At 37.6% G+C, this 134,678-nt stretch overlaps 2 protein-coding genes across 2 annotated transcripts; both read right to left on the reverse strand.

Annotated features, from left to right (window-relative positions):
• Window positions 1-35,458: 35,458 nt before the first annotated feature.
• Window positions 35,459-119,815, reverse strand: tusc3 (tumor suppressor candidate 3). Its single transcript, XM_012874181.3, has 10 exons — window positions 119,684-119,815; window positions 85,103-85,272; window positions 79,099-79,216; window positions 76,680-76,820; window positions 74,468-74,608; window positions 73,222-73,311; window positions 57,274-57,337; window positions 53,635-53,709; window positions 38,785-38,875; window positions 35,459-35,893 (listed from the first exon to the last, which is right to left on the reverse strand). Exons 1-10 carry the CDS (start codon window positions 119,786-119,788, stop codon window positions 35,878-35,880), a joined length of 1,011 nt encoding a protein of 336 aa, XP_012729635.3. The 5' UTR covers window positions 119,789-119,815; the 3' UTR covers window positions 35,459-35,877.
• Window positions 91,537-93,518, reverse strand: LOC118561850. Its single transcript, XM_036134106.1, has 3 exons — window positions 93,041-93,518; window positions 92,664-92,776; window positions 91,537-91,679 (listed from the first exon to the last, which is right to left on the reverse strand). The coding sequence occupies exons 1-3, from the start codon at window positions 93,515-93,517 to the stop codon at window positions 91,667-91,669; spliced, it is 603 nt and encodes a 200-aa protein (XP_035989999.1). The 5' UTR covers window position 93,518; the 3' UTR covers window positions 91,537-91,666.
• Window positions 119,816-134,678: the final 14,863 nt, after the last annotated feature.

Raw genomic sequence — 134,678 nt, forward strand, 5'->3', positions numbered from 1 at the left:
CTAGGTCAAGCATCTGTTCGGTCCAGCACAGGCATTAGGCGTGTAGAGGTGCCTTCTTCAGGGCAAGTGAAACCTCTTTGTAATTAGAGACAGTGCATCTTTTCTAGGAGAAACTTTGGCTGAAATTCTTACTGGGACCTCAATTAGCCAGTTTCAGGTTGCTCTTTCAGGGCCCAGATGTGCACTTGAGCTCTTATTAACTAGTCTACTGAGTGAGATGAAGAACAGGCACAAGGAATGAAGGACATGCTCGGCGCTTATTTGATGTCCAAATAATCTATGAGGTCATATGAGTTGTCCACACTGCCTTCATGGAGTGCCTAGTATTCAACAGTTTAAGGGAGGAGTGGGACACGTTTCAATTGAAGTCACCAGGATCTTTTTTCAAATAATTGTTTTGGGTATAGGGTTTGCATTATGAAATGAGTGCATATAAATTACTAATATGGTATATTAGTAGTTGTATATTACCATATGATTATTACAAATGCATGGTTGTCACAAAATCCCACGGCACACCTGGACTTGCCTCACAGCACACCATTTGGGAACCAATGTTATAGTGTATTTATATTCCACATTGTTGAACTCCAACTATCCTTTGATGCTAAACTATCCGTTTGACGATGCCTCTCAAATCCACAATAAAAGATTAACTTGTTTACTACAGGAAAATAATAGCCATTGGTTCTAATTTTGGGCACAAAAAATGTCAATTTCAGGAGGAATACTGTCACATAAATACTGCATGTTTCTAAAATAAAGCATGCCTCACTTTAAGTCGTTTCCTATTCATCATGCTTGCACATATAAATTTGGAAAGTAATATTTAAAGAAATTATTTCATTGTTTTCGAGAAGATCTTCACATTTCAGTTGTGTCTGACCCATAAACAAAAGCATTAGTCTGATGTCGTTCCTTGATGTCTCACTCTGATTGCTGTCTGGATCACACACCCTACTTTATTATCTGTGTCAGCCACTGAACTCCCAACAATTTGTTGCCACATTCTTCTTACAGTCTGATAGAGATGACAAGCCTAATTAAAGAAGTGGGTGGTGAAACTGCCGCATTTCATTTGTCTTTGTGCTAAAACAATTTGCAGTACAAATACCTCATGAAAAGATGTGGGTAGAAACCGTCACAATGAGATGTGTCAAAAAAATGATTTTTACAAATCTTGTCAGGTTTCTTTTGTTACATGGCCCATTAGGAACATACAGTAATTGTAGCAAGAGGGTAATCCATAGAAAACTGTTGATTTAAAAATATGAAAAAATATATGGTTCATATTTCTTTCAATAGCCTTATCGGGTGAGGGTTTTGCAACCAGTCCATCTTTTTTTACATGACAATGTAACTCATACATGAAAATACAACTACTCTCGAGTTGTATTTTCTCTAAGGTAACCTTTGACAAGCAGTTTGGGCAAAACTCTATTATGTGAACTCAAACTAAATTTCACGTTAAAGAGATAAAACGACAAAGTACTTGACAGTAAAACAACAAGGGACGAAAACAACCATAAAAAAGAGATACAGAATAAAGTTTTTTTATACAATATTTAAAACCTTTTGTATCAAACAAAATTCCTCAGCTACCTTTTAAAATAATTAATGTGGCTGTCAGGGTTCAGTTTTTGCCTGTCTCACCATGGACATTTCCAGCACTTTCTGCCTCCCATGCTACCCGGTTCCACTCCCCTTTGCTCACCTCCACCTGCCGTCAGTAATCAAACGGAACTGATTCCACCTGCCACTCTGCCTACATAAACCCTACTCGGACTGCTCGTCCTCGTCAGAACGTCTTTCTCTTCTCCTACTCATCGGTACCCCGTCCTTACCTGCACTCCCAATGTCTGCCTGCCTGTGCTCCCTACATTAGCCTGCTCCAGCTCCAGCCAACTTCAGCTGCAGCCATCTGCATCATCCCTCCGCTGCTGTCTGGTACAGTCCTCTGGTTCCTACCTCCGCTACTCATCCCTCTCAATAAAGACTCTTAAAACTTGACTCCGTGTGTGGCTGAATTCGGGTTCAACTGCATAAATCCTGACAGTGGCCAATAAATGGTAAAAGCAATGGTGTGAGTATTAATTTATCCTTATGTGGTATTTGATATTCAACATGTACCTGCTAGGAATGAGCGATCCTCATGGGGCCTAAGCAGACCTAAAGGCCTGAGTTGTTTTGTAAGACTATAGAACATCCGAGATGCAATTAGGAGCTTGATCACGCAAAGGCTTAAGGGGAAAAGTGTAACTAATTTGGCTTTTTATTAGCAAAAATTAATAATTGCTTTTATAAATACATATTTGGGCAAAGTCTAATAACATTGCATCAAAAGTTAAAGCATGCTCATAGATTAGAATTAGTTGTTTATAGAAACATAGGTGGCCATGTATCCACTGGGACATGACATGTTGCATCACCATCTCTGATTTCAGTAGCCGGAAGGGGACAAACTTGTCAGCCATACACATTTTACCTATCTGTCTTCTATATGAAGATGTGCTGTCAGTGAAGAAGAAGTAGAAAACAAGCAAAGACGACCGTAGATCGTTCTGCTTGCCGTTTCTGTTGAAATGGAGGACCGTCCATAGGTTTCATCCGAATACTCTTAATATTAGCTTCTAGCTCCTGTTCCTTGAACATCCACGGGGTCAACAGTAAGAACTTTTTCGTGGGGAGGAAAGGAGCTTCGGACTGCTGTGCCAATTCCTTGCCTTGCCTTTAACTGTGATGTCATTATGTGATGGAACTATTACCAGGGGATGTGGAAACAATTCATTAGCAAGCAGGGATTCAAAACGGATGTGGGGGTTGCAGGTTTTCTGCTGGATAGGTAAGTTAAATCAATATAACAGTGAAGTTTGTTATGCCGTTATGTTAGAAACATGGCAGTGAAGTCCAGCAACTATTCTGTCCTCCTGGCAGAGAGGGCTAATTTATTTGTCTTCCTCTCACAGAGTTTTTGTGTACGCAGAGGGTTGGAGTGATATTTGAGCCGGTCCACGCTGTCTATAGAGCAGCAAAATAGGAGGGTCTCTTTATAACCTGTGTTTATAGTTGCTCATTTTAGAGCCCGAATAAGCGACTGCACATTCAGAAACGACCCCCCCCCCCCAAAAAAAAACAAAAAACAAAACAGCAACTCACGAAATTTACGAACGACTTTTAAAAAAACCAAGCCTTAATAAGCTGACTTGGCAACAGTATTTAGAATGTAATAATGGTATAGTGGATGATTTTTATGGAAATGTCCATAAGAAACGCCCATGTCCCTTTTTGAATATATGTGCATCTGCACGACCGTCTTATCTGCTCTTCTGCTCCTCAGGGAAATTGCATGAAAAAATCTCCCAAATCCTTTTTTTTTTTTCTTTCTTTCTACTGAGGCCTTCCTCTTCTTCTCATACACTTGTACACAATTTGTTTCTTGCAACTCTCAGCCATTTTCAAAGTACACAGAGAGAGCAGCGGAGATACAATGAACAGCTAACACCGAAGCTAACCGGATATGCGCAGCTAGGGAACAACAACTAACAAGGAACGAGTACACACATTGACATTACGTGAGTGCATCACAATAATTCCATGTGGGACAACCAATAGATAAGGTGATACCCCTGTAACTTGAGCTACAGAGTGGGCAGGATGAGAAATGAAGATATCTGATTGGTTCTTTCCATTCGGACTGAATGCAGGGTTTCCGTTACGTCTTTAATTGTGGTGCACCGGCACACCAAAATAAAAGGTGCCACATCCTCAGAGTTTAAAAATATGTTAAAAATATGTTAAAAGATAAAGCATAATATATGGCATAGCTCCTGTATATTTGTGCACTTCTTCTAATCATAATTAGAGTTTTCAAAGACTTATGATATCATGAAGTGTTAAAATTACCTTTACCTCTGTCCCTGCATTCGGGGACTTTTCAGACACCTCTAGCAACTTTTATTCAAAAAAGCTATTAGAAACATATCTAGTGACTTTTCCCTGTTTTTGGTGATTTACCAGCATCACTTGAAAGCAGCAATCTACCATTGTGTGTCAAGACAACTGCTACAGCTGTGTGAGGTTTCCCTACTTCCCTCAGTGATGTCTCACAGGCACAGGGAGCTGCCTCTTCCTGAAATCCCTGCATGCAGTCAGAGCAAAGAGAGCAGCGAGGAGACCTGCTCTGTTTTCACATTGCAAATGTATACCGCAAAGCTGCTGCTGATGATTCCGCTCTGGATTACAGAGCTGGATATAAATAAAATATAGTTTTTAGTCTTGTCTCTCGTTTTGTCTCTGTAACTGTTGCACTAATTACCTGATTAACACACACCTTAAATCACGTATTCTCCTCGTTCGATATGTGTGCCTCTGATTACTATGTTTTTGATAAACTTAGATGTACATAGTGTGGATTCAGGCAATGCATACACATTCATACATTGTTGCATAAGGTAATGTTAAACATTTGGTTTGGCTGTGAATGACTATTTGTCATTTGCTTTGGTTTTGCTGAACCCGAAATCAGCCGCACAAAGAGCCACGTTTTAGAGTCTTTATTGTAAAGGGCGAGTTGTGGAGATTGAGACCAGAGACAGTACCAGACTGAAGCAGACGAGAGAGGATGGAGGTGGTTGGAGCTGGAGATGCCGTGGAACTGGATCAGGCAGCCGTGAGAGAAGACAGGAAACCAAGGTAGGGAATGCAGGCATGCAGACGTGATGCATGGACGAGGTAGTGACAATGACGATCCGGCGGAGAAGATCTGACTGAGGTGAGTTTGAGTAGATAGGTTGGCAGGCGGAATCAGGTGGCTAATTAGTAGCAGCAGGTGGCAGGAATCAGTGGAGGAGAGAGGGACTGGGCTGTATGGGAGGAGGAAAGTGCCAGAAAATGTCCTTGGTGCAGCAGGCAAAGCTGCACCATGACACTATTAGTTTATGGGCAGTTAATAAAGTTTCCAACTTTGATTAAAGTTACCATGTCAGAGCTCCTGCCTGATTTCAGGAATTAATAGCTAAACAGCTCTCAGTCTTTTAGTTATTGTTTCATGAATACCCACCTGGTAAGGTTTGGCATTAAAGAGCGACAGATGGAGTGCATTTACACACTGGTATTCTGAAACAGCAAGCATTATATACATATACATAATAAAGGACAAACAACTTATATTTAAAGTATACAGTTAAAATACTTTAATCAAGAAACTCTTTAACTATGCTATTAAACCTGGACCAAACTGTTAAGTAAGACATGTGAAAAATAAGAAAAAGAAAAACAACAAACAAATAACAATCAATCTGAAAGCAATAACAAACAAAACAATGCAGCGAAATCCCAGTTTACTGCAGTCCACAGTGAATATGCATGTTTAACAAAGCAAGGTTTGTTTTGAGGAATTTGTAAAGAGGCCAAATTAGCTTTAAAAGCTTACAGAGAACAACAGTTACCATGTGTGCAAACAACCAGTCACAATGCAAAAGCGAAGGGAAAATAAAACACCATTCTAATAGAATACAGTTTAAAAAAATCTTTTGTTGGCTTACAAATCAATAAATAAAATAGACATTGGATTTTTAATGTTGTGGTAACGTGCCATCACAGTGACTGATTGAATGGAGCGATAAGCCATCAAGATGGTGAAAAAATACTAATGGAGTCACAAGATGGTCAATGAACAGACATGACGTGATTGTCACACCTGAAATTAGCCACTCAGTCAATGGCAAAGAAAATAGCGGCTGCTGCACTATTTAGCAACCCTTTTAACTTGCTCCAGCCTGACACAGTTTAAGCAAAACGCAATAAACAATATTTAAATAGTTTTATACTAAATACTATTTTCTCTGCCCAATTACAGCCTCTTGATGAGTACCGTTCTAATGAACAGGAGATCCGATCAGCAGGTCCGATGAACAGAGAAGATGCTCTCCAGTAGATCCCAGTCCAGCGGGATGCTGGGCTACAGTTTCCAAAACCATCTTCTTCAGGTCAGTGGAGGGAAAAGAATTCAAAATAACAATAAAAGAAAAAACACCCCGACTCTTCTGGCTCAGATTCTTTCTGCAGGAGCTCAGGCAGCTAGTTTCGACTGCTGGGGTCACTGGACATACAACCATCAGGCCACACTTTACTTTGGATCCAGGGTTTCTTCAAAGATGCATGTGTCCTCTCCAATGCAGCCTGGAGAGCTCGGGTAAAAAAGAAAGAACTCTGCTGCTCACCAATTTCTTACTTAGTTGTACCTTTCTCAGTTCTCTGCCTTGATTCTTCCCCCTGGTGTTAAATGTTTTGTTGATTATTCTCACTTGGTTTTGCTTTAGTTAATTACTTAATTGCATTATTTAAGTTCCTGGTTTTGGTTTTTCCGTTGCTGGATTCTTTTGTTGTTCTGCAATACTTGTCTATGATTCCATACATTGCTTACTTTCTGGTTCCTGCGTTTCCCCATATTTTGTAAGTTCCCAGTTTTCATCATTAAATCACATAACCTCACAGTGGCTCTGCATCTTCTCAACCCATGACATTTTCACTGTCCACCATTGATCTGGTAGTTACTCAAATTAACATAGATGTGTAAAAGTACAATTATGTTTTGCAAGGGGAAAAAAAAAGAAATGCCTGGCAAAAAAAGATTGACTGAGAGGTTGACAGATAATGGGACCAGTAAACGTCACACAGTCAGCCGAATGGTCAAATAAGTCATCCCGTCGGAGGAAATTGTGACAGTCACAACACACATTGGTGATCAACTATTCAGATAGATGGGTAAACAATTCCAGTTAGGGCACACACAAAAGCAAGGCATAATCCAGCAGTGTAATTAGTTGTAATCATGCTTGAATAATGCGACTGTAATAAAACCAATGCTGCTTTGCCTGCAATAAATTCACACACACAGTGGAGGAGACATAAAAAACATGACATTCTCACTTATAGAACTGACAGCAATGGCTTTGTAGTTAAGCTGCAATTGCAGTTAATGTAAGATCCAAAGCGCTCTTTCTGTGGACGTGACTGGCTGCTTGTATGTGTGAACAATTAATGCCTCCCTGTATGAGAAACCGATGGCAGAAAAGTTGCAAACAGAGAGAAACACAAGATGTATAAAGTTATTCTGCTCCACTTGGCCATCTCCTCCCCCTCATTCCTCCCCTCCTCTCTCATTTTATCTTTTGTGTTTAGCCGTAAAATTGCTATTTCCATCTCCTCCCCCACCATCTTCTCTCTTCAGAAAATAAATGAGAGAAAACAAGCACATTTAGTGGTTATTGTCTTCCTCGCTCCCCAGGTCGAGCAATTCAAAGGTCTGGTGGCATGATGTGCACACATACAGCCCGAGATAACTCTGTCACACTTCAGCACGTGCATTTCCACTTCTACGCATCCACTTATGCACATCCACATGCGTGGGCTCACACACAATCTTCAACTTGGATGGTGCAATAAACACATTGATAAAACCATTTCTTTAATAAGCAGTGTTTGTCAAAATGTCATCCCTTTGCCCCATAGCTATTATCATGGCTTCAACATTTATAGTGGCTCCTTAAATAAACAGCCCGGGCGTTCGTGGCCTATAGTGATACCCATCACAACACACACACACACACGCACACGCACACGCACACACACACACACACACACACACACACACACACACACACACACACACACACACACACAGAGGCCATAGCATGTCCCTTCCTACTACATGCATGACCCCAACAATGTGGAATGAATGGTAACATCCCTCTACTATGACTGAGGACTGGAGTTTTCTGGTCTGTCTTTGCCATTTGTTTTAATACTAAGAGCTAAAGTTGGCTGTCATGGATTTCTAATAAGCACCTTTAATATAAAGGCAAAAAAACCCCGAAAAAAAAACAACTAAGAGAAGCTAGTTTAAATGGTAATAGAAGGTGAAGGCATAACTTCTTTCTCTTTTTTAATTCACTTATTTCCCTCAAGCTTCTAAAGCTGATGATGGTGTTCTGCTGCCGAATGGTGCAAATAAGCTGTAAAGGGGCTGCCACAGGGCCCAGAATGTTTACAAGCAACCCAGAAAGAAGGAATGTAACAGTAAAGCCTTTCCTTTTTTTATTTACTTTTTTGTATTCAGATGCTTTTGAAACCAGAATCACCAGGGAGTATCTGTGTACATATTTAACTCTCAGTACATCTCTCCAGCTATGACAAGTTTGTGAAATAAAATGTAAATTGTTGTGAGATGGTTATGGCTGTGTAAATGACCCTATAGCACTAAAGCAACTATTAGGTACTGACTAAAAGATAAATAAAAAGTATTTCTATTCAACATGTTTAGAGAATGATGAGCTGAGGGACTGCAATGGTGTAGATCAGCGAGGGAACCTTTGAACCAAACTGTTAAAAAGGTTGAAATACATCAATAATAATAATAAATAAACAGGTAAGATTAATATGAACACTGAAATAAATCTAAAGGTAATCTGATAGTAAATGTGCATAAATCAAGGAATTTGTGATCAAATGTAATATATATATATATATATATATATATATATATATATATATATATATATATATATATATATATATATATAAATTTAGGAATCCTATCCATAGGCTAAACAGAATAAAATTATGACATATGCATATACATTATAATAATTGCTAAAATGCTTTACAAAAATAAAATTGAAATGATGAACCTTAAATAGACAATAAATATCCCAAATTCTAAACTATAATGGGCAATTGTAATTATTGGGCTTTCACAGGAATTTCATTGGCTTTTCATAGTTGCTCATAAGTCCATTATGTTGAACAATGTAATAGACAAAGTGCAATTTATTATTCTGGATGTTTTTATCTAAAGGTGGCATAACCTAAACTTTTGTCTGACAGCTAGATAATTTCAGATTCTGGTAACATTGATAACAGTGAAAGAACGTTGCCTTGAAACGTGAAAGTTTTAGCAGGACTATCTAGTTTCTATTCCCAGGCGGTGACTCTGGTGAAAACGTTACCGTCAGGGTAGCCAGCTATTCTACTGTAGAAGAAAATAAAATCTCCTGTTCTTACCTCTTCCCTGAATAACATCTTTTGTGTTTTAGACCGTAGTTGTTGTTCTACTTGCTGTTACTGTGTTTTACATGATGTGAGTGTTAGAATCTGAAGTAAAATAATTAGTTTGTACCCTTGTTTGTTTGATTCTGATTCTAGAACATGAAGGGGCAGGATTTGAAACAAATGGGCTATAAAACATCCAGGAATCTGAAGAAAGCGATACACGTGACCAGAATAAGACTACAACATGGGAGACACAAGGTTGGGTGTCAGCAAGCAGAGGTTATGTGCACAAAGTTTTTTATGTTTTTGCAATTTCAATGAACCCCTCTGGCCATTCTTCGGTGCTCTGAAATGTGGTGGTTAAGAAGTTTTAAAGCCTTGAGGCCATTTTCATTGACCTCGGTTCCAGCTGTTGTAGAAACAAAATTCTAAACTAATGATTTACAATCACAAGCTTTTGGTAAAATATGAAAGACTGAGATTGGTTTTTGAATTCATTTTCTGTTTAATTTGAAATAACTGCTCACGCCAACCTGTTTTCTCTGCTACAGCCATCTGTGTATTAATGTGTTTGGTCGGTATTGTTTGAACTTAAAGGTGTTATGGAGAAATTCTGCAGGTGTATTACTGTGCATGTGTATACAAAATTATGCATGTAAGTGTAGATATGACAGAGTATACAGGGCATTATCACTGGCCAACACATCTACAGCAAAGATGCTATAAGATGACTGACTGAACAAAGCTTATTTGTTACTATTACTTTAACACTACTGTAGAAATAACAAATTACATGTCTTCTTCATGTTTGAGAACATTTATAGTAATATAAATAATATCGGAATATCGCCAAAATTAGAAACATTCTGTCCAGGAGTGATGCTGAAAAAGTAGTCCATGCATTTGTTACTTCAAGGCTGGACTATTGTAATTCTTTACTATCAGGAAGTCCACAAAATGCAGTTCAAAGCCTTCAGCTGATCCAAAATGCTGCAGCAAGAGTTCTGATGAAAATCAACAAGCGGGATCATATTTCTCCAATTTTAGCTTCCCTTCATTGGCTTTCTGTTAAATCAAGAATAGAATTTAAAATTCTTCTTCCAACCTTTAAAGCCCTTAATAATCAAGCTCCATCATATATCAGAGTTTTGAGTACCCTGTATGTTCCTAACAGAGCACTTCGCTCTCAGACTGCAGGTCTGCTGGTGGTTCCTAGAGTCTCTAAAAGTAGAATGGGAGGCAGATTCTTTAGCTATCAGGCTCCTCTTCTGTGGAACCAACTCCCGGTTTTGGTCCGTGAGGCAGACACCCTGTCTACTTTTAAGACTAATCTTAAAACTTTCCTTTTTGACAAAGCTTATAACTAGAGTGGCTCATGTTAGTCTGAGCTGCCTTTATAGTTTTACTGCTATAGGCTTAGGCTAATGGAGGACACCAGGATCTAATTTTCTCACGCTATAGAGTTCTACTGTTCTTCAATTATGCATTACGTGTTGTCATTTCTGCTTTAACTTTCTGTTCTCTCTCTTTTATCTTCATAGTAGGTACACCTGGTCTGGCGTTCTGTTAACTGTGACATCATCCAGAGAAGACGGCTCACCCGCTACTACCATCTAATGTAGAACAGATTACTGGATCAATGTGTGTTTCTGTGCTTCTTTGTCTGTCTTGTTGTGTCTCTGCTCTGTCTTCTGTAACCCCCAGTCGGTCGAGGCAGATGACCGTTCATACTGAGCCCGGTTTTAAGTATACGTAATCACACATCAGTTCCTTAGGCCATCCTCCCAGTGTTTAAAAGATAAAGGTGCAGCTTTAATTATATTACTCCATTTACAGAGTAAAGGTCAAGACTGGAGACTTAGAGACTGTTTGCTTACATTGAAGTAAGGTAGTCTAGACGTGCATGAAAATCATGAAAAGCCTAATAGGTTACAGGGATGCGGTGGGTACATGATGAGAACGACGAAAAATTGCTCTTTCATAAGCTTTTTTGATGGGAAGATGAATCTTGTTTGGAATAACATATATATATATATATATATATATATATATATATATATATATATATATATATATATATATATATATATAGGCTTTATTGTCCAATACAGTTTATCAAGTGTCAGCAACCTTACTCCACAATTGTAATAAAGAGCTAACTTTATTGGCTTTGATCTTGTAGAGATCTGGCATATCCATCACATTTGTTCATCTTCTCTTTCTTTCTGGCTCAAGAAGGTGTGACATATAGACGTGTCTGTTTTTATGTGTTATATCTTACTTGTATTTTATGGGGCGCATAACTGAGCTGCTGGTTTTTTTTTTTCTAGCCATACTTTACAACTTTATGAAGGTATTATTGGTAGCTTCCAGTCAAAATGAAATCTTTTTAGAGGCTTGCCCTGAGGTCGCACCTGATGTGATTCTCAGAATACTAACAGGGAAACCTGCAATGAGAGGGCATGGGGCTTTGCTACAGGTTCGCAAGACCATGGCAGGAAAAAAATAGAGAAAGGCAAAACGAAGGGGAAGAATTGAAGAAAAACCCTGACGCTTAAAAAATAGCATCTCCATTATTACTATCAGCCCTGAGGGGATAAAAAATGAAAAACAAAGAGGCTTGAAATTTTATCTCAGAAACAATAAAAATCTTGCAGTAAAACAAAACCCAATTAGAATATTAAATCAGAAGAATAATATTTAAAACCTCAGTGTTTAATATATTTAGTTTAAAAGTTAGCAAAACTTAAATTTGTTTTGATTTGCATCAAAACTAGAGGGGGGCATTATAAGCTTATTGCTTCTCCCAATACACCCTTTTTCAGACTTTATGTGACATGGACATATACTGTCATTTATTATATACTTGTGTGTCTGAAATAAATACCTATAATTTTTTTTTTCAAAACTCGGGAGCTTTTCCCTGAGTTTAATATGTTCTAACACAACAAATCTTTGCGGCCATGAATTTCAGCAATTTGTGTTTCAGTAACTGTCAAAGATACTGTTAACTAGTTAACATCAAACAATATTTAATTATTCTAGCAGTCAACTGTATGAATATAAATATGTTTCTAAATGAATGCACTTCTGAGCATCTGTAGCAAAACAAAGGAAGAGCTTCAACAGCGACAAATCAGATTTTGTAAGGCTAAATATTTACTTGTGTTAAAAAAAATAATCACACATACACTTTGTTATTAAAAATATTTGCCAACCCATCCAAAATATTGAATTCACAATTTACCAGTCCAGTCCCTAGCTACAGGTGTATACAATCCATCTAGACATGCAGACTGCTTCGAGCCCAGGTGATCAGTCAATTCCAGGGTGGTTACTCTGTGTTAGAATGCCGCCTGTGACATACGTTCAATTTTGAAGAAAATTGTCACTGCTAAATATTTTACAATTAACTGTTGGTTGTATTATTAGAAAGTATTAATAAGTGATTGAGAAATGACACTCACTCAACCATTTAGTGGTACGCCACCTAAAATCACATAGCTAGGTCAGCAGATCACCAACTTTCTGCAGTCAGTACGCAAAGACCTCCAAATTTCATGCGGCCTTAGATTAGGCCAAGAACAGTGTGTAGACGGCTTTATGGAATGAGCTTCCTTTGCTGAGGAGCTGCATCCACAATTTGCATTACCAAGTACAATGAAAAGCATTGGATGCAGTGTCGTAAACCACACAATGGACTCAATAGCAGTGGAGACATGTTCCATAGAGAGATGGATCATCCCTCTTTTTCTGACAATAGATGAGTTGGTGTTTGGCAGTTACAAGCGGAAAAGCAATTGTCTGACCATTCTGTGTGAAATGTAAAGTTTAGGGATGAGAGGATTGTGGCATAGGGCAGTTTTTCAGAAGTTCGGCGCTGCTCCCTAGTTTCAGTAAAATAAAGTCATAAAGCTTCAACATACCAAGACATTTTGAAGGATTTCAGAATCCCAGTTTTGTGGGAACCGTTTGGGAACGGCTCTTTTCTAATACAGCAATGCACAAAGCAATGACATAAATGAGCATGTTTAGTGAAGAACAACTTGTCCTGCAGAGAGTCCTGACTTAAAACTAATAGAACACATTTGGCATAAGTTAGTGGTGCGTATATACCTATGTGAACAAACCACAATTTGTGGTGTGTGCGTTGGAATCTCTCACGCTCGCTCAATACCTGTCTGGCTCAGGTTCAACTCTGACAAACTCCTGCTCACTCCATGCTCAGGATGGTGGAACAAATATGAAGCCATAGTAGAATGGTTATAAAATTCCCATAAGCCCACTCCCAAACCTTGTCAAAAGTCTTCACAGAAAAGCTGAAGCAGTAATAGATGCAAACAAAAAGCTAACAACATATGCTACCCTTCGGATTAAAAAAGGGATGCCATTAAAGTCCATTTGTGTGTTAAAGCAAAAGGGCAAATGCTTTTATCATTATATTGTATGTGAAAACTATATAAACTTTTTTGTACAATTTACATCAGCAGAGCATTTCAGATCAACTGCCTCTGATTGTAAATTTAAAGAAAGGAAATAGCAATTGCATAAAATCACATCAGATATTTATACTTTTGTTAAATTTGTGTTAATGTTTCACTATGAGTCAGTGAATGTCGATTCTCTTTGCTCCACCTGCTACGCTGTTCTGCACATCACTTATGATACTGTTGTGTTTATGAAAATTCAGCTGGAAAGGTGAAAGAATCCGTATCGGTATGACTTTATTGTGTCCACTACCTGACCAAGTGAGTTATCTTCTCCCTATAACAGGCTGACAATAACTGTATCATCTGCAAATTTCGGGATCTGTCTATTTATGTATTTGCTCCTGCAATCATTAGTGTACAAGATATACAGCAGGAAAGAAATAATGCAGCTCTGAAAAGAACCTGTAGAAGAAAAAGCATCAAACGACAGAACCATTTACCTTGACACGTTGTGATCTGTAAACAAGAAACTCTAAGACCCATTCAACAATAGTAGGACACAAGTTAAAAACAGTCAATAATTTACGAGCTAAAATATGAGGCTGAATTGTTTTAAAAGCTGAGAAGTCTACAAACAGTAAATGAGCGTAATTGCCAAGGCCATCGGTGTGCTTACATTTTTTTTTATTAAGAAGCGTTAAAATGGCATCGTCAACCCCTCTATCACATTTATAAGCAAGTTGTAAAGGATCTAATTTGTCCTCGATGGATTCAATCAACTTCCTGTTAATTAGTTTTTCAAAAGCTTTCATGGCTAAGGATGTGAGAGCCACAGGTCTAAAATCCCTTAGAGATTTTTTCCACAATGCTGGGACCCTTTGCTGCCCTAATGACTGTTTAACAATATAATGAAAAACACTAGAAAGTTGGTCTGCACCATGCCTAACATCCTGAACATTGGTCTCTAAAATCCTCCCCATTAAACCTAAGATAGTGAGTATTCAATTTATTGGCTAGATCGTTGTCCGAATGAAGTCAATTTATTTTGATGTGTGAATTATGTACTTTCTCAGTCTTAGTCATCACTGACTTGCCATTCCACAGTTTTTAAATTATTCCCAAAGTGTTTTTCCTTATCAATATGTGTAGCTGAATTAATTTATGTCCCAACCAATTTCTTGACTTTTTTCCCCTTTTCAGTATCACCCCCTTTATCAATTAAAAAATCATCCAAACAGAACACACGGAGACACATACTTCCGTGCTGATCGCTATAAGAGCAACTCCCTCAGGGAACGTAAAAGCAAGAATGATTATGCTTCTGTCAGGATCCCCAGGGGTTTGATTACTTCTTGTGGCTCCCTAGGGATCCTGCAGTCTGTTTGTGTTTGCACCCTTAGTATTGTTTATCCATATATTCTTGTTTCTGTCACTAGTCAGCTTTCTGTTCTTGAAGATTTAAGTTTCTGTTTTCTTTCTATGTTCTGCCCGCCTGTCTTTAAATTAGTTAGGTTATTCTCTCATGTCTGGTCATTCAGCATGTTTCTCTGTCAGATTCTGTTCTCCTTATGCTCCTGTCAGGTCACTGCCCTCCCTCTCCTTCAGCCTAATTGCCTTTACTCCTCTCACCTGTGTTGCTCCACGTGCTGTTCTTCCGTTTTCTCCCCTTTATCGTCAGCCAGTTTGTTCACACTTATTATTAGGTCCTCTGCTATGTTCCCTGGTTTTGGTCTCCACCATGTTGTGTTCCTGGTTCCTGTCTGTTCCGCTGCCTGCCTGTAAGCTTTACATTTATTTTGATAAATCACCGTTTGCTGCCACACGTCATCCCAGAGTTCTATTTTATTTTTGTATTTATTAATTTTCAAAAGCCCATTCTTTACAGCATTCAAGTTTTATACAATACAAAACCCCCACATGAAACAGAAAAAAACATACACACACAAAAACAAACAAACATACACAAAAACATATAATGATAAAGGAAAATACAACAATCTATTCACTTTACAGATAACTACAACAATATAGCAGTAATTTGGTTGTGATGAGGTACTCATCCTGAATGTTTCCATGCAGTGTAAAATTGTAAAAAAAATGGCTGCCATGCCTTAACAGTTTTAGCAGGTGAACCTGCTCATGTGCATCTCATCTTTTGAAGTCAATGTTCATGTTTTGAAAATTACTGCTTTCGGCTTTTTGCACTTTTTTGATCTCAGTAAGATCTTAGTGGCTTCTGATCAGTGATCAGTGTTATGTCCCGTGAAAATTCTGCTTCTGACTTGTGCATTCTTTGCAAAAATTAACAAAAAGATCAGAAAATATGACACAGGGAGGAAATTATAAATGTTATATGTAAATAAACTCAGTCTGAAAAATTTGCACATTCCATTGTTGATATATATATATATATATATATATATATATATATATATATATATATATATATATATATATATATATATATATATATATATATATGTGTGTGTGTGTGTGTGTGTGTGTGATAATAAACATTACGAGATAAATACACCTCTAGAAGTAAAAGAATGAGCCATATCGGATTTTTTTATTCAGATGTATAATTTGTGCTCAGATATTTACTATGTTTCTCTCCTCTTTAGAATGAGCAAGGTTTTGTGAAAAGCGGTGAAAAGATGGCAAAAAGTTACACTACCCAACTCTCGCTTTCAACTTTTGCCTAGCTTCACTTTTATCTCAGGAGAGCTGCAATAATCCTCCAAAGGAAAAAAGGCGTTAAAGCTGATTGTCAAGTGAAACATCCAATCTGCTGTTCAAGGCCGATTAACTGAAGGTGTCATAACAACAGATAGGGAAAACTTTTAATCTTTCTTTCAAATTAACAGAGTCACCAAAGGCACAGCTGTGAGACACATGCCTCATGAACCCTATTCTACCAAAAAATACTATTTCTCATTTGAATTTGTGGCATTGAGGCCTGTATATGTTAGAAAAGAAAATTTACAAAGATATTCACCATAGTTTTGAAATTCTTTCTGATGCTAAAACTGCTCTTACCCAACTTCCATTGGCGCAATACAAAATACACTTCCCAGACTTCACACATGTCACTTTATAATACTCATGTTAAACGAAGAATCTTTATAGTCTGCAATGGTTTCAGTAAATATAAGTTTCTACTCTCTACTTCATATGAAAAAGCTCCTCACACAGTACAGATTTTTTTCTTTTTAAATCTATTTTTAGACATGTTCCTATTTTTTCTGCCTTGCATGTAAATAATATGAAGTCTGTGGACAACCTGTTTTTTTTTTTTTTTTTTTTTTTAATGGTACCTGTCTTTGGGGACTGCAAGAGCAACCACACTCATTGTTTACACCAGCAATCAGCTGTTAGCTCTTGGTAGCTCCACTGCGCTGCCTCCTACTGAGCAATCTGATGTTCCCTGCAAGCTGAGAAGGACAAGACGCAGCACCAGCGCTGGCATCGGGTGTTGCAGCACTCACACGTTCCCATACATCATCATGGAAAGCATGAAATCCTTTCCCAACAAAGTGGATGAACTGGCAATGTTTACCCGACATTATTGTGATAGAGACGTGACCAACCTTCCAAAGTCTGGTGGCGTGGGGGTTAGATTTAGTTGAAGTGAAAGCTAGATCCCTCTCTATCTTGGTTGGAACCACACAGCAATGGGGCATTCCTCAAATGACATTTGTCTGCAGACAGCCCGGTTACAATAACCAGTAATGAATTTTCTGTCAGAAAAAAAGACCAAAAACGCCATTTCACATTCAAAAACAAACCCAAGAAACTTCCGATTCACGAAAGTGGCAAATGACTTTAGAGAACAACAAGCCCAAAGTTGCTTATAATAAGCAGACTTATGTGACACTGATGCTCACATAAACACTCCTCAACCTAATGCAGTTGGCTTACATAACGTACGGCCTGCAGCATATCCTCAATACTGGAACATTTAAGCACAGCTGGTCTGCATATCGGTGCCTGTCTGACTCGTTGGCAGCCTGGATCCTGGAAAGATGAAGCAAAAGCGGGGGAAGCGGACTGGCATCCATGCTAAGTTACAAAAGTTCACCATAAAAATAAAAGCTCTGTCCGGCCTGTTTATGGTGAGAGCCAGTTCTATTGCCAACAAGAATGCCATGCTCAGACCAAGGATTCACACGGACAGAATTAACAGCTGAACTTTTATCTGCCCAGAGAGTTCACAGTAGTGTTCCTCGCTGCTCTTTATATTCCTCCACAGGCTAATACCAAGTTAACACTTGACAGTTTACCAGATGGTATCCAGGAACTGAGAAATGGCTGCCTAGATGAGGTGTTTTTGCTCGCAAGGGGATTTAACCATGCCAGTTTCAAGACTGTGCTGGCCAGATTCCACCAGTTTGTTGACTTTACAACCAAAGGGTACAATATCTTGGATCATCTTTACTGCAATATATCAAAAGGGATAGAAAATGGCCCCTGTACCCCCCGCCTTGAATGGTTTGACCACATCAGCCTACTTCTTATTGCAGCATACAGACCACTCCTTGTGAGAGTGAGGCCTACAGTCAGAGCCATTAGAGCTGTGCCGGAGGGAGCTATGGACTGGCTATAAGACTTTGAGGAGACTAATTGGGATATTTTCAAAAAGACTGCCACACACAACAACCACACTGACGTCACGTCAACTCCTACACCTCATGAGTACTGGACTATATATACTTCTGCATGGACAGTTTCTGCACACAGAGAACAGTAAGATAACTTCCCACCCACAAATCATAGATGAACCTTCCTGTGATTAGTCTGCTGAGGTCTTGGGATGCAGCTTTGTTCTCAGGTGATGGAGGTGCCAATAGAAAAGCAAGGTCCACGCTGAGGAAAGGCATCAGAGAAGCAAAGCACTGCTACAGAAGGTTTACTGAGGAGCAGTTCAACAGATCTGACTCCCAGTGCGTGTGGCAGGGCATCAGAGCCGTTACCAAGATCAGAAGTAACAAAGCTAGCTCCACTCACACTCAAAGATCATCCCTCCCAGACGGCCTTAACCGCTTCCTCACCAGATTTGATTGTGCTGAGAACCATCGCAACACATGGGAACAGTGGTGGCCTCCACCACTGATGCTGACCCCACCATGGGGGAAGACGGTCTCTGTGTGCTCCACCACCCACCTCTTTTTCTCCCACACAGTGCACTATTTAATCTTTAGGACACTTTAAACAACTGCAGGTGTTGGCATCTCGGTGCACATTTGTTATATATTTGTATTAGTATGGTTTTATTATATTTAAATCTCTTTTTTATGCTGGCACCTTGAGGACTGCTGCATTAGAACTTTGTTGTACTGCACAATGACTATAAAGAATTTTATCTTATATGTTTCTGGGCCACAGCTTAGTGTTGTCCAAATTCAAACTGTCCATCAGTTCAGCTTTTGGTACGGGGTGATCCACTGGAGGAAATTTATGCAACACATAGCTGAGAAAACTAATGAATATATTAAAGAAGAGCTTTTTTGTTTCAAATAAGCCTTTAAAACGTATTCTAGTAGTATTTAATAAATTAATAACTATGTGTGCAGGTACCAGTGATATGCACACAGCTGTTCTGAATAAGAATATTTTGTGCTCCATATCTCTGTGCTGCATATGCACAGACACTGTCCCTTTCCTACCGTACAACCTCAGCTGTCTCACACGGTGAGGTGTCTGGGGGTTTGTTAAGAATTCGTCTCAAGGGAAACCCAAGGAGAGAGCTGGTATAGAAAAAGAAACTGAGAGGTGTTTCCAAGAGCTGGGAGGATTTTTTTTAAAGTGAAGTAGACAAGTAGGAGCGGAGGTAAAAATACAAGTGAGGGAGAAAGGAGACTGGGGGATTGTTAATATATAGCCACTGGAGAATGAAGTCATTCCCTCTAAATCTGGAGCATCATTCAGTTACTATATAATATCTTGATAGTTTATTTGTGATACTTTTAACTTAAACTTACACTTTTCTGTTGCATATACAGTGCCCTGAAAAGGTATTCACACCCCCTAAATCTTTCACATATTGCAACATGGTACAACTACTAACTACAATGTATTTTATGGAGATTTTACACAAACAGCATCATACAGGTCAGACAGGTCAGAGTTAGCATTGTAGATAGGTTTAAAACAGGTTTGAACCTCTCCTGGAGTGCTGTTCAACCCGTTATTGACTAAAGTCAAATAGGAAGGCACAACCACAAATCTTGCAAGGCATGGTTGTCCATCTATACTGACAGACCAAGCAATACGAGAAATAATCAGAGAAGGAGCCAAGATGAGTAACCTGGTAACGCAAGAGTAGCTGTAGAGATCCACAACTCTGGTTTGAGATTTTATCAACAACATGACTATTGGTTGAGCATTCAACTAATCTGGTCTTCATAAAAGAGTGGAAAGAAAAAAAGCCATTTTTGAAGAAAATCCAAATACGTCTTGTTAGCAGTTTGTCACAAGTCATGTAAGGAACAGTAGTCCATGACAGAAAATGTGCTTGTTGTTCCTTCACAGGCTGGCCCCTGACTTATTTAATTCCTTAGTTCAAAAAGTTTGACTTTTCCCTGGGCATTTTGAAGAGAAACCAGCCCACGGCATCACAGATCTTCAACTATTCTAAATGTAATTGGTTGGGGCGATAAGGGGAGAAAATAAATAATTATTTCTTAATGCTATTACATAAATAAGAGAGATTTACTGAGACTAAACCCCCCCAACTTAGGAGAAAAAGTGACACTCACTATACATCCATACATTTTCAAAAAAGTGAATAATCCTCAGCACTTAATGAGTGACTTGATACCAACCAACAACCTCGCCAGCCAGATTGATAATCACTGTTGCCAACTCACTATTGGCTGTCCGAAAAGCCACTAGATAACGTCATTGTGTAATTTGCATATTTTTTCATGTACTTGTGATCCAGGCTGTAGGATGGAGAAGATATTGGAGGGACAAAAATGTGATTTAAAAACATCCTAAATATGTTTAAAACTACAAATGAACTTAATTAATGAATTCATACATTTTTATAAATTGTCTGAATCCTCACTATATACATTAAATCTTACCAAAAAGACAGTTATTAGAGGCATTTAGTGAACAAGGTAAATGAGTAATTTAAGCTGTGCATGAATCAAATTCAGGTAATTATTTTAGTTCCAGAGAAAAAAAGACTAGATTAAAAACTATATTTACATCATATTTATATCCCAGAAAAAAAAATTGCTAGATTTGTCACTAGTCATTTTTGTGAAAAAAAAAAAAAAAAAGTTGCTAGTGGTGTCTGAAAAGTCACTAAATATAGTCTCTAAGTTGGCATGCTAATGTGTAGCACTCTATTTGATGATGATGAAGGAATTTATTTCAGACAATTTATTTATTTCTGCACATTATCATACTGGGACTGCTCCATTTGAATCTGTTTGGGGAAAAGGAGGGAATTTCAGCAGAACTTTCTGAGCTGATTGGGCGAAGCAACACCTAGTGCCCACCTACCATAGGTTGGTTTTAACCAATTGCGGTATCAAATTAAAACATGAACAGCAGGCATCACGAGAAACCACAGGAAGGTGAGCTAGTTAAGGCACTTCTTGCTGTTCTACTACGAAAGAATTGTTTAGAAAGCTCTTGCTTTCGTCGCACCGGTATGTCCCGTCTTAAACTTCGTTTCTGCACAGTGATTGGCTCAAACTGTTTTTGGTTTGGACAGAAATGGTTAAAGCCAGAGTGGTACAAGATGGATTCTAGTGTGTTTGTGAACTCACAAATACCGCAAGAATTCATCATGCAGGCAAGGTTAACCATCCAACCGACCCTGTTTTGAAAAAGACCAAACAGACTTTGTGAATATGTGTGATTTCATCGTTTTTGTTTATGGTTCTTCTTTTTAGTTTTCGGCTATTCGTGTAGGAGAAAGTTGTGGTGACAAGAGAGAAGCTGTAAAAACTAGTTTTGAGGATAATTTATTTCATACTTGATTCATTCCAAATCTAGCTTAATTTTCCATCAGGGAAAACTCGAATATAATTTGGAGAGAGACAAAAAAGAAGAAGAAAAAAGAGATGGAGAGAAATGAGAACAGAGAGTGAGATTTTTCATGCAATAATTAAATCTCCCTTTGAAGACTACACTTTAAAGGCCTCTGTTTTCAATTCCCAGCAACTGCACGACTTAAAAAGGCACTTCTGTTATTGTTGGTGATGATCTTCCACCCCTCTGGTTGCAGTATGAAACGTGTGTTTTGACAGTTTGTCTGTGAAAGAAAATTAGCTTGTTGCTCCTTCACAGGATGGCCACTGACTTATTTAATTCCTGTTCCTTTGAAGTAATAGAGGGAGGCGTTTGTTTGTGTTCAGGTTGGAAGAGGCATAGCTGCAGTCAGCCCCTCGGGACAGAAGGGTGGGGGATGTATGGTTCCTGCCTTTGTATTTTCATTCATTAATTAATCTTCCACAATTATTCTGTTAATTAAGAGCTGATGAGAATTTTATGAGAGGTGATTCTTGTCCTATTTCACCTTTAAATGAAAGATCGAGGGGGGGGGGCGGGGGACCCAAGAGAGTTAGATGAGCAAGAAAGAGGTTTACATAACAGACTAACAATTATTGCCTATTACATAACACTGCACTATAAAAAATGTTTGTAAGTTATTGCAAAGGTAAGTTTGTGTGTGGACCGTGTAGACATTTACAGTTTGTGTATAATTTAACCAATTATGTATAGTAAGTTTGTTGCCATTTAGACCGGTCATTACTCTCTTCAGGAACACCTGTCCACAGCTGTGCATTTACTGTGCTATACATATAATTTTTCCATATAATTCATATTTTGATGATTATTATTGCTTGTATTTTCCTGCATAACTATGTAAGTTAATTGTACTGGTGCTGCTTATCTTGGCCATGGCTCCCTTAAAAATAAAAAAATGATTTTTTTTGCCTTAATGAAATCTTCCTGGTAAAATAAATGTATTATAATTCTAATTATAATAGAATAATGAAAAATTTTAAAAAGACAAGTTCAAAATTTTGGAAATGAGGTTCTGTTAAAAGGTTATAAGCAGTTTGTGTCTTATCAACAGTAAATTACTCTCTTTGCATCATCATATAGTATTCATCCAAGTCAGTTGGTACTACAAGCTGAAGCTAACAGCCAGTACAGAAGGGGCCAAGAAAAAAAATATTTATTGGGTGAATAAACTCCAGTGTCTACAGTTCCTACAAAATATCTAAGTGACAGTCAGAGGGGTCACAGATTGCTTATATGTAAACATTTCTAACACATGAATATTTTTCATTTAAACACTGACATTATGACTGCCGTTGTATGGTTATTCTCCAGGAAAGGTGAACCCCTACCCAGTTTCAAGCCCTTTGTAGGTTTTAACCAGTTTCCTTCCAAAATTAACACATGTGTTAGATCCATCTTCTCATCAACTCTGAACACCTTCCCTTTCATGCAATATAACAGCACAATGCTCCCTCAGTTTATGTGCACAGCCATGTAATGGTAAGTTTGCAGTTGTGCAATGCCGTTTCGATTTGTGGATGGTGGCTTAAACAGTATTCTGTGAGATATTCAAAGCTTGAGATATTATTTTCAAACCAAAACCTGGTTCCTCCTCAACATCATCCCTGACCTATCTCGGGTTTTTTTTCTTGATTGTTATGATGCTTTAATTCACCAAGGTTTTTTTAAACAACCCTCTCAGTATTAAGACTGGCATTTAATCACACATAGATGGGCTCTGCTTATTAAGAGACAATTGAAAGCAGTTGGTGGGATTGAATTTATTTCTGAATAAAATAGTAAAAAGGAATAAATACAAACATACACCACACTTTTCACATTATTAATTCACAATGTCATATTATTTGTGGGGGAAAAAGAAATTGAAAACCCCCAATAAACCTTAATGAAGCTTGTAGTTATGTGACAAAATGCAACTAATTAATTAATTAATTTAAAAATGGCTTAAGGGGTTTTCATATTTCAAAAGACCATCAATAAATCCTGAACTTACCTTTAAATCAGGACGCACCTTGAGCAAGTCTTTGAAAGTCTGTATTTTTTCTGGATCTGCCTTGTTATATTCCTTCTTCGTCTAATATGTTGAAAGCTTCATGTCATTTTGTGACTGTGAAAATTCTTGCATAAAATTGCACATTGTTGAAACAAGAATACCAGTGTATTAGCTAATCATATATTTTCAAGTAATGTCTTGATAATCCTTATTGTGGCCATATTGCTGAAGCTACAACCTTATACAAACCTTTGCAAATGACTTAAAAGAAAACTACTAACTTCAACATGCAAATAGGAGAAATGCCAAAGTTATTTTTGTTAGGTTGTTTGCCCATTTGCCCTTTTTAAACTTGAATTTACTTCAAACATACATATTTAAATAGTATACTGGCACACATGCTCACAGTTGCTTATTAGGTGATCGTCATAGTTAGATGTAGGAAATGGTTTCCATGGTGATGTGCGGTGCTCTTGGCTAGATAGGAGTGACGACTGCTCTTCAGATCTCAGTGAGAGAAAAGTTGACTTGTTGAGGAAATTGGCTGCTGTCTATAGCTGGCGTCTCAGGTTGTTGTGTAGTGAAGACGTGAGGAGGAAAGCCGGGTTCTGACATAACCAGGAGGACCATAAATGCACATTCTGCATGTCGTGTACATAGAAGTAATGGATGGGGGGAAGTTGGAACAGAAATCCATTTATAGAATACATTTTCTGCCTCACTGTAAAACCTCCCATACAAAAACATTTGACGGCAAACAGACCAACAGACGTAAAAGTTGTTTTTGCAGCTTTATTCGACGATCAAGCCACTTTAAAACTTCTGGCTTGATCTGGCATCAAGAATTCTGATGCCAGCTTTAAGCATATTTATTTTTTCTATGTTCAGCTATACAGTATGTTTTAACTTATCTTTCGCCGGGTTTTTTGTAGAAATTGATTTAATGGAGAAAAAAAAGGTTAACACGGGTAGTTAACTAATGAAAGCATACCTTTTTTCTTAAATACTCTAGACTTCAAATATATTTAGGAATGAAGCTGCTGGTGGGTCCAGTGTGAAGCAATTGTCTGACTATTGTTGGGTGTAAGAGGAGAATGGACAGACTGGTTCCGAACAATAGAAAGGTGGTTCAATTAACCACCTATTAAAACCACAGTATGAAGATGTACCATCTATGAAAAGCGCACAATGTCAAACCTTAATGCAGACGGGCCTCGGCAGCAGAGGACCAGACGGCTGCCACCACCGTCAGCTAAGAACAAGAAACTGAGGTTCACTAAAATTAGACAACATATTGGAAAACTCTTGCCTGTTATGATGACTATCAATGTTATCTGCATGTTTCCGATGGTATGGTCATTACTTGGTGTAAACATCGTTAAAGCCTGGCTCCATCACCCTGCCTGGCTCCCACCATCAATGGTTCAGGCTAGTTATGTAACGGTATGAGAGACATTTTCTTCCCACACGTTGGCCTCCTTAGCTCCAGATTCACATCACTTAAAGGAAGAGTGATTTTTTCCAGAGGTTTCCCCAAGTCCCTTTTTGAATAACTGGGAATGCGCAATTCTGTCTTACCTGCTCTTCTGCTCCTCAGGGGGATCGCATTAAAAGTCTCCCAAATCCACTCTGGTCAGACTTCTTTCTACTGAGGCCTTCCTATTCTTCTCTTAAACTTTTACATATAAAATATAGACTATGTCTATCCATTTATTACCACAGTGTATCAATCTGTGATAATACTGTGATTGCTACTTCCAGTAGGATAATGGACTATGTCAGAAAGCTTAAATACTTTTAAATAGTTTTAATTAGGCTCCTGTTGCATCTCAATCCAACAGAGCACCTTTGGGGTGTGGTGGAGTGGGAAATTATCATCATGGATGTACAGAGACTAATCTTCAGCAGCTGTGTGATTATGTCTTGTCAATATGGACCAAAATCTCAGAGGATTTTGCCAACACCTTGATCAATCTATTCCAATAAGAATATAAGTTCTGAGAAAAAAAAAAAAAAACCTAGGTCAGACTTGGCACTAGCATCATATACCTACAAATGATCCGGTGAGAACATGAAACTATGCGCAGTCTTACTAGTTACTCGATACCTCTGACAGACCACTGTGTAAAGGATTTCCAAGTACAATCATAAAATGTCCTGTCAGCAATGGCAATATATGTACTTTTCTTTTGATTTTATGTACCATTTCAGTTCCCAGACATCAGTGAGGGGGTAATGTGTCCTAAACAAACAAGTTGAAACTCAAATTAAATCCCACATGCAGAGGAATATCGTTCAATTATGGCATTATAAAGGGTCAGTGAAATCTTGATGATCCTATTTTCCACGATTGCCCGATAAAAAAGGCTATATGACTTGATTTTGAACTTGAAGCAGCAAAAGTTTACTTTTCAGCTTTGAGTACATGATGTGTGAATGTATTTTCTTTGATGAATTTACAATTTTGCTCTTTGAATGTCCAAGGCCATGGTTCTCGACCGGAAAAAAGATGGACTGCCCCCTCTGCACTGGGGGTAGTCTGTGCTTCAAGCAGAGGAGTTTAAGTATCGCTGTCTTGATCAGGAGTGTTGGTAGGCCGGAATGAGAGATGGGCAGACAGATTGCATTACTGCAGATGCAGCCCCAGACACTGTTCCAGTGTTTTGAGATGAACAAAGGGCTGAGCCAAAAAGCAAAGTTCCTGAATTACTGATCCATCTACGTTCCTACCCTTACCTATGGTTGTGAGGCATAAGAGAAAGAATGAGATTCCGGGGTACAACCGGCCAAAATCAGCTTCCTCCCTAGAGTGGCTGAACTCAGCTTTAGAGAGAAGGTGAGGTGCTCTGCCATCCAGGTGGTGCTCAAAGTAGAACTGCTGCTTATCGATGCAGAAGTTAGTGAATTGAAGTGGTTTGTGAATCTGATCAGGATACCCCTTGGTCATCCATCTTCAGGGGTTTTTCAGGCAAACGCCACTGGGGGTGGGGGGGACTTAAACCTGCTGGAGGGAGAATCTAGCCCGTCTGACCTAGGGACGCCGTTCAATTCCCCAGAATCAGTTGGAGGATGTCGGTGTGAATGGAAAAATTACAGCTTTGGGTTCTAAGATCACTTCTGACCTATCTCCTCCAAAACATGCGAGCAGCTAGTAGGAGACGAAAAGGCCTGCTGTACTATCAGCTTCACTCTCCCCTGGTTCGTCAAGGTCAGTGCTTGTGTATTTTCTGTGTGGGATTGTAAAGGTTTGGATTATGAGGTGTTTGTATGATGTCTTATGCAGCTGGCTTAGCAATGTTCAAGGGAGTGAGGGGCAGGCTGCAGCCTAGCCTTGGGTTTGATTACTTTATTTCTGCTCTGGTTCTCAATCAAGTGCTGAAACTTGATGAAATCACTGTTTCCTTTTATTTGATAAGTAACTGCATGATCAGTTATCATAATTTCCCACAACACTGGGCAAAGGGATGTTTGGGTTTCTCCACTGGGCCTGACAATGGATGGATCCAAACTTTGTTCTCACATTAGAAGTAGTTTGTTTTTGTTCTAATACCACCCTCCCTCTGAGCAATATTTTCTTCTTTTCTTGGGCTCAATATACAGATGGAGGAAATATTGGCCTGCATCACATTTACCAGAGTACATTTATAGTGAGAGGAATGCAATGTCATAATCATTATTAGGCTTTCCAGTATTTTCTATTTTCTATGATCATTCTAGACAACATTGTCTTCCATTAATGTTAATAAGAATTTGATTTACAATTTGGGAATTTATTGAGGATTAAAATTATTTAAGAAAAAACAATGGCCTCCAATGCAGTATATAGATACACCCTAATATTTAATTAAATGTCCCTACACATTAACTGTACGTATCAACAAACTTTCCATATAATTTTTTGCTGGATTGACAAGTCCTTTTATGAGAAATGGATGGTAGTTTTCCTAAATTGGTTTGGCTGGTTATCAGCCATTGAACTGTCCTTCTAAAACACTGTGGTGAATGGAATTAACTTATGTCATGCATTTCTCATCACTCAAATAACTTTTACATTGAGGGGATTGGTGTTGGTGGGGTGGGGAGGCACAACTTTCCAATAGGGGGATGAATACTCTTCAACTTTGTATCGTTGGTGGTGACAATGTCATGCTGTGCGGTGGTTTTGCTGCATGATGGTGCCGGTGCATTGCACAAAGTGGTTGGAATATCAAAGATTCACCAACTTAAACTCAAATGAAAAGCTAGATGTTTGGAACATCAATAAATGTGGAGACAATTTTTTTAAATCAGACAATATCCTCATTACGTTCAAACCCAATTATTGTTTTACAGATTCAAATAAATTCTTTGTATACTTATTCAAACCACAAATAAAGAATGTGTCAAATAATATGACAAATGGAAGGCTGTATGTAAACGTAGAGGCAGCCTCTTTCTGAACTCTTGTCTCTCAGGTTGCAAACCCACCTGACTGCACTAGAGGATGGGACACCGAACACAGCAGACTGGCAGACTGTCTCCTTGGTCTTGCCTACATCAAAGAATAGTAATTTCAGTCATTTGAGGGAGTAAAGGGAACAAGATGAAAGATGGGAAAACGGTCTCCTGTGGTGTACCTGGGCCACTAAACTGCTGTTCAGGCAAACACCCCTGGAACCAGTCATTCTGTCCAGCAATCAGCAATCCTGGATGTTTTAGAACTGACTGTATGCATCATATTTAAGCTAATTTCTAACTTTGGTATTTTAAAGCAATTGTTTATGAGTGCTTAGAGTAAGTAAATAAATAAATGTATTAAAGAGAAATGCATGTGCATATTCTTGAATGTGAATAAGTTGGAAAATGCTGCTACTAATTAAATCACTAATTTCATGTGTTGGTGTTTGTGTATTAATAAATATACAACTATAGAACAATACAATTGTGTTAAAAATGATAGCAGTCTGTTTACAAAAAAACAAGTAATGCTCAGAATCAATAGCCTTTATTTCCATTGACACAAATCACAGAGAACACTGGAGATTTGTAATTAAAATCAAAACAGGATATAATGAAATGGTTAAATTTGTTATCGCCCAATGAAAAGAAAGGAGTAATAGTACTGTTAAAAAATAGCAGCGGCTCTATTCGTCTTTACAAACGTTTACTGATCTCTCTCAATAAGACAAGACAACCTCTTTAAGCATTTTATTATATTCAATCTGATCCATCAACCCGTCTATGTGATATATGGGCTCAACACAATAATTGGAGCATCAGTAGTATGCAGGCCATGATATCTATTGCTGTTTTTATTATCTTAGAACTACAATTCCTCGATCTGGTTAGTGATGATGGACTAGGATTATTATGAAAACAACTGTATTTCTGTTTTTGTGTTGATCTCATACACTGGCAAATTTTAAGATTTTTTTTCTGTCTTTTTTAAATCAAAATAGACTAAATTTAGCCCTAAAATTATGTTGACGTAAACAGAAGAGGTACTGAGATTAGCAAAATGGTTCTTTATGAATGCCGGGTTTTCCAGGTTGTCATGCCAGAGCATTACCAAATAATATCAGTAAATGTTATTGGTGCTTCTTTTTTTTTTTCATTCCCATAACAGACTCTGTGACTCTCTACCCCTCAGATAATGCTGCTGTGACGGCTATGAATCTCTGTGATTATGTTTCTGGACACATCCAGGATTATCTATGGGCTGGGGTTGGTTGGAAGGGTTGTGGATGAGAAACAAGGTAATATTTTGCTGAATTATGATTGCTCCTGCAATGAGTATCCTGAAGTGTCTTTTCTCATCACCTTTGTGATTACTGCAGCAGGATTGAAGAGGATGTTCAGAGGACCTCGAAGACGTAGCACAGATATAAATTAGTTTTCACACATCAAGGACTGAAGCCTCATATGAATGATGATGGTTTCCTGAGTCAATGAAGCCTCATGTTAAAGTTGAATTAAAACATCACTGTACATTTGGCTGATGAGGATTTCCCAGAGAAATAAATTTTATACCAACAATGAATAAAATAATATGCTGGTGAAGACGCTCAGTCATTCAGGTCATGATCAATCCAAAAAAAAAAAAAAGGTTAAAAAAAAAAACTGGATTTATATTCTGAAGAGGAAGACGTTTCACTTCCAATCCGCTTTCACAATTGAAAATCGTTTGCCTGGTTCACAGGAGGGATGTTGTGGTCACATGCATGGAGGTGTGACTTGAGGTGAAATTTGGTAGGTATCAAACTTATCGATGTTTTGTTTTTGAAAGTTGAAACCTGAGCCCTCCCCTCTGTTTAAATGGCTTCCTTCACCCCTCGCTCAAACCATCTGTCTTCTCTGTCAAAAATGTGAATGTTTTGGTCCTCAACAGAGTCTCCTTTATCCTTCAGGTGCAGGCCATTTATGTAAAGCAAGAAAACAACTTTAAACAGAGTAGAATTCAACTTTCAAAAACTTACAAGACAGCAACAGGTTTGATTCCTGCTAAGTATCACCCCAATTAACCCCCCATGCAGGTGACCACAACATTCCTCCTGTGAGCCAGGCAAACGATGAGCCAAACAGCTCTCCATTGTGGGGGGCGATCAGTTCCAGGTGATTTACATGTGAATCCAAGCTCTAACGAGGCCTTGCCAGCAGGTCCATAAAACTTTGAGGTCCACGCTATTCAAGAAATTTGAATTGAGAAAGCTTCCTGGGAAGCAACACGACTTCATTTTCAGAATAGAAGTCCTGTGGTTTTATTTTTTTAACCTTTTTTCGGAATAACAGAATAAAAACAGACACATTTTCGTTCAATAGAAATCAAATAAATTTTGAACTGATGGAATATAGTAATGCAATTTCTTAAAATGTTGTGTTTTTAGAGCAAGCCAGAAGTTTGCAAACATTCATTGTATCCATGAATATAATTTTGCACTGAATACATTGCATTTGAACCAATTTAATTTCAGGGGGAAATTATTTGTTATATGGCTTCAATACATTTTAAAGGTTTTAGTTTAGTGTAACTTTTTTCTGTCATACACAGGTTCAAAATGATATTTATACACATAATATTTGTCAAGTATAAGTGTCTTTCAGCAAGTTGCAGAAAAACCATGCTAGCCACGAACAAGGTCCTTATTTACTTGTCAGAAACTGTAGAGTTCACTTAAATTGGTTGGTGTCCTGGCTTAGACCCTGCTTGTAAATACAATCCATAAATTTCCAACAGGGTTGAGGTCAGAGCTTTGAGTAGGGCATCTAAGGACCATAATGCAAGTTAGCAATATAAGAACCTATTTTAATGTGTTTGGAAAGGTTGTCCTGAAATTTTGCAACTTTCTTCCAATGCCTTAAAGAGTAATATTTTATAGTCAGGCAAGATTAAGTGTGATCTAATTGACCAGAATAACAGGAAACAGGATTGGGGGAGTCATGTTGAGGCTTTCAGACCTAAGAACCATGTACCGACAGTCAACCAGGGTGGAGGTAGCTGAGAGTCTATTTTGTTACCAGCGGTACTGTTGCATTGCACGAAGTCTGTTGGAAAATCCTTCAACTTGCCCTGAAATAAATAACTACAAGATAATATTTGCCAATATCACATTTTAAGCACAATGTTCTGTTTACAATTGCCCTAAAAATGACTCTGTGTATGTGTCTGAGGCTGTTTTGCTGAATTACCAAAGATCCAAACACAGACAAATACTCACATGTACAAACGATAAATAAATAAAACAGTGATGCAACAAAGCAGCAACACCTGAAGCAGCGCTCTGATGGCAAATGTGGCATCTGGGGTCTGGCTGCCCGTAGAGAAAGTGTTTGTGGACTATTCAAGGAAAGGTTGGTGGCATCATGCCCTGAACTGTGAGGCTACAGACAAGTTTCTTCAAAGTTGACGACTGCACCGTTGTAAGGTGAGCCAGGAAAATCAAACCCTGGAGTCAGATCAGCAATCATGGCGCCATAAAAGCACAGCCACTGGGAAAGGTTAAAACACACACACACACACACACACACAACTAACAGAAAATAACCCCACACCTGCAGAGTCGTTCAAAGACAGCTCCATGAAAATAATATTTAAAAGCTTAAATAAACTGATTTAGGATCACTATCTGTCAAAGGTTCAGTGACCATAGAAATACCAGTGTTTATGCCGCAAATGCAGAGCTTTAGATGCAGAAATAAAAAAAAAAGCTGTCACAACAGGAACACCTGTTAAAACAAGAAAGAAATGGAATGTGGTGGACGCATGTAAAGGTAACCGAAACACAAGAGAGAGAGAAGAAAATAAATATTCCAATAAACCGAAATGGATGAAGGGCTTTGTAATAAATCTGTAGCAATCCTAATAGTGTTAGTTCTTAATGTGTTTTTGGTTGGTGTGCCTAAAACAACCCAACATTAAACATGGAAAAAAACATGCCTGTAAAAAGCAGAAAGAAAGCAATAAAGACATGTAGAATTTGTGGGATAATTTGTGTGTATGCATGATGGGGTGGGAATATAGAACACAAACATCCAAGGCTGATCTGAGCAGCCATGGTAACTGGGGGATTATTTAAAGTGTTGCTTATTTTGCTCTAAAACGTTTCTCTCTCAAATACACCATCTACATTGACTGATTACGTTGACCCCCCCGCGCACAAATAGCTTATTTGCACGATTTGACTCTCCAAGCAGTAGAACGTCTGAACATCTTTCTCAGCCAGAAGTGTAGCATCAGCCCCTCATCCTGCAGCTGGACCAAGTGACCTCCTTCTTAAAGAAGGTCAACATCAACAAGGCTGCAGGTCCAGACATGGTGTCAGATCGGACGCTAAAATTGTGACACCTTTAACCTCTCCCTACAGCTCTTCTTGGTCGCTGAAATCCTCCATCATTGTGCCTGTGCACAAAAATAGATAATGATTATCGTCCAGCTACGTTGACCCCTGTCATCATGAAGTGCTTCAGGAGGATCCTCCTCAAGTACATCAAGGATGCTTTCACTGCTGGCCTGGACAGCCTGCAGTTTGCCTACAGGGAGAATGGCGACACAGAGGATGCTATCACGTTGACACACACAGCTCTGACTCATTTGCAGCATCCTAACACCTATATTAGGTTGCCATTTGTGCAAGACCAACACCAGCAAGACCAATGATGGAAATGGGTACAAGGAAACATTTGTGTTTCCATGTCCCAGCAGTCTTTGCGGTTGCCTTCCTGTACTGTGCCTACACCCCAAGCAGTCTTAGCTCCGCCTGTGCAGCGTAGGAGTGAGAAGCGAACTTCAAACCATGCTGTTTTCCCTCAGTGGCATACTTGTACATTGCATTCTCAGATCACGTTAACTGGGTTTTGAGAAACTTGCTAGCAAGTTCTCCCTCCATCAGCTTCATGCTTACGAAGAAGAAAGCTTTGTGCAGCTTTCAAATTCAGCTATCTAGAACCAGCTGATTTTTCAACTCGTACCGATCAATGACCAGATCCTAAGCGGACCCTGGCACTAGTAAATCTAAAGCCTGGTTCACATGGCAAGTTAAGCATACGGCATCCTGTTTTATGACCTTTTGTTCTGGGAAGCTAGCAAGCAACTAGATGCTAAACCATACTTGCATTCCTATGAATGCAGCCTGGTTTTCACTCTCCCCCCCCCCATCTTGGCTGCCCTAACAGTGATCAAACGCATGCATTACTCCATGAATATGGCTTTTCTGCTTGCACACTCCAAGTTGACCAAATATTTGTTTATTTCAAATAATTTACTGGTGCTGACTGACAATTATCACATGATGGAACCAGAGTGAAGCCTTATGACTACATGCTTGTCTAGAAAGTGCTGGTCCAAATTTATAATTTTTCAGTTGCTCACTTATTCTCACTTGATTTGCATTTTACCCTTGATTATTAGTTAGTAGATGTGCCTTTCTAGCTAATCAAGAAGTTTTTTACTCAAATAGTTTTGATTGTATCAGGGCAATTTGGTTTAATAAACCCTCATAATGAAGATATACTTGTATTTATTTTTTATATAAGATATTTGCTGCCCGAAGGTTAGAGCTGGCATTATCTCGTACAAGTTAACAGCTGATAAGAAATTGTATGGTGATTCGGTTGATATTTACTGCAAATTGTGGGTATACCTTGCAATTATAACTAGGCCCAAACAACTTCAAAATTTCACACGTTAGAACATCCAAATGCCTCAGGTAATTTTGGGTATTGATAACTATTAATTACAATTATTGATTACTAAGTGTTAGTAACCTAATCATCACAAACCCTTAGTGTAGTTTATATATATATATTGTGGAAGATCTTTGGTTGGGGTTCCAAATTATGATTTTTTTTTGTTAAATATCCATAATTAAAACCATAAATGCACAATACAGCAAGGAGGTAATTTTTTCCACAGGAAAATTAAACTGACTTGACTTTCTACATAGCTTTTATAGAGCTACCATAGAAAGCATTCTAAATCTCAGTGTGACACTGTGGAATGGGGGCAGTACGGTACAGAGAGCAAAGACTTAGCACGGGTGGTGAGAACATCACAGGGGATTGTGGGACATGGCTCTATGAGATCTGGACATGGTTTATGCTACATAAGTCCAGAAAAGGGCAGACGCATAGTCACAAATCCCACCCACCCGGGCAATGCACTGTCTGTCCCACTTCCATCATGTAAATGATTCAGAAACATTAAAAACAAAACTAATAGACATAAAAACAACCTTTTTCCCAAAGCTGTAAGGGGCTATGACCCCCTGCTGAAAATCAATACATCACCTGCCCATTTAATAATGTTACATGTTATGTGTACATTGTGTGCCTGTCTCATCAAACATGTCATTATGGTAACATTAAATGATAGATTCTTAATTTTAATTCTCAAGTTTCAGTCAAGTAAAAACATTTTAAATGTACGCCGCCTTATTCATAACAACAATGTTCCAATACTAAGCCAGAAGCTTATTGATGCTACACAATGTATGCGGTTTTCTCTGTAACTCGCAAGGGGACATTTATCCAGACACTGGTGGATGAGTATGAATGGGTGAAATAACTAATACCCCAAAATTAATATGGCTTTCATGCCAGTTATGACTGAATACACACTTCTGACAAGAACTGTACCTGATTGTGACCAAAACAAAGTGACCAGTAATATAAATATATAGCATGGAGAGAATTATTTCTGGAATTGCACCATCACTTATGCAAAAAATGATTTATTGAACCAGTCATCTACAATTAGTGTTGTCCTTTTTGGAAATCATCTCAGACCAGCACGCACATACACACACGCAGACAATTGTTTGCTCTTCCAATGATTTAGAGCAAAAATAGAAAAGAATACAAGGGAATATTTTCATTCCATTTGTCAAACTACTTGTTCCTTCGTCTGCCCACTCAGTGCAGCTTACATAAACGGCTGAAGCGCTCAACCCACTCAGTCTTTCAGGGGGCAGTTCACAAGTAAAAGAATTAGAAATGCACATATTCTGTAACTGACCTAAGCCTCTAAAAGAAATGTGAACACTTGGGTGTAGTCTTCGGTAAACTCAGCAGAGCTTTTTTTGTATGTCTGATTCAGCATTGACGTAGCAGGGAGTGAACTACAAAGACCAGGATTTTTGAGATGCAAAAATTAGAAAAAAATTTGAATCCTTCTTTTGAGCTAAATTACAAAAATGTTTTTTTTTTCCTGGTTCAAGCAAATACATTTCAAAGAAATTGTTCAGCTTGTTTCAGACTAAATCTGATATATTTCACCAAGTTTTCTTTTATTGCTCTTTAATCATTACATGCTTCATTGTTTGAGTGACAAGCAAATTAGAGGCAGTATCAACAGATTTTAATTTGACCAAGCTCAAACACTGATGCCAGAAGTCATAATTTAGTTTTTTTCTCCCAATGTTTCTCAAAAATGCACAAATAATAAACAACAAAACAAAATTAGTCGAGTATTTATACAATTTTTATTTAAAGACATTTTCCCACCAGTTTATAAACTTCTCTGCTTTAAAACCTCAAAGTATTTGCTGTGAGATTTAAATGTGGACCAGTTGTTAGAAATATGCTTTAATGAATTCATTGGAAATGTAAAATTACCTTAGCTTCCATCTACACTGACTGAACTCAGAAAGTTTATCCACAGACAAAACATGAAGAAAAATGCAGACGTGCCAAATACCTTTATTTCCACATTAAAAAGAAAGTACATATCTTTCCACACTTAAAACAACAGTAGGTAAGAAGCAATACACCAAAGAGAAATCCCACAAAGCCCACCCTACAGTGACGTTTCCTGGTTTCTTCGCCCTTCTCCATCCCAAACAGATTCTTCATCTTCCTCTGACCTCCTCTTCAGTCTGCATTTTACTTAATAAGGAAGCTGCAAAGAATAGAATAATTAGAGGACAGATATAAATAAGGAAAATTAATATAAAAACACAAATATAAATAAAAAAATCTATTTCTTCCAAACTGTTTTTGAAAGCAAACAATCGGGAACATTTGCTCAAATGTCTGAAAATGCTCTTGGACTTATTGAGGGAAATGAGAAGTGGCAGACTTGCCACTGAATGTTTCAAGGCTATGTACCATTCAAAATTCAAAGCATGGCCTTCAATCATACAAAGGAAGCTGCAGCAATCAAACATAAATAACCATTCAAAATGGCCCAACTTAATATAAGCAGCAGGAAAGTGCAGCACCTAATCTGAGGGGTGAAAAACAGCAAAAAAGGCTCACATACTTCATATACTCTTGATCTCTTCTAATCTCACAAATAAATGAAGGAAGTTTTGAGTTGTGTGTGTGTGTGTGTGTGTGTGTGCGTGTGTGCTGGACTAGTTTGAAAGCTGAGAAATTGTGGTTATTTTTTCTATGCTTTCAGCATATTTTTAGGAAAACAGTCAATGGATAATGTAGCATCAATGACTGAGCCTTGTAAAAGTATTCATATCCTTAGGATGTTTCCATTATTTGATCAAATTAAAAAAGCAGTTCTATTTTCATGGTGAAATGTGGCGACGGCAGTGGTATGCTGTTCAGGAGCTTTTCTTCAGAAAAGCAGGGAAGAAGATCAAACTATATGAGAAGATGGATGGAGTTAAAGTCTGGGTCATACAACAGGAAAACCTGTTAGAGGCTGCAAAAGACTGCAGACTGAGCCAGAAAAGAGCATTTATTGCAAAAGCAGCCAAGAAAGCCCATGATAACCGTGGAGGAGCTGGAGAGATAGAGAGCTCAGGTGGGCAAATCTGTTGACAGAGCAACTATTACTCGTTCATTCCACAAACCGGGTCTTAAGAGTTAGCAAGAACAGAGCCAGAAGAAATGTTGGGTGCAAAGCAAACATGAAATGTGCTATGATCAGATAGGAGTAAAACTGAACTGTTGGGTCAACATGTTAAACAAAATAGGAGGTATGGGAAAAAATCCTTGCGCATCACCCTGTCACATCATCCTCATGATGAGAGTTGGTGATGGCAGCATCGTGCTGTGGGGATGCTTCTTTTAGTAGAAAAAGGAAAGTTGGTCAAAGTTATTGGGAAGATGGATGGAGCTAAATAGAGGACAGTCCTGACAGAATACACTGGTGGATAGACTCAGACCTTAATCTTCAAAGGCATCTCAAGCAAGTACAAAGTCAGCTTTCTATCTTCTGAAGAACATTTCCAGGATTAAAGGAGTAATGTCTTAGCAGGATCTTGCAAAACTAATTTGCATTTATATTTAGTAAAATCAATTACTGCAACTGTGTTTTCACAGGTCTGCCAAAAAAAAAAAAAAAGTGGATCAGACAGCTGCAGCTGATCCACAATGCTGCTGCCCGGGTTCTCACTAAGACTAAGAAAGTAGAGCACATCACCCCACTTCTAGAGTCCTTACACTGGCTCCCTGTAGCTCAGATAATCAACTTTAAAATACTCCTATTAGCCTATAAAGCACCTAAATACATCACAGACTTGTTATCAGTGACTGAAGAGTGTAAAAGTTCTGAAACCCTGAACTATTTTAAATCAAGGTTAAAAACCTATGTTTAAAGTTGTCTTTGAATGTTAAGGTTGAAATTTGTAGTTCAGCTTGTTGCATCTCAACTTGCTGCTGTAATGTTTTCTGTTCTTTGTTCTGTTCATGTACAGCACTTATATACAAATAAACTTGCCTTGCCTTGAGGGTGGAACAGCGGTTCCCTGCCCGATAAAACAACTAAATCTAACAGAACATCTGTTGAGCCTCAGAAACTGATGTTCAGAGATGGCGTTTACCCAGTCTGACCTATATATATATATATATATATATATATATATATATATATATATATATATATATATATTTTATTTTTTTTTCCACAAAAGAATAAAAGTTTTAACTTTCCACTTTACAGTTATGTGTTAGTGTGCTTCTCCATACCATAAAATCTTCAACATTTAAAGTTTGTTAAAATGTTTCAAATTCATAATACCTTTGTATTACTTTAGCGTTCCTTAATTAAAATACCTCCATATATATATATATATAAATACTAAACTTCCATTATCAACACTACAGTCTGAAAAGGGGACATTTGTGTTGCTCCCAGTCAGGGATTTCTTTTGAGGAAAGCATGAAGATTTTCTTTTGATATGAGTAAATGTATGACATGAATGCTGAAATTCACAAGAAAATATACCAAGACAAATAATGTTAGTTGCTTTCTCCAGTACACTTTTGGGAGAGAATGACCTTAAAAAAAAAAATAAAAAGCTGAAAACAATGTTTGAGCCCCCTGCAAAAATAATTGTTGAGCCCTGTTGGAGGGCACTTGGCCTTCTGAAACCCCCTCACCTCTACAAGTTAGTTTCAGCAGTGGGAGCTGTGGGATTCAGCACTGTAATATCCTGCTCAAGTGGCAATGAATTGAAGACAGACTCTGCAGACTTGTGTCACACATTAAATCTTTTTTATGTGTCTGTGACCTTTAGTTAAAAGTGAGACCAAATTGCTGCTGTTCTGGCTCACTAAGCCACAAAAGATGACTGCCCACATATTTCAGACATTCTCCACCTTTGGAAAACACCCAATGGCCGATGACTTCTAATGAGCCAGCTGAAGAGGCACATTGGGTGAAAACGTACATAAGGTTCACAAAAACACAATGCAGAACATTTTGAATTCAAAGCTGTGGAACTTTGTTGAAACACTGCAATGATTCTATGGTTCCAATTATTCAGCTTTGTATTTTAATTTGAATTATGCAATTGGACAGAGTAATAAGGCATTTGTTCCTATAGTTACCTGTAGGGGTACCCGTGGTACTTGGACCGGAAGATGGACAGCAGGAAGCTGAAGAAAAACACCACCAGCCCAAGGCCAACTAGGCAGATGACTGTAAGCAAGGAATAATAGTTAAGTGATTAAAAAGTACATTTTTAAAGTTAAAATCGCTACAGTTGGTAAAAATTTAGATTTAAATAAACTAAAGTTGCTTCTATGGTTTATACAGTTAAAGAGATAAAACACCAGTAACATCTCATGTTGGTTGGCTCATGTGAAGCGGCTAGACCTATTGTAAAATAAAAAAGTTTTTAATGAGATGCTTGATAAATACTAAAAAGAAAAAACAAAACAGAATATTAAAAACATTTTGGTCATTCATTGATATCATGAAGGCAAGGATAATAAGGGTTTTAAAGTCACAATTGTGGAATGCGTCAGGCAATATATATATATATATTATATATATATATATTATATATATTATATATATATATATATATTATATATATTATATATATATATATATATATATATATATATATATATATATATATATATATATATATATATATATATATATATATATATATATATGAAACTAGTTTGATGTAATTATGTTCCAAAACTTAACCAAAATAAAAAGTATAGAACTGACATTTGAGTGTTTTTTTTGTCAGTTAATAAAGTACAGACTTATTGAGTAAATCAGAATATTATTGAGGAGCTCGTTTCTTTCATTAACTCAATTCACTAAGTGAAACACGTGATACAGATTAGTTACACAGATGGATGTTTTCAAGCTTTTACTCTAGTTAATATTTCAAAAGGTACTTTTAATTTGACAAACGAGCATCATTGGAAAGCAATATGTAATTTATTGAATATAACTGTAGTAAAAGCAGGCATACTCAACGTCTGGATAGATTATAGAACAATAGGAGTGAGCGTTATTGGACAAGATTGGGGGTATAAATAGTGATTTTGACTTCTGTTCCATCACTTGCACTGCAAATCAAGTTTAAAACAATAGGCCACAGTGTGTAAAGCCATCAGCTAATAGTTAGTGTTTATTTGTTTAAACCATGTTTTTATAAAAATAAAAAAAAGATCCCTACAGGTTTTACAGAACAGCTATATTCCCACTTTCACATATTTCTGTATGCAACAGGGGAACATATCTTCTACGTCTATTTGCTTGGACTTTAGATTCAATTTACTGTAATACTGTGATTCTATTACTGTAACAATATAGCAGAAAGTGTATTGTGATGCTACTAACATTATCTTTGTTGAACACTTTTGATATATTAAATATATGTCACCTTACAATTGACCATGTTTTGTTTAAATTTTATACCATACACTTGGCATTTATTCTAAACACAGAAGTATATTACAAACCTCAGGATTTTTCAAGTGATGTAAGTCGACCAAATTTTTAGCATTTCAATTTACACAGCGTCATGCAGAATTTACAGACATTTTAAAGTCAAGCATGGTAATTATAAAACAATAAACTGTGATGTTGGGATACCACAGGCTAATATTCTGGATGCTTGATTTCAAGCTGAAGGCATCAATTTTAATCATTTCATTCACATCAGTGACACAGCCACTGATGCAACCACCTTTGATCTCTGTTCAAAGAGAGCCTGCTAGCAGGGTTCCGAAGTGGAACACACTGACGGCGTCCTCCTCTCTTCACATAAACAAACATCTAAATTTAGCCAACTACACAGTCCGACAGACACATGTGAACCTGATAAGTAACACACACACTTAAAGTTGAACTAATTAGGACTGACAATCTTATTAAAAAAAAAAAGTCTGGAAACGGTTGGTGTTTTTATTCATGTACAGACCAGGAACACAGGTAGAAATTCAAATCCAATCCACTCCTTCACTTAAACTCAGTTTTTTTTTACATGTGGAGAAGTTTATAAATTTTGATTTTAGTTGCTGTAAAATCTCAGTCTGGAAAATTTAGTGTTCAATTTGCGTACATTTATGCACAAGTGAAAAAACTCCCAGGTTACAAACAATTTTTAACAAAATCATTAGTGGCACAACTATTGTCACGTAAACTTATATTGTCGTCACTTAAAAGTCTTTTATAATAAATGTAACTCAAGATATTTCTTAAATTCATGTAAATGTATACCAAAATTTCTTCCGATTAGTAAATCATAACTTTCAAATTTTCTGAGGTATACATGAAATTATCCCTTTTGTTTAGCCACTGGTAACTAGGCTAGATGATCTTGCCACCACAGTCAACAGATAAGAGGTGTAAAACAAAAGTCAAAAAGCAAGAGGTTACTGTTTGGCAAGTGCAGCAGGGAGTGGCGTCATGCAGTTACTGAGCCTCCATAACACCATTAGGAGCTATCTACCCGCCAACCAGTTGTTTGGGAGTAATGTCAGGAAAAAAACAACAACACTAAACGCCACTGATTTTGTTATTTATAGAACTGTGTGTTGTGTCAGATGAGACTAAGATGGAGCTTCTTGCCAAGAAACACTCCGGGTGAATTTGGCTTAAAAGAAACTGTTTGGCATTATACTATTTAAGATACATTTATTTTAACAACTGTAAAGGCTCTTTAATCTGTGTTTACAAAAATTTAAGAAAAGACCAAAAAACTTTTCTTCCTTAAGAATGCTACCACTGACATCAATACTTACAATTTTGTGATGCTGTAAAAAATCTGGGCGTTGTTTTGGACAATTCAATTTTGTTTATAGCAGCAATCCACAACACATGTCATCTCAAGGACAAGGATTTTAAATTTAGCAAACAAGTTGACTCAGTGTCGAATCAAGCTTTTACCACCTTTGTCATTTAGCTAATGTTAAACGGTAACTCAACCCCAAATAAATTTTTTTTTTGCCAATAAACTTAACATGGTTGTCATAGTACTGTCTACACATCCTAGGGTCTTATTTATAAAGTTTGTGTACGAACAAAATGGATCTTGAAACGTGTTCCGGCATTTCCACGCAAAACTTGGGAACCATAAAAAAAAAACAAAACAAAAAAAAAAAAAACTAGAAGGAAAAATGTGCGGTCCTTACAGCTGCACTTAGCCGTGGCTCATTTTGGAGACGGGGGAAATTGGCAGTGCAGATGATAATGTTGTGAGTTGCAGCCAAACTGAATCATGATACCTCTCAGATATTCAATTTCACTCCATATTAGACTTTAATCATAGATCAACTTTATCATAAGCGTTCAAAACTGATGTCATTCATGCTTGTACTGGTGACAACTACACAAAAGGACATTTAAATACATTAAAAGTCCGCACAACATTTTATCAGGGTTTTCTACCATCACATTCCTCTTATCGTGGGGAAAACCTCTAATTCCTCCTCTCCCTCCCTCCTCTGAATGTTGATCTGAGCGCAAAGCCTCAGAGGAATTTCAACAGGAGCACGGCTTTCATCTGACGTTGAAAACAGTAATCATGTTTAATTTTTAACGAGTTTGATGGAATTTCGAACATTTGTCTGAGGGTGGGATAATGCTTTTACATGGGGGTGAGTTGCACTTTAAGCCTTTTTATTAAACCGGGTTGATCTTGAGAAGGGTATATACCAGTGTTGTAGTACTCGAGTCCGAGACTCGAACTCGAGTCCGAGTCATTAGCTAAATTTAAAGACTCGTGACTTGACTTGGACTTGAGCACTGATGACTCGAACTTGGACTCGGACTCCTACATTCAGATCATTCTGACTCGGAGATTGAGAAAAAGACTCGACTTTTTTTAATATCATTAGGCTATAATTTTAATATGTCATTAGAATATTATTTGGTGTATGATTTTAATATCTAAATGTCGTACCGCGCACGTGACGTCACCATCTCATGAGCAACGCCCCTTGCCGCTAAGGTTGGGCAAACAGTGTGAGAGCGCATGTAGCAACCAGCCGTTACACATGCAACAGACACAACGATATGACCGACTTTACAGCTGTTAAACTTTCACAAAAGAATGTCCAGGCGCCCATTTTACTGGTAGAACTGTGGAACAACATACCAACGTTCAGCTCAAACGATGGATTGAGTGTCGAGGTCTTAGAAAGACGGGCCGAGTTGATAGGAAGGTAAGTCGATGTTTTTCTTCTGCTCGGCGTTCATAGCGTCAGCGGCTGTTTTTTTTTTTTCTGTTTGTAGTCACCGTCCAGGAATCGGTATAAATTTTCCAGCCCGCCGAACAATTTAGTCCGGCCCGGTGGCCATGCATTATCATTATCCAACGGCTGTATCTCCTCGCTGCATCGACCGATCTGCTCCAGATTTGTTGTAAGTAATGGGGGAACGCTGCCGAACGCGTTTGTGGGAATCGCCCGGTGGACGGGCGAGGAAAATGCGTGACAGCATCTGCGGTGGCGGGCGGCCGGCAGTGCGCGAACACCGCCCGCCTGCCGGAGCCGCGGCGGTGCGCGAACACCGCCCGCCGGCCGGCACCGCGGCGGAGTGCGCTTGGCTGCGAGGGCCGATCGACGCCGCTTGCGGCTTTAACATCCTTCATATGCGGCCTATCAGCGTACCTCGAGTCGCTGTTGCACGTTCCATAACAACAATATTTAAAAACCATTATAGGAGACGTCTTAGACTTGGAAAAAGCAGTAGTTTTACCGAGTAAAACCAAGGGTAACTACAGCGAAAGAGTTATTAGTGCAATGGGATGTTACTACTTCATGTCATACATCACACGTCAATAGTGACTCGACTCGGACTCGACTCGGATGAGTAGTGGACTCGACTCGGACTCGACTTGGATTTTTTTTTTAATGACTTGGACTTGAACACGGGTGACTCGAACCTGGACTCGGACTCGAGGCATAGTGACTTGACTACAACACTGGTATATACACTTATCACTTTAAGCATTGATTACTGTAAGGCTCTTTATGTTGGTATCTCTCAGTCATCTCTAAACAGGGTATAATTAATTCAAAAGGCAAATGCATGTCTTTTCATGGACATCTCCAGGCATGAGCAACCCCCAGTTATATAATTGGGGGTTGCTCATGCCTGATAATTCAACAACAATATATATTGATCAATAGATGTGTGGTGCAAGAGGAAATAAAGGATCAATAAAAAGTAAAATAGAACAGTTTTCTCTCCTTTTGTATTCTAGCCTATCGTAGGTTAATACTACAGTCATTACATCCTCTCAAACACATACCCACAAACACTCCATCACCAGCTCTGCTCCCATCAGAGTTTGGAGAGTACATGTTATTTTTTCAAAAACATATTTTTTTGGTAAAAAACAAAACCTTTGAATTAACAGTCAACCCTTTATTCAACAGTTTTCCTTAGCCAGGATAGGTAACTAAACAACAGCATAACCTGGCCAGGGCTGCGCTTAAAATATATTTTTTAAAATTTTTAATAATTACCCATATCGATTACTAGGATTTCTGTTTTATCAATGTGCTTTTTTTATATCGTCTAGCTCTACTGTGGTCCCACCCCACATTTCTGATTTATTGAGTTTCTGTATGCATGGTAGACCCCTGAAGCCACCATCTCAGCTCTTCTTAAGTATTCTGAGAACTAAATATGAACATTGGGGTGACCAGGCCTTCTCAGCTGCAGCAACCAAACTCTGGAACTAGGTCTCTCTAGAGCTTCACTTAATTATTGAACTGGGCTTTTTTTTTTAAATACAAACAAAAGACCCTTTTATTCAGGAAGGTTTTTAATAATAAACAGTAGCATGGTGGGATTTGATTCGAGACTACTAACTTTTATTTATTCTTTTGTCTGTTTTTGAATGATTTTTCTGATTTTATTGTAAAGCACTCTGGTTGTCTCATTGGCTGACATAAGGGGCTATCTAAATAATTATTTAGATAAATAAAAAAACATTTCAAGTCTGTAAGCAACCCCAATTCACAAAAAAGTCCTCTTTCCTCCCAACTACTGTTAGATTTTCTAATCAATGCCGCTCCTAATAAACTCTTAATAAGTTTTTACAAACAAGCTACTGGTTGCACTTGTTCATGTCTCTTAGACGCTTAAGTCATTTTGTGCATGTTTTAGCTTCTCAGGGAGTGTTTGTACATTCATAGAAACTGCATGGTTTACATTGTTCTATAATCAATTGCCGTTTGTGGGACAATAAAAGTATTTCCATTCTAAGGTACTTTAGAAAACAAACATGCCTAATTTACAAAAGGTTCATTACAAAACATCACAATCTGAGTCAGATTGAAAGATTTTAGTTCTCCCCTTTTAAAATCCCCTACTGTAATCCAATATAAATCCTCGAAAAACTTCACAACCCATATTCTTGTCAGACTATATATATATATATATATATATATATATATATATATATATATATATATATATATATATATATATATATATATATATATATATATATATATATATATATATATATATATTCTGTAAAATATATTCTCAAAATAAAATGTATTTTTTACAGTGAAATGGGGAAAGAAAAATGTAAAACAAACGCTATGTGAAAGTTGATATTTCCTGTTATCCATGGCTGTTTTAAAGTTAAATATATATATAAGCTTGTGAGTGTATACGAACACCATCATGTCATGGTTAATCCTAGAGAGGCACTGTGTTAAATTAAACTGTCACCACCAACAGATATTGCTAATCAGGGATTAGGATGAGTACCTCTCTTGAAGACTAAACAGTGAGATATCCTCCTTGCGGAGTGTGAGGATGTCAGTATGTCTTTTAGTGTCAGAACAAAAGATTTGTCTGGAAAACTAAAATGGATTTTTAGTGTCAATCTCTGAATATGCAAAACACTTGAGGTTTGCATGGCTCAAGTCTGAACAATAATGTGGTGGAAAATGACACCGTGGACGAGAAAACATTTTCTACTGATATTTTGAGCCTTAAACGTAACTCTAAAACTGATCCAAGAACTTTACATTTTTCAAATTGTTTCTTCATGAAGAATCAGTATTTCATGAGCTGCAACATTTAGGGTTTACCCCATGTGTGTACGTGCTACAATGTTTTCTTGACATGCAAAGTGGCATATTGCTCTTTGCATGTCAAAGGTGATAAAACTAAGCATGCAGATGTGGATAATGCCCTAAAATGCACACAAGCTAAGCATTTAAAAATGTCAAGTGATTTAAGACCATAGCAAATTGACGAGCTGTTTAGGCTGAATAATTTCCCTCACTAAAAATGACGATGATCCTCTTTTGACTGTATGCCTTGGCTCAATTTAAATGATAATATTCAGGGCCATAAAAAAAGGGAATTTAATATTACTCTCATTAGCAGACAAATGGGAACAATCTGGAATGCAAAATAAACTTAAAATAACTTGCTTGTAGTATGCATTGTTTTAATATGCACAAATGTGAATGATTTTGTTCTCATAACATTGAAGCTGCGATATGTCAACATTTTAAATCTTTTTTTTTAAAGGAGGATTTAATTGTTAATGTCTGGCTTTTGTAACTTAGAGTGTGTTGGTTGTCAGACTGACACGTCAATCACACCTCATCTGCCATCTTCGAAGTTCCTAAATGAGCTGCTGATGTCCCGAAATCTGGGAGTAGTGATGGACTCAGACCTGAACCTCCAAAAGCATCTAAAGACAGTTACAAGGTCGGCTTTCTATCACCTGAAGAACATTTCTAGGATTAAAGGACTGATGTCTCAGCAGGATCTAGAAAAACTAATCCATGCGTTTATTTTTAGTCGAATTGATTACTGCAACGGTGTCTTCACAGGTCTGCCTAAAAAGTGGATCAGACAGCTGCAGCTGATCCAGAACGCTGCTGCCCGCGTCCTCACTAATACTAAGAAAGTAGAGCACATAACACCAGTTCTAAAGTCCTTACACTGGCTCCCTGTATCTCAGAGAATAGACTTTAAAATACTTCTGTTAGTCTATAAATCCTTAAATGGCTTAGCACCTAAATACATCACAGACTTGTTATCAGCGTATAAACCATCCAGACCACTCAGGTCTTCTGACTCCAGCCTGCTCTGCATACCTAGAACCAGAACCAAACATGGAGAAGCAGCATTTAGTTCCTATGCTCCAATTATCTGGAACAAACTTCCAGAAAACTGTAAAAGTGCGGAAAGCCTGAGTTCTTTTAAATCAAGATTAAAAACACATTTGTTTAAAATTGCCTTCAACTGTCCTAGTTAACTGAATCACCACTTTTTTGTTCTATTTTCTATCTATATTTTATTCCTACTTGCTTTTATTCTGTTTTATTTTGCTATATTTTAATCATGTAAAGCACTTTGCATTGTCTTTGTACTGAATTGTGCTATATAAATAAATTTGCCTTGCCTTTGCCTTCAAACAATGGTGTTAGAGGGTATTTGCAAGCCCAAATTTTCTATTCGCAACAAGGCTAAAAATACTTTATTTTCCATAAGCAAAAATGTTTTTAAATACATTTTAAAATAAATTATTTAAGTTCAAAACTATTGGGAAAAACAGTTTTCCAGATATTTCAAGGATGCAAGGTGAAAATTTTGGGGTGGGGAAAACAAAACTAATTATTTTAGCAGTGGTAGTAGCAGAGATCGATGAGTGAAACAGCTGTATAAGATCAAACCCTAACCCAAAACCAGGCCACTCAAGTAAGTTACACATGCTAACTCTGAACCCCTTTCCTCTCTCATACTTTGTTGTTAGTATTAGTACAACTCAGTACAACTCAGTTCTGTGTCTTGATTTCTTGGTATAATTTTACTAAGTTGCAATGACTCCGTTCGGTAATGATAAATAACATAAGTATAGAAACATAATCTTCAATCTATGTGATTAGTAGAAAGCTAAAGCTAAAAATAAAAAAAAACAAAAAAACTTTTTGACCTTAAACTGTTTATGGTTCCTTCACCATCGCCTGGTGCAAACGATTACCTTCTGGTGTAAAGAATCATCATTACCATACAAAATGTGCCCTGCACAAATATAAAGCAAAAAGGTTACCTTAACCAGAATCCCAAAAATGAAACTTTGAATTAGCCAGACTTCATTGCCAAATGCTAGGCTAATAAATAGCAAAGCTAGAAACCAAATACTAGCTGAGATACTGTGGCAATGTCTTTGCAAATTAACTATCCACAACTGGCTATTAAATGTTATATTTTCTTTTGTCACAGTACAATAATAAAATACAATTACTTGTGCTAATTTTGGATAGGCGTTATAGGATTAGGGATGTCATGATAGTCAAATCAATCGCAGGATATATTTTAATCACATGATTAATCAAAATAAGATGGATGATTTGTGTATGCATGCTTGCTTTCCCCCCTTGTGTTTCCCTTTCCTCTCTCTGGGTGTGGACAACTAAAGGCTTCAGTACGGTGCATCATGTTTACTCGCCCCTCCCTTCTCGTTTCCTCACTGTAGGAGGACTAAAATCTTGGTTCAGGTAGGCACATGCTCACAGTTTAGCATGAGAGCCTTGTGAGAGAGAGCCAGAGAAACGTTAGTTTAAAAAGAAAATGGCTGAAGACGACTGCTGCAATATCAGAGTTTTTTTGGATTCAAGCCAAATGACGACGGTCGACCGCTTGATCTATCTGAGCTGTTATGTCGAGATGATATGTGTGCGTTATTATGCCATTGTCATGTTAGTTGAAAAAAAGTCTCCAAATCACAATACTGTCATTTAACGCAATCATTTTCAGGAAGATTTATCGTCCACCAAAATTTGACATTGTGACAGGCCTATAGAGGATCAGATATTTCATAAATTTTTCATAAAAAGCTATTTATGTGTGTCAATAGCAATAATATTTTAATCTTTCTTTTTTCTTTTCTTTTTTTTTTACAACAGATTAAACAATCTTTAAGGTATGAATAAGACATACAAAAAATACAGATATCTTAAGATGGTCTATCAGCACATTTTGCTTATTCTATCTACTTTGGACTGGGATTTTTGGAGATGCATAAAAGATGTATAAAAGATAACTCCATGAATAACTACATGTGCGCAGGCTTGCATTTCCAGTGCGGCTAACAGAAATAACTATTTATTCACAATAGCTTGAAGTTTACTTTTAAATGTCGCAATGCTCCATGTCATTTCAGAGACCTCCGAGAATGTTCAGTGTCAAACATAATTGATTCAGTGCATCAAAAGAAACTTAAAATATAAAGAGGAAGTGGGAATGTTCCTGTCTTGTTCTATTTTGTGAATTTCTAGAGTCAAACACCTGCAGAGAATAATCTTTCACCTGGTACAGGCGAGGTGTCACTCGCATCTTCAGAGACACAGTAGACCTTCTGCTTGCCATCTTTTCTGAGAAGTGTTAATGCTGCAGCAGGATAATGAGGCCAAATGCACCTCAAAGCTGTGCAAAAACAACTTGAAGATCAAAGAAGACTAGGGGAAGGCTTTAGGATTTTCATTAGCTGGAGTGCAGCAATCATGAAAGCAGGGAACACTAAAGAGATGAGATATGCATCTTCATTTGTTTGTGATTATTTCTTTTTTTTTTTACTATAACTCAAACCGTTCATATTTGCTGTTGAAGAGGGCTGTTAAATGGTAGCGACATTAAGGTACAGCATCTGCACTGCTCAGAATTTTGTAGTCAATGCAAATTATTATTATTTTTTTAAATCAAAGCCTGTCTATGTACCAGGTGTAAAATAATTTCTATATAAACAAATGATGAGAGTGTTGTGACTGTCAGCCACAACAGCCACCTAATATAATTTAACATTTTTTTTATTGATCTCACAATGGAGAAATTCACTTCTGTATCTTAACACACCCCCTAGGGGAGCAGTGGGCTGCCACTATGCGGCGCCTGGGGAGCATTCTGGGGTTAAGGGTCTTGCTCAGGGACCCAGAGTGCCGGCACTGGGGATCGAACCGGGTACTTGCTTCCTTCTCTGAGTGCAAGCGCGCTGCTCTAACCACTCGTCCACGACCCCCCCCCCCAATATGTAAATACCACAGAATCTTTACATTTCATAATAGAAACTAGAGCAGCACAATATATCAAATCACAGTCAGTGTAATATCAGAGGGTGTAATTTTGAAAACTGTAACCCAATTGCAAATAGTGGTTGAGACACTAAAGGTCTAAGGGAGTGTTGAAAACATTGTGTAATAGTAAAGAAATAGGCATTGCAATTTTCAGCAATAAATTCACAATAACATTTTGTTACTTTAACATGCACCTAATACAACTGTAATAGAGATTTCCAAGTCATCTAAAGAAAATTCTAAAAAAAAAAAAAAACACAAATTAAATTACTTTAAACACCTGGTATTTCCTTAGCTTTTAATCTTTTTTTTAATTAAAAAGGTCTATTAAGAAATTAAAACTTTCTCCAAAAAATTTTTTTCCAGTAAAATGGGGGTGAAAGTGGTGCAGGAGCAAGGAGTTTGTCCTGTAACCAGTGCCGGTCTAAATCTCTATTCCGTCTGTCTCAGTCATTACGTCCTTTGGCAAGAGACTTCACCCACATTGCCTGCTTCCAGTGGTCAGAGGGCACCAGTGGTGCTGATTGAATGGCAGCCTCACTTCTGTCAGTCTGCCACAGGGCAGCGGTGGCAACAATGTAGCTTACCACCGTCAGCATGTGAATGTCTGTAAGAATGGACGAATGACTGAATGTACTGTTAAGCGCTTCGGAGTCTTCGAACTTAATCAAACGCTATACAGGCGCATGCCATTTACTATTTTTTTTTTTTATATACATCCTATATCAAAGATATGATTACCCTGTATGTTCCTAGCAGAGCACTTCGCTCTCTGCCTGCAGGTCTACTGGTGTTTCCTAGAGTGTCTAACTCCGGGGTCACATTGAATGTGGTGCACTTACGGTTGCGGTGCCGCAACTTACCCTGATAATTAAAAAGCTATGTGTCAACTCACATCAGTCGCATGCGATTGTGTGTGCAGTTACTGAGGCCGTGCGGCGTTGCGAAAAATTCCACAACAACAGGAAATGTAGGGCTAAACAGGAAATGTAGGGTGCTAGACAGGATAAAGTTCTGGTAAATTTCAGAATAAAGTCACAGCACCAACTTTTGTAGTTTGACTAGTGTAAACAGAACGGCGACACAAACATGAGGAAAATTAAAACCATGGCTGTTTTTGAATCATTTATATCGATAGTCATTTATGAGGGATAGCAACAGAAAGGTCCACATGAACTATACTCGCCAGTGCCATTTGCACAACTGGAGCCGCCCTGGAGCAGTGTGAGTGAGGGTTTGTGGAAAACGGGAACTGGATCAGGACCACAACCCACACTGCATTCAATGTGAGCCCGGTGTGGAAGCAGAATGGGAGGCAAATCCTTTTGTTATCCTTGGAAAGGAAACTTTTTGACCAATCTGTCTGGAGGATTTGATTGAATTTGACTTGAGATGAGACACACTGTGAATTGGTGCTATATAAATTAAATTTTATAAAATTTTATTCAGTAGTTCAAATCAGAAGGTCAAGAACCTGTTACATATCTTTATTACTCACAGGATTGTATAGTTCGAGCATATTTTTCAGTTAGTTTTAATAATGGCTTATAGGTAATCCAACCCCCATTTTCGTCTCTAAGAACAAAGAGAAGACTTAACATTTTCCTACACTCCAAAAAGGACAAATAGCTGGTTTAAAGACCACAGAATAATTGTGCTTGATTAACCAGTACAGTCTCACCTCACTTAATCACCTTCTTCTTGACCTAAGATCAAAAGTAAGATAAGAGACACGAGACAACGATACAGACAAGCTGAAGGCGGCAATTAAAGCAACCTGGGTTTCCTTAACAGATCAGCAGAGCTAAAGGCTGATCACTTCCATGCCACTGTGCACTGATAAGCATTTCATGTAAAAGGAGCCTCTAAGTATTGGGTGCATACACTGAACATATGTTTCAGTAAGCTGACACTTTTACGAGTTGAAAATCCCTTTCCCCAATTGGTTTGATTTAATATAATTTTCAGTTAAAATTATACTTTGGGCATTTTATTAGCCGTATGTCATAATTATAAAGAAAAATAAATGGTTGAAATATATCTCTGTGTGTAATGAACCTCTAAGAGTTGCACTTTTTGGGTTAAATAAAAATAAAATAAAAATAATTGTTGATATTCCAATTTATATAGATGCACCTGCCTCTACTATATCACTGAATAAAGCAGTGGTAGAAAGTGGTGCCTTTATCAATACCACAAAATTTATTTGACCTAATCTGTCAAGAACCGACATTTCATTCAGGAGGAGATATATAAAAAATATTTCTATTTAGTCTGACAAGCTCAACTTCATAGCCAAAGCTTTATTTAATTATTAACCTGAGATCCTGCTGTATCTGATGGTTTCTTGTCTATGTTGGATTTTCTTTTACTCACATTGTCATAATTTTTTACATTAATCTCTTTTTTTTCATTTAGTGTCCACCAGTGTTCCACATATCCCTTTAATAACAGTCTGCATCTACCAATTTAGCAACTCCGTTTATGCATGCTGCATCTCCCATGTGAACTATTAGAGCAAGTAGCAGTGGATAATGCTGTATAGCAGCACTCAGCGGTATGTAAACAGTATGCCAGGGATTTAAACGTCACCTCTACTGATTACACCAACTTTAAATCCCTAAACGTCACCCTTATGGACTGCCTGTGTTCAAAATAAACATAAGATTTCAGGACAGGCATATTTTTGTGGGACTACTGTGTGTTTTGTAATAAATTTCAATCCACATCAACATAGCTGTATAGCAGTATACACTCTTTTTAAATTAGCCAAGGTAATTAGAAGCGTGTTAAATAAAGGCTGATGACCAATACCACCAAGAATCATTTGTCCACTACACATTATATAGGAAGGTTGTACACCCAGCATGCATCTATAGTCTGTGCAAGTTTAGCCTGATAGTGCAGAAAAAACATGCTTGGGGCACTTAATTTTAATTTCCTAGTTTTAATGTCTCAACAAGAACTCTTGGGTAATCTTACCTTTAGGGCACGTCTCCACAAAGCAGTTTTGTAAGTGGCCGAAAAGCGCTGACAGGGCTCTTAAAAGTGCTTCAACACACCGATTCATCAAAGAAAGTGTTTTCACTCAAATTAGAGATGTCTAAAAATACAACTAGATCCCAACTCATATAGCACAAAATTGACCAGTAACACCCAAGTAGTTTTTTCCTCTTTTGCTGACATATGAACATGACAGTAAAACGGAGTAAAAAGGTGGACAAGTGAATATATATCAATATTAGGAATGTTTTTAATATATGATCCTATTCAACACTCTGCGGTATAATAGCATCCATGCCTCTAAAAAAAGAAAATGCCAACAGCTGAAGTTCTTTGAGTAATCATCTATAACAGCCAGGTCAATGGATTGCGTGTGTAATGTTTCAAAAGTCTTTTTTTTTTTTTTTTTAATTCCTGTCTGGATTTCTATAGGTAGGATTTTGCCGACACTGAAAAAGCCAGAGTGCTAAAAAGTTTAAGGTTTGAAACCTTGGTAATGACTATAGAAAGCTGACAACTTAATGTGCCAAAAATGTGCGAGGACCGACTGTACCCTGCACTTAAATCTTAAGTGTCTTGGGTTGCACTTTCCATTATTAAAACCTTTAAACTGCGCATATGTTTTATACCATGATCCTGTTTTGACAACTTAAACATCAGGACCGTTTTAAACGAAGTAGAGACAGTACATCATGCCTTGGAAAATGAACCACTTACCTTTAAAATGCTTATTGATTTTAACAACCAGGTAACCAAACACACATCTACTGGTTATACTTCTAACAAAACTTACAAGGTTAGGCAAAAAAAAAAAAAAAAAAAGACCAAAGACCAATATGGAGAAAAAAAAAAAAAAACACTTACTCCTTCTCTTGCCAACATCTCCCTTAGACGTGGCAGCTTCGTTGAGCAGAACCATTCCCATGGTGATCGCAGCATCTGGGAAAATGTTGTCAAGGAAACAACACATATATGAGGCAGGAAGGAGCTGGAAAAACAAAATGACCCAGAAGGAACTTTTGAACATATGGATGCATTTAGAGCTTAGCATATAGATGCATATAAATAAAAACCTTTAAACAAACTAGAAAGAGTCCATGGAGATGCATAACTTTAATAGCATACCATGCAGCAATTTCAAATAACTACTTTTGTTGAGACTAGGTCAGGGTAACTTACTTAGTTTTATACATAATTCCTTTACGTATAAAACTTTACTGTAAAATTTTAATCAGTAATTAGTTTTTATAGTGACTTTAGATAAGAAAATGGATGTTATGAAGTACAAAAATTCTGTAATTCTTTGTTTTATTTATCAAATGAAGAAGAGATCACATAGCTGCAGACCATAAGATAAACCCATGTCAGGGCTAATGTTTACTAATCACATAAATATGCTGCAGTACACAGCAAAGCAGCCTGAGGAAGGAAAATATTGCAATGGACTCCACATTTCATCATCTTAAAAAAAAAAAAAAAAAAGCTCACAGTTTAGTTTAGTCAACACTGCAGTGATAAACTAAGAAAAGCACAGTGCACTCATTAGCCCTGACACACTATGTTTATAAGCCTAAATTTGTAACATATTCATATTTTAACAAACTTACAGTCCAATCTTTTATTCAGACATGTTTTCTAGGTTTAAAAAGGCAACATTAGATTTAAATGTCATGTGGTTATCACACATTGTTAACTTCCAAATAGACTCCATAGAAAAAGAGCTGAACATGATAATTCAGATGTTTTTAAATGTCAATGGAGTTGCTATCATCATCAGCAATCATAGGTCTTCCCCATTATGTTGAGCAGAACTGGGGCCACTTCCATGGTGGATTTGTCTAGCAGTTCATATATATAAATTGTTCTGGAACCCTGTAACACTCCAATATATTTTGCATTAAATAAATATTTTGAAATAGCTGTTTGTTATATTGCACAAAAAGACTGTCAGTCACTGTTGTGCTCTTTTTGATCCATGTTGCACAGTGGAATGTGTAACAAGATGAAGTGCATATCTGAAAAAAATGTAACAGAATAATTAATAATATTCATATTAATCATTATACATTTATAAAACAATGATGGAAGTTTCGAAGATGTCTATACACCTAAAAAAAATCCAAAGTATAAAAAAAAAGAAAAAAATAAAATTCACCAGTTGCACAATGTTATTTTCTAAACTTTCCTTAAAATAATGCTCGCTCTTTGTCCAAGTTGAAAATAACGGCAACTTGGCTGAAAAAAGGCTACAGTTATTCATTCTAATTGCAGATTTAGGTCTACACTCATCTTTTAATTTTATCAATGTGTTTCATCTGCCTAATATTAATGATTTGGAGAGGCCCAGCTGAGGTCCACCTTTAAATCTGATGCGAGAATATGTGGAGGGAGCTAAAAATTAGGATGTTGGCAAGAAGGCTTTCCAAACTCAGACTTCATTAAAATCAAATACTAGTGGAAAGATGTGAAACGATGGTCAACAAACCAAAGAGGGGTTTGACTACTGTAATGTCTATAAAGATCTTAACATCGATTATTGAGACGGTTATAAATTATTTGACATGCATTTATCTTCTGAAACAAAAATATATCAGATACACATTTTTTTTCTGAAAATGAAACTCTTTTTACAGGTTTCTGAAAAGACTAATTTTATTTTTCATTCTCTCTCCCTAAAGGACTTCATGTAAGTAGATTTCGTGGAAATTTGTATAAACCAATCACTAAAGAAATTTTTTAAAAACGTTTTTTTTCTTTTTTGAACCATTTATGTTTCTGTCCAAAATCAAGAAATGGCCCATTCTCCTTATATCAAGGGAATTATTATTGAATACTAATAATGCACGCAACTATATTTAATTATTTGTTGAAAACATCAACAACAAACTGAATGAGAAGAGACAGCTTTCAGAAAACACACAATCCAGAAACGACTATTAAGTTAAGGGTAAACAGTTTTAATCACAAGATACTTTTCACAATTTTCTAAACCCATTTTCCTTAATTTAACATTTGAAATCAGCTGTTCTATAATACCTGCAAACACAGCCTGACTAGTCTTGGATCTTATTATAGAATGTTTCCTTCAGCGTGCTATGAATACAAAACCACGATTAAGTGCAAGCTAATGGGGCGCTAAAGCTTTCTGCATGGCGAGAAACTGAGTTGAAGCCAAAGCATCATCTGGATCTGCCCTAACCCTAAAGAGAAGCTATGAAGACATGCTAAAATACAAATCAGTACATGGTTTTGTAATAAGGTTGTTAATGTTAATCTGCTTAAGATTTCAGAAAATACATTTCTATCATATGAATGATATAACAGTAATAACAGCTATTTTTTGTGGGGAAAAAAAATATGTTCACGAATTTCAACTACTTTTCAGCTACTGTCATATCATATGTCAGAGGCAGGTGTGATCTTTTTTCTCAAACGCACAATCCCAGTGCAGCTAAAATCATTAGTTTGACTTGGCTCATGCTTTGTGACAGATTCCTGTGAGAAGCATTTTCCTTCTCCAAAAATAAGCCTTCTCACTAAATCCAGACAGTTGCACTTTGGTCTTGTCTGTTCAGTAAAATATTTGTCCAAGTAACATTTTGCAAACAATTTGCAAACAGGCAGGCATGCCAGGTGGTAACCATTTTGTAAAGAAGATTAAATCGGCATGCAGAAGCTAGGCCTAGAGGTACTAAAAAAAGTTTTTATGGATTATTTTTCCATCTCACAGATTGTTACAGCTGTTGCTTTTTATACCTGAAAGAATCAGAGAATAAATGGATGTTTTTTCTGAGCATGGTTCTTAAAAATATTTATATTTTTCTCAATAGATGATGCTCTAAAAAGGTCTTTTCAATACCCGCACAAAAAAACAAGAGTTGATGTGTCAACATTTGGACAGGCATGCCTGTTCCATGAAGATATGATGAGAGGGCTAAATGCTGCAGGAATGAACAAACGAATATTCCTCTGCAGCAGGTGCAAACCTGGACCAGTTATTTCCATTGGGATTAATGTAACAGTTATGAGTGAATGGTAGCTGTATTTACAAACAGAAAAGCAAGAGAGGAAGCACACAGTATGCAAGCAGAAGGTAGAAAAATGCAGACAGACAAAAAAAAACTATATATATATATCTTCTGCTAAACAAGTCCACAAACACCCACAGAGCTTTTCATGAATTGATGACATTGGAACAAAAAATCACCTAAAATGAAATATTAAAGATGGGCAATTTGACAATTTATTAAGTCAAATTGGCATCCTTTTTTAAATAATGCACACAGATGGCATTGCTTCTATATTGTGCAAAAAAAGAACAACAAAATTTTAGTTGCAAATACAGATAAGAAAGAGCTTCAGTTGTGTATTGTATATCCTTTTGGTGAATAAAAGGAGAAATATTGCCAAGATGACCCCCAGACATTTCAGAGACCTTAAAATTGCTCTCTGTGATTTGCATTTTGGAGACTATAGAAAATAAACAAGCAAACAAAAGGATACTCAGAAGAAGGATGATGTGAGATTCAGCCACAAACTGAGCCTGGCTGCTGCCATGGATGTAACTCTGTGGGAAAGAGAAAGAGAGACAGACGTTAGGTTTGGCAGTGTTATTTTCAACTGGCAACTTGTTCAGCTACAAGGAGAAATTTGTAAAATGAATGTGCTGTAGGAAACTACAAGCATCAAATGGAGCATAGGTAATGGTAGACCTTCCCATCACAAATTACATTTTTTATTTATTTAAAATCCCCCCCAAACATTAAAATACCTCTCTTCAGACAGTTTAATCTTAGAGAGAATAAATATAGGAAAAAATATAAATGAAATAATTATCTGATCAAGTACCATCCAAATAAAGAAACGTTTGCAGCCTACAAAGCTAAATTATATCCCTTTATTCTTTGAATACAATAACAGTCCTTCACATAAGATAACCTATACTCAGCTGCAGCCAAATGGCATTCAAGCTCTGACTTAATCATATCTTTTACTTTATTATTCTGAAAACAGGAAACTGGCATGTAATGTCAAGAATTGTCTCTTTGCCAGGAGACAATTTTCTGTAGACCTAGACGGGTTGAAACATTTAAGTCGAGCCTGTGCGTAGGTCACTCCATGAATAAATCTGTGCATGTGTGTTATGGGAAGACAAATCATCCTCTGAGAGCAGCAAGGTCAACTTGAACCAACAGTGAATCTTACACTGGCATAGAAGGCTGTATCAAATCATTTACCAACCAATTTGTAGTAGAGACTTGCTGTGGAAGATTTGCAATTTATACATTTGTAAACGGTGCAATTCAAACCTTGCAAAACATGAACTTCATATAAATTGTTGAAAATTCACTCCCCTAACTCACTTCTTATCAGTGGTAGTCAATTTTCAAGGCTTTATGACAGATGCCAGAGAGCTGATAAAAAAAAGAAAAAAAAAAGAAATGAGAATAAAGAGCTGCAGCTGAGGTAACTTTTTTCACACCTGCACTGGGCAATGAGAGTCATTACTGAATGACTGGGACGTCTCTATTAAAAGCAAGAATCATCAAATATATAAATCAACACCAGCTGGTACAACCGAGGTCCGGAAGGTTCCCAGACCACAAGACTGCAAACTCTGCAAGAACTAATTGTGTCATTACATTAAAATTCATGCATGACCAAAAAAGTTACTATTTTTGACTCAACTCAAGCGAGTCTTTGACAGGGATTTTGATTCAGCGTGATCTTTGAAGCTGCACAACCGAGCATTTCTGGTGAAAGTCTTAGGCCCAATTCGACAGACGTCTGTCAGAATGCAATTGGGAAATTCACGGTGAAATACCATGGGAGACAAAACCGAGGTCTTAAAGAAATGAAGCAAACATAAAATTATTAGCATCTGAGTTTACGGTACACAGACTCTGGTTTTCCACTTGACTGCCACAGTGTTTAAGGATGGAGAGTAGAATAGAAGATGACAAAGGAGGTAGGCATGCTGTCCTGCTTCAGTGGAGACACATAAAGAACGTTTGCATTTGAAAGCAGACAAAGACAAAAAAAAACACCAAAAATAATTCTATCCAACACAAACTTGGTGCTCTGCTCTAACAATTCAGATGGTTGTAATATGGTTGTCTTTATAGATCTAATAGGAAAGGTTCTTTTTCAAGCAATATGGAAAACATTTTTCTGATTAGGATTCAATTAGAGTTAAAACCTTATATTCCTTGTCACTACAAAAAAAAGGGTGAAAATTAAAGTTATTATTTCATCATATCTTAAATAAAATGCATGACATTAACTCTGACAGCATACCTGTTATTTTAACTTTGTTCCCTTTAAAGTTGGCCCTAGTAGTGAGATTTCTGGACAAACATGCAGAGAATGTGGAAAATAAATGAAAGCTTGTTCATTCAGATTACTAAGGTTTTCCAGTATCACACAAAATTAGACTGACAATATCACTATACCCTGAGAAATAGATACACTATACACTATATTTCAGAATACAGCCCTTTAGCCACAAAAAAAGAAAGAAAATGCACAGAGGTTGGAAGCGGACACGCCGCTTTTGGGATGAAAAATTCCTCAATCCATGGGCGGGCACTTCCAATTAATCTGATGGATTAGAATGCAGGAGTTTTATTCATTAGAGTGCAGAGCACAGAGTGCATGTCTCACTGATCTACATAAGCACCTGAAAGCTCTGATAAAGTTTGTTGTTTGCAACCAATTTGTTCATTTGAGGGACGCATGACTGTGTGTGAAGTTAGAAAGTCAAACATTCAGGTGGCACGGAAGTAAAAACAACCACCATTTCCTCAAGTAACACCAACATTTATGTAAAACCTAAACTAACACAATTATCTTCTAAAAATGGATTTCACCCCAAATAGTTATACAAATGAATGAACTTAAACGTCAGTTTAACTTGTACATTTAAGCTCTAAATCATTCAGACCCCGGAAAATTTTGGTTTAAACTAATATTTGTATCAATCGACACATTTATTCTGTAAAATTATTATTGTTTTAGAACGATTTATGTCATAAACAAAGAAAGCTTCGAAATACCAACAGAAACACAAAAAAGCCTGTCAGAAATGATAGAGTTTTGATTGGTTTAATGTCAATTAACATTTTGCTAAATCTTTTTTTTTTAAACCCAATTAACATTTTACATCATTCATCTTTTTCAAGATGCCACTCTCATTTTAGATCAGAAATAAGAAAAAACCCTTCTTGGGTAAATGAAAACTGTTATGTTTAAAGAAATAATGGGTTCTTCTAAGTAATGTTAAATCCCGTCTTTTGCCAATATTTTGACTAGTCAGTTTATGTTATGAGAACATAGAATTTGAATCAGGCATTTTCCGTTCTGATTAAGGCTGCGGGGGCTTTCCTTTTACCACCCAACCAAATTAACTACACATTACGGTAAGGAATACAACCAGGGGCGGGTGACCTACACCCCGATCATACTTTCAGTGCCATTTAAGTCCCGTGTGATCTGTACACCACCCATGTAAGTGAGCAAGTCATGTCTAGCCCCCCTTTATCCTTGGCTCGGTTTTCCTGTGCTGGCACCTCCTGTCAACTCAGGTGCTACTATAAAACTATCAACTAACTATTGTCTACTAGCTAATTGATACAGGGCTTCTAGAAAGCATGTGGGACACTAAATTACATTACACTACAATTACTAGCCTAATACTACATTATAGATAAACTGACACTGAACTCCATACTGAGTTGCACAGCAGTGGTGTCACCAGTGTGCCCTGGTTGTGTTGGAATCACTCCATTATAATTATAGGATCTCTGTACTAACAAATGTAAAATGGCTAAATTGGACTCTTTCACCCACAGAATCTATGTGCACACCAGTTCCTTAGAAATAAACAATCAAAATCAATGGAGTATTTCAGATACCATCTTGAAATTCCAATTATAGACTGACAATAATTAAAACGTTGCTTCTCATTAATCTGGTTAGCAAGAAGTATTTTTTTTATCTTAAAAATGTTCCAAAGCTAAAAAAAAAAGGGGGAAGAAAAAAATCTATATGTGGTCAGGCACATCAGCCATGTTGAAAAATGACTGCCATCTTTCAAATTGTATTTCTGAAAAGAGTGAACCTTGAAGGGTACCAAATTTTAAGATTGTATCTCAATTTGAACAATTCTTGTGGAATATGGTACAATCGGCTGCACTAATGTGCTTGTATACATGCCTGACAACGTTCGGTACGATCATTATGAAACGATGGATGGTGTCCTGAGGTCCTTCCAGATGTTTCACAGGTCTGTGTGTTCCTTGGATATGCTTCCCCAGACCCACACCACCAAACGAATAATGCTGTAATGTTGCAGGCAGCATAACGTTCACTGCAGCTCCTCCAGACCCTATGAGATCTGTCACATGAGCTCAGCATGGACTTGCTCTCATATGTGAAAAGAACAGGGTGCCAGTGCTGAACCTGCCAATTTTTGGGCAAATGCAAGTTAAGCAGCAAGTTGAAAGTCTCAAGGCAGCAGAGGCTCATACTGGACACAAATGACAATGCCCAAAATGGTAAAGGTCACAGAAGGATGGAAGCACAGATGAGAAAGAGAGGAAAGCCTAAATTAGACATACATTGCAGCTGAAATTCTCATCTTAATATTTCCCAATGTCATTGTTATCGTAAGATTTTCTAATATTGGGCAACCACACACCAGACCCAATGATGTGGATAACTTGAAGGACACTATCAAAGCATCCAGGCCTACCATGACACTACAGCAGTACCACAGCCTGATCACCTCGATGGGCAAACCAAATTGATGTAATACTTTATACAAAAGGAGGTCCAACCAGGCATGGACTTCATAGAAATTAACATGTTTTTCAAAAGCTTGTTATTTCTGTTTAAAATATCCTTTATTTATGTTTATCTGTATTTTTTTATTTTTATCTTGTACACTGGATTTTGGATGTTCGTTATCTACACCCATCATCAAAGTAACCAGAAATAAATAAAAGCCTGAAGTATTTTACTCTACATGTAATATAACATTTGTTTCTAAAATAAGTGAAAAAAAATATTGTGGAAAAGGTTGAATATTTTTTCAGATGTACATGTAAAGAAACAAAACAAAAAATGGTTTTGGGTCCTATGGTGGTAAATAATGATAACTAAACAGATGTAAAACAGAAATATAACCTTTATAATATCACTTGTAGGCCTGTCACCAAAAGGATCAGTTATTTGTTAGTTAGTTTTTGAGTCTGTTACTTTGAGAGATTTTTTTGATAAAGAATGAAATTACATGAACCTTCTGGAGATGGTCTTTTAGGTGATTATACAGTTTGTTATACAAATATTACACTGTAACATGTTATGAAATTTTCCTAAACACATGTGACATGTTTCTTTACTTTAGACTGCCTGAGAACAGTTTAAAGGAGTTAAGATCTACACTAGAGACGTGGCATGTATAATTGTGATGTACAGCCACTCCAATTAATTTGATGGATTAGTTTCTTTTTCTTCTTTTTAGATTTTATGTTGGAACTACCAAGTTAATTGGGTTTACCAAAAGTATAAAAACTGAAGCTAAAAGTAAAAAAAAAAAATAACACTATATGCAAGTACATTTAAGCAAAAGTTCTTTCAAGATTTTAGCACACATGTAATGTGCATGGACTTGTTTGCAACCTGCAGAAAACCCCGTCAGCTCAGGTTTTGAAGTGAGCTGTTTGAGGCTGTTGTGAACATGATTAGTATTCCAAGAGCTTAGTTTAATCAAGACCCAAGCTAGCATAAGAAATGTAACACAAATCACCTGCTGTGAGGAAAATATTCATCAGTACATTTTCATTAGGATGTTTCTAAAAAAAAATGTCAAGAATACATGTTATTTTTTCAGAGATAGGATCAATACAGTGAAACTCAATGTTTCTGTGCTCTTTTCTTGAGGACACTGATATTTGAATATTTTTCATAAGAACTACACAAAAAAATCAATTTGTCAAGATTTAATGGAAATTAGATGGCTGCTCCAAAGTGTTGGTATAAAAGGCTTTTTAAAAAGTAAGGCTAAAGCCATCTAGCAAAGCTTGCAGCCCTGCTTTGACAATTGCTTGTCAAGGACCTCCACAATATGTCACATTCTGCCATGCTACATTTCAAAGAAAACATACACTGACAGAAGCATAAGCTCCAACAAATGTCATCCTACACAGATTACAGGCTTCCAATTGACTGGAATCTAAGTCAAAAAAGCTGACAGGGTACGTGAACAACATACATGATTTGACCACTTCCACTTAATTTTGGTAAATTAACTTTTATCTAAAACCTAACCATAGTAATGCCAACCTAAAGTATGTGTGGCCGATAACCTCTACAAATAGCCTGATTCATCCATTTTCATTCTATATGATGTAATTGTGTAAACAGTGCGCGTTTCTGTGCTTTGTGTGCATTTTTGTTGATAAAGGTCAGGAGGCACTCAGACAGGGAAAGGGATAAATGAAAAAAATCAACAAAGCAGAAAAAACAGAGAGGAGAGGGTAAATACTGTGTAGAAGAGATACGGAGTGGAACCAGGTACATGATGTATACCAAGGCGTGATTTCTAATGGCTGTTTTCAAATTTCAATGATAGAGCTGCAATATAGGAACTGGGTCTTAGAAGTTAAATACAAGCCTGTCAGTTAAGGTAAAATGTTCTGTTATGCATATAACTACTGTTCCCTGAAGGAGAGGAACGAGTTACAACACAAAGTATGGGATATCATGCCCCCGTGTGGCCTAACTAAAGACACCTCTAATTACACCTATTGGGGAATGAAGTGTGATGACAGGTGGATGGCCCCACCTGCACTCAGATACACCCATCACAGTCATTACATTTGATGGCTGCTCTTCATCAAGCCAGGCAGATTGTGTGTAACGTAATATTACCTTTAAGTCGGTTCACTTGGTACAACCCATTCCCTTTAAGTCGGTTCACTTGGTACAACCCATTAAGTATAGGACATGTTCCCATGCCCCGCAGAGAACCTATCAAATCTGCAACAAATGCAGCACATCACTATGACTTTTTCAATCCAGCAGAAAGAAGATGGTGAGTCCTAGAAGGGGCTGTCACATCCAAACAATAAAATGGTACACACATGCATGGTAAAGACCAACTGACTGCAGCGCAGATGTTACTCTCAGCGACCCCTCTGAACAGAGCCCAGGATGCCACCACGCCCCTGGTTTAATATACTTTCACACTGTGAGGTAAAGAAAGACCCTTACTGTTGTAAGTGTGAGAAATAGCCTCTAAAATCCTAATGAGAAAGCCTCTGTCTAGAGAGCCTTGCCGCTAGTTGGATTGTCAAAACACACAAAAGATGATCACACAAACACAAACCCTGAGTGTGGTCAAAGTAAATTTGAAGTGCACATAACCATCACAGGAGATACAGCCTCCTTTGTTCTTCAACAACAAAGAGAGGAGAATTAAACCAGAAAGCTCAATCAAGTCATACATCTTCAATCTGATGGGATCACTTTAGGGAGATGTGCAGCATTTAGCTGCTAAGTGACCTTCAAACCATCAGCTGAAATCTGGGTGCACTGAAAGTGCATGCAGGTCCCCAACTTGCTTTGTAGTCGCCAAAGCAAACAGAGTTGTCTTATATAACAGAATTTCTATATCAACCGACTCAAGGAACTCAAATGGAGTGTCACAAAGAGCCTCCATTACAACAGTCAGATCTCAGGAAAGAACATTAGGCTTAATACCTGCTGTCAGCTCACAGACACTTTTTTTTTAAAAAAGCGCACAGCAAAGGAATGAGCACCTAGTGTCACTCCATCAAAGCTGACATTGCAAGCAGAGATGGCAGCCAGGCATACCTTAATTGTGGATAAAGATGGACATTTTTCCAGCAGCACATGTACGAACATTAAGACATCCACAATCAACCATAGGAAAGGAGCAATGTTTCCACCATGACACCTCTGCTCAAAAGCCCACCATTTATAGGCATGCAGGCCCCTAGTTAAAAATGCCCTGGCTCTCTAAATGGTTGAAACCACAACTAGGAGGAGGCCTCCAGCTAACAAGCTGAACCTCTCAGCAAGTAGGCATGTAGCTTCCATGGTTTTGGGTATTAATTAAACATTTCTACCCCTGCCTGGGAGAGCAGACCCCAGGAGACGGGAGGAGTTTCCAAGGTTCTGCTACCAGCAAGCTGATCGTTTCTGCATACCATGACTTTGCTGGTCAGCGAGGGGCTATAAGATTCAGGGACATGCCTCCTTCTATGAACTCCCTCTAGCATTGACAGAATTATTTCCACTGGAGGAAATGCTTTGGGCCACAGGTGAACCAGCGTGTCCACTCCCAGCAGAGTGCCTTGATATGCTGTTAAAAAGAACAGCAAATAGTGGGAGTTGGCCTTAGTCACAAAGAGATCCACAGTAGGTCTACTGAACGGTTGCCAGATATGAGCAATCACTGATGGGTACAGCTTATACTCCCTCGCTATAAGACCCCCAGGGACAGCAAATTTGGCCCCCGAATTCAAGCGCCCAGGGACATGTGTTGCTCTGGTATACACAGAATGAACACTGCACTACTGCAAGAGTCCATAAGAGCAAAATCACATATGACTCCCCACCCCTTTAGCAAGGCATCTGTTTATAACACTTTGTGAAAGGACACCCTGCCTAGGAAAGGGGCTTATGTCCAATCCACACATTCTGTAATTGTGCATGAGGCAAACGACAGACCAAAGGGCAAGACCAGGTCAGGGTTTCCCCCAATGGGCTGCCATGCTTTACCGCTCATTTTGTCAACAATGTGTGTATTTCCTCCCTCATAACTTGTGCTGATTTCAATCCAATTCCAAAAATACTTTATTAACCAAAACAAAATGCTGGTGTAACTCACAGGGGTTTCTTCAATCAGTTGTTTTAGATGGTGATAGCTGCAACCAGGAAGGATCTCCGGCACCCATTTGTCTTACAGCGGATATAGAGTAGACTGAAGACACACTGTTGTTGTCAGTCTGATAATAAGGATGCTTAGGGTTGCCTAAAATGTTCTTCATTTAATGAAGAATCCTTCTTTGTAAAGTCATCTCTAGAGATTCCAGAAGAGTCGCAGGAACAGAGGCTGCCTTCTTTATGCTTGCTTCTATAGACTTTAAGCTTGTTGAGCTTCTTTAGGTCAGTTTCTCTGGTGCTGCTACCACAACAGATGACAGATGAGATACCACTCTCCACAACAGACTTAAGGCTGGTACATACTCCATGAGAAATGAGACATGTGTTCTTGCTCCCACAGCAAAAGACGTCAATTTGCTCCTAGAGCCGTCTTTGAGGGTCTCCCTGCTTGTTTTTTCAACAATGTCTGGGCAAAACTTACTGCTGTACTGTGATAAGATATGATTTAGATGTACGTGTTTAGGTAGGAAAAACGGAAATGTCTCGTGCATCTGTTGAACTGTGGTCATGTAGTTCCACAGTTCAATTATGGTGGATTGAGCGGTCGAACATGCCAATTCCACTCACAGTGTTTACTCTATTACCTATCCGAGCGGGGCAGTCCCACCCACGTAGCACTGCACGCCCCCAGTGTTTGCAGTCTTTCCAAATAGTGCCAGAGCACACCCTGAGCTATTATGTGTCTGCTCCTCAAGTTTCAACTCTCCACCTGCTCTGTGCTTGGCTCTCTGTGCCTACCTTCCACCTGGCTGCTCAATCTTCAGTGATGTCGGACTTCTGCAGCTGAGCGTCTCGTGCAGTATGAACACAGCCAAAACAAACTTTTCCCTGTTTTTACTACCCCAACAGGTATATAGTGAAATATATAGTCAGGCAACGCAGGGGTATGATATTCATACTTTATGTCTTGTACTGTGCGAAAGGGAATCAAAGATCAGATAGCTGATTATCAAATTGGCACGAAGGTAAGGGTAAAAGCCTAACCATTTACATTTCCCTCATCTAAAGAAAATATAGGAAATAGCTCTTGGTTCACAAAATCTGAATAAATTAACTACTTTAGGGATTCAGGTGATATTTCACAATTTCATTATCTTTTGAATGTTTATGTGATGCAGTGTTTACACAATCCAATGAGATTTCTGTTTAATTACTCTGGAGTCAGTTAGAGTTGTCTGAAGTTGTTTTTTTTCTCCATTCAAATTTCTTTTGAGATGTCAATCATTGAAATGAGACGACTTCCATTTCCTCAGTAGGCTCATTTCTACTACTAATTTGGATTTCTGGATTGCCTCTAGTATTGCTGGAGTGCTGGTTTAATGCTGGTTTAATTAAAAGGATGCTGATAAATTAAAAGTTAAGAACTTTCTACCTCTACCTGGTGCTGCTACAACAGTTAGAGTTTAAGCAGCAAAGCACAACAATTTTCAACTGTTCCTAAAAATGTCCAACAGCAGAAAAATAGCAAACACCAAAAAATATCAGCCAAACCAGTGGTGCAGTTTGTAGGGTTAAAGCCAGCAGTAAAAACAGCTACCATTGTTCATTTTCCACAGAGCCGGTGCTGATGTGATAGCATAGCTCAGGATAGCTTGCAGTTCTCTTCCAGATGCATTTAACAAATTAGAAAATCAAAGTGCAGCTTTTGCCGATTATAGCCTAGTAAATGTAAACCCCAAATTTAGTTTCTTAGATAATTGGAACGTTACTTACATTTCTGTATTAACAGCTCCTTTTTTTTTTTTTTTTTTTTTTTTTAAAATCAGTGCCATGTAAAGTTACTGAATAGTATGTCCAGCACTGGACAGGATATGCACCCAGTACTTGGTTAGGACTGCTTCTCCATAAGCTGTTGCATTGGTGCAGCATGGCATAGGGGTGATTAGCCTGTGTTTGTGCTGAGGTGTTAAAGAACCCATGTTGCTTTAATAGTGGCCTTCAGCTTGCCTACATTTTTGTGTTTGTTCTCTGCTCTTCCTCTTTGCAATAACTGCTGGCCAGTCAAGCACAGTGATGCCATGGTCATAATAGCAGGTATTGGTGCTGTTGGTAGTGTGGGCAGGTGGCAAGTCATACTGGAAAATAAAGCCCATCAGCAGACATAAGCATTAATTCCTTTAAAACTTCATGCCAGATGGCTGTACTGACAATTGACTTGGAAAAAACACACTGGACTGCAACAGTAGATGACTTGGCTCCCTAAATCATCCCTGAACATGTAACGTAGACTTCAAACAACACCTAACTGGACAGTCAACAGTGTTCCCCATCATAGTCATGGGACCTGACATTTTTGTAAAAATAATAAACAATACATTCAACAAATCATAAAGGCTGTCAATGGTACAGGGGCTGTCGGTGTGCACCATGTGCAGCTGGACACGCAGTGGGAGGAGGATCGTGTGTCTGTCCATTTTGTCTGTTGAAGATGTGAAAAAATCTGTTCAAATTTAGATTTATGATAACAGGATTTCTGCTATTTGGAGCTGGCAGTTACCTAGAGTATTGAGAAATTGTGAAAATATCGGCAGTTGTTTCGGCCCATGTCAAAGCTGTTGGATCTATGTGACGTAAATGTCCACTACCAGCACTGAGACCGAAATGCTATGTAGGCAGAACTGCAGGCCAGCTGCCGTTTCTGAACTTGCTGGCAGGATGGGAGCAATTTGGGAGAAAGCTGGAAGCTGGACCCTGGCAGAAACACCACAATTTTGGCTCTTTGTAATCACCATTGAGATGTACCGGTGAGACTTTAAGGCAGACAGAAAAAGCAAGAGTCTGCCTGCCCAAAACAAATGTTATAATTCAAACTGGCTCCCCTGCAATCTTAATTTCTCCTGGATGTTATGTAAACAAGGCACCCTGTGACATATGTGACCTTAAACAGAGCACACTGAAATACATAACGTTCCATCACTATCAAAGCAGAAGCATGGTTGTGCCATGGGATCGCCAGTGTTACCAATTGTAGCCAATCTTTACATGGAAGAAATGGAAAAGAGAGCTTTGGGAGCCTTCAGAGGAACACCACCAAGCCACTGGTTTAGATATGTGGACGACACCTTTGTCAAAATCCATTTAAAAGAAGTGGAAGCTATTACGAGACACATCAACTCGGTGGACAACAACATCAAGTTTACCAGAGAGGATGCCAACGACAACAAGCTACCTTTTCTCGACTGACCACAATATGGCCACGAGGCATGCGTCTAAATTTAGTCATTTGATGTAATTTCAGGAATACCCTACTTTATCAAGAATTTAATATGTAAACATACAATTTAACAGTAACCTATGCCAAAACTGATGCTAAAGTCCTGGGATGGATTCATACTGTACATTATCCCTTATAGCTAGTCAATGCAGCTGCTTACATTTCTAGACAATGTTTTATTTTGTACAATCGTTTGCATGTTGCTGCTGTCACTTTTTAAAGTCATTTTTCCCAGGAGACTAGACCAGATATTTACTTCAGTTTAAGTCAAATTTCGCTAAATATTGTCTCTCCTTGCTGTTATTTACGTATTGCTGTTTTTTGTAACCAGACTGCCACAAAGTAACCATGTTCTTCATCATTTATGAAAAAAATAACAAAAACAAATGGGGCTAACTTCGGTCAGATTTTACCATGTGGTTCTCATCATTATTCACTCCAATAATCCAGAGCTGAGCTGAATAGTTGCACTAACATTTAAATGTGTTGAAACAGACTACCATGGTCCCATGTGCACAATAAAGTCCCCTCTATCTACTCTGGAAAGCCAACTTTATTTTTAATTGTGCCTCTTGAGGTTAAAACTGTTTAACAATAATTATATTTTCTAGAAAGGCAGCAGTTTGGGTCGGCAGTAGTTACAGCAGTTCATACAAAGGATGCATCAGATGCTATGCATGTGGTTGTTAATATACTTTTTCCATATATATATAAAAAAAAGGGAAAAAAATGCTTTTCCCACCAACAAATAATTGCAACCAGTTTTGACTTTAAGTATGCTTTGTTTCATTAGAGTTTACAGTTTGATAAATAACAAATGTCTGCTGGCTTAATTAATATCTATCCATGACAAAAACACATTTTGTGACATCATTAGTTTAAGTTCAGATAAAAGTCACAACCATTTGCTCCCATGAGTGTGTGAGTGCTGACTATGTGACAAATTTCTGCCTGTCACTTTGTGTATAGCTTTGTTAAAGCTAACCTCTCCATGTCCCATTTTGTGAGTGTCTAAGCAAAAAAATGAGCAAGTGGTATTTCCATGGCTGCACAGTGTGACGCACAGTAGTTTTATCTGCTTTGTTGTGCCATTTGTCAGTTGACAAATCCTTTCAATACAGTCTACCTGGCTTTGCTCGCTCATCATTTTAAAGGAATTACACTGTCTGGGAAGATGAAGGGATTAGAGAAGGGGTTGAGAGAAAGTTATAGAAAAAAGCCAAAGGGAGGGGTAAAGAAAGGGGAGAATAAGTATCTACTCAATATCGTCTTCACAGCTGAAGCTACTCATTGTCAGATGATAAACAGAACAGAAAAGGATTTAATGTAACTTACCTATTATGTTTCTAGTTAGCTAGCTTTAGAGTAGTCAGATGTAGGGAGTTAGCATGTGTCATATTACCATACTCCACATAATCAAGGCTGCTGTCGTTACATAGAAATTAAAAATGTAAAGCTGGAATTAGTGTAGATTATTTTATAGATCATATTTACTTTAAAAACAACAAACTCTATTGGTTCTTATCCATTGTTTTCTTAAATCTGGACACATCCACTAGCTAAAAGTCTCCATTAAATCAATGTTCAAGAGGAGTTACTACTGTGGAGAGTTTAACCAATGAATTTTATTTTTAAAACAAATCAAGTCTATCAGTTAATTTCCAATGTTTTTTTCTCTCATATGGACACTTCAACCAGCTCTCACCTCTGTTATTTTCTGATTGATGAATTTTCAGTATACTCATCACTGTTGAAAAATTGTACATGTTTATGGATACAATAAAAAACATCTGAATGATCTGACTAAATCAAAAACTTAATGTCTCAGTAATTAAATTTTGATCAAAATCAATTTTAATCACATGAATAATTAAAATAAGATCAAAAATTTGTGTATACGTGCTCAGTAGACCAGCAGTTTCTGAAATACTCAGACCAGCCAGTCTGGCACCAACAACCATGCCACCTTCAAAGTCATCTAAATCACATTTGTTCCGCATTCTGATGCTCGGTTTGGACTGCAGCTGGTCGTCTTGACCATGTCTACATGCTTAAATGCATTAAGTTGCCGCTATGTAATTGGCCGATTAGACATTTGCGTTAACGAGCAGTTGCACAGGTGTACCTAATAAAGTGGCCGGTGAGTGTATATCACAAATCATATCTGTATATCACTGCATATCTATTATGTCTTCCACTTTTTGGGCAGAACTATTGAATAAATTAACTTCTAGATTATTCTAAATTGCTGAGACGCACTTGTAGTTTGGCAATTTGCTTGTTTAATTGCAGTGATACCTTTAGGGATCAAGCTATTAATTCCCCCCTCCCAAAAAACTGTCTAAATGTTTCTGCAATATTATATTTTGTAAGCCATTCTAAACTCTAATTTGACGTTTGTAATGCGCATATAACCTGCTTTAGGTTCTTCTGTGTTCTTAATCCCATTCCGATTCTGACGTTTCTCTACTTATCTGAAAAAAAAAAGTCTGTGGCATGCTTGGTAAGAAATCTTCTATGACCTGCTGACCAATGCATTTAACAAATATGCCTATATCTATAGTTTTTGAAACCACTGAATTAATTTCTGCTTATATCTAAAAGCTTATTTTAACACTTGACTAAGCTTTAATGCTGTCATCATCATCCTGTTCAGCCATCTATATGGAAGAATATGGTATTAAAATTAAAAAAGGACAGACAGGCAAGCACAAATTATTGAGATTAGCTAAAAACACATTTCACTCTAAGAGCTGCTGTATATTACAAGAATGGCAAATGAAGGAAAAGAGGACTGGGAATGGAGACTAAGAAAAACAGACAAGATAAAGAGGTTGTTGGAGTTGGAGAACATGTAAAACAAGAAAGAATAGAGCAGAGTCAGAATTCACATTGCAAAAAGTATTAATAGGCATTTAAGAGTCGTCACCATCGTTTATCTAGGAAATTATAGCATGCAGAATAAGATAATATAGTGTAAATTGTATATATCACCATATGGTCTCATATTGTTATTTTTTGTTTTATATTTTTACATTTGTCTCTATCTATATGTTTCCATTTACATTTCACTTTGCTGCTGGGACAATTGATTTTCCCTAACCACAGATATATTTTTAGTACCTTTAGGCCCTATTCTTGCAAACATTAGGTTTCACTTGTGTTTGAACAGTGCAACACTAATAAGTCAAATTAAGGTACTGAAAAGGTGTATAGATTCTATTTTTTATGAAATGACCACTGTATAAAACAACAAACATCTCTTTTTACTGACATTTAAATGTGGAATTATTGTACGGTAACATTTTATTTTAGTAATATACCTTTGAACTGCAGAAGCTAGTATGGGCAAGAACAAAACTGGTTCAGAGGAAAGTAGCAAACAGCCAGGCTTGGCTGGGTGTAGAAATGACAGGAAAGAGAAGAACGGATGAAGGCTAAATTAAAAGCTGCACTGGATGACTGTGTAACCTATCATCAAAAAGTTTGAAAAATGACAGAGGCAACATCCTCTGATAAATAGACTGCATTTTACAGGGAGCAAGAAAGAAGTGCTGGAATGGAAAAACTTAAGAGGCAGGCTGGAAGGAGGTCGCAACTTGTGTTTTTATTACTCCATAGGAGTCTGAGTGCATGTTATGTGCATGCCTCTCTGCTGTTTGTTTGAGCTGAGTTCTGCTGACAGTGAATACCAATGTTTTCAGTTTCTGTGTGAAATTGATCAAGTGTGTCCACAAAAACTTCACAACTCACTTGTGTATTTGACCTTGTCCATGACTGATATTGAACAGGCTTTTGTACATCTGTGTATGCAAATGTGTGGATGGAACTTGCTGGACAAAACCAAAGTACTGTCTATTAGTTAGGTATCTTTTTTTGTAAACACATTGGACTCTTTACTCCAGTAGCCACCCTACAACACCCCCCACCCTTCATCTACCTCTCCCCACCAAATCATTTTCTTCAGTTTTCACCAGATTTTCATTGTAATTTCACACATGAGTGAACAAACTTAAATTATGACCAGACAATTTGCATCTATGTAAGGGTTTGCCCACACATTGTCAGTTAGTAGCACTTTTTTCATGACTGCGGTGGACAAAGAGAGAACAAAAATACAGAGACAAATTAAATATACCATGGACACTGCTAAAACTGCAAAGCGAACAAGACAGGGGCACTAAAGATAGTTTAAGGAAGAACCATAAGGAAAATAGGTTGACAAAATATTTTTAAATGGAGAAAATAAATGATGCACTGCATACCACTTGTCCATTCTGTGGATTTTTGTGGGCGTATGGAGGGCCTCGAATGTGATTCCACATCTGTCCGGACGTCATTGCAAAGACCACACACTGTTATAGACGGGCAGAAAACAGCATGGAAAAACAAAAACAAAATTTGAGAAAGGTGAGGTCTGAGGGGAGGCAATAATGAGAATTTCCAGTGCACGAAATTAGGCAATTGTATCATTTGTTTCAGTAAACAAACTATAAACATGGTTCCAAAAAAAAAAACCTTTCATTTTCAAAAATTGTTAACTTTCAATAAACATCTTAGACTTGGACTGGTACGAAACATTTATCGTGTAACATTTATTTCCAGTCTGTTTAAACAAATAATGAAGTTAGCTTTTACATCTCGAGTGCAGTAGAGCACTGTTTTACTTGTATATTTATAAACTAAAATCAGTCCAATAATGCTTGGACTTAATAATCTGGACTGAGTTATTTAATAATAAATATAGATGTGTGAGCAAATCATTTTGGGAACATAGTATGTATGTGGGTCCTCCCAGTATCTCAAAAACCAAGCTTATTAGTAACTGACAAAAAAAACAAGAAGAGATTTGCCATATCAAAGATAATAGATGTCATTTAAACGTATATCAACATAAAAAATAAATTCTTAAGAAATGTGATCGTTCTTTTTTTTAGATGATACAATAGGATTAAGGGCGGAAATTCAAAATAAGTTGTCAAATTTTCAAATATGGCAAGTCCATGAGATCCTAGTCGAAAAAGGAGGTGGAACTGAAGGAAAATTGAGTACTACAGATCCTTTCCAAAAAATGCAAATATCTTGTAAAAGTTTTTAATTTCCAAAATTTCATTCAAAAAGTCAAACTTTCATATATTATAGATTCAGGGACCACAATTTATTATTAACTATTTCAAGTTTGTATTTGTATTTGTATTTATGAGATGGCAAAACCCAATTTATGTAAAAAAAAAAAAAAAACAACAAAAAAAAAAAACTTGAAATAATATCAAACAAGGGTCCTGAATCAATAATCTATGATTGTTTAACTTTTTCAATGGAATTATGGAAATTAAACAACTTTTCTATGATATTTTTTTGGAAAGGGGCTGTATTATACTATCGTCTATTCAATGAAGGTGATATTTTTGACAGTATTAATTTAACGCTCTGTTAGGGAATAGGTTTTAAACCTAAAGCTAGTGTGTGTGTGTGTGTGTGTGTGTGTGTGTGTGTATTCCATTATCATACCAATGCAGCCATGGCCCATCCAGTCTTGTTATATATGAATTCCAAGTTGTTTCTCCTCAGATACAGTAAACCTCCAACCAAAGACACCAAAAGAGCCAAAGCAATAGTTCCAGAATAATTTGGAGGACGGAAGACACGGATCTAAAAGAAAGGTAAGAGATCAACACATCAATAAATAAAATAAAATAAAAAACTCAAATGGGAACAAATTCAAAAACAGAAAAGGTGACATTAAACAAATTGTGAGTTCAAACATTTTTTTTCCATACTGAGACATGATACTAGCCTTGCCTGCAAGACGAATTCTCGCAGTATTTGTACGTTCACAAACACACAAGACTCCATCTTGTGCCACTACCGCTTCAAAGGTTTGTGATGGAACCAAAAATGGTTTGGGCCAATAACGTTGCAGTATTATGGTTTAAGGCGGGATATACCGCTGTTACAAAAGCAATAGGTGCCGAGCCCACAGCTTAACAATGAAACATGGCAGCGCAGGAGGAATCCCAGATTGATAATGTGCAGAACAAAGAGTGCTAAACATGATCAATCTGGCTTCCCAGGGTTATGGTTAAGTAGCTCTTCCAATAACATAAAAGCTGCTTTGTTGACTGTAAAAGAAACATTTAAAATATGTACCAAATATTAACTCTGTTTATAAACCCCTAATAAAATTGTGCAGCAACGGTTTTACCCTTAAAAATGTCAACTAACTCCTGAAATTACTTCCAGTGGTGTGGAATGACTGGATGACTTAAGAATAATTTGACAATTCGCAAAATGCTGTTTCTCAAAGATAGATAGTGAAATGCGGAGTAGATTGTTGTTCTATCATTTGAATAGAGAGTTTCTTCTCTAAGGTAACCCGTCTTTGTGAAACCTTGAAAAATTAAACAAAAACAGCAAGATCAGTTCAATGTACAGCTTCCAGGGTTTGGGAGTGCATCACTGTGCACAGCATGGGTATTTATCTATTAATGCACTGACAGTAGTCAATACATACTTAATTTATTGCTGCACATGCCATCATCCAACTGACTTTTTCTGGGAAAGCCATTTCCAGCCTAGCAATATCTTATACATATAAAAATATTACTTTTCCAAAAAAAATGTCTGGGTAGTAAACTGGCATACTAGGGATTCATGAGACAATGGTCATTTTGCATCTTCATCATTTTGTATTTTTGCAGTTTTTGTTGAATGAAACATTCTGTGGGAGACTGTTTCCTTTGCCCAAGACTATGTTATCATAAGTTCTTCTATGGTTATTAATCAGGAAAAAGCCAGCAGATGACACGACCTGAATGTTACCTAAAGTTTGACGTCTGAACAAACTTCCCCCGGTAAAAGTTAGAAATTTGGATTCCCGAACTGAACCCGCCATCAAAAAATAGAAAAGAGAAGTGAAGAATTTTCATAATTGTACATTCCAATAAAATTTATCGTCCGCATTAAACCCCATCACCAAAATAAGAACAATGTTAAGCTTTACTGTTCCTTGATGATGCAATAACTTTAAATAAAATTACATAAAATTTACCAGCAGTTAGGCTAGTTTTGTAAATGTTTTACTAAAATGACAGAACTGGGAAAACACACTCATCAACAGGCTGTCAGCAAGATGTTCAGGGGAAGTCTGCTAGGACACATTTTGATCCGTAAACAAGGCGGTGTACAATGCTTTACCCATCCTATTGAATTCTCTCACCTATATTTACAACAGTAAAGCACAGTATACCAGCCACGTTATATTTCTATTCATGATTATGTTAATATATTAAATCATATTTCAGCATGTGAAAAAATGGTGGCTAAACTCTTCTCTTCTGAATGTAAACTCCCCTATATTAAAGCGAAAATTCCTGACAGTTGTAGTTAACAGCACTAACGAATTATATTGTGTTGGCTTCCCTTTAAGTGTAGATCTAATTAAAAAGGAATTTAAATGCATAATTGTGGCTGACGGTGACCCATGAAACAGATACAAAGGACCTGCTTGTGATGTTTCGACCGTTGAGATAAAATGGATTAAAAATAACACAATAAAATCAAGAGTATCTATGCAAACTTGCATTTTAAAATTGCAGTAGATGGGAGTAAATGTCCTTCTATTCAAAACAGATTGGATCTCACAACCTTCATCCAAATAAAGAGTATGGTCTTGTAAGTGCACATGGGTCAGTATTAGTGTTAGTAGTTGATTTGTTTTTACCTGAACATCTGTACGATCAGCAATCCACTTGGCCAGCTGCTCTGAGGCAAATCCGATCCTCTGCAGGTCAAACGTATCAGCCCTCTTAGGTTTTCCCTTTGCAGGGAAGTGCATGAAAGTTGGAGCGCTATTCATATTCAACTAAAAAAGAAAGAAAATAACCACCAGATTAACTATAACTTTTTTGTCAAACATGGCTAACATAACACAAACAATATTTTATTCAATGACAAATAATGCATTTCCAGTTGGTTGATTTGATTGATGATTGAAAATATCTTTACAGTCAGAGCAAAGCCATAAATGCTCACTCTTTTATATCAACAGCATTTTGTGAGTGTTTCATAACACTGAAGTACTGTTATTAGCTGTAAAATGGCTTTGCGCCTCAGTATTTTGTTTATGCTGAGAGTTAAAAAAAAAAAAAACTGTCAAAATTCTGCCCACACCATCAGCCATAACATACAGATAATCTAGCTATGCACAGAAGAAATACTGGGCTATCTACTGTATGTTAACTCATGGTCAAGTGTCACTATAGCCCAGAAATGTACTTGTGTTGAGACGTAGCAACTGGAAGAATAGGTGTTACAGCATTTAAAGTCAGCCATTCATGCCCGTTTGTCACTGAGTCAAGGCCAGACAGCACAGTAAGAACCACTGGTTGAACGCGCTGCTAAATGAAGGACATGAAATACTGGCAGAAATGAGGACAACGCAACCAGTCAAAAAATAAAATAAAGAGTCGTTTAGTGTTTCGGAGCAGTAATATTCTAAAACAACAAAAAAATAAAACAATGCAACACAACCATGCTGGTGGGTGCCACATTCAAGATTTGTGTCTGCAGCAGATTTCTTAATTACTTTTAAATGTAATTTAAAAGTTTATTCCAGTAGTTTAACTCACATTGATTACACACGGCACAATGTATTTCAGATGTTTATTTCAGGTAATCTGATGACTAACGCTTACAGTTTATGAAAATCCAAAATTCAGTTTCAGGAGTCTCATTTGTAAAGCTTACATACGCACAAAATGGGGCCTGAAACTTGTGTACGTCACTTTCAATGCAAAAGTTGGGATCTTTAAAAGGAAAAAAAAAACAAAAACAAAAAAAAAAAACCTAAATAATCTGACGCGAAAACACGCAGCCCCCACGGCAACTCTGACCCAGGGGAAATTAGCCTTAGTAAGAAACATCTGACTTTGACTCTGGCTCAGAAGCAGCTCAACACAAGTAAATGTGAGGGTCAAACCCCATGTCTTGGATATGTCTGTGTGGTGGGTCTTATAGTACTGACTCCAGCCGCAGTCCACAGCTTGTGGATTACCTCCAAACGCTGAATCTACTTTGCTGAATATTTCCCTTACGTTTGAGGTTGTCCTTGTTGCTTCAGAATCTTTTTGTATCTTTACATCCAGTCACTTTCCATTTGTTTGTTTGGATATAGCAATCTGAACAGCCAGCTTCTTTAGCAATCATGTTTTTTTGGCTTAACCTCAAAGTCGAAGCTGTCGATGATGCTGGAAAAAATTGTTAAATAACTCTTTTGAGCGGTAATGCTCTAATTTTCTGACAGACTGTATGTTATATGCTGTCATTAGCTGTAAGACAGTTAAATTAGATCAAAATGAATACAAATGAATTTCGGAAATATACTGCTCTGTGTGTAATCAATCTAGATGAGTTTCACTGTGTAACCAGCATTGCTAAAACTTTTCAATGATATTCCAATGTACTGAAATGGACCTGTACCTGGGCTTCATAAGCTATATGTGCATACTGCAGTCCAAACATCTCCTGAAGGTAGTAATTACACTGACTTTTATAAACGCATCTTAAAAAGTAAAATGGGGAAAAATATCGCAGCAGAAAAGACAACTTCATAAATAGAACTTGAAGAGTACTTTACACACTTCCTGTGAATAAAAACATCCAGTTTCAGGTGGAAACAATCAGCAAAGACAATAAAAATTCAGGTTATTTTTCAAGTAAGGTTTGAAAGACTGTAGTTGAATACGTAAAGAGGCACACATTTAGGAGCAGGAAGGAATTTAGATCCAAAAAACTTGTGAATATGCACAAGTCTAACTTAAACTATAATAGATCATGGTCATCTGCCACAAAACAGATAAAAAAAACTAGAAAAAAAAACATTAGTTCATAAAATGGAAAAGGGAAATAGGTGCTAAAATAGCTGGCAAAAAATAACAATGTCACTAGAATTCTCTTAATCTAAAACAATATAGAAGAGAATATAAACCTTTGAAATAAATAAGGTGTTTGTTAATACGAAAAAAATAAGATTTAAATAATTTGGCTGTATATTCACATTCACATTTAAAAAATAAAGACAACTTTTGCCATTTAAATGCCTTTGGCATCCAAAAACTAAACTGTTGAGACAAACTGCCTACCTGTTGGAAGACATCAGCTCCTTCATCGTAGTCCACAACCGTGAAGAAGAGCTTGTTGGAAAATGCAGATGAATAACGCCAGGAGTTTGCCAAAACCTGGTATTCTTCATTTGCTTGTCTATAAAACAATAATAGGACACATACAGGTAAGCAAATAATTTAGCATGATAGTTGGGCAGCTGTTGGGATCAGAGTTATGATCCTAAATGGCCATTAGTGTTTTTCCAGGCTCGTCTTCGGTTTTAGAAAGACTCCTTTTCCAAGTTTTCCTCTCTGATTTATATTGTCTGTAGCATTTGGAGGTGAAAAACTGAAAAAAACTGACATAAAATTGTTAAACATAACTTACAAAAAAATTTGGTCTGCAGCTATCAATATTCTCATTTGGAGGAAGCTGGTATTTCAGGGAGAAATGACCAGTAATCCTTCAGAAGCCACGACTCTCTTACAACCAGATGGGGAAAAAAGCACATTGTTTACAATATGCTCAATTATTTGTCCTCTGGCTTTGAAATTGTTTGCGGGAAACCAGTTTTTCTTGGTGTTTAAACTGTTTTTAACTTACTCCCCTGCTCCACGTTCTTCAGAATAAACCACTTAGGTTGTTATCGGCCATGCCTACAGCTACTGCTAGAGAAAATGGATAGACAAAGAAAGGATCAAAAAATAGAAATATAATTGAGAAAAGATGAGGAAAGGCAGCCAAAAATGATATATCTTTGTCAATATTACCAGAGTCTGTATCAGAAATCGAAGTCTTACCCTTTTAACCTTTTAAAACTTGCATTGTTGTTTAACCTTTTTTCCCCCCTTTCTAAATGTATGTAGTGTCTTTTTAAAATGTAATTAAACTGAGTGAACCTTTGTCTTCAGTATGGTTGTCTCTTATGATGGTTCTACTGAGTGAGAAATTGCCTGTCAAGAAATGTTGTCTGCAGTGATGTTATATTGTTATAATGGCTGCTTATGTTAGGGTAGTTGCTGTGAAGCGTCAATCATTAATGAAAATCTGAATAAATGAAGACAGAACTTGGGCTAGCAGTGTAAAGGACAACATAATTCATCAGCCCTGTAGCTATATCTAAAATTATTCATCTCCCTATTGCAGATTTAGGTTTATTGACAAAATTCTAAAAGAGGAGAGCTTGTGCAAGTCCCCGGGTGAGCTCAACTAACTGCATCTCCACCTGTGTCTCTTCGCCTGCTGCTCCTGCGCTACACTGTGGGCTTACCTCCTTGTCGGACATATGGATAAGCTGTGGGGCTGTTTGTTCAGTCTGTCTAGGCTGTTCATGCATTCAGGGAGTACAGTTACCTGCCTTGTGATGTTCCTAGAGTGGTGAGAAGGGTAGAAACCTTTCCAACTATGCACCACTATTTGAACACACAACTACTCCACACACACTCATACTCCAAATGGCTGAAAGTCATTTAAATCCATGTTCGGATTTCACATGGCATTAGGGTTCCGTGTTGTTGTGTCTTGACAAAATTGCCCTGGCACATGTAGGCAACAAACATCTCTACAAGGCATGCTTGAAATTCTGAGACAGGAGACATGGAAAACAAAATGTTTAGACCACTAATGTATTTTTACTGCAACTGTCTTAGTTTTTCATGTTTAGCTAGATCTAAGGATTTAGAAATACAGCTAAGCATAAGGAAACTTGATTACGTTGTACTAGTGTTGTGTATTTGAAAAAAGGGGGAAGAATTTGAATGCAAAAGTGTTGTGTTGGATCAGATATAAATAACTTCTTGAGGCGTGAAAGGTTTATGATTAGGGTAAAGTTATCAAGTCCATAAAGATGAACAGCAGTCTGAATGCAAACTATCAACAGCCACATTTAAGGACCACCCACTGACATGATGAAACTCTTGTAAGGCAGGGGGGTTATTACCTAAATATCCCTCTGCTACAAACAAAGCAAAAACATGTCTTACAGCCTTGATTGATATAATGCATCTCCATATTTTATCTGTTTTGCATGAGCCATTTGCTATACATCTGCACTGTGACGCTGAGGGTTCTTATCTTTAAGACAAGCTATTAACTCTGGTTTTAATCAATATGAATTTGAAGGAGCTTAGTTACAATGCTTGTATAACACCCAATTTTTAAATGTGGGCATGGCATGCCAGCTTTTTTGCTTTCTGGAGCTATTTTTTTGGTGTATATTTACTTTTGCTCCTATGGTAGACATAAAAAAAAAATCCTGTTTCATGGCAATAAAAAAGAAATATTACAGCATACCACTACTATCTTACATGATTAAGGTTATTAAGACCTGACTCAGATGAATCAGAGTGTATGCAAGCTTCTGAAGAAATTAACAAAGATCATCCAAATAATTATCTCTAATCATTCTGCAATTTAATGAATAGTAATAAATGTGGTAATCCTAAAAGACATCAAACAGGAGACAAGAGTCTGATTTAATGTCAGGCAGTAAAAAGGATTGTTTTACAGTTAATATCTGGTTTCATCTACATAGATATGTGAGAAGTCCCTCATAATATAGAACAAATTGAAATAAAACATTAGTATGCAAGTAAAACTAAACAGTATTGCGGCTGCTAAGGCAGTAATGACTTATTCCCATAAAAATTGTTATTTTATAAATGTTTTAATCTACAAATATGGAATAAAGATGCTTCAAGAAACAACATTTAGCAACATTAAACCCTGTAGCACTTTTCTGGATACTAAGAAGAGCTGACATATTATGATGAATCATATGATTCATGATGAATAACTTATATAATCAAGAGACTGATGAGGCAAAAGACTGGCTGATTAGAGGGAGAAATCAGGTCAAAATGGACAAGGACGGAGCCGATTTCATAAACTAGTTTAATGTGTTCTTGGAAATGTTGTTGTTGTCAAATATAAGGTTTATACTACATAACCAAGTGGTGCTACCCAAGTTCACTTTACAATAAATCACAGATATGCATCATACTTCTCACTCCAAGATAAATTCTCTGTGTTTGTCACGATCACTCAACCTGAGCTAGACAGCACAACAGTACAACAAACAGAATTTTAGCTTTAGTGGCAAAGGTGGATTTATCATAGATGACTAAACAGGGGCATTACTGCAGAGTGGATTGCGGTATATTTTTTGTGTCCAAATAGTTAAACATCTTCATTTTAAAGAAATTTCAAAAACGTCCATTCTAGACATGATCAAAATGTATCACTCTATGCAAAGTGAAAAACAAGGAATAATAAGGTGTTGAAAAAACACTTACTGCATTAACCGGAAGATTGTAGAATATTTAGCTTCCCTGTCAGTCACTTAACTAAGTTAGCTGTATAACCACTGTTTCTAAGATCTGCTTTCCCACTGAGTTGCCTAACACCAACCTTACAGAGTAAAATGAGCAGTGTTAATTCAACACTAAGACTAACACTGAGCCTTTGAACTTATGATCCTGCCACTGATCTCAGTGTTTTCCAGATAACTTTACTCTTGATTAGAGTTGAATTGAGTAAAACTTGATTACCACTAACAACTCTTAATATACTTTTACTCTAAAAACAGTGTTAATTAAATCAGTGCTACTTTTCAAGTGTTGTTCTAAATCATATTTCATTTATTTAAATTAGGGCAATGCATATTGATCAACATGTAAGCAGTAAGAATCAGTATGTCTCAGTTGTTGAAAACAAAAAAAGTAGCAAGTGTTTAAATGTGCGTAGCCGCAAACTCTGCCTTGTCAGAAAATATGTTTTCACCAGTAGAACTGAGGTTTATAAGCAACTTCGATGTCAATCTTTCATTCTGACCATATGGACACACTCTCTCTTTCTGGAAAAAATACCAAATAGGCAGTGGTTTTGGAAGAAGTTCTTTACATTAGCTTTTGATTAGAAAACCATACTAAAACCATGTTCATATTTTTCACACTTTTTTCCAGATATGTTTCAAATTTTTATGTCCAGAATCACCTAAAATGATGTGACAATCGTTACAGATTAGCGTTGTTTGGATAAAAGGTGAAAACTGTATAAAGTATGAATGGTTGCTCCCATCTCCTCTTTTAAAATACACATGTGTACTTTAAAAGAAGCGAGTTTGACTGAAATGCCTTTCCTTAGTACAAACACATACTCGTGTATGTGTGTGTGTGTCTCTCCACGCTTTCATAACTTCTCGTTTGGACTACTGCAATTCCATGTATTTCAGTGTAAACCATCCTTTATTGAGTTGCCTCCAAACCATACAGCATGCAGCTGCCTGTCTCATAAAAAACATGAAGAAACATGATCACATCACACCAATACATAAATCTCTTCACTTGCTCCCCATTCGATTTAGGGTTGATTTTAAACTTTTAATGCTCATTTTTAAAGCTCTTAATGATTTGGCTTCATTGTGTTTGTGTGATCTGTTAACTTTTTGTGTCCATGCCGAGTCTGGAGGGCCTAAATTCAGCGCCTGTTGGAAGAACATAAGCTGTGCTTATGTCTAAACATAAGCACAGCGGTGATCAAATGCTTTCTGTGGAAGCGCCTTAACTATGGAATAAACTCTCCCAGATGAATTAACACTTATTACTGACTTGGCTCTCTTCAAGTGAAGACTCAAGACATTTATTTAGGAAGGCTTTCAATACCTAGCAGTGTACACTTTTCGAATATATATTTTTAGGAGTGGACAATAATTCAAAATCAATATATATTGCAATATATCTTTATTAAAATTATGGTGATATGACATTTCCGATATTTCAATATATGTTACAGTCTATGATTGTAGCATTTGTCACCGACTGACATATTTCTAAAATATATTTGAAGAGGTTCATAAACATGGCAGAATAATTGTCATAAGATTGTACAGGCATCTATTGTGCCGTTATTGAGAGTCTTTGAGGCTTTTATTTTGTTTATATCAATATCGTATTTATATTGTATCGACTGAAAATAAGAAATATATCATGATTAAAGTTTTGGTCATATCTTCCAGCCCTACTATTTTTTTCTATTATTGTGTTTTGATTTATTTTTAATGCTGTTTTATTCCTTGTGTTTTATGTGTTTTTTTATTTTATGTTTTACTCATTGCAAAGCACTTTGGTTAATCTAGTGTTTTTTTATTTGATTTTCACTGATTAGACAATCATGTTGCTGCATGTTGTGAATAAGAGGAATTTCACCATAGACCTCTTGAAGACATGGAGCACAGAACCCACTGCATTCTGTGAGTTTATTAATTCCATTACAGCAGTGGTAAACTGAAGCTACTTTAAGAACATTGGACAGCTTCAGAGCTTTCTCAGCTCAGAGAGCTGTCCATTGTGCTGAAATCAAATTTTTATCACTAAAGCACTTTCAGTGCTTGATGCAGTGAAGAGCAATGCGGGTTTCTGCTCACATCTACAGTATTTGTTGTCTGGGAGCCTTACATTCTACATGTTAGGTCAATCAGTGATTCTACACCAAAGGAATAAATGAACGTGCATTGTCGTCTGTGCCTTTGATTTAGTCAAGAGGCTGAAGGTCCTCCAACTGGGAATGGGCAGGGGAAAGGGAGATTAGAAAGCAGGTGGGTCAATAAACTTAAAATAAATATATAATCTATATACTGTTATACGTTTCATATTTTAGGATAGGAGTTTCAAGGGTTTCAAAGTCTCTGTGTAAGTGGGTAACTTGGTCTCAATGGCCTTATTTTTTGCAATTTATTCATTCCCCTCTGGCAGTGTGACTAGCTGGATTTCTTTTTGATCAAAATGTCAGTGTAACCCACAGGTTATTATTACATAAGGCATCTTGCAGCAGTTCTCATGGCGCACACCGTTTTTTTTTAATGAATTCGTCAAAATGGCAAAAGGGGTATGCCAAATATCAGCAGATTTCTAGGACAGTTGTGGGTAAGTGTGAAACACTTGATAATGTGCAGTATTCAATATTCACGAAAGCAACAGCTTTTAGAGTAGGGAATATGAAAGTTGTTATTGTGGTGACCTTTTGTCTGCTTTTGTGCTTTCATACCTGCAGACAGAACACTGCCGTTGAGGCTGCAAAGCGGTGAACATGACGATAACAGAGTAGTTCCTGGGTGGGGCCTTGACGAAACGGCGGAACTTGTCCCCATTCATCCGGATAACCGAGCGCCGAGAAGACCACTCCATCATCTGTTCAACCTTCTCAGACAGCAAGTTCTAAACAAAAAAAAGGTAGCACAGAGACAACAGCTCTGGTTAAATGGACTGAATTTATATAGAGCTTTTCTAGTCCTACTTACCACTCAAACCGCTTTACAATATAGCGACATTCATACAATCGCACTCACTAACACGTTTATGTACCAATACCCAGATAGACAACTTGGGATGAAGTGTCTTACTTAGGAGCACATTGACATGTGACAATACATTGAATCAAAAACAGTTATTTCAGTATCAGCATTTGCAGTATTGTAATTGCAAAGGACTACTATAATGCAATATTTCATAGCCTATTCCATTTCAGGTGCTATATAATACAACTCCACTTGTCAATTACATATTTGGCCACTTTTTGCTCCCTGTTATGCTCACAGCTGATATAGCCACCAAAACTATAAAGGTCATGGAGAGTGGTAGGAACATTGAGATGATGGGGAAAAATGGTAGATGATTACATACATTTTTTATTGAGTATTCAACAATAATATCCCAATATCATGTCACCCTAAGTTTAAGCCATTTGTAATCAGTGTAGAATATTGTACACTAAGTCTAATCAATTCTATATTCTGTTTATAAAGCCAAACCATGTAAAAAAAAAAAAAATATTTGTTCAAGTATGGTAGGTATAAGTAGTTTTTATTTCAAACTACAGGTTAATGAATGTATTGTTACAACCCCAACGGCGATTGATAAACTAGTATAGACTCCAAAAGAAAAGCTAGACTAAAAAAAAAATATCTAGTGAGATAATCATTCACCAAAAGTAAGATTGTTCCACCAGAGGGGGTCCACTGCATGAAAGGCTTAATCTTTAGTTATCAGTCTTCTATGGAAAATAACTAACACATTATGATCTTGGAAAGGAAGACAACGAAATCAATTATAGCCTCTGCATTCTATGTGACTTATAAATGTCTAAGTGAAGATTTGTCTAGTCTGGCAGACAGGGCAATACATTAGTCTAATGGATTAGAAATAAAAGCAAGAACATTTTTCAGTTCAGAACTCAGGGTTCTAGGGCTCTTAATAGCAGGTAGCACTTAGTTCACCAAATGAAGACATGCTGACTGCAACTGGACAACAATATGTAAAACAGAGTTTAATAATACTGTTTTAATATCCAATTTGTGTCACATTGTTACAGATCGGTCAGCAAAATATGAGGGAAAAAAAAAGATATAATTGAGGGGCTCTCACAATATTTGTAGGCCTACAGGAACAGCAGTCATAATTGACCCAAATGATTGGACTCCAGGTTACTTTTGCTTGATCACAATGTCCGCACCATTCCTTTTGAGTTTTAGTAACTTAACCATTAAAAATACAGATTAAGCATTGGCATCAAGTTCAGTGAAAGTCTACCCAACAGGCCTAATGTATTATTGGCATTCAGAAATAGCATGCATGACACTTAAAATATAATATCTAACCAAATTTTACATCCAAGGTCTTTACAATTGTGATATTCAGATTATGAATGTGATTCATTGTATTATAAGGCTGTAGTTACACTCCTAGTATAGCCTAAGTCCACAGATTACATGAATCAATCACGGTTCTTGAAAGTATCTTAATTCTGGCAGAAAGAAAAAAAAAAACTGTAAAAGCAGTATTGATATAGCACTCCCAAATGAAAGCAACATCAAGAAGGAACATGAGAACCTTCAGAAATACTAATGGCTGCTGAATAAATTCCATCTGTCTTGGAAAAGTGCTCAACATCACAGTAGGAATGACTTACAGCCAACATGTACACAAAGATTCATGCTACAGATTTGGAAGACAAAATTCTTGAGATACATTCGTGTAATGTTGCTTGGCTTCAGTGTCCTTAAGTTTACATCTGAAAATCGTTATTATCCAGCCAGTGCTGGTTCTTGAGAGGAGCCTGCTCAGATACTGTGAAAGTGATCTTCCCCACACCTCAGCTCTGGGCCAAAGGGTGATGAAATAGCAAGACTTGTGATGAAATGCTTGTTTTTCCAACCTCTGCTGATCAAACTGTACCTTCAGAAACTCTTAACAGGAGGCAAACACTCAACAAAATCTCTATATTGTAATTTAAACTAAATGACTAAGCTCTGTCTGAGCTCTTGCTTACATTTTTAAATTAAAAACATATTTTATTAAATACCAATCTTCTTAACATTATGTTATGTTATACTTTGACGCATTGGGATACGACTTGCATGTCATGCTTCCTGCTCCTTTACTAGGCTGCTATCATCTAAAACACAAACACAAGTCTAAATCTGCAAGAGTGAAATTGAATGACAGAAAAACACTACAACCTTTGTGGAACTTTCTCCCATTAAATTACCTAAAAAAAAAAAAAGAAGTATATCAACTTCTGTTCATTCCTGTTTTTGCACATGTTTCTTAGTATTGGTTCAAGCAGACAGTAGTTAAATAATTCAGCAGTGCGCCTCCATTCGACTGCTAATCGAAAACTCTTACTTTCACACAGATCAACTACAGGCATGAGGACTTAGAGTTGCAGAAGTGAAGCGTACGCTGAATCTCTCCAGTAAACTGCCTTGGAGACAAGATCAACAAACTAAAAAGCTGAAGGAGTATAAGGAAAAAAAGTAGGCCAGAAAAAGGGAAAAGTAAAATAGCATAAAGTGCTTTTTGGGTGTTTTGGTTGTAATAATGGCATGGACTACTTTCTCAAGTTCAGGTCTGGTTAGTAATGATTTAAGTTTAGATATGCGACTTAAAGAAGCTATACCTGAATTTATTTTTGTCTGTTTAAGAAAAATGCTATTTAATGTATTATGAGTTAAAAGACGTAATTTGATAGTAACAATTGACTAATTGACTGCGTAATCAAATAAGTCCAGGCTTTTTTTTTTTTTAGAAAGATGGTTGCCCCTCCTCCTCTAGTATTTTAAGGAATGTGAAAATGTTAATAATTAGAAGAAGTTGACTAATCTATATTAACATTATCCTAAAACAGGGAGATTTGCAATGGGTCAGCACCTAGGAGTAAAACACACAAACACAAAACTCTACACGTCTGTGTGTCTGCCCAGGGCAAGTACAAAGAACTTTGCTTTTCTACCTTTAATTTATCTACCTTGTTTTTGCCTTCATGCCTGCTGCCCTAAAGGGAGAGCTGTCAGTTCTGAACGCCAATCCTACAGCTCATACTGATGTGCTGTCTGACTTTTGTTTCTGACTCTCTTATAAGCACACTTTGTCACAAAGAGACGAGAGCAAAACATTTTTTACAAAACAAACAAATGATGTTTAATGACCAGTAAAACAATGTTGCAAATCATAAACAAAATATTACGTATCCATACTTCTGTAACCCAGCACCCAGGCTTAAAAAGTCAGAGGAAAGCAACCCAAATTAAGCAGGTTATAGTGAAAGGAGGAAATTTAAGTTTAAAGCAGTGGAGGATTTATAGGTATAGGTAAAGCAACTATGTTTTGCATAAGTACAGCACCCAGAATGAGAGGAGCATTGTGCTTGTTGTGAAACTCGACATGACAAGAGGAAAAAATTAAATCAATAGATAAATACAAAACAAAAAGTTTAAAGCAGGTGCAAGGATTTGTTTCATATTCATAAATTGAAGATAAACTTAGGAACTGGGTATTAGTAATCACCCACTTGTTTACTTGAAAGTAAACGTAATCTTATTTTTATGTATTGTATTTTACTTTGACACTAACGTAGCCTCCAAGGAAGTTTTTACCATTGCATCTGTTAGCAACTAATTTTGACCAAACAATTTCAGTTTTTCACAATAGAGGCCATGAAACAGTAAAATATGGCCATAGTACAGATATATAAACAACAACAAAAAAAAAAAAAATCAGTATAAAGCTACAAATACATTTTGTGAAAGCTTTCTAAATAAACCCAAAATTAAGAAGAACATGTTACTATTTTTAAAACAAATTCAACTGCGTCTAATATAGATTAATTATGGGACACTACACTACATCAGCTCATACATCAGTCATATAAGGAGTTTAGAAAAAAAAAAGCATCTGGTTTCCTACATGGGAGGACTTACCCACCTTGAAAAATTAAGTAAAATGTGTTTAACTAATGAACTTTGACATACTTGTAATGGCTGAAGAGAAGTCTACAGCCCTTAATATGCTGCTGCATGCCAAACAGCTGGAGGAGATTAGCAATGTCCTTCAAGTGTCAATACTGGGTGTCAATACTGCACCATGATGCAGAAACAGCTACAGTAAAGTTCTTGAATTGGTTATTTTATGAAATATTTAAAATGAAGGAGCAGGTGCCAGCCTGTTTAGGCAAATTAAAGCATTCATGGGGTCAATGTAATATTTCAAATTGATTAAACCGGGCCCCTCACTGAATTAACAATGGATTTAACTGAATCGGACCAGAAATGGAACAGTGTGAGATATAACCATTTTTTTTTTAATGTCATCCAGTAGTACTGATCACAGTGTTCTATTTTAGGTATTCACTTTTGGAAGTAACACATGAAGCTCAACGACTTCTAATGCAGTTTTTTGTCAACAGTGTGATTATGTCAGTCGCATCCCCAGGGATACGTGTGGTCATGTTTTTTTTTTTACAAGCTCAGCTTTTCTATGCATATCTTGCAAATTTATCATAGCTAAGGCAAATGTTTTGGTGATCTAATTTAGACTCATAGACAGGGAGGTTGCAGCCGTGTCTGTCTTGTGACCTGCCAGTTACACTTAGGTAAACACACACAACTCTCATTGTAGTGGAGGATACTGCACTTAGTGCAGTCTAAACACAAGTCTTAAAAGTAAAATAAAAGCCCTAAGTCTATGAAGCAGGACAACTTTTTGGTAAGTTTTGTCAGTACAAAATTAACTGGAACCAAACTGAAATGAGTTACTAACTGAATCATGAATGAGACATCCAGAGTAAACATGGTAACATTAGCCGAGCACTTCAGCAAACCACCTTACATTAAAAAAATAAATAAATAAATCTTAATCAGGAGCAAAGCAAAGGTTTTGTTTAGTTTTTTACTAAGATTTTAGCAATCAAACTTTATTTATAAATCCTTTTTCATACAAGCATGTGTAAGGCCAGGGAAATAAATAAGAAACAAAGTGTTTTAGATGATATGTTGCCAGAACATTATTGTGGCCTCCTTAACCCATGTTAGAGCAGCAGAAACTCTGGTCTTTAGTAAAGCCTCAAACGGTGACTCACTATTAGCCAGCATCTAATCTTCAGTGACTCTGATTGGTCTTAAAAGAGAAAATACCATGATCCCATTTATAAGACCATTTTAAAATTAAATTTATTAGCTTTTTATAAACTTTATACTTTCTTAAATGAGTTGTAAATATCTAAAGTTTTGGAGAAATGCTTTGAGATTAACTGATAATACTACTACAATTATAGTAATACTTTGTATCACTATAAATACTACCCGTTTTAACTAACCCACTCGACAATCGTATAAACTACATACACAACCATAGCAGTCTAGAACTACAACCATAAAAATTTTTTTTACCCCACTCAGGGCATTCAAATTAATCATATCTGATGCGGGTGTGTATATAGTTTGTTTTTATGTCTATGTGTGAACGAGACTGAGTAACAAATGCCGCACAAATGCTCTCCAGAAACCCTGCATTATCCCTCTGATTCTCTGTTAGTCACTCTATGGATGTCATAACCTCTCTGTACCACATACACACATATTGTAGGTAAGTTGCTAGAAGGCTAAATGCATCAATAGCACTTAACCACGGTTGAAATTTCTCAACACTCCCTTATATGTTGTATTTTCATAGATTTATTTCTCCTTTCTTATCCATGATCATTTCTTATAAAATCAATGATACCAATTCATTCTCAATGCTTGTTTAGTGACCTATGATCTTTTATTCAGAAACTGTTCTTCCCATATTTCTATCTATGTTAGACTTTAACCGTACCGTTACGGTTAAAGAGAATATAATCAGCTGAGAACTTACAATTGTGCCACAATATAAAACTGGTTTATAGAGAAACAATTAAACCTGTGAAATAATAAAATTAGGGCTGTCAAACGATTAAAATTTTTAATCTAATTAATCACAAGGTTTCTTGAATTAATTTTGATTAATCACAAGCCTAAATATTATTGAAAAATTTTCTGTGTACTGTTTTCAAAACAGAAAGATAAGCAAGAAGGGGGTATTACATTTAGTTTTTATTAATGACAAATCCAAAAAAAGAATTTAATTCAACAATTTTGGCAACTTAGCCATTGCTCTTTTTTTTTTAGCACATACAGGATGGGTGAATGGAACGTTTTTCGTTTTGAACAAACAACTCCACTTTTAAACTATTACATGAGGTCCTTTTACCTTTATTTATTCATCTTTTAGCCAGTTGCTAAGGCAAACTAACTGGTTAACATTTTCTGAATGTAAAGCAGACCGTTTCTTCTGAACAATATGGCCAGCGACTGAAAAGAGTCGTTCGCAAGGAACTGTGGATGCAGGAGTTGCTAGATATTTGCGGGCAAGCCGCGCCAGCTTGTCATGTGCTCCTGAATGAGCAGCCCACCACTGCATGGGGCAGTCCTCCATATTTATGCTTGGCTCTGCCCTGTACCTGTGTATGTCTCTGTCAGGTTGCGCCTCTTCATCTGACTCTGAATCTGAGCCCATCTGTAGAAGGTGAATTTTCTTCTTGGGTGGTCCATCTTGAGAAGTCAGCAGAGACCTTCTGGGTGAATGTTCATGAAGCATGCCTCCAAGTGAGGTCCACACCTCTTCCCTTTCACTCTTGGGCAGACTCTTCAAGTCTTTAAAACGTGGATCCAGAGCCGTTGCAAGCTTGAGCCATGCATTGTTAGAATTTTCTTGGCGGGAGGCAAGGTCTTCCATGAAGCTTGTCTTAAAGCTCGCCACATATGCAGGGTCTTCTTCAGAGACCTTCATCACTTGACGCAGGTGGCGGAGGGCAGGCAGTACTACTGAGCAGGAGATATAGGCCTCTCCACCCAGAATCTCAGTTACATACCTGCAGTAAAATAACACACAAACACACACACATAAGATATTTGAACACCAGTTGGTATGCTGGTAAATCAGTTAAACATTTAATAGGAGCTTGATCAGTTCAATTTAATTTTCAATTTGCACATTATATGTGCATTCCTTACCTGCAGGGCTCTAGAAGAGTGCTCAGTCTCTGCAGTTTGTCCCATTCTGGTGGCGTCAGCATAACCAGTTTATGGCGTTGTTGGTCCAGGGTTGCTTTAATTGCTGCATGATTGCGGTTCAGGCGCTTGATCATTTCCAGCGTGGAATTCCACCGCGTTGGCACGTCTTGGATCAGTGGCTCCTGCTGCTGTCCCAGGGCCGCTTGCTGTGCTTTAAGCTCCATGCTGTTGGCTGCGCTGTGTCTGAAGTGACCCACAATTTTGCGACACTTGGCCAATACATTTGTAAATCCACTATCGGAGAGGCTCACGTTGATGCTTCTCTGCAGCATGTGAGCGATGCAGGGCATGTGATCATATGGCAGCAGTTTAGCCGCAGCTGTCATATTACGGGCACTGTCCGTCCCTATTGTTGTGATTTTTCCTTCTATTTTCCACTTGTGTGCCACGGTTTGAAACTGTTGAGCACATGCCTCTGCGAAGTGACGCTCTTCTGATTTAATTACGGTTAAAGCAAACGACTTCAGTTCCCAGGTTTCAGTGATGTAATGCGCCGTCACACCCAGATAATTATTGTTACTCACGGAGGTCCAGTGGTCTCCTGTCAAAGCAACATGTTCCGCTGAAGCCAAATCCTCTTCCTTCGTTTTCATTTTAGCAACATAAAGTTCGTTGATTTTAGTCATCACTGTGCCTCTCGACGGTGGCTTGTAGAATGCGTCTAAAGTTGCCACTTTCAAAACTTCTGCGAGGCCAGTGTCCTCGACAATATTAATCGGTCTACAGTCCTTGGCTATCCATCTGGCAATTTTGTCGTTCAGCTTCTCAGACGTAGACTTACTTAATGCCCTGCGCTCGGTGAGGGTGGTCTGACGCATGCCAGGCGTAACACCTGAAGTTGAAGCCCCAACAAATGTATGCTTGGCGTTAAGATGATATTTAAGGCTCGAGGTGCTTCGGTGAAACGAAAAGTCCTTCTTGCAGTGTGAGCAAACCACAACATGTTTATTTATTGTTCCGTCTTTGTTTGTTTTATACTCGAATTGTCCATCCAGCGGTCCAACGGGTTCTTCTGATTTCTCCATCTCGCTCATGTCGGACATGCCCTTTTTTACCCACATGTCATGTGGGTAAAAAAGGGCGGAGCTGCGTTAATGCGTTAAAAAAAATATTGCGTTAATTCCGGAAATTAATCATCTCGCGTTAACGCGTTAATTTTGACAGCCCTAAATAAAATCCTTGTGAGATGCAAAGTATTTCAAGCAACAGCATTAGGACAATGTTGAATCCAAAATAGTGACTGAAAGATAGAACTAAAACAATACAGGGGAAAAATATAGGAGGGATACAAGCAGAGTGGGAAGAGTAAATTGGGAAGAGAGAAAAATCGCAGCCAGGAGGAGGATGACACATTAAGTGTAAGGCAACTGATTCTTGCACTGATGAGTACACAGCAGGAGGTTATGGAGGGCATGACAGAGGACGGCCATTTCATCAGCCATCCTGTTACACAATCATAAAGTCACTGTGCCACCAATAAACATGTTTTTCCTCACTACTGCTCTTCATTGGATTCTTAGGGCTGGGAAATGAAATATTAACAATAACACATATAACATATAGCAACACATAATGCTTTGTTAACGTAATGCAGAAAAGGATTAGTCAACACACTTTGTTTTCTCATATAAAAAAGCAGAATCAATTCCTAAAAGACTAAATAAGAAAGGCCAATACCACAAACATTTGAGGCCGAGAAAAAAAAAAACAGTCAAGAATGTGCCAAATCGAATCCATCTGTGATAAGCCTAAAGAGAAAGCTATAAGACCAAGGATTATGCATTTGTTACTGGACATTATTACACGCAGTGGTTAGAGTATGCTACAGCTTGATCGTCCACAGTTTTATAGATATAGAAAAACTGGGACATGTAGTCAATGCTTTTAATAAGCCATGGCTTTTACTGCGTGGAAACTTGTGCTGCAGAATGAAATAGTACTAGGCACTGAGACTGATCTCTGCACATTCACAACAGACAATGCAAAATATCCATTAGTAATTTTGTATTAAATTACCATGCTATACGTTGTAATGCTCAAAGGGAATAGTGTTTCGCAACAAAAACAAATCCAGCTTTGTCAGACTGAATTGCTTTGTTTGATAAGATATTTTTGGAAGCTATACTGTTGCCATGCAGCAAGATGGTCATATGCTCGAATCCTGGCAAGGAGGAGCTATTCTGGTCTTATATCTTTCTATTGAGACCTTCCTCTTCTTCTCATAAACTTGTACGCAGTTTTCTTCTTGTGACTCTCAGCCATGTTCAAAGTATACGGTGTAAACTGCACGGCTACAATGAACAGCTAACACTGAAGCTAACCACTAAGCTAACCGGCTGTATAAACACCAGAAATGCGGCTGTGTAGCCAGCAAGCGGAAACTAGCAAAGAACATGCACACACATTAGCGTTACGTGAACGCGTCAGAAGAATTTGGCATTTTGGGACAACCAGTAGATAAGGTGATACCCCCGGAACTTGAGGGACAGAGGGGGGTGAGAGCAGGAACAAACTTCTCACCAATCCCTGGTACCATAATTTATAATTTCTCCTCCCTAATTTGTGACTTTCAAGATTCAAGATTCCTTATTGTCATCGCCTGTCACAGGGGTAAAATTCCTTTCAGAACATACCCCGATACCGATACCAAAATGTTTGTATGGTGACAACACTAACTGAGGGTGAATACTATTCCACTTGCACGTGTGTACATTTTATCAACATTCCTTAAAAATTGTTTCCTTAAAAATGGTTTTTCAATGAAAAGCTAATGAATTACTCTAATATTAGAATAGGTCATTGTCATGTGTTGCAGCAAGTGTCAGACAAGAACAGAACTACATTGACATATCCATAGACAGGTATTAACCTAATACAAATAAAGGTGCAAATTCTAAGGGCTAGATTAAGCTCACAACAAATAAGGATGTCCATAAAATTGAAATAGCACACTAACACATTTCCAGATTTGGACATAGCACTACAAACACAGACATAAAAATCCAAGGGGTACCTATAAATCCCACAAGGTACCGTGTAGATAATGGATGATGACAACCAGCCAAGTATTTGATCAGCAAGCTTTCCAAATAAAAAAAAAAAATAATACAATGGTATTTGACCTACAAGCAATCCTTTCCTCTGGGTGGTTTTAACAAGCCTATTGTAAATGAATGGGTTGACTTTGGCCGTCAGCCTCCTATATAGTTTCCTCCAATCCCCTCTCTGAAAGGAGGGATTACTGGAAATTGGCTTCATTTAACAAGGAACAAAGACTTGTCTCTCACACAAAAGTGCATAAAAGGCCAAAAGACATAAGCACACACACACACCAGTCTCAAAGAAAACAAAAATAACAACAAAAAAAGCTAATTGAATCAATTGTGCTTTGCAGAGCATCCTTATGATGACTTCAGGACTTTCAGCGTTGCGTTAAACCAAATACATTTTAAAGCACATATATATATTAAAAACAATGATGGAAGCCAAAGAGGGCATATCAAATAAAGAAAGAAAAGAGCAACATTATTCAGTCGGATGCCATTTTTATGACTTTTCACAATTTTCTTAGTCACCTTGAGGGTAAACAGGTGACTGGGAAAAGTATGAAGTTTAGATAGATACATACAGTGGAGGGATAAAAAAGGTTATAGGCTAAAAGAAGCAATAAGATGAGGAGCTGAGAAAAACTTTAAAAGAAAAACAAATACTGACAGAAATAGAAAATATGTAAAAAAAAAAAGAAACAGAGGAAGGGGTACAAATATAATAAAGCATCAATTATAATCAGTGATGGGTAGAATACTTAATAAATGTATTTAGTTACAGAACACTGAATACCTGCTTTCAAATTTGTTTTGTAACATATTCCATAACATTGCTTAATCATGGTACTGTATTCTAAATACGTAAAATACCTTAAAACTGCATTTCAGCCTATTAAATGTCACATTATGCATTGGAAGCTATTCCCTCAAGAAAACACACATATTAACGATGAACATTATTGACTAGGAAAAGTAAATAAAACAATTATCAATTAATTAAAAAATTATTATCATTTATTAATGTTAACATGTTATATTTCTGTTTCTAAAACAATGTGACAAAGTGCTTGAACATAGCAGCAATTTTGTTGAAAAAAAATCTGCATTTTTCCTTACCCCTTTTAATTCACAAAAATAAAATAAATGAAATTTATGCCAAAAATATGGTACAAAAACTAAACCAAAAATACTGCAAGTAAAACAATTTAACAAAGGTTGTATCTCCATGCTCATTTATATGAATAAAATACCACTGAGTAAACAGAATGAAGTTTTATTTCAAGGCAAACATATTAGTAAGTAGCCACCAATCTACCTATATATAATAATCTACAATCAGTAAAGATGGTCTTAGCACAACAAATGGGACATTTTAAAATGCTCATCTGTCATTTGGTTCAGATGAGGAGTGAAAATGAGTCCTCCTTATCTCTAACTTGGTTTAAGAACCAAGTTCATGGCTAAAAACAAGGATTTAGATTTCTGTTTCAACAATCCACAGTATGAAAAGTCAGATTTTATTTAGTAAAGCAAAGTTTTTCATTTAAAAAAATAGATCCATGGGTTTTATTCCCAGCATCTTCATGTATTTTTGTATGCAACGGGTCTCTAATCCACCGTTTATTTCTGTTTAGCTGCCATAAAGAAACTAGCTATTCTTCATTATTGTTTACGATACCATAAGTTGCCATTTTGGAAGTGACAACTGTTTCATCTCTTTTTACTGCATTTCCACTGTGTTTTTGGTGAATGCTGCACCTGCATACGTGTCAAGTTTAACGTCTTCAGTGCTGCTGGGGTCGTGCCCAGTACAGACAGAGGGCTTTTTCTGGGGCGGGGTTAACAAATGTAAAGTAAAACAATCAGAGAAACTGCAGAATCAGACTTCTGCTGGCAACATGTCACAATATAAATTCTACATGGCGAGCCGCGGTTGAGCGGAGACTATCGTAAATGATTCTTTTTAAAACAGAAGAAAGCGCACTGGCAAACGAACATTCCATAGCGGCGGCAATCTTGTTTGTTTTGGCTGAGGGATTCTCGGGCGTTGCACGTCACGTGACATATAAAGCCCGCCCACGCTTGTGATTGATCGGTATCAGGGAAGGCAAGGCAAGGCAAGGCAAATTTATTTATATAGCACAATTCAGTACAAAGACAATGCAAAGTGCTTTACATGATTAAAATATAGCAAAATAAAACAGAATAAGAGCAAGTAGGAATAAAATATAGAAAGAAAATAGAACAAAAAAGTGGTGATTCAGTTAACTAGGACAGTTGAAGGCAATTTTAAACAAATGTGTTTTTAATCTTGATTTAAAAGAACTCAGGCTTTCCGCACTTTTACAGTTTTCTGGAAGTTTGTTCCAGATAATTGGAGCATAGGAACTAAATGCTGGGAAGAGGGCTCTATGGGAGCAGTTCCAGACTCAGTTCGCTGAATAGCAAAGCTAAAGCAAAACTGAGTCTGGCTGGCCAGGCTACTGACGTTGAACCACATAAAAAATCTTGAAATTCGCAACGCCTTGAAAAATGGGCCACAAAAAATCTGTAATTTTAGGTCACAATAATGATTTTTAAGAAAAATTGCAAAATACCAAAGTGGCTGTAAATTGCTAGTTTTTTTTTTTTATTATTATTATTACTAGGCTAGGTTTGAATAAATATCATACTGGTTATGTTCAGGGAAGATGCAACTTGCTGTTCTCTAAGTGAAATAAAAAAAAAATTTCCCTGACACTGATTAATCGTTTAAAGTAACCGTGATCTAAAAACTGAGACACAAAAAAAATAGTGATTATTGTTTTTTCTATAGTTGATAAGTGCCCATGTTAGATGCCCTGTTTAGTTCAAGTCCCTCACCAAGCAATAAAACTGCAGGTGAGCAAAAGAAGCCAGAGCCCGAGGCCTGTTATCCAGACTGGATACTTACTGCTTAAATGGTAGGTACTAGCTTGCTCTAATCATGGATTGTTGGCTATGAGCTACTCATTGTTTTAAAAACATTTGGATCATGTAATTGCATGTTCTCCCTGTACATACGTGGGAATCTCTCCGGGTTCCCCGGCTTCCTCCAACAGTTGAAAAACATGACTGTTAGGTTAATTGGCCTCTCCTCATTCTCCTTAGGTGTGAGTGTGTGCGTGAATGGTTCTTTGTCCTGTTTGTCTCCGTGTTGCCCTGCGACGTCCAGGATGTACCCCGCCTCTTGCTCATTGACAACTGGAGATAGGGACCAGCACCAATAGTAGTGAACCGATGGAATCCATGTAAATCCTCCATTTAGAAAAAAAAAGGCAGTCAGGAAAAAGTCGATTTAGGGAAAGTAAACACGCCATACAATGTTTAAACACTCACACTATGTGGGAGTCCACACTTAGAGATAACATATTATTTTCCTCTCACACCTGCAGTGAATCAAACCAACAAGGTTTCATTGTGCCAAGTCTGCATTTGTCAGCTCATAATCTGAAATGCCTGGAATTATCAAGAGTTGTCACTTAAGAGACCAGGGGAGGGGATTTGTCAGCTTAACTGTCAAATAAAAATAATTTTAAATAAATGCATACTTTCCAGCCTTTGTCTGAGCGCCTTTCCATCAGTCATTCTCTAGTGATTTTATTTCATATCTTTTGCCCATTAGTGCTAGCAGTCGTCTCTCTTTGTGATGCTTGCAGACTATCTAAAATGTGTCTTGCTTAAAGGGAATTTCATAATCCAATCAAATATATACAGAAAACAGATTGAGCCAGAGTTCAGCGCAAGCGACAATGAGACATGACAAGTAAATGCAAACAGGGTTATAAAACACCTGGTTCTGTTTTCAATTATTCAAAAACTTCCACTACTATTACTAACTTTACTTTCCATCATCAGCCTCTTTGTCATGTTAAATTATTCAAAATAAGATATTTATTTCCTTTTAGGATGCCTCTTACCATTTATTTTCATTTCATCTCTGTGGAGTAATTTTGTGCTTTTCCTCCAAGAGAAAAGACACCATTTACTACTAAAGAAATGAGCAATCATTTGCATTTTTCCTGCAATTATTTTAATAACTTTGCGACGTTTCCACAAAATAGGCAGCTAGTTAGTAAAGTGGCAAACTGTCCGTTGGAGAATGACAGAGAAATTTACTGACAGAGAGACTGAAAGTAAGGGGTATTATGGAAGAAACTGTTTTTCTTTCAGTCTGAAAGGAAAAAGAAATGCTGCTCTGCCATCACTTGTATAAGATGAATTAACCAACCCACCAGTCAACTGTTTTCATCCCAGCAACACACAACTAGCAGCAAACTGCAAAATTAAAATAATTACATTTTAATGGAAAACATCTTTCATGCATTAGGACACTGAAAATCAATTAAATTTTGTCCTATTCAGCCTCATAAAATGTTACATTATCAAATGCAAGGCTACTTCACACACAATGCTAATTGGTCTACCAAGATTAATTTAATACCGGTTTTCTACTAATAAAAAGATTAGAAAAATAACAGTCAAATAAAATGCACTATAATTTGGAAACCACCAAAAAGAAATACTAAAGTTGTACATCTGATCTCTGAGTAATAGATAACACTATATAAAGCTCTCTGATCTCCAGAGTACCAATGGAAAGAAAGAAATTTTATGTTAAGAAAAAGATCCCCATTTCCATTAAAAGCCCCAGGCTTTTGGGTTTTCACGTTTCCATCTGCTAGGACCCATTTATGTAAAACAGCCCAATGACATGGGACATTGTGATGAAAAACTGCAGTACCACTCCGGTCCAGCTGGTGGCGGAAGAAATAGCAGTCAGATAACTGCAGAGAAGTTGTATTCATATCTTGCCACTCATGCTGCCATTAATTTCTCACCGTCAGGCTCTATTCTACTCCTGTTGGTATACATAAAAAATAAATAAAAACACAGCTTCTTTCTGCCTGCGCAGCGATGGAACTGCAGTTGCGTGCGTGTGTGTGGGGTTCCTACTGTATACTTTAAGCATGGCTGACAGTCACAAAAAGCAAACCATGTACAAGTTTATGAAAAGCAGAGAAAGGCCTCAGTAGGAAGAAATAAGATCAGAGTTGATTTGGGAGATTCTTTCGTGCCATCCCCCTGAGGAATGGAAGAGTAAGGTAGGACGGTCTTGCGCATGTGCAGTTATTCAAAAAGGGACGGGGAAACTTCCAGAAAAATCGCTCACCCTAGCTTTAATACAGCTGTTCTTGGTTTCACAACAGTCCTGTTATCAGTTTACATTACGCATGACCTCACAGATGTGCTTCTGTAACATTCGTCAAACATTCCCATAAACATGCTTCTGGTGGACAGCCTTTTCGGAAGGGCTGAAGCTGTTATTGGACCGACGTGATATTGATCCCTATGGATTAAGAATAGGACGTAGCTGAATTTTATAAACGAGTCAAGCTAAGGGAGTTAATACTTTGGCTATATAGTACATTTTATTTCCTTTTTGTATATCTACACTTAAAATGTCTTCTTTTAGAGAGTAACTAAAGTCAAATTCTTTGTTTCACAAACTTGGCAATTGATGTGACTCCACCTGTCAATCAATCTTCAACCTGCTTTCCGGTAAGCCATCGGGGTTAGATCAATGGAAAAAAAACTCCATATGGTCACGATCATCATATTGTGAGTCACTCCGACAGATGCCAATGCAGCTGTATTTTGTTGTTGCCATAATATGTCTGTTAAGCCAATGTTCAGGACAGATCTGTTCACCATTTGACTCATACAAGTAAACTATTCGAGCCTTACCACTCTGCTTGTACGACCACAAGATGGCTGGGACGCATACCCGCTGCGCTTTTCTAAATTTTGTAATTTGATGAATGCCCTATTAGTTGCACTTCAGATCAACTTCCAGAGGAGATGATTGAAGTAAAATAAGGTATAAGAAAAACAGTTATTTATTTTCATGAAATGAAAGGGAAGAAAAACCTATTAATTCGATTTGGTAATTATAAAATGGGTGATTTTATTTTAAAGCCATATAGGGGCGATCTTACAGTCTGTGTCACGTCACTTTGAATTGCTTCTGAAAGTATTGCGCAGTAGTTAGGACATAATGGTTTAAGTGATGACCAGAACACAATGATTAGTTATTTAAATGATTTAATGTACTTTGTTTGAATAAAACTATTCTTCATTGGATCCACACTTGCAGTTCCGTTGTTTTTAGAATTGCTTGCTCTGCAGCAGCACCCTCTTTATGACAAGGATGTTCATTCAGATGTTAAGATGTCAATTATTTGCCAACAGATAAATGAAAAAAGGTCTGTGTGAGCAGTGAAGGACAGTTTGCTTAATCCACCTCAATATGCTGGTATAAAGGGAGTCAAACGCTATAGATTGTCTTTTTAGGCCACTCAGCAGTTAGTCCAGAATGCTGTAAGTGTTGCTTGCAAATCTAAATGCATTCTTTGTAGCTCAATGGGATGAGGAAAAAGTCAGACCAACATTTCAGTACAATCGTTAACTGCCCTCCTCAGCATTTCAGTCCTAGCATTTTTATGCTTTATTTTCTCAACTATGTAGAATTTGATAACATTTATATGCAGATAACGAAAATAACTTGAAATGGTGAGCAAGGCAGCCAACAAGGACAAAAGTAACAGATTGTGGTATAAAGAAACTTTGCTCTTATAAGTGCTGCAAAACAATCTAAACATTTTCAAGTGAAAGGTGTGGCTACAGTAAAGGTCATCAAGTTGAAACCATGGCTGCACACAAGATCAGTGGTCTTACTCGATTCCCCGGTGTAGTATATAACCTTTTATAAGCTTTCATTTTCTCTTTTGTTCAACTTGAATATATCGCTCAGACACTCAGAGTATACCAATATTTCAGCAGTAATTCAAGTCATGAAAAATAACTTATTGCACATCCAAGTATACTAATATATATATATATATATATATATATACACACACACACATATATATACATACATACATACATATATATACATATATATATACATACTGGCCTTGTATGCTACCTCATTAGCCTTCAGAGCCTAACAATAGCATTAGTGCCTAATAACTGGGTACATAATCTGTTCCTAATTAGCCTCATAAACTACTTAGATATGTTATGTGCATCTGCTTAGGTAAGCAATGTTAGTCTCAGAAGACCAATTAGATAATCAAGACCAGCAGCTTTTGAGCATATTTCTGAAATCTTCAATTATATCAGAAGGATACCGGACTTTACATCCAGTACCTACATTTGAGTAGAAATTTATTCCAGCTTTACAAGCTCAAGTTGCATCTGTTGGTAACCTAAAGGAAGAAAAAATGCTATTCATAGAAGCACAAGTACATAGTCTAAGAGGAGCATGGTGAGTATGATTAGTGAGTGCAGCTACAGCTCATATGGCGTCCTATTCTTAACTTTGATTGCATTTTGTCACTTTTCCTTTACCTTGAGGGGTTCGCTAAACTATATTCATTGATCTAATTTACTGTCACTCTGCCTCTACCCTCCTAATCATCTCTTTGAGAGAGTGTGTAAATCTCCCGTGGCTCCTTTTTTTCTCTCATTCCAATGGCATGGCAAGCAATTTATTTGAACAAATCAAGAGTGAGACTTGATATAAACCCTAATTTCTGTGATTTCTTCTTATGATTCACCTGCACTCCAATGCCCTTTCATCCAAAAGATAGTTAAGCTACTGTGTAAACAAATATGCCAGGCATAGGAAGTTTGCAAAGCAAGGCGGCAAACATATTTAGTTTGAAAGACAATAAAACCCTCCCCATCCCCGGACGCCTCCCTCTGCTTGCTCCACGCTGCCACACATGTAGGACCTTGGGCAGTGGGAGAGTCACAGGGGTGCAGGGATTGTGTTTTGTTGTGTATAGTTATGAGCATTTACATGTGTGTAGGCATCAGGGTGTGTTGTGAAATCAGAAAAGAGGAAGATAACAGTAAAACTCTAGGGCTTAAGACACAATAATCTGAGACTGTTGAACAGACTCCCTCCCGAAGGAACTGCCATCACTGCAGGGTGACCACTGATATAAATCCAGGCTCTTACCCCCTCATCTCATTCTCTCTTTCCGTGGACCTCGTGAAGAGAAGGTCTACACTGGAGAACAAAGCCACTGTTCCCTGTGGCTCTGGTCTCCACTGTGTCTTCATCGGTGGCCTGGGTTTGAGTCTTTGGCTTTTCACATCCACTATTGAGCATTTTACCCATGGATAAACCTTATATGTACAAGTACACTGTGACAAACACCCCGGTGCTTACAGACACACTTCTATACAGTTAAACCCTATAGTGAGCTTTGGCTGCAATTAAATGCATATTGTATTAAACAATACTGCATATTTTTCAGTGACGTTATAATTGGTTGTTTGTACTTGTGATATATTTTCTGTTGGTTTTCTGTTCTTTTTATCTCTCATTCTGCAGGTGTAGAAGCTGACTGAGGATGTTATCATGTACCCTCTTTTCCCTCTGCTCTACTTTTATCACCGGTTCTCCCTATTAACATTTTGTCTCGTCTTTCGCTCGTCCTCTCTCTTTTTCACCTTTCCATTTCTATGTCCATTGAATTGCAAATAATCCCAAAATAATATCCAATAAAGTTTTTTCCATAAAAAAACACGATAAAAATCTAATCTTATCCTTGTAATTGGTTTGGCATGTTAAAACACCTTGGTTGGATCACTCATGCACAGCAGAGCTTACACTGTTTCTATAGTGCAGCTAAGCCTTGTCCAGTCAAGCAAAAAAAAAAAAAACAAAAAAAAAAAAACAAGGTCAGCCATTTTGTGGAAACATTTGTGGTGGACACAGGACTGTAAGAGCGATTTTACTTGGTTTTCCAGCCTAAAAAGCAAAGCATTTCTTCTCATGCCTTTTTATTTCTGAAAAGGCATTAACAAAATTGGAATTTAAGCGACAGCAAATACCTTCTTGATAAAAAATGTATTTAAAAATTTACTTGAGCAAATGGTTTTAAGCTTTTAATGAAAGACAATATGGCACATTAGGATGGTGGCTCAAAATATCTTCTCTCCCACAGAGAAACTGCCTATCGGGTTTATTGGAGATACGGTTTACTTTAAATTTAATTAAAACATATTTGTACATTTTTCACCAAACACTGACATGCCCCTTATCGCTTTATTCCCTGGAAAATGCATATGTTCAAGTGTCCCCTGTTTTTTCCAATTTGTATTAATGTAGAATTCATAGAAAACTAAGAATATTTCTTATAGCCCAGTGGGCTCCAGCTGTCTTACACCTAGCAGCAAATTGGCGTCAGCCTCACAAGGGAGATGGTGAGCTAGATACACTTTAAAGATCATGCTCTGAGCTAAGCTGGTGAAACTAATTGGCTGGTCGATAATATGAACAGCTGGGAAAGGCAGTGACCACTAGTTGCACAGTTTATCTAATGGCTAAAACAATCAACATAAATCAAACTGCTCATTAGATATTATCTGTCAGTCATAGTCCAAAGTCAGCTTTACTTGCTCCATCTCTCTTGCAGCCTCTCTCTTACTCTCATGTTCTCTGGCTTTTAGAGGATTTAACTGGATTGGCTGTCATGGTGTTAACACCTTGCATCTATAGTCACATTCAATAAAGACAATTTTGAGTTCCAATCAGGCTGGTTTTGTCAGATTAAAAGCAACTTTTGAAAATGACCTTTAAACAGGTACTAAACACACTTTTCATTAAGCTCAAGTTTATTTGAAAAATCATTTTAATTAATTTGATCTGATATTCCAATTTTAAATGTTTTTCATTCGCTTCAAGTGGAAATGTATCACACTTGACAGAAACAAAGGCTTTGAAAACACCAGTCTGTGTGTAAATAATCTATATAATGTATTTCACCAAGTGAATTGAGTTAATTGAATACATTTACTTTTCAAAAAATATTCAAATGTATTGAATATGACTGCAGCAACAGGGCTTAATTCTTTCACATGACACTGCTAAAATACAAAAAAAGTATTAGCTTCTACAATCTAAGGTTTGTTGTGCTAAAAGCCTTTAGACTTCTTAATATTTACAAAGGCAAAAAAAAAAAAAAAATCTAATAAAAACCTAATTGTGAACGCAAATGAAAGGGACCAGATCTGACACCTGACGGTGTATTCAGCATTTATCCTGACTACAGCTTTATGCTAAACTGCTCCAGTTCATCACATTATATGAAAGTATTAGGCAGTGTGCATACTTGTGTGTGTGGCTCTAATATTACTTATTTTGGGGCCATAAATAACGTTAAAGTTAGACATGCAAGCGTAGACAGAATTGTAGGTCCTCATAAATCTCAATGTAATCCGTTGGAGGGAGATGAGCCCTTTTCTATATTTTTCCTCTCAACAGTCTCATCTTCCCATGAATTATCCTACAGTACAAATCACTGCAGTCAAACTCTGACCCCTGTCCATACTACCACCTCTTTCTCTGGTTTCTTGGACACTATTATTTCATTGACTCCTTAAACAGTATGATTTTGTTTAGGGAACAGTTACACCAACTAAAAATCTTACCCCCCCCCAAAATAAAAAAAATAAAAAAATTGTGTATTACAATTTAATTATAAGGGTACAGAAACCATTTTTTTATACCCATTTTCCTTTCACCTTCATATGGCAATATCATATCACACTTTATATCTAGATACAGACACACAATGGTTAAATAGCGTTTGGGCTGTCAACCAACAAAGCAGAATGACTAAAGGGTTGGATACAGCAACATTTTGCAGTGGTGCCTTGGAAATGTTTTATATTTCAAAGCGTGCTGTTGACACTTGCAGTTAGTTGCAGGGGTATGTTTGATCAACATTTGATCCCATGTCTAGCATAATCTGAAGGCATTGGAATGTTGTTGGAGGACCATAAGCAAGTTCTTCTGGTTAAATTTAGCTCTTCGATGCAAAGTGCAGGAATTAACACCAATGCTGACATCTCTTTTTGCGATCACAGCCTAAATTAGATATCTGACTATCTAGAGACGTGCATTTAAAAAAGAAAATAAACACACAAATTTGGTAGTGACAATTCAAAAAGACTGCACCACCTCCTACACACACACACACACACACACACACACACACACACACACACACACACACACACACACAATGAAATTGCAAATATTTCAGGTAAAGGCATGAATAATAAGAGTAACATATCTTTAAGGATCCATCATGGAAATGATTACTACGACTATAGATTTGATGTAATCATTTTAAAATTAAATAAAATCGACCTATAATCATCAAAATGTCGCAGGAGTGCATAGAACGGGCTGGTACTAACAGAAAACAGAGTCAACACTGGAGGGTTGGTTAGGTACGAAGAGATGAAATTCTTGTTGCCACTCACAAAATGTGTTAGAAACACGATAGAAAGGGGAGGAGAGAGGAGGAGGAATAACAGTGGAAGAAAATGACACAGAAACACAGGCCATCAGTCACAGAGAAAGCAGGCCTGACACTCGTGCATCAATAATTCAGATAAATACGGTTAATGAGCGAGATCCAAACAGATCACTCCTGAATTTACCAAGAGAAGAGTGAATCGCTTCCCAGTGTGAAACACTATTTTTAGCCACAATCCGGGTTTTATTGACAAGAGGGAAAGAAAGGATAGGGCACAATATTCATCTCTTTTCACCCATGAAACAGAAAATCACCAGAGACTGAGCTCTAGCATGCAGATTTCCATCCCTCCTAGAACAGTAATTGATGGATTACATATTTATCCTTATGGTGAAAAAGAATTACCATAATAGTAATTAGTCATCCAGTGAAAACAACAAACCGGCAGTAAAACTGGTGCTGTTGCCTTTTAAATCACATTGTAACATTATGGGAATCAGAAAACTTTCATAAAAAATATGCATTGATTTGTATTATTTTAGATTCTCAATAAATAGTTAGCTGATCATTAACCATACAAAACAGTGCCTTCACAGCTATATAGAAGGGGTATTTGTCCCACATACCAAAGGTCTGCCCAAACAAAGCAGACTATCCTAAGGAAACAGAATCTGATATTTTAAAAGGGGATCAGAACAGCCCTGGGGTGAAAGCACCTTGAGTGTCGATCAAAAATGTTTACTTCTATTGTCACAGTCAAATTAAATCTTGACTACTTGTGTGACCCAGTGACCCAGAATTTTAACTTGCACAAAGAATGTTTCTTAAAGGGCAAGCTTTAAGTTAAACCTTCGAGTTTTGTGAAATCCTGCTGTGAATATTAATAATTATTCTGCTGTGTTATTTTAGCTGTACAGTGCATGAAAAGGAATTACACTCCTGGCTATTTGCTTTAATGCACAGTTTGGTATTTATGAAATGGATGAATTCCCAACGCCTTCAAGGAGTAGAACCGCCACAAGACAAACAGTCAAACTTGGACTACGTTATTGTGCACTGAAGCATCCTTTCACTGTCTGTTGCTTTGTGATTACGCATCTGCTGGACAGTCAAAGGTTTTAAATGTATAGTAGTGAATTCGGTTTTCATTCAAATTAAAATTTCAAAACGTTAAACTAACAACCTAAGAATCAGAGGATGTACCATGGTGATATTTCAAACGGGTAACCATTTGGCAACAACCTTGAGGTAGGTACCAACCCCAGTACAATGCAAGTAATAAACAGGTATAGTAAATGGATGAAAGGTGTATGTCTGACAAAACTAACATATGCACACAATACTCAGCATAATCAAAAGGTATTGAAAAAAATAATAATTTAGTCTGCAGAAATCATAGTGTTCCCTTTACTTTATAAAATCCATTGTTTAAAAAGATATTTAAAAATGTAAAAACTGTTAAGCAGTAGTTCCTTCACACATGGAGTTGTCAGAGCAAAAACCAAGAGCCAAAACTGCTTACACAGTGTTCATCTTAAAAGGCTCCAGTTTAAAGTCTGCAAGTAGCTTTGGTTATGCCCTGAAGGGTCAACCACAGAAGTTTATTGGCCCTCTGTGTGCAGAGGTAGCAGGCTTTTATTATTCCGATCCACTTATTAGACTGGTCCCTGGGTGGTGCCAAGCACACAACTTTGCAATCTCTCCCTCTCTGGATATATAACTCTCTAGATATTACTGTCTCTGCTTTAGAATCACAATCCCAAACTTTGTTTCCTCTCCTCGCCTCCCCTGACTATGCAAGCTGAGGCACAGGAAGTGCTTACATGGGCCCTTTCTTTGTGTTGTGGTCAGCCTTAAGACAAAAACACACCACCAGCAACAATTTCTATCTGAGCTGAGGTGATGAACTAGGGTCAATTTGAAAGAATTACATATAGTTTCGCTCCATCAAATGATTATACTTCTGCTTAAAGAGACTCTAGCAGATAAAAAAAATAAACTAATTTATTAATTTTTCCCTTGGATTAAAAGTACAACAATAGGAAAATTAATTAAGTTCCTTTTACTATGCAAATTTAAGAAACATTTTTACCATTCCTCATGGAAAAACTATTCCAGCTCCTTTGTTTTGGATGGTTTGTCTGTTGAAGAGCAAAGGTGAATGGCGATCTTCAAGTCTAACCACAGATTCTCAATTGGATTGAGGTCTGGACTTTGACTAGGTCATCCCAACACATTTAAATGTTACCCCTTAACCTACCATATTTTTTAGACTAAGGCGCACTGAAAATCTCAAAATTTTCAAAAAAAATTTATGGTGCGCCTTATAATCTGGTGTGCCTTTTATATACGATTACCGTATTTGTGCTTAGGGACCAATTTCATGTGGTACAATGTGCTCAAAAATGTGTTAAAATGTGTAAGTCACTCCGCTCAATAGATATTTGAAGCATTACGGTACACTGTGTCACTACCTGATCGGACCCCTGAGCTGACTGTCTGACATTAATGTCAAAACTAGAAGTGCATTCATGTAAGGCATCCTGCGCCAGGAGTACGTGCTACCAACAATAAACGTAGTAAGTTAATTCAATATGAAAGTTCTGTTTATTTTGGCCTTATGTTAGAAACAGGGCAGTGTAGTCCAAATACTCTGTCCTCCCGACAGAAACAAATAGCTCTCCCTCTCAGGAGAGTCCTGTGTATGTGAAGGGGCAGAGTGATATTACACACTTGGGAAGAATAGTTAGTGCGCCTTATAATCTGGTGTGCCTTATGGTTCGAATAAATATGGTAAATTGAACAGTTCTCCATGAGATGTTCAAAGCTTGGGAAATCTTTTTATAGGTCTAAGCCTAAGCCTGCTTTAAACTTATGCACACATTATCCCTGAACTGTCTGGTGTGTTCCTTGGACTTTGCGATGGTGTTTGGCCCCAATTTTCAATGAAGCCCCAACTCCTCTGGCTCGTATTAGCTGCACACCGCACGGCTCCGCTCACTTTTGAGTGTTTCAGAAGCAGATTTTTTTCAAGGCCAGCTTGGGTTTTTGTGGCTCTGCTGAGGAGTAAGGCCAAAGCGAGCTGGCTCGAGAAAAGTTTTGGTCAGATGAGACCAAAACCGAACTTTTTGGCCAACACGTTATGTATGGCGGAGAACTAACACTGTACGTCACTCTGAACACACCATTCACACTGTCAAATATGGTGGTGGCAGCATCATGCTTTGGGGGTGCGTCTCTTCAGCAGGGACGTGGAAAATGATCGGAGTTGATGGGAAGATGGATGGAGCCAAATATAGGGCAATCTTGGAGACAAAACACCTGCTGGAGTCTGCAAAAGTCTTGAGACTGGGGTAGAGGTTCACCTTCCAGCAGGACATTGACCCTAAAAATAAAGCCGGGCTACAATGGAATGACTTATAACAAAACATATTCATGTGTTAGAATGGCCCAGTCAAAATCCAGACCTCAATCCCATTGAGAATATGTGGTGAGATCTGAAAATTGCTGTTCACTCTCCATCTAATCTGACTGAGCTGGAGCTGTTTTGCAAAGAACAATGGACAAAAGTGTCAGTCACTAGATGTGCAAAGCTGGCAGAGACATACCCTGTAACTGCAGCAAAAGGTGGTTCCACAAAGTATCGACTCAGGGTGGTTAAATACTTTTGCATGATTTGTGGAGAAAAAAAAAAAAAAAAAAAAAAAGATTGTGTATAATTTTCTTTCTACTTCATAATATATATATATATATATATATATATATATATATATATATATATATATATATATATATATATACAGAGCCAGCCCCAGACAAAAAGGGCAGTAAGGGAAATGAGAAATTGTTGAGATGAATACAAAGTGCTGCATCGCCATTTTGTCCATTTCCTGCTAAATAAGATCTTCCTCTGCCTCCTCCACCTTTCTGTCATGGCCTTAGGCAGGCAACTGCAAGACTAGATTCCTCCCATTATAACACTTCAATATCTCCCCCATGGCTCACTGAAAGTATGTCTGTCTGAAGGTGAAGGGGTGTGTGTCGTGTGTGTTTGTGTGTGTATAGAGTGTGGCATCTTTATTTCCTCCATTTAGTGATATCGGAGAAGAACTAGATAGATTTTTGTCCAGTAAGAAATTAAAAAATGTTCTGTTAACCATTAGGTAATGTGGAAGTGCCTTACACGACCTACTCGACCTATGATGATCGGGACTAGCGTTTCCCATACATAGACTGTAGTTGGGCGACCCGCCCAGGTAAATAGAGATCCCCCCCCTCCCAAAGAAAAAAAGAATGTAGGCTTTTTAAACAACACACATCTGGCCTCCAGCCCCATCCACCATTACACAGGTGTGGATCATGCAGCAATCAGCAACAGCAGCCTACTTCATGCACCAACCAGAGCGAAAAGCTGATGTTTCAGAGGTAAATAAACTTTTTTCCCCACATTGTAGGACTGACTTATCTATCTACAATAGCTAGTTGCTGGGGCCCTATGATTTCCGCAATGCGCAAAACATAAACGGCTTCCCAGCATTTCCAGTAAACAGTTAAACCCTGAATCTGCCAAACAACTAGAAATTTGCTGTTCTGTGTTGGGGGGACTCAGCGGAATTGTCGAGGCTTTCTCTCATTTTACACAATGATAGCGGTTAAGTTTTGTCTCTGAAGTCTCCATCAGCGGAGTACTATTAAAATCCTTCTGTTAGTCTATAAATCCCTGAATGGCTTAGCACCTAAATACATCACAGACCTGTTATCAGTGTATCAACCCTCCAGATCACTAAGGTCTTCTGGCTAAAGTCTACTCTGTATACCCAGAACCAAAACCAAAGATGGAGAAGTCGCATTCAGTTTTTATTCTCCACTTATCTGGAAAAAGCTCCTTGACGACTGTTAAAGTGCTGAAGCCCTGAGTTCGTTTACATCAAGGATAAAAACCTATTTGTTTAGAGGTGCCTTTGAAGTTTGCAGTCCAAATGGTCTTATACTGTATCTGACCTGCTGCTGCTATTCCAATGCAATATGCTTGCCTCTATAATGTTTTCCTCGGTCTCTGTAATGCTTTTCTGTGCTTTTTTATTTATTTATTTTATTCATGTACAGCACTTTGAATCGTCTTGTTACTGAAAAGTGCTTTATAAATAAACGTGCCTTGCCTTTAAGCTCCTGACATGTCTGAGGCAAATGATATCATATAAAGCTGCAAATTTTAACTCTGTGACTGAAAGCAGCCGAAGGGGGCAGTGGTCTGCTTTGGGCAACGGTGGCCGTTTTAGGAGGCTCAGACCCCGGGAAACCATTAAAGCTCCCTCCGCCCGAAGCTTGCAGGCTAAACAGAAGCAGAGAGGCAGCGATGAGCCGTCCCTCTGTCTCTCTCTCAAACATACAGATTCAAAGCAGCAAGCAGAGGAGCTCTGCCTTATTTGATTATTAGATGTGTGATCCAGATATTTGTCCCTGTGGTTTACTCCTTAAAAATATCCAAGACAATCATATATTTAGCTACAGAAACATTATTTGTATTTTTTCCTATTATTTCCGTTTTATTTATAAGTATTTATTTTTTATATTTTAGCATTCCTTGCAGATTCCTTTAAAGTATCAATGTTGCAAACAGCGCATGGGGCAGGGGCCACGGGAGCTAAAGCAGGAGGTGTTTCCCTCTTCCAGGCATCTCTAGGCTGGTCGAATCACAAACCGGGTGAAGATAAACCGAGCGGAGAAGAGCCGAGCTGGGCGTGCCAAAAGGAGTAAGGTCGGTGGAACTGCGCCTCAGGTCAATTGGCTGCAGAGGCACTAGTCATCCTAATGTCAAGTGTAAATTGTAAATTGTAAATGAGACTTCTTGGCAATGAGCAGGATCAAAACTGGCCTGCAAAACAAACTTCAGGAGAGCACCTTGCTGCATGCTTGAGAATTGAATTAATTGGCCTGCCCCTGAAGCCATTCCATACATGCAGGACTTTTCCCAGAACAATGAAAGATTATTTCCTCAGACAAAACTACTACAATTTACCATAGCAATAATGTGTAGTTTTTCCCTGCAGTTAATAGAAAATAAGGTATTGCTCAAAGAAAACCCGTTTGCCAACGGATAATCCAAAAAAGTGCTAAACTATCATTGTGAGTAAAAGTAATGCTTCATCACTGCATGCAATAAGCTGTAATTTCAAATTGACCTCCAACCTTCTTCTAGTCTCATTCTCTGTAATTGCTCCTTGTAGTCACACTCACAGCTTTCTCTCAGTTTTCTCTTAGCTGTATAATTTTCTCTGAACTTTCAACTTTTTATGTCTAGTCCTACATTAAATAAGCATTATTTGTACTAACACAAAGTAAAGAAGTGTGTGTCCTTTAAAACAAATCCGGGCCAAAGCTTCCTCAATGAGGCAATATTAAATGATGGCTTATATTACTGCAAAGTCCACTTCACTAAACTCTGCATTATATACCAGATCACGCTGCTTTGATAATTGTCGCTCATGTCATATGGTTTTATTTAAGAAACCAAATTCATGTGCCAATGCTTAACAATATAGAGCAAGGCAAACATGTCATTCTCAATTATTTATAGATTTGCTCACCCATTTATATGCTTTTCCATCAGTGGTTAATCTGCCTATTTATTCCTCATTTATTCTTTCACTCAGTCAGCTTTTTGTTCTGTTGACATATCCAATTCTTTGCTCATTTGTATGCCTGTCGACCTGTCAGCCATTTTCCATACATTCCTTTTTCAACTCACTTCATAATCTGTTCAAATACTTTCCCATCATCTGCACAGTCAGCAAAAAAATGGTGCTGATGAGATGGTACATCAAAAGACTTAAAACGCTCGTCTCACTTCATTCAAATAAGTGCTTCCAAAACAACAGTATCTCAGTATAAACTTTCCCCTTTTAGCAGTGAAGCATTCTCACAGTCAGATCCTCAAGCAAAAGCTTTAGAGCTCATGCTTCAACTGACATGGAGTTATCATGAACATGTTCGGTAGGTTGACTAATTAACACACAATAACAGTCTAGTTAGTCCTAACTTTGTGATATCAAGTGCAATTAGCATTTTTTTTATATATATTTTTTTATTTTAACTTAAGGTCTTACTGTGAAATTTTAAGTTTTTTGTTTGTCTTTTGTGAAGTTATACGGGCTGCCCACCTGCCTCCCTGTTGGGGCATATGGCAACTCTGAGTGGGTGTAAATAAGCTAATGCGCTAGATGTTCTTAGCTCATACTATGTTCACGGCGTGCCCCTCCTTCGAGCATGATGCAACGCTCCGCGTGCTTCCCCCATTCCGTCTTATTCCTCGGGAAACTGAAACGGACTGATCCTCAGCTATGGTCATGAGTCATAGATCATGCCTGAAAGAATGAGATCCTGGATACAAGTGGTCAAAATCAGCTTCATCTCTTGAGGGTGGCTAAACTTAGCTTTATGCTGCGTCCAGACCAAATGCCTTTTGAGTGTCCAGTGTCTGTGGCGGACACCCCTCGGGGGGCATCGAGAGGTCCAGCGGAGCATCTTGCACTGTGCGTTTTGAGGCTTGATGCAGTTAAGTGCCTCTAGGGTGGCCGATGCTAGAGTTCAAAAACCTGAACTGTTGTAGCTGGACGTGGGGCGTCAACCAATCAGAGAGACTCTGCTATATGATGTTGTAGGGGATTTTCCGACAGTAAAAATATTTTTACTTCGGATCAGGGGCGCCGATTTTTGGTTCTGCTGGTGGGTGCTCACTGTGCTGGCATGATTTGTTGCTATTTTAACACACATGCTCATTGCTAGAAAGAGGCGGGCTTTCTCTGAGGGTGCAGCCCTGAATCCCCCACAGAACCGGCACCCCTGCTTCGGATCATTGATAAATGGGCATCATCCGGATTGAGCCTCCTGAATGATGCCCACTAACCTGAGACAGGTGGACAGATACTATTCTGCTGAAATGGGGCGCCTGTAGTTGGTGTCCTGGCGGGAGATACGGGCTCCGATGCCGGTCAGCAGGTTGTCAAACTAGCTGGGTGAGCATAAATAGTGTTGAAAGCTACCCTCGCCAGCGCGCAGCTCCTGCTGTAGGTGGTGAAACTCACCAAACTCAAAATGGATTATCTGGGGAATTCAGACAGGGGGTAGATTATGTTATATTATTCAGTTAATAAAGCCAAGCCACTCTCTTGATTTCATCCGCAATTTTACAAATAGTCTGGCAGAGGAAAAGAACAGGGTAGCTCCTTCCAACGGGTGCCACTTTGCCTAACGCACCATCAGAGAGTTGAGGCTCTAGACAGCGCTTCAGACTTTTGTGTGGACAAGCATCCAAGTTGAGGCGTTGGATGCCTTTTTGACGCTTAAAGGGCGTTTGGTCTGACGCAGCATTAGAGATAGGGTGAGGAGATTCTAAATTCTAAACAGAGTATCTGGGGTCCGCTCAAAATCAAGCCACTGCTTCCCCGTATCAAAAGGAGTCAGTTGAGGCAGTTCTTACATCTGATTAGGATGCCCCCTGGGCTACTTCCTCTGGGGGATTTCTGAGCATGTCCCACTGGGAAGAGACCACAGGGAAGACCCAGACCTTGCTGGAAGGACTATATAGCTTGTCTGGCCTGGGAATGGAATCTCTCAGAGTCAGCTGGAGGATGTCATTACTTCAGGGACCTTTTGCCTCATGACACGATTTCAGATAACCAGAAGAGAGGTGGGAAGGAGGGGATGGATGGACAGACGATCTTGGCAACAAAACAAGTGTTCCATGTTTATATCAGCCTCATAGTTGAAGTGGGTGTCTACCACTCCCATTGATGCATATGAACAGGCAAACAAGATATGCAGCAGTTTATGTGCAGATTACAATGCTAAGTGCAAACTCCACCTACCCGGCGCAACCTTCTTCCTGCCAGCAAACAAATGGTGTGCAGCCACTATGACAGCTCTGTATAAAAACGTATTTATTTCAAACATGGCATGCCCTGGGCTGCACTCAGGTATTCCAAATCTAGATTGTAAATTCAACTCAGAATATTTTGGTATCCGTAGAAAGCTGGCACATTTACCCTTTAAAGCTGAGCACACAAAAGGCTCAAGGGACTAAGCCTTCAAAGCAATCACTTACTTATGCCGTCTAGCTGTGCAGATCTCAGGAAACAAGATAGACAGAAGGAGAAGGAAAAATCAGCATTAAACAACAGACACACACAACATTTAAGAACTTGGGAAAATCACTAATGTAGCAGACGAGTTTTTCTTTTTTTAGAAAAACAGTGTGTCAAAGAGAATCAGTTATTGTGCCTGTAATGAAAACGAGAATGGGCAGAACATGCATAATGTATGAGGATTATCAACACTCAGCAAGAAGTTAGTGGTAGTCACAACAGGTTTTGTAAAAGTTTGTAACAGCATTTTACATTTACTGCTGACTTCAACAACCAATTCTAAGAGAGTTTATTATTGGTGATGGGTAAGCTTGGCAGACTGCTATAATAGGTCAGTCACTTCAGATTATATTTCTTGCCACAGTTTAAATTCATTTAAAGAAAGATACATTTTGCTGACAGGAAATACTTCATGTGGTTAAAAGCTAAAAGGGCAACACCCATCGCATTTACCTCGTTTTGAAGTCAAACAACTGACAGCAGGCTGGCTACCTGACCATACAGCTTGACTTGGATCCAGTCATCTTCTATTACTAACCTTGGAGTTAAAATTGACTCTCACTTCTTTCAATCACATGTAAACCAACTCTCCAAGATGTACTTTCATCACCTTTATAACATTGTCAAACTTTGCTCTAGTGTCACCCTACTAGATGAATAAAAACTCATCCATCTCTTTGTCTCCTCCAAACTGGGCTACTGGTAATGCACAGCTCATTGGGCTCTCTAGCAAGAATCTTCAGAGGCTCCAATGTGTCCAAAACTCTGTAGCTAAGATCCTGACTAATGCGACTTAATGTGAAAACATCGTACTCATTTTTCGCTCACTTTCCATCTCCACCATGATTAACAACAAAATCTCTCTCCCTAATCACCAGTGCACATATGGGAATGTCCCTCCTTACCTCAAAGAACCACTTACCACACAAACTCAACTTTATTTATATAGTAAGTTACTTCAAGATACAACTCAGTTGGCCAAAGTGCTTCAAAAACGAATAGTTCAAAATTTAACAATAAAAACAGTAAAAGCAAAAACAAAATAAAAAGTAATAACGAGCAGATACAAAAAACACAAAAGCAAAGATCTCAACTGGGTTTAAAGCCAGAGAAACAAATGTGTTTTGAAGAGATTTTAAACAGAAATTGAGTCAACCTGTATTGGAACGTAATTTGTTCCATAGTTTTGGTGCGATAACAGAGAAAAGTGTGGTCATCTCTATGCACTCTTTGGTTTTGGAACGACTGATAAAAACTGATCTGCCGACCTGAACGAAGCAGGTCTGACAGATACTTGGGGGCTAGCCAGTTAAAAACAAATAAGCTTTTTAGAATCAATCGGAAAGCAAACTGTTAGCCAATGAATTTCTGTTAAAACTGGAGAAACGCAGTGCTTTCTGTGTCACTGCTCCTAATCTATGTACAGCCCTTCCTGAGACTTTGAGGGAACCACAATCAAAAGTCTGTTGTGGCAAATGGCTGCCCACACTGATTTGATTGAATTTTAATTTGACTTTGAGATGACATGTGTTGTGAATTGGTGCTTTATAAATAATACTAAATTGAAATTGAATAGATAAAATGAATACTAAATATTTATCTTTAGTAAAGCACATTAATGTATAATATGTGGTGACTATTTTAAGTCTTACTTCTATTTTAGTCATTGCTGTTAGTTCCTTTAATCACTTAGAGATTTTGATGATATAAAATGTAGTCTAGATAAAAATTATCATCATTACTAATGACTTCTTATTAACCAGCTAATAACTATTCATGTTAGTCTGTAAAAAGCAGAACAGTAAAAATATTCACATTTTAATTTAGTGAGTCTATATCTTTTGTTCGTCGTTTAAAAAAAATCTAAAAGATATTAATAAAAGTGTAATAATATGTTTTAATAAATGCAACAATGACTGTTGTTTTTCTGTTTTAAATAAAATATATTAGATCTAATCTAATCATTAAAGCCATGATACTATGAAACTATGGTATGTTTTTAAGGTTATTCTACCATGCAAATCACATGCTTTTAAAAGAAAGTGACAGATTTATACATTGATTTATTGTATTGTATTGACGTAATGATTGTCATATCAGTTATTTCAAGTTGTAGCTTAAACATTATTATGAGGTTTAGTGATTTCCTTGGTGGGTTATAAGTCAAAATGTGATTCACTAATGTCATCTTCGTATACAACTACGGACAAACAGGTGAATACCAACTATGCAACCAACAATATATAAATACTGGGTGTACAAGCCATAAAGTTTATTATTTTAATTTTTAATTAAATCAGCCTATTATGAATAGCTTTACACCTTTAATAATAATCTTTGGAACAGAAGAGGAGGGATCAAAAGTAAGCACACAGCTTCACCACTGATCAGGCCCGAAATCTGGGAGTAGTGATGGACTCAGACCTGAACCTCCAAAAGCATCTAAAGACAATTACAAGCTCGGCTTTCTATCACCTGAAGAACATTTCCAGGGTTAAAGGACTGATGTCTCAGCAGGATCTGGAAAAACTAATCCATGCGTTTATTTTTAGTGAAATTGATTACTGCAACGGTGTTTTCACAGGTCTGCCTAAAAAGAGGATCAGACAGCTGCAGCTAATCCAGAACGCTGCTGCCCGCGTCCTCACTAAGACTAAGAAAGTAGAGCATATCACCCCAGTTCTAAAGTCCTTATACTGACTGGCTCCCTGTATCTCAGAGAATAGACTTTAAAATACTTCTGTTAGTCTATAAATCCCTGAATGGCTTAGCACCTAAATACATCACAGACTTGTTATCAGTGTATCAACCCTCCAGACCACTAAGGTCTTCTGGCTCCAGCCTACTCTGCATACCTAGAACCAGAACTAAACACGGAGAAGCAGCATTTAGTTCCTATGCTCTACTTATCTGAAACAAACTTCCAGAAAACTGTAAAAGTTTTTAGATTTACATTTACATTTTCTACATTGTATTCCTACTTGTTTTTATTTTATTACTTGCGGGGTTTTTTTGGTTTTTTATTTCATTCCTGTATTTTAATCATGTAAAGCACTTTGCATTGTCTCTGTACTGAAATGTGCTATACAAATAAATTTGCATTGCCTTTAGAGTAAACCAGTAGAACCAATGAACATGGCTCTTCCGCTGAACAACAACGATCCGAATGAGGCCGAGCACTTCGCTTCCTTATACAGCTAGTTGGTCCCCTTCCGCATTCGCGAATTACAAAGTAAGGGTCATATTTTCTTTTCATTGGTGGGGCCAAACAAAACAGATTCAAAGAAGCACGCAATATCACCATATAGTCTTAACATGTTTTGCATTGTTTTCTTACCAAATGGGTTAAATATTTGACTGGTTTAGCAACTCCATAGCAATAGCCTCTACTAATCGTAGCTGCTTGCTGTCAATCGCCTTTGGCTCTCCGCAACGGTAATCGAAACACATTTTCTGTACGACTGCTTTCATGCACATCACAAGTGTTTTTTTACTATTGCCGAAAGCCACATTAACCGGCGCTCTTTTTCACGTGGATTCTAATAATCGCTAGCTAAACCGACACCCGGTACACCTGTGCGGCTCCAACTAAAAAAACATGCGGAAACTCACAAATAAAACACGTGTACACGGTAAAACATTACCTCTTTCTTCTTCTGCCCTCCTCCGAACGGCAGACATAGAGCCAGCAGCAAGAGAACAGTAAAAAGGTGCAAGTTAACACGAGCGATAGTCCTAGAAGACGCCATGACGGAAGGATGCTAACTAGAAGACACGTCTAGGCCAAGCGATTGGGTATAGAGTCCACCAATCAGCGCCAAGTTTTTGGACTACGGAAGTGTATGGGATTTGTAGTTTTTTTGTCTGTTTGTTTCGAAGGTCTACTGGTAAACTCAGACGTTACAGATTCAGCGTCAAACAGATTGAATTTAGTTCACAAAATTACATTCAAATGACTGAATAAATATGAAAACAATTATTTTGAATTAGACTACTTGCCCATTCGGTTTGCTATTTGTCAAAAAATGAGAACGCATAAGGTGTTACGGTTAGCAAGGATAGTAGTTCTCCTCTTCCTCCGCAGCGATAATGGGCAAAGAAAATTATTTACATGACATCAGTAGTTATGACATGTCAACTCAGTCTCATGATAAAATGAATGATTCCATGCATTAGCCTAGCAATTAATTTTTTCCATGAAAAAATAAGCTTGTTAGACTATGAGAAACACATATTTTAACAAAAAAATATACATTTACATTTATACAATCTATCATTTTTTATTAAGACACTTCTTGAGGCAAAATATTTGGTTTATTCAGTTCACATACATTTATTCCCTACAAAACAGGCTTTTTCTTTGTGTATCGCCACGATTCCCCCTTCTTTTCACCCTCGGTTCTGCTTAGAGCTCACCACAACACACACACACCATACTGATGAAATGAAACCTATGCTGGAATATTAAAGGCAACGCACCGTGAAACAATCAGCACATATTGCAGTCTTGTTAAACCACAGTTCATTCACTCACCCACATACACTCAGCTCAGTAATGGAAACATTCTCAGACTTTCTGGGCCTGGTTGTAAAATGATTCCAATGGACATAATTGTAATGTAGAGCACAAGTTTTTTTTTTTTTTATTGTTTTATGGGAATATAAGTTGCACTGCAGATTGCATCCAGTGCTGGAGTCAGTATGGAGAAAATAGTAACAGGTAAACACTAAAGGATTCTTTTTTTTAACTTTTAAAATACACAGTGCCTTGCAAAAGTCGTCATTCCCTATTGAACTTGAGCAGTTCAAGGGACATGATACAAGGGGTATCAACTTCCCATTTCCTCATTCTACAACCACAAATATGAATTTGGTTGACATTTTACGAGCTAGACCATTACCATATAATTGATTAGTTGAAGGAAAATGACGCATGGTTTTCCATTTTTAGATTGAAAAAAAAATCAGAAAAAGTTGGTGTGCTTCTACATTCAGACCTTCTTTTGATGCACTCACACCAAACAGGTTTCAGGCGTTTAGATCAAGTAATTTACATATAATTCCTTACAACATAATGTGGAGGCACATTCAGGAGTGAGGCGAAGGAGGCGTTGGATCGACCCATGAGGCGGAATCTACCAAAGCGAGAGCGAACAAAACCTGTGGTGGATGTGAAGCGATAATGCTAGAGTTAATAAATCAGAACTTTTCTGTTCATTTGCATCATGTTAGCCAATCAGGGACTGGATGTTGTTGTGACATACAGCGTGGGAGCACAGCAGAGACAAAGCCTTTTTACTATCAATATGGAAGATAAAAAAAAACGAATGTTGATGTAGGATGAAGTAAAGAATGCTTTTTAGTGTTTTGTTGGTGGCTTTGAAAAAAACTGCTTGAATTTAGCCCTTAAAAAAACTGTTAAATATTTCATCATTCCTCCTCCTCTTGTAGCTTCAGAGCTGGTACTGGGCAGCCGCCGCCTCTGGTGCTCGCCCACTGCTCCTGTTTGAGCTCCTCTACTGGGAGCATCTCTGGAGGATCTGGTGGACCCAGGGACACTGGCACTGTTGTTTGGCTTTTCACATTAAATACAGCACAGTGACTCCCCCTTTAAAATCCCGGTTTGCCTGGTTGAGTTGAAACCAGCAAGCAGAAGATAGAGGCTCCTACTATTTGATGATGCTGTAAAGCGAGTGGAGCATTGTCACCCTTTGGTCACACAAATTGCTGGCGAAATGTCAAGCGAGTGACAGCACGGGAATCAGGCGGAACATTAGCTTGAATCGCGTGTAGTGTGAACACACCATTATACTATTACCACTAATTAAAATCTGAGGTCACTAAATATGTAAACAAAATCCACATGTAAATTATTGAAGCACAGTATGAACACTGCTGCTCTGTGACTGCCTCAGAGAAGTGTTAGATATTAGTTAATAAACATCATCATTAAGACTATGTGTTACAACCTTTAACCAATGGACAACCAATGTGAGTCTAGGAGGAATATGGGTGACGCAAAATGTATAAAAAATGTTTGCAAGCAGTAACCTAACAACTGAACAAAACCAGCCTCAGAATAAAATGATTTATTTTCACAAATTCAGGGTTTCACATAAGCATTAAGTCAAGTCAAGTTTATTTGTATAGCACATTTCAGCAGCAAATAGATAATAATATTTAAGAATAAGAATAAAATATTATTCTTATATTATATAAAAGACAGAGAGAGAGAGAGAGAAGTTGCCCCCCTCTGCTCCATCAAGGTTAACCCTGAGAGAAAAGAGGTGAGGAAAGGGAACACAGAAGGGGTGTGAATTATAAGAGATGCTACACTGTAAGGTGTGTCGTATTTAGGTTACAGGTTATGGTTTGAAAGTCTAAACTCAAATGGTGTTGTTAAAAAAATTTACAAAAAATCAAGATATTGTTATGTAACCTCCACCATCAAGGGTGAGATAGAGAAATATGAGCTAAATAGTAGAAATATGATTTCTCAGGAGAAAAACTAGTTGAAAAAATGGCAGAGATAATCCCCACCAAATCATAGAAGGGTGGTGCACACTACAAATCTGGACGAATGGAAGAGCAGTGAGAAGAACAAAGAAATCCATAAGAAATTTAGTGCAAGCCAACTAGGGGATACTAAAAACCTGTACATGTTGAAAGAGCAGTGGCAGCATCATGTTGTGGGAATGCTTTTCTACAGCATGGACATAGAGACTGACACAATGGAAAAATTGAAGAGCTAAATACTCTCTGTAATACAACCTAGTAGCAGCTCCAAAAGACTTGAGACTTAGATCACCCCCCCAGCAGGACATAAACAGGCCCTAAACAGTCAGAGATACAACAGAGGTCCTACCAAATGTGTTAGAATAGCCAGGTAAAAGTAGAAAAACCTAAAAGTTCAAGTATGAATGCTTTTGCAAGGGGCTGTTGTTTTGCACAGACAAGTTGTCATGGTGCAGCCTTGCCTACTGCACCCTGGACATTTTCTGGCACCTTCCTCCTCCCATAGTCTCCAGTCCCCACTTCACCTCTGATTACCTGCACCTGCCGCCACTAATCTACTTAGATTCATTCCACCTGTTCAACCTCCTCCCATGCATTTGTTACTTCAAGGCTGGACTATTGTAATTCTTTACTATCAGGAAGTCCACAAAATGCAGTTTGAAGTCTTCAGCTGATCCAAAATGCTGCGGCAAGAGTTCTGATGAAAATCAACAAGAGGGATCATATTTCTCCAATTTTAGCTACCCTTCATTGGCTTCCTGTTAAATCAAGAATAGAATTTAAAATTCTCCTTCTAACGTATAAAGCCCTTAATAATCAAGCTCCATCATATATCAGAGCTCTGATTCCCCCGTATGTTCCTAACAGAGCACTTCGCTCTCAGACAGCAGGTCTGCTGGTGGTTCCTAGAGTCTCTAAAAGTAGAATGGGAGGCAGATCCTTTAGCTATTAGGCTCCTCTCCTGTGGAACCAACTCCCAGATTTGGTCCGTGAGGCAGACACCCTATCTATTTTTAAGACTAATCTTAAAATTTTCCTTTTTGACAAAGCTTATAGTTAGAGTGGCTCATGTTACCCTGAGCTGTCTCTATAGTTGTGCTGTGATAGGCATACGCTACTGGAGGACATCAGGGTCTAATTTTCTCACTCTACTGATTTCTACTGTTCTTCAGTCTACTGTTCTCCAGTTTTACATTGTATTACATTGAAATGACTGTCGTCATTTCAGCTTTTAACTTTTTGCTCTCTCTCTTTTTCTTCATAGTAGGTACACCTGGTCTGGCGTTCTATTAACTGTGACATCATCCAGAGAAGACGGCTCACCCGCTACTACCATCTAATGTAGAACAGATTACTAGATCAATGTGTGCTTCTGTGCTTTTTTGTCTCTCTTTTTTTGTTTCTCTGCTCTGTCTTCTGTAACCCCAGTCGGTCGAGGCAGATGACCGTTCATACTGAGCCCGGTTCTGCCGGGGGTTTTCCTTCCCTTTAATGGGGAGTTTTTCTTCCCACTGTCGCTTCATGCTTGCTCAGTATGAGGGATTGCAGCAAAGCCATGTACAATGCAGACGACTCTCCCTGTGGCTCTACGGTTCCCCAGGAGTGAATGCTGCTTGTCGAAACTTTGATGCAATCAACTGGTTTCCTTATATAGGAAATTTTGACCAATCTGTATAATCTGACCCAATCTGTATAATATGATTGAACTTGATTTTGTAAAGTGCCTTGAGGTGACATGTTTCATGATTTGGCGCTATATAAATAAAATTGAATTGAATTGAATCCTTCATAAGCCTACCTCAGTCTGCCAGTCGCTGCCCGATCGTGATCATCCCTACCTTGTCCATGCCTTGTCTCACACCTGCCTGCCTGCCTGCCTGCCTGCCTGCCTTCCCTGCCTTCCCTGCGTTCGGTTTCCCGTCTTCTCTCACGTCTGCCTGATCCAGCTCCACGGCGTCTCCAGCTCCAACCATCTCCACCCTCTCTCGTCTGCTTCGGTCTGGTACCGTCTCTGGTCTCCATCTCCACAAACTCTCCATTTACAATAAAGACTCTGAAAGGTGGCTCTGTGTGGCTGAATTTGGGCTCAACTACCCTCTGCACGACACAAGTAAATTTATACATTTTGATTGTCTTTTTTTATTTATATATATATATATATATATATATATATATATATATATATATATATATTTGGGGTCACGAGGGTTGCTATCCTCCTGACTCCAGGAGATCAATAGGCGAGAGGCAGGGTACACCTTGGACATGTGTCCTTCTATTTTAACATGCAGCCCTGTTGGCTGAAAACATTGCAAAACAGTATGACTGGAGGTACTAAAATCAGGGGTTTAATTCAACTGAATGGGAAATTCTACCCTGTTTTAATTACATGGTTTAAATCAGAAACAATTTGGGGGTAAACAGTTTCTATTCTTGCAGAGGATATTTAAAAGCTCTTTACAGTATAGTTCTTGTTCACACACACTCACTTAGCACTTTTTATAACATACTTTAGCTATAATTGGAGTGATTTTACACATAATCAGCTGCAAGTATGTCAGGGGCAGTGGTAGATGCAGCGTCTTGCCCAGAGACACTTAAACTTGTGGAATAGCTAGAGATCAAACCACCAATCCTCTGATTGGAAGACTACCACTGAATTACAGTCATCCTGTGGTTTAGCTGTGGAGGTTAAGCAGCAGTAAGGAGCACCTAATTATAAGGCTTTGACTAAATGATCATCAACAAATGAGACTACTTCTTTAAAAGCAAAGAATTTGCTGGTTGGGAGCCTTAAGTCAAATGTCAGGACAATAGCAAGAAGGAAAAATATCTTTAAGTGCTAAGATTAGAAATCCCAGGATGGTCATACCGTACAATGACAGGCCTCTGACAGTATGCTTAATCTTAGAGTTCAGGGTAGCAGCACAGGACAATTTAATTAAATGAGTTTGGGTTGATTTGAAAGGTTGGAAGGTACAACGCTTCTTGTTCCAAAATTGAACCTGGCAGCCAGGCTTGTGGCTTGCAAATTTGCATTTGTCCAAACCGCAAGTCTCATAGTCTTGTCCGTCCTAATGAAAAATACGATCAAGATGGTTTAATGCAGAGCACTGTGTTTGCCAAAATCTAAGCACATCATCTCAACACAAACTCTCAAAGAAGATTGTGAAGCAGAGAGGTGGAGAAGTGGTTAGTTTGGGTTGTTTTTCAATTGCCACACTCACCAAATCAGTCATGAACTCTTTTCTATAGTCAAATGTGGGGCCAACAGCTGAACTTGGTTCAAACTGCCACATACAATCATTCCAAAGAAAACAGCAAATCTAGAACCAAACAGCTGGACAAAAAGAGGTTCAGGGAGTTGCAATATTCAAGAGGAAGTTCAAATCTAAAATTGTAAGGATTAGATTTTTTTTGGTTTGTTCTTCAAAGGCAGTCCTTATCCTGCAGCTGTTAATGTCAAGCAAATCCTTGCTAAACTTTCTGTCACCATTCTGTTTGTGTTCTGAACACATTTGTGTTGCTATAGCTAAATATTCTGATTTGTGCCTTCCTCAGTTCCCTGCCTTTGTCCCCGTCCCCCCCAGCTGTTTGGTAGTCTGTTGATTGATGCAGTTGATTATTCACCAGATGTATTTAAGTTCCTGGTTTGTTCCCCACTCGATTCTCTGTGTTACTCTGCGTTATACACTTCTGTTGTTCCTGGCTAATACATTCTCTGTACATTGTAAGTTCTCAATTCGCATTATTAAACATTACCCATCACCATGGCTTTGTCTCATTGTACCTGCCACACTTTGGATCCGCATCAACATCTCTTCATGATAGTTTCTTGTTTTTCTTAGTTTCTATTGTTTGTGGAAACTAAGGCTAACCAGTCCCATGCGGTTTTTGTTTCAAAACGTGTCAGTGTGATACCAGAACTCTCTTGGTAAGAGTTCACAAAAGTGACACACTTAAGGATAAACTTTCCGTCTAATAAAAAAAGACAAAACAAAAAAGAAAAGAATAGAAAACAGAAAAAACAGTACAACACATTGACAGTCAAAGTAAACAGTAAATCTTGTACTAAAGTAGTAACATATTTTCCTCATACCCTGACACACAGTTGCATATCTAACTTGTGCTTCAATGGTGAATGAATGTGTAGCTTTAAGTAAATAATGCTAAAAGAGGCTACCATTGTTTTTTCTTTTTTCCCCCTATTTTTTGGATGTATCAAAACATTTTGAGGCATGAGTGATGCAGCTTAGTGATTCCATAAAATATACACATACGCCATCTCTAGAAACTACAGTTATGGGTTAGTTTGAATTTTCTGGAAGGAAGTGCTGTGATGTTATTATGGTAACAGTTTTCTGTGCCTGTGGTAGTAAGATGCTGAGTCATTGCGCACTCGTTGCAAAATTAAATATGTCCTTGTAATGGTGAAAGCTGAAAAGCTAAGCAGATGTACACTAAATCAATCCATGTCGTCAGCAGATTTGGTGGATTAACTTGTTGTGAGTCTGTCAGGATAATTTTCAAGCTGTTATCAGGAGTGGTCACTTTGGGGAATTTGCGGACTCGTGGAGTGTGCCCCGCTTAGAAGGAAACACCCAGGCCTTACAATACAGTGGGGGAAACTCTGAGAACACTGGGGGAAACTCTGAGAACACAGTATCACTCGACATTACTTTTACAGTTTACCAAGAGGTTAGATTTACTTACGACTCCCGGACAATCCACTTTGGTACAGGCAGAAGTTCACCAAGCAATCATCAAGGAAGTGATTATCACAAACAAAAACAAGCTTGTTGGTTTGCAGAGTGCTCCCAAAAATAAAATCCAACCACTATTCTAGGCTCCTTAGGAAGGCTAAACAAATTCTGAGACCTCTGGCAACAGAAAACACGTTTTCACAACTAAGACATTTTATATTTAGCTAAAAAAAGAACCTTTGTTGTCACTATGAAGATCAGGTGCTAAAAGAGCCTCTTCATCTCACCTTTGAGCAGAAATTATCGCGCTCTGTCTCACATCACCGCTCGCTGGTCAGAGAAAGTGGAAGTGTTGTCTGCTTGGCAGTGGTGGCATGGTCACAGGTAGGTACTTCCTGGAGGGGATGGGTAATCAATGTACTACGCAGACCAGTAATGAACCTCTCGTTTTCAAGGACAGGGAGGGGCTGCTGATCAGAATGCTGAATTCATGAGGATCACTCAGACAAGCATGAATCAAGCAAAACACCACTTTGGCCATGGTTTTGATGAATGAATAGCATTAGAAGATTGTTACAAGCTCAAGAAAGTTGATTTTGCATGATATAGGCCCTCTAATATTTCAACAATCTCACAGTGATATCCCATCTTTTTACAACAGTTAAGGGAACTGTTATAATAACTTCAAAAAAATCTAACCATAATAAATCAGAACTAACCCTGTAAATGTGACACAAACTGTCACAGCATTGATCTGAGTAACTTATATTGTCCTAATTCAGTAGCATATTAAGTTTTGCAGCCTTTCCAACACACAACCACACACTTTACAAAACAAGATAGGATCAGAAGCAACCAACATACATAATATATACCTACTTAATAAATTTTACAGGACTTGATATTTCTTGAAATAAGCATATTTTTTAACATATCTTATCTAACTTCTTTTACATTCAGAAACTCAAAAAGCACAGTTTTAGATTGCTAACTTCAATGGCAAGTTAAGGAACAGCGTGAAAGCAGCTTTAGGGATCTCTGACTTCACTGTAGTTAGTACACCATGCAGCTGCTCCTTGCATTAGAGAAGCCCAAAGGAATCCTTGAAGAAGCTAGACAAAAGTAGAGAGAAACAGACAAAGATGAAGAACCATAAAAGTATCTTTTTGCCACAACAGATCATCATAGTATTCTATGATGGTGTGTTTGGATCATATTACTTTATGACCAGGCAGGAACATTGTAATCATATCAAGGGATTATTTTTCATGCTGAAACTAAGGAAGGCATCCAAAATGAAAAAAAAGAAGAAAATATGTTAAATGTCACACATTTTTTTACAGTTTTAATTTGGGTTAGAACTGTACTTCACTCCACAAAAAATAAAAAATGGTGGAACAATTATGAAGGCAGACTGGAAGCAGAAAGAAAGAGAAAAGAGAAGTTAGGGATGACAATATTTCCAGATAGCACAGTACTGTGTGCCTACACCTGAGGTCAGGCAATTCCTTATTATAAGAAATAACGTGCCCGAAGAAGAATGATCAATTAATTGCCAGTACAAAGTTTACAGAAGAGATGGAGAGAAAATATGGGTCCATGAGTGACAGAAGAGAGGGGAGCAGGAAAACGGTGCAGTGTTGTGTGGTAGATAAAAGAGAATTGGGAGTAGTTGAAATCATGGAAAATAGGGGGATTAGAGTCAAAGCAGAAAATGCAGAGAAGTGAGAAAGAGCTGTGTACTGAGAAGCAAGAAAGAAAAGTCTCTGACAAAAAAATGAAGGAGGAGCAGAGAATGTAGCATTCATTAAAATGGTGTCAACAAATGTTCCTGTGCTCTCCAGTGTGTTAAGGTCTATGACTCAAACTGTGTGTAATAAAGAGAATAAGAAACAAGGGAAGAACAACCCTTTGCTATAGTTTGTGTGCATGTGCTTCTTTAATATCCAAGCTTGTTGATGGATATGGATGCTTCACTCACAGATAAACCTATCAAGTTATAAGGTGCATGTAAATCTTTAGACATCGCAATTTTAAAAAAAGACAAAGGGCATGTTAAGTACTCCACTCCAGTCCACATAAAATTAGTTTAGATCAACTGGCTGTTCATTTGTTTGCCCTGCAAATTACTGACCGACTTGCACAGGGTGTAAACAGCATGGTCCCTGTCAGCTGTGAGACAAGGAAGGCAGTCAAGACTGATATCTAAAACGAGCAAACTGAATGACTGAATATTCTTTTGACCAAACATCCCATCTATACAAAATGCTGTAAAATCACTGTTTCGTTTTTTGTTTATGTTTTGCATTTTATCTTTAGTTGGATATTGTACGCCTAGTAAAATTGGAGATGTTAAGGAAAAAAAAATCTGTCATGATTAAAAAAAATTATGCATATCTAAATTACACCTACAAACACAATGCATGAAATACAGATACATGAAATGTGTTTCCTATAACAAAAAGCTTTCATCTTTTTTGTGTTCGTTATCAGGAATTTAGGGAAGGTCGTAGTCGTTTCACATCTTTTTAGAACGCAAACAGTATTACAGTCTAAAAGTTCTAACAGTAAAGCGGCAACCTGCCCGTGGTGGACCCCACCTTTTACCAATTGAAAGGAAAGAAGGAAGGAACGAACGAACGAATGAAAGAAGGAACGAACAAACGAACGAATGAACGAAGGAAGGAAGGAACGAACGAAGGCAGGAAGGAAGGAAGGAAGGAAGGAAGGAAGGAAGGAAGGAAGGAAGGAAGGAAGGAAGGAAGGAAGGAAGGAAGGAACGAATGAACGAAGGAAGGAAGGAAGGAAGGAACGAACGAATGAACGAAGGAAGGAAGGAACGAAGGAAAGACCTTTAACATTTTCATACTAGATAAGAAGGAGAAAAATATTAGAACATTGCAATGAATGAAATTGTTTTCACCTCAGGTTTTAAGGAATCATTACATTGTGTCTATTTTGTTGAATGTTTGACATCCAAGTATTGGTAATCTATAAATCAAAAATACAATCTATAAAACACTAGACACATAAACAATTTGAAGGAGAACATAGCATGCGAAATCCACTTTTTTAGCCCTTGAATACATTTTGTTTTCTCTATTGTCAATTACGTATTTGAATAATTACATCACACTATTTGCTGTGGAACTGCTAAACAAGGAGGGCAACAGAACAAAACCCAGCCCTGGTCAGGTTCGTTGTGCTAGAATACCACCCAATTCAAAATGAAAATGTCTTCTATATATAAAAAAAACAAGCAAAATAAGTGGTTAAGCAATGGGTTCACCTGTGTCTCCTATTATGGGAAACCTCTATATGGTAAAAATAGAGAGGAAAGTGTTTGGTATAATTTTGAGTTCTTCCAAGCCATTGATTTTGGGGTATAGGTGACACCTTTGTGAAGATTAAAAACAATGAAATCTCTTTAAAGCTCACCAAGGAAAACATTTGTGAAAACTACTTTTCTTCCTTGATTGTAGAATGATATTGAAGGAAGGAGAGGTTCAGGGGGAGGTTTAATGCAAACCAGCCAACAAAAGACAATATATCATGTTTGACTTTCCATAATCTACTTGAACATGAACTTGGTATGATCGAACATTGCAACAAAGAGAAAAATAAATGTTGCCTACAACCACTGAGGCAAAGGAGAAGGAACAGAGACAAATAAAATAAACATTGAAACATTGTGGTTTTCCTGACAGGGCTTTTATTAAAGAGCACAGAGAGGCATAAAAAATATCCAAACAGTCAGAACAAAATAAAAGCAGATGACAAAATTTGAGGAAAATTAGAAAGAAATCATATGTGGCTAAGAAGGTTAGAAAGGTCTTTTCAAAGCATGGATACTTGTTTACTATTTCAAACCTCAGAATACTCTGAGATAACAACTGGTCCATCCCAAGTACCATATACTAAAACAGCAGAAAAGAAACCTGGTGTATGCAATCAAAAGCAAGCAGGTCAGCAAAATTCCCTGTGACCTCTATATTGGGGGAATAAAACAACCAGACAGAAAGCATGTGTCTCAACACAGGAAAGAAAATTCCTCGGACCACAACTCAGCAGTGTACACCCGCCAGGAGCAGAAACTACACAGTTTCGAAGAGCAAGATGACAATGTTTTGGGCAAAGAGGAAAGGTAGTTTAAAAGAGGTGTCAAAGACATGTATAGGTGCAGGTGGAATAACACTCCTGAAATAGGGGAAGTGACCTGCTACATCACTTGTTTCCATCTTAAAATGCTGGTCTGAAGTTGATGCCTCATCATTGTAGAGCTAAATCGACCACCTGCATCTCACAGAGGGGAGGGAGTAACACCTTAAGCTGCTGGAACACCTTTTTCTGGCAAAAACTACACCTCCCAGTGGTCATGTGACTGTATGAAATAATGTGTCTTCCTTCTTTGTTAAATGCCAGAGATGTTTCCTGTTTGCACTTACAACTGATAGTTTGGATGAACACTTAAATGTTACGTACCCTTTTTAGCAGATTAAACCTCTTACAGAAGGACATCATTGCACTGTTAAAAAGCTGTATTTCAGTACGCTGTCTTCCAATGGAATTCAATTCAATTAAATTTTATTTATATAACGCCAAATCATGAAACATGTCATCTCAAGGCACTTTACAAAGTCAAGTTCAATCATATTATACAGATTGGGTCAGATTATACAGATTGGTCAAAAATGTCCTATATAAGGAAACCAGTTGATTGCATTAAAGTCCCGACAAGCAGCATTCACTCCTGGGGAACCGTAGAGCCACAGGGAGAGTCGTCTGCATTGTACATGGCTTTGCTGCAATCCCTCATACTGAGCAAGGATGAAGCAACAGTGGAAGAAAAACTCACCCATTACGGGGAAGGAAAAACCTCCAGCAGAACCAGGCTCAGTATAAACGGTCATCTGCCTCGACCGACTGGGGGTTACAGAAGACAGAGCAGAGACACAACAAGAGAGACAAAAAAGCACAGAAGCACACATTGATCCAGTAATCTGTTCTACATTAGATGGTAATAGCGGGTGAGCCGTCTTCTCTGGATGATGTCACAGTTAACAGAACGCCAGACCAGGTGTACCTACTATGAAGATAAAAGAGAGAGAGAACAGAAAGTTAAAGCAGAAATGACAACACGTAATGCATAATTGAAGAACAGTAGAACTCTATAGAGTGAGAATGCAAAATAAAAAGTGCCGCAGTCATGGATGAAGCCTTTTAATGTCTGTCTTGACTAGGTCAAAGGTGGCCTTGCTGCTCTTCAGCCTAAAGCACAATAGGCTTATTATTTCAAACAAGAATTAAATGGGTTTTTTTTAGGTCAGTTTTCAATTGCAGCTCAATTCGTCTCAAAGAACTAGCACCCACAAATGTGTCATTTTGACATTGTTCTATTCTTTGCATAATAATTTCAACATTAGTTATGTTAGGTTTTGTAACCTCCATTACCCAAACGAAGACATTTGAACATTATGTTTATGCTATATTCAGTATATCCATTTATAAGTTGTAAAAACAAACTCCAAACATTGGATGTTCACACATGTATATGGCAATCTCAGCCATTCCTGGTCTTCCATCAGCTCAGAAAATATGCTGAAATTTTGACTTTTTAGTCCACACATCAGATTTAACCTAAATAAAGATATTGAAAGTCAAGCAGCAACTCCAACAGCTATTGAAAAACATTCAAGAGAGTACGGAAATCTGAATATAATGCCTAGAATGTGACTAAATCAGTGGTTGTAGCATCATAGTGGTGTTGAAGACCTGTACTCAGGCAACATCAAGGATGAGTTAAAGCTTTGGTTGAATTTTGACATTTGTAAAGAGGCACAGAAACTGAAGTGAAGCTCTTTTTTCTTATTTCTGTTAATATGTAGAGTAAACATTTGAATTATACAAGTACATTTAAGATTAAAATATAAAGTTTGGCTATTTTAGTAATTAAGTAAAAAAAAAAGTACAAAGTTTTATAGATGCTTTATTCACAGGAGTAATTTTAAACCTGCTTATATCTGTGAAGTTTGACAGCTAATTGAAAAAGCTCTTAAAATCAGTGTATAAGAAAATTAGATTAATATACAACACTAATAATATTTTTTATACAAATATGCATCATGATTTACATAATCATGGGTAACACTTCTGTAGCTATACCAGAAAAGATAATTGCATAAGAAGCTGACTATTCACAGACAGGAAAGGTGAGTGGAAGGAAAAAGTGTGGTAGAAAAAGTTACATAAGCATTGGCGTTAACTCCAGTCTTCTGCGGGGATCATTAAGAAAAAAAACACAGAGGAGCTGGGAGAGAATCACAAATTATGGACTGTGACTGGAGTCATTGAAGGACATGAGCTACATCTAGAGTCCCCTTCTCAGATAACATTGGCATTTGACTTTGAAACCAAGGTCCCAGAGTCTTGAGGAGGAGTGGAGAGAAGAAGAATCCAAAAAGCTTGAAGCACAGTGTGGAGTTTCCAAAGCCAGTGCTGATTTGGGGAGCTTTACCATTACCTGGTATTGCTGTAACTGCAGTTATCAAGTACAAAGTCAGTGCAGCTTTATTAAGATGAGAGACAACAGATCCAACAATGCAGAGAAGCCAAAGGTCTACCAAAGAAACCTGGGCCTTCTTAACACCTCAGGAGAGCCAGAAGCTAATCGCCTCCATGTCTCAATGCACTGAAGCAGTAATTCTGGTAGAAAGAGTCCTAACCAAGTATATGAGCACATCCTTTACAGAACATGGAGATATTTTCACTATACTGACATTTCTGTATGAAAATCCTTCTTATTGGTTGTATGTGATATACAGATTTTCTAATCATCAACAATAAGAGAAAAAAGGTCAAAAGAAATTCAAGCTTTGTGATGTAATAAAAGATAATGAGACATTCATATTGTACAATTCAACCGAAAAACAAATAAACCTGTGAGGGGGCAATAGCAATACAAAAAAAGGTGTTTTTCTTCATATAGTGTAGTTTCACCTGGAACAATAAAGTTCCTCACAGCTCAGCCATTTGTACAATTTTAACAAAAGGGATTTCTGTAGATATTTTCAGCAGACATTTTTGAAGACATTCAAATTAAAGAAGATTTTGAGTCTTGCTGATAATTTTATTGACGCACACAACGGAAACATCGCAAAAGGTTGATTTCAGTGATGAAAAAGCTGTCGAAGCCATGACAAAGGCGGAAGATAAAATATTTAAGGTGAAACAGGAAAGCTGTGGGTCAAGGGAAAAAGGGGGGTCTGGTTGGCTGAAGGGCAAGAGAGGAGGATGTTGAGCTTGTTCCTGAACTGAACCCGCTGAATATTGTGTTCAGTTCATTGACTCTGTCAGGTCTTCCATTGATCTGATCCTCTTTCTGCTTGAACCCAGTGATTTTCCTCATTCCTGACCACACATC

This window comes from Fundulus heteroclitus, unplaced genomic scaffold, assembly GCF_011125445.2.
Source record: "Fundulus heteroclitus isolate FHET01 unplaced genomic scaffold, MU-UCD_Fhet_4.1 scaffold_74, whole genome shotgun sequence".
NCBI classification, from domain to species: domain Eukaryota; kingdom Metazoa; phylum Chordata; class Actinopteri; order Cyprinodontiformes; family Fundulidae; genus Fundulus; species Fundulus heteroclitus.

Coding starts and splice junctions, on each gene's coding strand:
- LOC118561850 (XM_036134106.1), bottom strand. CDS start 93,517: ATGAGCGAGATGGAGAAATCAGAAGAACCCGTTGGACCGCTGGATGGA. Junction 92,777..93,040: donor AGGATTTGGCTTCAGCGGAA/CATGTTGCTTTG, acceptor CTGCCATATGAT/CACATGCCCTGCATCGCTCA.
- tusc3 (XM_012874181.3), bottom strand. CDS start 119,788: ATGGCGTCTTCTAGGACTATCGCTCGTGTTAACTTGCACCTTTTTACT. Junction 85,273..119,683: donor GAGGGCAGAAGAAGAAAGAG/GTAATGTTTTAC, acceptor TTTTTTGTTTAG/AACTTGCTGTCTGAGAAGGT. Junction 53,710..57,273: donor TCACATCATCCTTCTTCTGA/GTATCCTTTTGT, acceptor ACATTTTCCCAG/ATGCTGCGATCACCATGGGA.